This window comes from Xenopus tropicalis, chromosome 1, assembly GCF_000004195.4.
Source record: "Xenopus tropicalis strain Nigerian chromosome 1, UCB_Xtro_10.0, whole genome shotgun sequence".
In the NCBI taxonomy this organism is placed as follows: Eukaryota; Metazoa; Chordata; class Amphibia; order Anura; family Pipidae; genus Xenopus; species Xenopus tropicalis.
Window position 1 is genome coordinate 54396497 of NC_030677.2, and position 144179 is coordinate 54540675.

At 38.1% G+C, this 144179-nt stretch overlaps 6 protein-coding genes and 1 pseudogene across 9 annotated transcripts in view; 3 read left to right on the forward strand and 4 right to left on the reverse strand.

Annotated features, from left to right (window-relative positions):
- Nucleotides 1-9021: 9021 nt before the first annotated feature.
- Nucleotides 9022-73275, reverse strand: LOC100485159. 4 transcript variants are annotated; one of them, XM_012955626.3, is made up of 21 exons: nucleotides 73201-73275; nucleotides 69380-69679; nucleotides 65229-65329; nucleotides 63577-63646; nucleotides 62384-62514; nucleotides 61095-61183; nucleotides 59331-59430; nucleotides 57358-57401; nucleotides 56727-56804; nucleotides 51896-52092; nucleotides 45083-45147; nucleotides 44108-44214; nucleotides 43509-43614; nucleotides 42559-42658; nucleotides 34809-34848; nucleotides 34498-34549; nucleotides 34312-34420; nucleotides 33611-33694; nucleotides 32846-32969; nucleotides 32178-32268; nucleotides 9022-9453 (listed from the first exon to the last, which is right to left on the reverse strand). In XM_012955626.3, exons 2-21 carry the CDS (start codon nucleotides 69585-69587, stop codon nucleotides 9301-9303), a joined length of 2049 nt encoding a protein of 682 aa, XP_012811080.2. In that variant the 5' UTR covers nucleotides 69588-69679; nucleotides 73201-73275; the 3' UTR covers nucleotides 9022-9300. The 4 variants fall into 4 exon arrangements, with proteins under 4 accessions (XP_012811080.2, XP_012811079.2, XP_012811078.2 ...); XM_012955625.3 differs by having other exon boundaries at nucleotides 73145-73252; XM_012955624.3 differs by lacking the exon at nucleotides 73201-73275 and adding an exon at nucleotides 70087-70206.
- Nucleotides 73276-92841: 19566 nt separating this feature from the next.
- LOC116408298 lies at nucleotides 92842-93711 on the reverse strand (annotated as a pseudogene).
- Nucleotide 93712: 1 nt separating this feature from the next.
- LOC116411984 lies at nucleotides 93713-94788 on the reverse strand. Its single transcript, XM_031904700.1, has 2 exons — nucleotides 93773-94788; nucleotides 93713-93717 (listed from the first exon to the last, which is right to left on the reverse strand). Exons 1-2 carry the CDS (start codon nucleotides 94632-94634, stop codon nucleotides 93713-93715), a joined length of 867 nt encoding a protein of 288 aa, XP_031760560.1. The 5' UTR covers nucleotides 94635-94788.
- Nucleotides 94789-99637: 4849 nt separating this feature from the next.
- fgg (fibrinogen gamma chain) lies at nucleotides 99638-106522 on the forward strand. The gene is made up of 9 exons (XM_002933478.5): nucleotides 99638-99797; nucleotides 100469-100516; nucleotides 100607-100790; nucleotides 101029-101119; nucleotides 101783-101913; nucleotides 102569-102702; nucleotides 103961-104145; nucleotides 104501-104778; nucleotides 106030-106522. The coding sequence occupies exons 1-9, from the start codon at nucleotides 99729-99731 to the stop codon at nucleotides 106224-106226; spliced, it is 1317 nt and encodes a 438-aa protein (XP_002933524.1). The 5' UTR covers nucleotides 99638-99728; the 3' UTR covers nucleotides 106227-106522.
- A 7708-nt stretch (nucleotides 106523-114230) lies between these two features.
- On the forward strand, nucleotides 114231-125254 carry fga (fibrinogen alpha chain). The gene is made up of 6 exons (XM_002933489.5): nucleotides 114231-114338; nucleotides 116386-116511; nucleotides 118397-118580; nucleotides 121952-122097; nucleotides 122833-123895; nucleotides 124420-125254. The coding sequence occupies exons 1-6, from the start codon at nucleotides 114282-114284 to the stop codon at nucleotides 125127-125129; spliced, it is 2286 nt and encodes a 761-aa protein (XP_002933535.3). The 5' UTR covers nucleotides 114231-114281; the 3' UTR covers nucleotides 125130-125254.
- A 95-nt stretch (nucleotides 125255-125349) lies between these two features.
- Nucleotides 125350-129947, forward strand: LOC101730283 (fibrinogen alpha chain). The gene is made up of 3 exons (XM_004911464.4): nucleotides 125350-126942; nucleotides 127913-128058; nucleotides 129573-129947. Exons 1-3 carry the CDS (start codon nucleotides 126762-126764, stop codon nucleotides 129867-129869), a joined length of 624 nt encoding a protein of 207 aa, XP_004911521.2. The 5' UTR covers nucleotides 125350-126761; the 3' UTR covers nucleotides 129870-129947.
- Nucleotides 129948-142471: 12524 nt separating this feature from the next.
- fgb (fibrinogen beta chain) overlaps nucleotides 142472-144179 on the reverse strand; it is an 8425-nt gene continuing 6717 nt past the window's right edge. The window contains 2 exon segments of the mRNA NM_001114490.1: nucleotides 142472-143164; nucleotides 144008-144179. The exon segment at nucleotides 144008-144179 is cut by the window's right edge and continues 114 nt beyond it. Of these exon segments, the coding sequence (NP_001107962.1) occupies nucleotides 142936-143164; nucleotides 144008-144179 (401 nt within the window). The 3' untranslated portion in view covers nucleotides 142472-142935.

A 144179-nucleotide genomic window follows, 5' to 3' on the forward strand; every position in this document is an offset into this window, starting at 1 on the left:
AAAGGCGTAATTATTCTCATGAACACTTGCTGCTGGGCCGGTGCTTCCGGTAAGACTCGAAAAGGGACTTTTAGGTTAGATAATGCAGTTGTATTGCAGTTATTTCAGGACCTGTTTCAGGGTTGGGCGCTGTATGCACAGCAATATTAATGTTCATCAAGTTTAGACCAGGAAAACTTGCATGGAGTTAATCCATTCTTAAACAATATTAAGAAAAGAAAGGTGGGGAGCCCAAAGTCAGCTAAAAGTACATTGTGGATGCACATGGTATAGCAGGTCCCAAAAAATAATGCAGGATGTTCCTGCTAAGTCAACTGTTGTGTCTTTGCCCAAGAAAAGAAAGACTGCATTACAATGATATTCAATGAATAGTATATACATTTTAATATTGTGCATCAGTAATAAAATGATGGTCTCGGGAAGATCCTTCATTCAAAAGATGTTGTGGTTAAACATGTAAGGGGGTTGGAGGGTCCTGGGTAATACCCCCTTTGCCTATTTATTAAAGCAGCCCTCCAGCTGTTGTGGCATTGCATTTCCAAGGATCCCAAAGCAGCTGGAATCAGACACAGCCTTAGTGAAAAGTCTTAGAACTGCTACACCTTAAAGGGGTTGTTCACCTTTTAGTTAACTTTCAGTACAGGTTATGCCATAGAATGGCTAATTCTAAACAGCTTTTCAATTTGCCTTCATTTATTATATTTTATAAGAGGGATCACTGACCCTGGCAGCCAAAATACAAATTCTCTGTAATGCAACAATTGCATTGCTCTTATTCAAAATCAATGCCTGGTTGCTAGGGTAATTTGGACCCTAGCAACCAGTTAGCTGCCAAAATTCTGAACTGGGGAGCTGCTGAATAAAAAACCAAGTAACTCAAAAAACACGAATAATAAAAAGTGCAAACCAATTGCAAATTGTGTCAGAATAGCACTCTCTACAGCAGGGATCCCCAAACTTTTTTACTCGTGAGCCACAGTCAAATGTAAAAAGATTTGGAGAGCAACACAAGCATCATAACAGTTCATGGAGGTCCAAATAAGGGCCGCGACTGGCTATTAGGCAGGCTCTATGCACACTATCAGCTAACAGGAGGCTTTATTCGGTAGTAAAACTTGTTTTTATTCAACCAAAACTTGCCCCAAAGTCAGGAATTCAAAAATAACTACCTGGTTTGGGGGCACTGAGAGCAACATCCAAGGAGTTGGGGAGCAACATGTTGCCCCTGAGACACTGGTTGGGGATCACTGCTCTACAGCATACTGAAAGTTAATTTAAACGTGAACAACCCCATTAAAGTTTGATCACAGTATTATAAAAGACATTTCTGCACAAACATTTCTGAAGAATTATCTTTTGAGTTTTCTTATAAAAGTGCCCATATGTATATTCTGTGAATGCAGTGGCCCTCAGGCCTGGACTGGGATTCAAAATAGGCCCTGGCATCTCAAGTACACAGAGGCCAAACAGCCTCCCACAGGCCAATAAATAGTGACTGTCTATGGCATCTTATAGCAGCCCCTCTGGCATTTGCCAGAATCTATGGACTGCCAGTCCAGATTGGTGGTTCTCTTAGAAAGAATGGCAATGGTCAAAACACACATGCCCTCTCTGGAATGAGAAATGTGCTGCCTATGGGAGACAATGGCAATATGAGAAGGAGATTGGTTTGGCACTCAAGGATTTGTGGGCAAGGGAATTTTCAATTGTAATTCAGTTGCAAATGCTATCTTGGCTTTTAGTTACCTTCAAAGATGTCTATTATTTAGAGGATTTTATGGGCGGAGCTTTTTGTTTTACTAAGTTCTGTGGCAAATATACACACGTCAGCCCCTCTATATTGGGTACTGTCATACACGGCGGCCATGAAATAAAATGGGGTAGAAGCATGCAGCAACCCCATCACAGATACAATATAGTTGCTGTACAACTACTGCAGATTATATATTAACACATATACTGTAGCTGGCTGAATGTAGTCATCCTTTAAACACCTTTTGCGGTACTTCAGAAACATGGGCATATAGCCAGTTTGAAAAGAAAAAACAAAACAAAATACAAAACAGAAAATCAAAATCAGAATCTATTGGCACACCAAATTAAGGTATGCATACCACATCCAAAATTATGTTAGACATCCATACCTAAAAGTTAATGGACCCGGGTGTATTTCGTTATAGAGCAGGAAAATCAAGCCACTGGATGTGCTTCGCTAAGATGCAGGAAAATCAAACGGTAAACTGTAAACTATAACTCACCGCAGTCTCTGTGTGGTCCGGGTGCTAAATGCCCCGAACCCGTAGCCTGGAAGGATCAATCGAAATTTTGCAAATACGGCCAAAAAAGCCTTGAATGTTGCAAGGGTGAAGTAACTATGTTACAAATTCAGGTAATTGACAGGGTATTTCCGGACGAACGATGCAGTGATATGTGGACTAAGCTCTTACGTAAGGAGGTTAAATGGATTTTCATACTAGGCACTCGCCATCCTAATGGGTTAAATTCCATTTTTGATATTAATTGCTATATTCCTTTCAAGTGAGCTTGCTTTGTAATATATTTGTTATATATTTTATATTTCATGTTTATATGTTGTTTGCATTTTGTTTGACCCTTTTCTTTCTTCTCTTTTAATGATCATGTGGGTTTTATATCATGTGTTGTTACTAATGAATGGGCTATTTAAGCCCTATGTGTATGATGGGAAGTAAGCCTATGATTAAGTGCGCATGCACGAAACGCGTCAGGCAGAGGGGTTTAACAACATGAATAAAGGTTAAGTTTTACTGAACTTCCTGACTGTCCGGGATGCTTTTTTGGCCGTATTTGCAAAATTTCGATATAGCCAGTTTGACTGATGATTTCAAGTCATTTCAGAACAGCTTAGAACAATGAGTTTAAACCTTTCTTTACCAATTGGGAACATCACTACCCAGATTGAATTACAATAACATGTATTTGTAGCCTTTATTGTATGCAAATATTTAATTGATGTTATTTATGTTTGTGCCACTAAACAACTGGAACAGTGTTTGGACTGAAATGGAAAGGAGTATGGCTCTTTAAATCCAACTATTGCCATTTATGGGCAGCAAGGAGTCAGAATAATCCGCATACCTCAGCAATCAGTCAGGCACCACAGGGTAAGAAACTGCGTAGGAAACTGCCCCCATGCCGGCAATGCATGTGCTTCTGGCTAACCATGTTTAAGTGCAGTATTCTTGGATGTCTTTGCAAGAACAGACCTATGATTATCTTGCTTAATTCTATAATCATACAGTACACATTGGTTTGATTCACATATTTTGTTTCTGAGTCTCATTCCTGTGTGACTAGACGGCTGTGTTTATTTATACTTCCCAAGTCAAGATGCCTTCAGTCCACTGGTAGAATAGCCCTTTTCGTAGGCAGTTGACCTTAAATGGTTGACTTGGGGGAGGGGGGGTAACACTGATCTCTATATAGTCCTAATCAATGCTGGAGCACAGAATTGGGAACAGTGCTGTCATCAGCTCCATTTTCCTGATCAGATCCCTAAAAGACAGGCAGGTCTGAAATGTATCCCGTGCTAATCCCATGCCATGACAAGCAGATCTGTCACCAGGAAGGAGTTTCAACATGACATGAAATGCCTGAAATCTTTAACATTTGCCCTTAGTCAGTCATGAAGCCAATACACTGCACTGGCAGTTCCTAGAAATGCTCTAGGGGCACAGCCTTCATTCCCCAGATGCAGGTTAGGGAGCACCACTGGGTGCAGGCCCCAATTAAGCCCCATATTCCTGGATAAGTGCAGGCTGAGAATCTGCCCCTATACGGAAATCAGGACAAAACTGTTAACATTTGCAATTCCACTTAGTGTGTCTGCACCCGGGCTGACACAATGGCTCCCAGTGCAGCCACAGCAATCAGATTTTTGAAGCACAGGGGTAGATTCTCAACCGTCCCAAAGTATCATGCTTTTGCACCCCTTTGCCTAAGTTAATGAGCCTTTATGGGTTGTAAGCACAATAACGTAAGTAAGCCTGGCCAGGCCCATGTCTATGTTTCCTTTTTCTTCTCTGGCGGTTATTTTCCTTCTCCGGTGGGCCAGAGGAGGGAGCAGTCACACCCCACGTACCCCTGGTAGTTACGCCCCTGTGTAAGCACCTTATTTACTAATACTTGATCATCACAACAGGTTAATTTTCATGCCAGTACAGTATATGATCTTACGATAAAAAGATAATCAGTCTGACCCTTGACCAGTTCCAATTGCGCAGAATAACAAATCTTACAATGAAATGTTGTTCTCTGAGATATTTTTATTTGAAAGAACTGATACTCAAAATAACTTATTTGATGTCAAATTTTTTTATGTTAGAAAATAATCTGAAACTGAATTTGTTCTTGAGCCGCCCCAGTGTTACTTTGGCCTGAGTTTGATGCCATCGTCCTGCTGGAAGTTGAACTTTTAACAAAGTTAGATTTTTAGGAGACCAAGAGATTCTCTTCTGCACTGGTTATTGTACCTTCAGACTTAAAGGAACAGTAACACCAAAAAATGAAAGTGTATAAAAGAAATTCCAATATAATACACTGCTGCCCTGCACTGGTACAACTGGTGTGTTTGCCTCAGAAACACTACTATGGTTTATATAAAGAATGTAGCTGTGTAGCCATGGGGGCAGCCATTCAAAGGAGAAAAGGTACAGGCACATAGCAGATAACAGATAAAACACTATTGTATTCTACAGAGTTTATCTGTTATCTGCTATGTAACCTGTGCCTTTTCTCCTTTTTTCCAGCTTGAATGGCTGCCCCCGTGGCTACACAGCAGCTTATTATATATAAACTATAGTAGAGTTAAGCTGGCCATACACGTGGCAATCTGACGATGTTTCATGCGACCATCGGTCGCACGAAACATTGTCAGATCCGCCACACACAGTCAGGGCTGAATCGGCAGGTAAGGAGATAGAAACAATAGGATTTCTACCTCCTTCTGCCGATTCAGCGATGAAGGGAGATTTTGGTCAGGCGCCTTCTATGGCGCCCGATCAAAATTTTCAAACTGGTCCGATCGGCGAGTTGACCGATATCAGCAGCTTCCTGCGATATCGGTCGACTCGCCGACATACCATACACGCACCGAATATCGTACGAAACGAGGTTTCGTACGATATTATCGGTGCGTGTATAGCCACCTTTACTGAAGCAAACACACAACTTTTACCAGTGCAAGGCAACAGTACATTACATTTAATTTACTTTAAAACTCTTTAATTTTTTGGTGTTACTGTTCCTTTAATAAGATACCTAGGGGCTGATTTATCAAAAATCAAGTTGACATTTTTTCTTGATTAGAAAAAAATCAAGCAAAATGCAGAGGTGAAATTTTCTAAATTCTTGAATGTTTGTGATATATAATACTCAGCAAGTAAAAGCTGGCGAGGTTGTGTGGTGGGAATATTCTCTAACAACTTTACTCATATATTTATTTTACCAGTTTCTTAAAACACAAATTTTTGAAGCTCATTGAAAATGAATGGAACTATGTGATTTTCTCTCATGAGGGAGAATATTCTGTTGCGTTTTTTTGTTTTTTAAAATGTACTGCTTGCGGAAAAAAATAAAAGTCACCATGGCGTTTTTTTGTGTTTGAGTTCACTGCATATTTGATGTTTTACGAGGTATGCTTTGCTCTTTGTCCCGAACCTTGGGCTCATCTGAACACCTTACCTTTTCCCACATTTCTCATGCTAAAGAGTGCCAGATATTGACCCCCAATACATTAAAAGGGAGCAATATTTCTCTATGGGCTCTTGCATATGAGCGTTTCACCCTGTGTTTTCCTGCAGAGGATTTTTCCTGAGTTCCACTGCAGGGGAGAGCAGCACAATATGCAGCCCATTCTTTCTTATCTGCCTGTACTGACACATACAAGCCCCAAATGTAGGTGAAATGCACCATGTTGCTTCCAATGGCGGTTGGCACTTGGATGTGCCAGTGTGTGCCTAAAAAGGAAGACTTTCTTAAAAAATATGAACTTTGGATATGGAATATTATCAGTCCAGGCGCAGAACTGCACAGGTTGTACTCCTCACTCAGACCCTGGAACTTCATAGAAGCCCCCTTGGGCACTGCAACGAAAAAATGCATAATGCAGAGTTCCTTTCTCAATTTCATATACAGCCATTAAGGTTTATGTAGGTCAGACTGTAATTATAGGGATACACTGTACTATACAAGTGCCCATGGGATTCTATCTACTGTATCAAATTATTTCATTTAAAAATGGCATCATGTCTAACTGATACAGTTATAACTATATGCTTAATTACACAATGTACATGTATAAGTATAAATTTACTCTTTGAAAACTCTTTCCAAAGAATTAATATATATATAATTATATGAAGTGATAATTTTAACTTTGTTTTGAAGAAATCTTTAATAGGAACCAAAATGTGTTTATGCAACAAACACCCAAGCAAGGAAGCAGCTTGAGACTTTGTTAGACTCATAGTTCTTCTGATCTGAATAAACACACAAAACAGCTTGTAACCATAAGCAGAAAAATACATTCTGACAAATGTATGGGCTTATTTATTAACCCCCTGTGATTTTTACTGAGTTGCATGTTATTACCGGTGGTTTTACATTTAACCATTTATTTTCTGCCCTGGAGAAATTAATTTCGGGACAACATTAGTAATGTAGAGGCACAGCTTGGGTCTGTATATGTCAGAAATCAAATGAGTTAGGCTTATCAGCTGCAGTTTTTCCTGATTAGCAGTCACAAATCATATATAAAAGGACCAGAGGGAACCAGATTGTCCTGTCCTGCATGCTAATTAAATGAGAATTACATCTGAAAAATTGTCTGGAAATGCTTCATCTTATGCTTTGGACTTCTGTACTAGCAACACAGCACTGGCAGTGAATATCTGTGCCTCTGGAGTGGCCCCTAATAGCTCTCCATCGTCTCTTCTGCTGACTATGGGCTGTTCTCTGTTACGTTAGGTTTAGGAACATATATGTATGTATATATATATATATTGGAAAGAAGCAGATAATAATGATGTCTGCAGGCCACGTTTTGTTTCCAGATTCATAGTGTAATTCAACCACTCCCTAACCTTGTTCCATTGTGAAGTGCTGGATTCTGGGACTTGAACTTCCTCTGCTTTTCAGAGAATCTATTCACCACCTACTATAGAAAGCAGAGGGACATCAAGTGCCCAAATCCTTTCATTGTGCATGTGCAGATAATTTGCCATAACTTTTTCAATCGCCACGTATATCTTCGCCCTAAGGGGTGTTGGGATATGGTTTATCAGAGTGTGGCAATTTACACTACAGGTATGGTACCTGTTATTCAAAATGGGCCTGGGGTTTTCCGGATAAGGGGTCTTTCCGTAATTTGAATCTTCATACCTTAAGGGGCACATTTACTAATCCACAAACGTCCGAAAAGTGCCCGAATGCGTTTTTTTCGTAATGATCGGTATTTTGCGATTTTTTTGTAAATTGTTGCGACTTTTTCGTAGCCGTTATGACTTTTTCGGAAATTGTCGCAACTTTTTTGTAGCCATTATGACTTGCGCTAATTGTCGCAACTTTTTCATAGCCGTTGCGCCGAGTACAAAAGTTTCGGATTCATTCAAGCTTCAGTATCGTGACTTTCCTTGGGCTGGGTTGGAGCTGCAGAGTGCCATTGAGCCCTATGGGAGACTTTCCTTGGGCCAGGTTGGAGCTGCAGAGTGCCATTGAGCCCTATGGGAGACTTTCCTTGGGCCAGGTTGGAGCTGCAGAATGCCATTGAGCCCTATGGGAGACTTTCCTTGGGCCAGGTTGGAGCTGCAGAGTGCCATTGAGCCCTATGGGAGACTTTCCTTGGGCCAGGTTGGAGCTGCAGAGTGCCATTGAGCCCTATGGGAGACTTTCCTTGGGCCGGGTTGGAGCTGCAGAGTGCCATTGAGCCCTATGGGAGGCTTTCCTTGGGCCGGGTTGGAGCTGCAGAGTGCCATTGAGCCCTATGGGAGAATTTCCTGGGGCCGGGTTGGAGCTGCAGAGTGCCATTGAGCCCTATGGGAGACTTTCCTGGGGCCGGGTTGGAGCTGCAGAGTGCCATTGAGCCCTATGGGAGACTTCCCTTGGGCCGGGTTGGAGCTGCAGAGTGCCATTGAGCCCTATGGGAGACTTTCCTGGGGCCGGGTTGGAGCTGCAGAGTGCCATTGAGCCCTATGGGAGACTTTCCTTGGGCCGGGTTGGAGCTGCAGAGTGCCATTGAGCCCTATGGGAGACTTTCCTTGGGCCGGGTTGGAGCTGCAGAGTGCCATTGAGCCCTATGGGAGACTTTCCTCGGGCCGGGTTGGAGCTGCAGAGTGCCATTGAGCCCTATGGGAGACTTTCCTTGGGCCGGGTTGGAGCTGCAGAGTGCCATTGAGCCCTATGGGAGACTTTCCTTGGGCCGGGTTGGAGCTGCAGAGTGCCATTGAGCCCTATGGGAGACTTTCCTCGGGCCAGGTTGGAGCTGCAGAGTGCCATTGAGCCCTATGGGAGACTTTCCTTGGGCCAGGTTGGAGCTGCAGAGTACCATTGAGCCCTATGGGAGACTTTCCTTGGGCCTGGTTGGAGCTGCAGAGTGCCATTGAGTCCTATGGGAGACTTTCCTTGGGCCAGGTTGGAGCTGCAGAGTGCCATTGAGCCCTATGGGAGACTTTCCTTGGGCCAGGTTGGAGCTGCAGAGTGCCATTGAGTCCTATGGGAGGCTTCCAAAATCATTCAAAGTCTGAAAGGTTTGCCCGCTGTTTACGAGCGCTCAATACGAAAAAGTCGCGACAATATACGAGCAAGTCGTAACGGCTACGAAAAAGTTGCGACAATTTACGAAAAAGTCATGATGGCGACGAAAAAAACGCAAAAAATACGAAAAAGTCACAATGAAAAAGCAAGATGGATATGTTTGATAATATAAAAGAAACACATTCTTAAGAATACTGACAGAATGTATTTGTTGCAGAAGAAATCACAGTGGTTGTTTAAATTGTATTTTATTTTGTGATATTTAGAACTTAGAGAAAAATGTATATAAAAGTAATACGTGTGCTAAATTTTCATATAGTTTATCATAGAACCTTTACATTGAGTCTCTTTCCCAAGTATGTGATAAAAAACCTGACTCAAAATAAGGCCAGAATGAATTAAAAATGAAATGGTTGTGGTGATTCCCATGTTCTAACTTTGCACCCCCTCCCATAAATATTTTATGTTACATATGTACACACAACGTTTGCCCGGCTCGGTCTCCTTTCTCTAGCTTGCCATCCACAATATGAAGGTGATGAGGAGACTGGGAAAGGTGATGTAAGGTTCCAAGCCGATGCAGAGCATTAGCGCCATTCCTGAAGCCGCAGAAACAAATACGCTTCTCTGGTCACGGATAATCCTCTTTAGTGTTTCACAGAACTGGAAAACAAAGCAAATATTTGTAGGAGTGATTAGGATCTAGATCTTGTGAAACAGCAACTTGACTAATGCTTTGCTTTCCCATACTCATTAAAGATGGTCTTACAGTAGCCAATTGCGACCAACAGCTGGTGATATAACTTCTTGAGCCAGAGATAATGAATCAGGACAAGTACAATTCATATACTGACAAGTCTATGGGCTCATACATAGGGCATTTGGACCTGGGTTCCCCTGCGATGCACGAAATGCAAAATGAGAGGGCTGCATTTTGTCCTGTGCAACCCTATGGCGGAACATGGAAGAACTCCACCGCAGGGGAATGCAAACGCCTGTTTGTGCGAGCCCTGAAACCAATGGCGAATGGAAATAAATGGACTAGATTTATTTTTTATTATAGCTTACAAATATTTTTATATATGAATGACCATACAACCAAGAGGCTAAACAGGTAAAATAGCCCTTCACCTAAAATGAATTACCTGAAAATATTCCACATTTTTAGGTGAGAATCCCTTGATGAGCTTACCAACCTTCTTTTAAGGCAGAGCCAGGCTAAGAGGTATAGGTAGCATGCTGATATTTGCTACCCCTGTCAGCCATCTTCCTTCTGTCAGCCAAAACAGCACACCCTTCTTCTTGCCACTGCAACTCCCTAGTTCCGCCTCAGTCCTCCCACTGGCTCAACACTCATCCTTTCAAAAGCCTATATTAAGCCAGGGCAGGAACCATTGCTCCTGCTGCCCTGGTTTAATATAGGCTTTTAACAGGATGGAGTGCCATAATTTCAGCCCCCCTTAAGTGCACCCTAGGCAGCTGCCTCTTTGCCTATCGCTAGTTCTGGCCCTGCTTCCAGGCAATACTGCTAGGGGCCAATAGAGGGCAGATTCAAATTTTGGCCCTGTGAGCTTGGGCTACTAAAAAAAAAACCAGTGTGTAGCCCTGCTACAAGAAAGAGTGTAGGCAGGACCAGCTCAATATTTCTCATATAATATATTGCATATTGGCAAGGTATAGAGTAGAATTACTTAAATTAATACAGACAGGGGTCCGTGAGAACCCACTTTTGCTGTTGCCTGTAGCCTAATTTACTAATAATACACTGGCAGATTTTCAACAGTGCACAAACGGATATTACTTAATGAACAGAATTACAGCTAATTGCTGATTATTTGCTATTACTCAAAAGGTGTAAATCTGCTTAAATATGAGTGCATTCTAGTGGAGATCTTCCGGTTTGACCCAAATATGTGCAATAAAATACTATTTCTGTGCTTTTATTATTTCTTATTTATATATCCACAACATATTCCGTACTGCTTTACAGAGATTATACATCAGTCCCTGCCCAGTGGAGCCTACAGTGCATCACATACATGCCTTATGGACAAATCTATTTAGAACCAATTAACACATTTTTGGAATGTGGGAGGAAAGTGTACCTCGAGGAAACCCACTCAAGCACAGGAAGGACAGACTTCTTGCAGTGTTTGTGCTTGAAAAGAACCAAGAACCCATCACTGCAAGGCAGTAAAAGCTAACCATTGCACCGCCATGTTGCGCTAAATATTTTTAAATAAAAACTGTATTGTTTCCACAACATCAGCATAACTGCAGGTACAAATAGAAACAATAGGGTCAGTTTTATAAGAAGCTGATAAGATTTTTGTACTGTAGGCAATTTCATGAAAGACTTACCAAATGCTGCAAGACTATGCTTGCTATTAATCATTATTAATGTAAAACCAAGCATTACCATTTTAATTGTGGATTATCATATGAAAACATTTTTAATTTACTTGTAAAACAAAGGGGGAGAAGACACACTACAGAGGTGATGGGTAAACGGTAGCCTCTGACAATTAAAGCTTTCAACTAATATGCCTTTCCAGTATCTCCATTAGTTATTGCTAATGTAGACATACAGATGATGTACTTATATATGCATTCTAGCCCTACACAATCAGGTACCTAGTAATAACCACAAAAACTGTGGCTACTGGGCAGAAATAATGCTGATGCAGACAGAGATGTGGGTTATGGGTCAACTCATGAGCTACAAATAGACTTCTCTTCCGACCCTTTTCCCACTGACCTCAGATAACTTTGCTTTAAGGGTTTATGACAACCACTTGTGGTTTATGGCAGCCAGCTGGTAGTGGTTTTGGTTATAGATCTGATCTGGTTGCAGTTCATTGGGCCCAGAATGGGGTCTAATCTGTTAATTAGATCCACATAGTCTTTAATGCATGTACATAGTTGTCCTAGCCAGGGTAGGTAGTAGAATAAAGGCTTCCTGGTGGATCTCCTTGCATTCGGGCCACAGCTGGGCATGGACAGGTCCATCTGATGGGCATCGCTGGTCTACAGAGTAACATGACTTGGTATTTTCTCTCACTGATCATTTTAAGTTCAATAGATTACTGCAGTCAGTTTAAAGAATTTTTTAAAGACCAAACAGAAAAGAATTATGTGCATAAAGGTTAAACACAATCGTGTGGATGGGAGATATAATCAGTACATGTATATACTGTATATTTGAAAAGTACATGCTAATTAGACTGACAAAGAGAAACAGAAAATGGAACTTCCATCTCTAAGAAGCATGAAATCGTGAGGCATATTTGCACAATGAAAGACAGAAATAGCCGGCACAATGTGCCCTTATTCAGAGATCTTAGCATGGAATTAAAGAAGGAATTCTTGGATTTTATAATACTCTTGTTACTTGTTGGGTTTTGGTTGCGTTTAAAAATGAGCTTACTACATTGGATCAGTGTTTGTATTCTGATGGGGCCTTAATCTTGAGAATTTGCTACAGATAATACAGTTCAAAAGGGTGCTAATTCAGTAAGCAGGCGAAGAATGCCCTCAGCATGGTGTGACCTATTTCTAACAGAGCAACATTCAAACACCACTTATTCAACAAATACAGATTGTTTAGATTTTCCAATCCAGAATTACTTTGTAATAATTGTAGATACTATTTCACATGCAAATAGGATTTCATGGCAGGGATGTACTAATTATAACCAGACTGAAAAGGAAGAAAAAAAACTGCAAAATCCACTTTGTTTTGATAGCTACTGAGAAACTTTATTAAGAAAGCATAACTTTCTGTGCAGAACTATTAGATTTGAATAGCTTTGTCTATAAAAAGGAGTACAAAGTGCACAAACTGGCCCAGCTGAAATAGTTTTTCTGCATATAATTAGTAATGAGCGGTGGATTTTGACACGCACAACTTTTTTGATGGAACCATGACATTTTGCAGAAGTTTCGCAAAACAATGCTGAATTTCAATCCATGCCTGTCTATACACATAATGCAAAAACTGCTTCCCGAAATTACAGCCTTTCCCTTCCTCTGTCCATCCCAATATGCACAAATTTGTTCACCAATTACCACAGGTGTAAATATGTGCAATGGCTACTAAAACTTATATGTAGGCAGCCTGTACCCTGCCCTCTGGCCCTTTATTTAGTTACACCACTGGGAAAGCAGTCAACTTACACTGCTGCCCTGCTGGGGGACTGTGGCCAAACCTGCCCGTGATGTAACCACGCATGTGTTCTGATGTCACCAAATGCTCACTGTTCAACTCATAGAAGAATTGACATACCTTGCCCCTTGTTAATAAATGAACTCATAGATTCAGTGTCGGACTGGAACCTCAGGGGCCCACCAGAAAACCTTAGATATGGGGCCCGCTCTCCAAACTATTTTTCCTCCTTTCCTCACCCAACCTCTTTATTCTCCTAGTCTCTTTTATTTACATGCTAGCATCTATTCTTCCATCTATTTCTACTCTTTCTTCCCATTCAAAAATAGGAAATGACCATGAAACAGGCCAAATGGTGAGGAGCAGGGGGGCCCACTGACACCTTGGCCCACCGGGAGTTTTCCTGGTATCCTGGTGGACCAGTCCGACACTGCATAGATTTAATTATTTTGCCTAAGGTGCATCCAGAAGCTGAACACAATTTGATGAGTTCCACCTGCATTTGGTGCTTGGATGCTCCTGTGTCAGTACCGGCCGGTAAGGGAAAAAGGGTTGCATTTCGTCCTGCACTTCCCCACAGTGGGACGTAGGAAAATTCCACCACAGAAGAACGCTGGGTGAGACACCTATGTGTAAGAGCCCTTAAACAGACCATAAATGGACATAGTTTATTTTATGTATAGAATAGTAAATCGACCTGCCAACAAGTGTTTTAAGAGTATTCACCAAATCTATTGTTGCCAGAGAAAGCAGCTCCAGCTCCAGTACATTTAAAAATGCAAAGATACACACAGGCACAATTACTACAGAGAAAAAGGAAACCATTCTTTTAAAAAAAAAGGATTATTTGCTTAAAATGGACTTTATGGGAGATGGCCTTCCCCTAATTCTGAGATTTCTGGATAAGAGACGCCATACCTGTAAAACGGAAGCACAGATGCTTCAGAGCTATTTCATAGAGCAGAAGTTCTGTTTTTTGTAGGTAAAATATAGAACACAAAAGCTTTGCGAGAAGAAGCATCACTAGGGTTGCCAACTCACCCCTTTAATATCAGCCACATATTAAATTATGGCTAATTAGCGATTAGATTAGATGCATGCTGCATGGCTGCACATAAATCAGCTCAATCTGCAGCATGCATTTAAGGCTAATGCCACACCATGCGCATGGCGTATATTTTCGGCAAGCCGAGAAACGATTGCCAAAAATACGCGCCATATGCTCCTACCTGTGCTTGCACCAGAATGAATGGAATACGCTCAGGCACATGTAGCCGAAATTCTCATAAAAATGCAAGACTTAGCATTCTCTCACATTTCTATGCAGATTTGGGCTACATGTGCCTGCACCCAACCGTATTCCATTCATTCAGGTGCAGGCACAGGTAGGAGCAAATGGGGCGTATGGCACGTATTTTCGGCAAGCGTGTGTGGCATTACCTAAATAAATTGCAAATTAGCCATGCAGGATGTGGATTCAATATATGGCTGATATTAAAGGGATGAGGTGACAGCCCAAGGTATCATAGATCAGGCTGCATGCCATTGATAGTTTGATATTATTTTCAAGAGACCACCCAACTGATAATGCAAGCTTTTCTAAGATAAAAAGAGAACATTCTGTGACATATGAATTTTAAATTAAAAACATTTGCCACTTCTTTTATGCATTAAAACCACAGGTTTCCAGCACCCAGCCCTCCAGCTGCTCATGAAAGTTAGTAAAAAGAGTTTTTTTTGTCCAGTTTACACCAATACAGCTGGTACAGTTTCACAGCATTACTGGACAAGTGCTGCCATCTGCTGCTTCCCTCGCAGAGAAACAAACACACTTGGTACCATGACAGAGAGATCCCCATGCTGCCTTTGCAAGCGTTTAAGAGTCCTTAATATTGTGTTTAAAATATGTAAATATGTCTCTTTAAACATTTGAGAACACTTTGAGCCTCATTTATGATCACAAAAGCAAGTGCAAAGTGCTAAAAATGTAGGAGAAACGGAGTATACCAGGTAGGGTGCTCTGGTGCTTGCACCGGGGTCCCAGGGTTCCTTGAGCAGGTTGAACAGGGGAAACTGCATTCATCACAAGTAATTTGCCAAATTGATGCTATTTTTGTGTATTTGTACCACAGTTTTTTGGGTTTACACAAAGAGAAAATCTCTGCTCCCGAAACATCTTTTTTGGGAATATTAAATCCAAATAAACTGAATGGTTGTCAGTCCCAATCAAAAATAATGCTTGTGATTAAAGAATATATTTTGATAAATGAAATGTGTAATAAGCAAAGGTGCAGGTATGGCATTCCTTTATCCAGAACCCCATTATCCAGCAAGCTCAGAATCAGAGCCCGAATCATCTGGAAAACAGCTCACCGGACATCCTGATGATTTGAGCTTGCTCCCTTAGGCTTTGGGTTCGTGTCTTTGCGCACCCAGACCTAATTCCGGTGGTGGTGAGTTGTATTTCACTTGGGATTTTTCCATTGCGAGTTGGCTGTAGATACACATGGTGACGGGCCTGGGGGATGTACACCCAGGTCAACAAGTATTTTAGGTATTTCTTGGGCTTCATTGATGCATTTCATTTGTATATACAATTTTTTTGAATATATTTATGCCAGCTTATTATTTTTTATATTTATCATAGTACGTATATTCAGAATCAGAGCCCATCATGACCAAATAACTCTAATTTTTAAAATGTATTTCTGTTTCTCTGCAATAATAAAACAGTGGCTTGTGCTTGATGATAACTTAGCCATATTGGTGGCAAAACAATTCTAATGGGTTTATTTAATGTTTTAAATGATTTTTAGCAGACTGTCAACCCTAATTTTAATTTCACTTCTAATGGATAGGGCGCCTTACCCCCACTTAAACCGCATAAGTGCCGCTCCCTCAATCTCCTCCTACAGCCTGCACCACCGCATTCTTTTCTGCTCCCTTTTTCATGTCACCCGGCGGCCATTTTGCCGGTGACATCATTGAGAGCGCGAGCCTGACCTCTTCAAGGATTTTTTTTTTTCTGCTTTTTTAATCAAAGCTGTACAGACAGCTTTTTTCTTAAAATGAAACTGTTAGGGCATTAAACAACAATAAAATTAAACAGGAATGAAGTGTACATTGCTTAAGTATTTCAGCAAACACTGTTTAAACTTGCAAGACTCACTTGTAAAATGCCTGCAGATCAGATTCAGCAGTGAAAAGGTTAAACTTTCCTGCCTGCAGTCAGAAGAACGTGTTCCAAGAGAGGGAGCAGAGAGTGCTTGTTTACAAAGGCAGAGTTAGTATAGCAACTGCCTATGCGATCGGCTCATTGGAGGATTGATTGTGGGCGTGGTTAAAGAGTTCAATCATCTGCTGTGTAGAGAAGAGATTCATCTCAAGTGAGCATGCTCATAAAAATGGCTTGGAACTGGGCATGTGCAGCACGCCAGGCAGACAAGGAGATTCTGAAGGGAGGGGGGAGAGGGAGTTACCCAGCTCTGCAGTGAGAGAAACTCCAAGGGATCGCTGCAGCTTCAGTGTTTGCTTCTGAGGGACAGGAGTGGCAGGTATTTAAACAGTGCCGTGAGGCTTTTCTCTGCTAAAATTTTTGGTTGGGGGGTTGACATGTCCTTTAAGGTATGGAAAACCATCCCGTTGTGTTTTCCTTAACTTACAACTTTGTGCCAAAAATCTTCTGTGCTGCCCAGCAGTGTTGTCTTGTAGCTTCTTACTGGTAGCCAGGGTCGGACAGGGGGGTGCAGAAGCCCCACACCCCACCTGGGCCCCCCACCTCCAGCCCAACCCCCTACCTCAAGCGCGTGTACAATACAGTTACCTTCGGACACGTTGGTGGAGGGAGATCAGCGGCCCAGAGGAGAGCAGCGGGGATCTGGTCTGGGCCCACTGGGATTTTTCCTGGTACCCCAGTCCAACCCTGCTGATAACCATGGTTTACAGGAAGCTGTTGTGTTACTGATATTAGAGGTTGTCAGAGATATCAATCATAACCCGAGAACCTGGAGCTATCAACTCTCCTTGGCGTTACCTGTTTTAGAACCCATCCCCCAACCCCCAGTCAAGTTAGAAATGTGCATTTGTAGTGAACATTCTGTTCCATGGAAGGGCCTGAGACTTCCTGGGTCCCCAATGTGCTATATTTTCGGTGGCATGCTGCACACACTGCCGTTTCCCCCACGATACGCACATTCCCTGTTGATATTTTTCAGAACCACCTGGTGCCATGGCAACAGAGAGGAAAGGGAGCTTCTCCCAGCAGAATGCTTACAGAACATAATATTTTTCAGTATAAAACTGCAAGTCAAAGGAGAACTATATGTTCTGAACGTCAGATCATTTATATCCTAATAAGTGATCAAAGAATCTTGTGAATCTGGCAGAACATATAAATAAACATTGCCCTTTTTCATATTTAACATTGAACCCCCATTTTGTCATGTTATGTTTGTAATTCACTGATCACCTGACAGGAAATAACGCAGCTCTAACTGTAACAAGATGAGTGGGAGTAAAAGACAGAGCTCTGTCCATTCATTGGCTGATGTAAGTTACCATGCTTGTGTGACCTTGGTTTGTGTGTGAGCACAGTAAATCAATTCAAATAACAGTGTTTCATTGAGCATTATCCAGCGGCAAATACAATTAGAGAAACATGTTTTTCATATTGAAATTAGATTAGAATTTAGTTACGAAATTAAATTAGTTTAATGGGAATGGGATATTTTATGTAATATCATAATAGAAAATGTCATGATTTTTATGGTGTACTTTTTATTTCATAATTACATAGCAAATAATTCACTCAACCATTTAAAATTTTGTTCTTGAAGCAACAAATGTATTTTTAGCTATAATATTGGTGAGTAGGCGCCATCCCAATGCATTGTGCCTGAGTCTGAGCTTTCAGAAGGAGCCAGCGCTACACCTTAGAACTGCTTTCAGATAACCTGTTTCCACTACTCCCATGTAACTGGAGGAGTCCCAAGCTGGACTTGGATTTCTTACTATTGAGCGCTATCCTGATACCTACTGGGAGCTGCTGTCTTACTACCTTCCCATTGTTCTGCTGATCGGCTGCTGGGAGGGGGGTGATATCACTCCAACTTGCAGGGTAGCAGTAAAGTGTGACTGAAGTTTCTCGTACAGGTCACATGGCTGTAGCACTCTGGAAATGAAGAATATGGCTAGCTCCATGTGAAATTTAAGGGGCATTAAAAAGTTTCCCCTAGCAGGAATGGCAAAAAAAGAGAAGGAAAGCTCCTGAGGCAGTTTATTGCCAATAGATTAGCCACAATAGTTAAATCTATAATGTTATATTTATTCTGTAGAATGCTTTTCATACCTGAATAAAAATTCCTAGAAGCACTTTCTGTTTGTTTAAGATAGCAACTGCCGTTTTAGTTTGGTGTGATGTTACTGCCTGAGTTTCTCACACACTGCTGACTGGCAGCTCAGATTACAGCGGAGAGGAGAGGAGCGGGGGAGAGGAGCAAGCTGAGCGTGCTCAAGCACATGCCCTGGAGGCATGGAGCTGAGAGAAGGAAGTCTAATACTGAGAACCATGTGTACAAAATAAAAGGAAAGAAATTACGTGTTTCTTTTGACAGAGAGCATCATTACTGTGACAGTTTATTGGTGTATTTACATCGACCTTTATGATGAACCTTACATAGTTTTTAAAGTTGCTTCTCCATCAATGTCTATTACAGGTTCTATTTTAATGTGCAGTTAATAGTGGGACTCATCCAGGCATACTAATGGCAGTTGAACCGATGTCTAATACACGTCTTAATACATGATTTTCTATTGAAATGAGATATTAGTGCTGTTTGGGTATTTTGCTATGGCGGAAGCAAAAAGCAAATGGTCCAAGTGCCTTGAAAAGGAATGCATCTCACAACATTAGGCTTAGTTATTTTTCAGGGTTACTCCCACATAATTAGCCAAAGCCCCCTGTCTTCTGTTAAAATCGACATATAAAGTTAAAAACATAATCTTATCATCTTATCATCAATCCTCATTTCTAATAAGTACCTGTAAGTGCAATTCAGGAGTGAGCATGTATAATGTTTTCCCACACTCACCCCTGATTGGCTAATTCCATCTATAGGCTATTAAGTCATGGGTTTACTGCTTGCTACTAAATAGGACATACCCGTCATTCCACCAAGAGTGTAAAAGCAGTGGCAATAGTGTATCTGGTACCTCAGGGGAACCACACTGCTTTATGAAGTGATGCCCGGGTGCCCTATGACTAAGACCAATGTGGTGTTATTGCAGCAAGATATGTGAGATGACGAATAGATTGCACCACATCATAACTAGATAACCAGCCTTTCTACAAGTCTATATAAAGCAACAATTTGGTCATGAGATTCACTCTGGTTTATGGAAGCACTGTTCAATCATTTTTCCTCCATAACATAGTCACATCAAAGACTGCTGACTGCTTGGACAGTCTCTATTACAGGAGTGAACCTGTGCTGGGGATGCTGGAGAGATCTGTAGTTAAAAGAAGTCAAACAAGACCACAGCTGCTCAATTGTTAATTGTAAAGAAGGCTGGAAATCTTAGAAAGGCACCTCATTTTTTATCTGTAGTTTGTAAGGGAATGTGATACACAGGAAGGTGGTCTGATTGCTGCTGCTGTGACTGAACTTAAAGAACAGGTAAAGTGGATGCCAATCGCAGGTAGTGGGACATTCACTAGTAAGATTATCAGTGTTTAGTGAATGGGCTACAAAATGATGCTTTTAGAGCTCAATAAGAACCTATAGACCTACCCACCACCAGAGGGCGTCCTGCTGCAAGGAAAAGAGTGCTGATCAACAGAAGTTCACAGAGACAAACTGCCATAGAGATACTCTATACTGCAGATAAATCATTATAGTGGCACCAAAATAGTAAGCAACCATACTGCTGCAGGTGAGAAAGGTAAACTGGGTTATACTAGGATCAGCTTTTTAGTTAAAGGGGAAATCTATACAGTGGGTTAAAAGAATCCTGAGGCTACATATAGTTTGTAGACTGTGCCTTTTATCAACCCTGAAAGTATACCTATATGTGGACCCTAACATGGCCAGAATTTATTGGTATTGATATTCAAGGGAAAATGTATGTATGTATGTGTATTTGCCATTTTTGTATCTATTTTATGTGTATTAAACTGTGGTGTTGGGCTCTGACTGTGGTGAGGTAATGTTTTTCAGCAGAGTGCTCAGGAACACCCACTTATACTAGGATATATACTTGGGTGGGTAACTTCACTTACTTCAACACTAAAAATAAGCACTTATTTTACACTATACAGACTTTACAACCCCTCTATGTGAGAGGAAAACTTCAGAGCAAAGAGAGAAAGTTAAAGGTAATTAATGGGCACCCTATTTTCATATTAGTTCCTAAACTGCATCAATTTTTCCAGATCATGTGAAAAATCAGGGGCTCTCTAAGAAAATCTAACTAGGAAGGTTGCACTGCATGGATTTAATTTAAATACAAGTGGTTACCTACACTGCCTTGTAAATAGAGCATTTAAAACATTACAATAAATATAAATCTGAGAATAAAAGTATTATCTACAAAACACAAAGGCAGAAACTGGAATATGAATAGAAGAGGGGCTAAACAGAAAGATAAGGATTAGAGTAACAATAAAAACAAAATTGTAGCTTCAATGAACAAAAGTTTTTTGTTTAGTGGGGTCAGTGACCCTTATATGAAAGCTGGAAAGGCAAATAATTCAAAAACTATAAAAAAAATAAAATAATGAAGACCACTTGCTAGGAATATTACATTCTATAACACACTAAAAGTTATCTTAAAGGTGAACCACCTTTATAAGGGTATGAGTTAGAAGGCTTGGCTTTACATCTAAAATGTTATTTACTTTGCATTTCCTTCTCCAATACCTGACACTCTAGTGCCTCGCATCTTAATCGAATTTGTAACGTGAATTGTCTTTTTTCATTTTGCTGTTCTTTTACTTGGAATTGACAATATCTAGTTGCTAAGGTAAGTCATCAAACAACCAAAGTTCTTCTATTCATGTTGCAGTTCATCTTTCAAACTACTGCCTTGGTATCCTGGCAACCAAATTGCAGGAAAAGTGCCAGGTTTGTAATTCAAGAAAGGTTTTAACTCTACCAACCAATCATAGTTTTCAGTGTAATCAGTAGCTAAAAGATAATATGATTGAAAATTCCTACTTAGAAAGTTTATGTTTGAATTAACTAAGTGTGATGCTGCAACATACATTTGCCCATTTTGCAATGAACTTTTATTTTTCTATGTTTATGTACTATTAAGCCCCCTTTATCTGGTTACTATGATTAGTATTGCCCAGCAGCCAAAAAGCAGATTCATTCCAAGGCTAGATATTTATTGTTATTATTGTTATATTAAGTATTTGAGTCTATCATTCACAGAACTTACTGGTTACTAGGATAGGTGGGGCCATGGCAACCTAATAAGTTACACATTTGTAAGTCTAATGCATATGAAAATTCATTTTGAGGTAAACCTCACTTTTACAGATTATTATAGCACATCTCTATGGCATTTTACAATTCATCTGCTAAAATCAATGTTAATAGCCACTGCTGTTTTGCCATTATTTTGCACTTTCTCTGCATTGGCTCATACAAAGATAGGATTCCTAGCAATAAAGGAATAAAAGTACAGACAAAGTTACCTTCTCAGTCTGAAAGCTGACAGGCATGCCATATCTGCAGTAAGTGACAAAGTGCTCACAGTTGTTCCACAGAAGGCTGTAAGGTGTAGATCCAACCAGTTTCTCTGCTCTCCGAGCCACTTCTTCATTAGTGAGAGGTTTTGTCTTGAAGCTTTTGTCCATGTGGTTTACTAAGATATTTCCACCATAGGCAAAATCCTGCACAGAGTCCACTCTTATGCTGGCTATCTTGGCCAGAACGCCCATTATAAGTCTTTTGTTCGTCACTACTCTCCTTATTAAACATGTATCATCTGACAGAGCCGGAAGAATATCTGGCATCAAATGGGCCACTTTGTTATTCCCTAAATAGATTCCAAAATGAACAAACAGCGTCCTTGGGACCTCCAACAGATCGCCTCTTTTAAAATAGTGATCATTGTAATTTATTGTCTGTCCCTGTACATCTGTTATCCCGAATGGTTTAAAGTTAAGAAACAAGGATAACTTATCCACAAAAAGAAAAAGCAAGTCTACGAGTGGGCTCTTCATTTTCCTCACCTGGATGATATTCTGTGCTTAACTTGGGATTTCTGCAGGAAGAGAGATGCCCTTTTTACTTGTAAATGGTAGACTATTTATAAGGACTGAGTCTAATAAAATGACATCACAGCACAAAGGCTGTGATTGGCTGAAAGGAATGTGCCTGTACTCAGAATAAATAGTTTGTGTCATTGAAACAAACTCCCCCCAGACATAAACACACGGGCGTGCTGTATCAATTCTTCAGTATCACTAAGCTGTCCCATTAAAGCACAAAGCAGGCACTCCCAGCCCAAAGCGAGTATTTTCCACAGACTATAACAGAGCGATTCATGAATGCAGCTTTTCAGACATTCATTTGAAACAGACCCAGAGGGCTAGAATAACTGCATTTCACTTCCTTTTATTTAACGAGGATTTTATATTTCACATTCGTCATGCAACAGCTACACGGATTTGCTTTAGCATGAATAACGTTAAAGCAAACATTGCAGTTTTTATATAGTTGTATTACGGATAATACATAAAGCATATTGAACACATTGCTAGCATATTAATGCAGTGAAGTATTCCAACCAGTGCAGAGAGACATTACCAGTCTGCCTTGTGCCCCATATATTGTAATAACAGCAATGGTGAAGCCAAAATAAAACAGGAATAATGTAAGCAATAACACTTTACAGGAACTCAAATCCTTTACCTTTTCTATCAAAAGAACTACTGTTACTTGAAGATTTTGGCATTGAAACAAAATGCTATAAAAGGCTCCATTCATTTGGTGTTGTGTCATAGAAAACGGAGTAGAGAGATTGTTTGGGAAAGCGGGATAATTGTTGTTGCATGGAAAGCACACCCAAACTAAACCGAGTGTAGTGAACTGCACAAATATGTTGATGTGGCAACTGCAGTTTTTTACATTTTCTAAAAATATCACCTAAAAACTATAACATGGCAACAAACAAAAGTTTGAATGAGTCCATTTTATCGCTTAGTCAGATAATGCACTGAACTAGGTGAGTGGAGCTTAAGTATCTCTCCATTTTTTTCTCCCTTTGTAATTAAAGGGGATGTGAGCTCAAAAATAAAATGTTGCATTTCATCACTGATGGTTTTGACTGTGGCAGAAAGTCAGGTCTCAAATGTCAGAACCATCAGTGCAGAGAATAGTAAGGGACAGGCTGATGCTGCTTTCAGTAGTAATTACATTTACAAATAGCGCAAAGGAGAACTACACCCCGGCTATAAAAGCTAAAACTGGCCCATCAATTGTGCAAATATGATTGTCAATGGATTTTTGATTATTTTACCCAGCAATTTGAAGAACAAGTAATGGAAGAGTATTTTGAACTCTTGACTCCCATGCTTTAATGTTAGTGACAAAATAACCCATCTCTCATTGCCCTTAAAGGAACATTAACACCAATATTTAAAAGTCTTTTAATGTAATTAAAATATAATGTACTGTTACCCTGCTCTGGTAAAAGCTGTGTTTGCTACAGAATGACTAATACAGTTGTGTGTAGCCATGGGGCAGTCATTCAAAGGAGAAAGGGACAGGTTACATAGCAGATAACCAATATCTTCTGTAGAACACAATGGTGTTTTATCTGTTATGTAACCTGTGCCTTTCTCCTTTGAACGACATCAGCTTTGTTTATATAAACTATAGGAGTGTTTCTGAGGCAAACACACCAGTTGTACCAGTGCAGGGCAACAGTACATTATATTATAATTACTTTGGTGTTACTGTTACTTTAATTCCATTAAAAAGTATGTGGGAATGTTTTTTGGTGCCTAATTGCATTACATAAGATACCCAATACTGTCCCGTGACACCAGCATGTAAATAATTTTCAGAATAGTGCATTGGGGTTTGGTGGACATCTCTTGTTTGTTTGCCATAATTTTCCCAGCTCTGACGCCAGGATTATGTTCAATTGAAGCCGATTTAGTCTTGACTTTAAACGTACATGTTCCTGGTTGGCGATGACGGGGAAAAGGGTTTTTTGCAATACTGTTAAATTATTCTCTTCATTAGTCTGTGGGGCAGAGGGACCCAGGGTTTAGTATCCACCACCAGAAGGCAGGATACTAGTAGAAGAAGCTGGCTCCCCCCTATCCTGCTATACCCCAGAAAACCACCAAAGGACTTAAGCAGCCAGCAGTACCTTCCTGCTAAAGTAAACGTCAGATGCTGCTAATTTGTAGAATTGAAGACCAATTAGCAGCTCTGTACTTGTTCAGCTGAAGCTTGATTCAAGAATGCTTAGGAAGTGCTGATGCCCCTTGTAGAGTGAGCCCTGATACATACTAGAGGAATCTTCCCTCAGGCAAGATACACTTGGCCAATAGTCTGGTCAATAGCTACCTCCTTGTGAAATTGCAGACGGGCAGAAAGATGAAATGAGTATGTCCTGATTTATGTGTTATGTTAGAGACTACCCTGGGCACACATGGGTGGGGAGTACTGCCTAACCAGAATGGAAGACTAGAAATGGTGGTTGGCAAGACAGGGCACTTAGTTCTGATATCCTACATGCTGATGCTACCGCAACTAGGAAAACTACCTTCAAAGTCTGCTATGCTAGTGGGGTTTTTTTGTACTAATTGTGGCTAATGGCTCAAAGGTTGGCCTTTGCAGGGCTTCAACAAGAACCCTACCTTATTCTTAGCCTCCTCTCCACCGCCTCCCCCCTCCAAGCTCCCTCCACACAAGAGCTATTCTGTTCAGAAGTGTCCTTGTGTGCTAACCTGCTATACATTGACAGAGTTCCACGCTAAGTTTAATGGCGCCACCTTCTGCCAGTAGTGTACAGAGCATTTACAGTTAAATGAAAGTGTATAACAGTAACTAAATTAAAATGTGCTGCTGCCCTGCACTGGTAAAAGTTGTGTGTTTACTTCAGAAAGTCTACTATAATTTATATAAATAAGCTGCTGTGTAGCCATGGGGGCAGCCATTCAAAGGAGAAAAGGCACAGGCACATAGCAGATAACAGATAAAACACTATTGTATTCTACAGAACTTATCTGTTATCTGCTATGTAACCTGTGCCTTTTCTTCTTTTTTCCAGCTTGAATGGCTGCCCCCATGGCTACACAGCAGCTTATTATATAAATTATAGTAGTGTTACTGTAGCAAACACACCAGTTTTACCAGTGCAGGGCAACAGTGCATTATATTTTAATTACTTTAAAGCTCTTTAATTTTTTGGTGTTACTGTTCCTTTAAAGCTGATTCAGGACATGTATTCAACTGCCTATGCTTCTCCAAGATCTGTGCAGGCTCTGTGAGAGAAGAGGATCAGAAGACAGGGGATTTTGGCCCCTTTGAACACCACTGCAGGTCTGCAAATTTATGGCAGGTCAGGACACAAGGAGACTTCTGAAAGGAATAGATGCTGCGGGGAGGGTGCTTGAAGAGGGGGGTTCCAAGCAGGTAGAACATTATGTGCTGCCCCTGAATGAACATGCAAATTCCCAGAAGAATGACCAGTTTGTGCTGGAAAAGAATGGAATGCTGCCTCCCATTGCTAATGATCTTGACGAACTCTGAACCAAAAGATGTTTCTCTTTAAAGGAAATGGTCATAAATGATTTCTTAGAGGACAGGTTTGCTGACCATGGTTTAAGACATGAGGATCTACAAGCTCTCATAGACCTCTATACACAATGATTTTCTGCTGCAAAATATTGCAAAACCTCTGCTAGGAATTATTTTTATTTTATTATGATTAAAACAAACCTCCCTACTGAAAACTGTAAAGACTATTAGAACTTGAGCCAGGGTTCTATAACATGCATAAATGTAAAATACCTTTACTTTTAGAGTCATGGAACCCCAAGGGGTATGGGAGCTAAAGAATGATAGAGAATAATCTGTAGAATGCAGCATATAAGGCACCCATGGGAATAAAATAAAGATGATTAGTTTAAAAAAATGAATGAAGACCAATTTATTTTCAGTGCATATACACAGTGCAGAAAGATATTAATTAACACTTGCCCTATTTGGGGGAGTGCATAAATATTCCCAGGACAGAAATACAAGTTAGACTCATGGATACAGAGCCGAACAGCGAGAATACACCTTTTTAAATAAGAGATGGAAAACAAAGCTGCAGTGTTAATTAACTGGGAAATAAAAAGAGAATATTCTGTGCAGGACACCAAAACCTGTAGAGTTTTTTTGCTTTATATTAAGCAGCTCAGCTTGTGAACCATTCATGCAGAAACAGCAGTAGGATTTTCCGATTTGTTTTAAATGTATTACAGATTACTTTCAATGCACTATACACCCATTTTTTATTTCCCACTATCTAGGGCCTTGTTGTCTTTGGTATTTCCTGTACATTCATATTGACTCAATTTCCACTCCAATCATTTTACATTTCTTTTAACATACATATACCCTTTTCTTTTAACAAGAAATGGAAAATTCACTGGGATGCCAGCATGTAAGACATAAGTTAAAACAATAGTTTACTTTTTACCCAGACCAGCACCAGTGTTTATGCAGTATAGGAATGTTGTAAATTATACTGCTACTACTACTGGTGCAAGGGATACACAGGACATACTAAAGGGACCGAAATCAAAATGGGCCAGTAAGCTGCTAACGTCGTCTTGAGTGGTCACTTTGGTAGTTATGTATAGCCAGCTTAATATTGTACTTTCAGAAGCAGTGCCAACTTTGAAAAAAAAAAAAAAATAAATAAAAAAAACTGCCATTGGAGAACTGTCCATGTGTGAACAACATTTCAGACAAAAAACACGAACCAGACATCTAGGTAACAGGAGCACCACCATAAAGAAAGATTTCGTTTTTAAGCCTTTGAGTTTTTTTATCTGATTCCTCAGACTGAAAGGAAACCATAATAGTCTGCCTCTCTGATCATAGGAACCAATTCCCCACCACAATTTATTAAACCAAACACACAAATGGAAACAATTATATGCTTTATTAAAATGTAAATGTCTATATTATTTTGATTTAATATTAACATTTTGTATTATAAAATTGCTACATACTGTTAATTGAAATACAATGCTACAGTATGTTTACCCTGTAACCAAATGTAAAAATGACATGAATACATTCATAAAATGTACATTAACCATCAACAGTGCTAGAACTTCTGACATGAGTTAAGAGACATGAACATATATACAGGTATGGGATCTGTTATGCAGAATGCTCAGGACCTAGGGGCCTTCCGGATAAGGGATCTTTCCGTAGTTTGTATTTCCATGCTTTAAATTTACTACAAAATCATTTAAACATTAAATATACCCAATAGGATTGGTTTCCATCCAATAAGGATTAATTATATCTTAGTTTGGATCAAGTACAATGTACTGTTTTAATATTACAGAGAAAAAGGAAATCATTTCTAAAAATTAGAATTATTTGTTTAAAATGGAGTCTATGGGAGATGGCCTTTCTGTAATTTGGAACTTTCTGGATAATGGGTTTCCGGATAACGGATCCTATACCTGTACTTTATGTTTGAATGGAAGTAAACCTACCAACATTAGCAAACCCTAAGCAGCTAGAGATATTATCAACTAGTATTATGCCTTAGGGTACCCACTGAACTGATTCCTAAAAAAATACTGTTAGGGTTGTGTACCTTAATCGGTAAAACAAAGACACAAGTGCCGCTCATCTATGTCTTAAGGCGATTGGGCTACAGTTTTCCTCACAGTCTGGAAAATGTATTATCAAAGTAGCATATTTGTAAAAGTTTCTTTGCCTTGTCAATGTGCCATGTCATCAGAATTAATTCAACTGCTTTTAGCAGGCAAATACAATTTTCTACTATGGGGTATTAGAATGCAGAATAGATCTGTAAAAAGCTGAGTGATTCATAAAGTCCCTGAAAAAAAGAGCATTGCATTCATTTTAAACTAGGGACATACGCTCCTATTATTTAATGTGAACAAATCATTTTCATTATTGCTTTTTACTAGCTGCGACAATTATTATGCTCAGATATTCTGCAGTAGTAAATGTGTCCCTTGAAGACTGATTTTTTAAAAGTCATTATCAGCTGTCCAAAATTTCAAATCATTTACAAAATATTATCCAATTTATTTAAAAAGTGTAATTACAAAAAGAGAAGTACAGTGGAAGTAGAACTTTTTTTGTGAAAATTTGCACAAAAATCTTGATTTTGGATACAAATGTTTAGATATATGGGAAAACCACAAGAGATGCTCCAGTGGGGATTTTGATAAGAGAGTTTTTCCCCCACAGCTGTGTGATTTTTGATAAATGAGTTTGCTACTTAATATGCTTAGTAAAGAGAAGAAAATTAAGTTTGATTTTTTAGGTTTGTTTTGCTTGTATTAAACTACTTGGTAAACATATCCATAATACGAAAGGCCTAATTGCACTTGATAAATCTGTATAGATTAAACTTCAGTACATAAAAACCTTTGCTTTAGCTACACAAAAAGGTCAATCTAAGCCATCAATATATGATAAAAAAAAAACCTTTTGTATATATGCAAAATCATAAAAATTCTAAAATTGGCAAATAAAAATATAATAGCACTTTCCTTATACTGTATACCTTGTATGTCCCATTATACAGGCCTTCATTATATATATTTCAAATTAAATGTAAATTATATTACTCAAAATATAATTACAATTTTTTGGGGAATTGGCACTGGCACAGAAAACATGGAGGTAAAAAAAATGTAACAGAAGCCTGCATGGTCTCAGCTTCTGGCAAGTCCTACCCCTTCTCTTTCCCATTATCTTTTATTAAGTGACATGAGAAGGTGCTGCCTTTTACATTTACATTAGAGCCGGTGGGATGGCACTGCGGGGAGATTAGTCGCCCGCGACAACGAAGATTTGTGGGGTGGCTAATCTCCCCGCGTATCACTGCCCTTAATAAGTGACATCAGAAGGTGCTGCCTGGGTCAAAAACATGGCTGAAAGGAACAGGGTGAAGCACAAGGACAAAGAGAGGGTCAAAGAGGGACAGAGACAAGGGAAAGTGTTTAAATAGTCATACTGCTCCTATTTCATGTCACATATTAATATAAGTAGGGTTTTTACTTAAAATGATTCCTGTATCTCGTGATATCTTGCTACAATTTTAAACACAACCTAACCCGTGAGTTTCTATTTTCAGTTGTGAAGTAGCCTTTTCAGTAAAACAAACTGCACTTATTGACACTGTACCAAAGAATTTGTAAACTGTCACAGGAAAAAATGGAAAACTTCATTAGTAAATACTGTTATTAAATACCAAAAGTCACCAGCAATCAGTCTACAATTCAAATGCCTTTAAATAATATAGGCTTTCGTAAATGTTTCACCAACTGTCATATACTTATAGCATGGAACAATAAAATGCAAACACAGCTAAAGCTAAGAAGGCAAAAGCAATCATACTACTGTTAACTATAAGCAATGCTAGATGGAAATTGTCTGACTAAATGGAGTGTGGGATTAGGTATTGCGGATATTGGGGCACTGGTGATAAGCCAACTAACAATACTGAACCTACTCAGGAACCTACTCTCTGGTCTTCTTTGGAAATTACATTTGGGGTGGCAAACAAGTGCATACTCAGCATTTCTAGTTGTAATTGACATCTTTCATTTTCATACACAACAAAACCCTGACAAACTCAGTCCAGCAGACATTATAAGAACTAGCTGAACAAGCTTTGGATAACATATGGCTTAGTATTGTGGGCCCTTTTTACATGTTTCCTAATTTATTGGGTTTTATTCAAAGTAGCCATTGTCTTTATAAAGCCATCTTATCTGGCTTTCCCAGTCCTCACTAGCATCAACTTATGGACTTTTCAAGTTCGTGAATTGGAGAGAGTTTTTTTCTGACTCAAATAAACTTGCACATTAAAACTCTAACTCTAATGTTTGCTTATTTATTAATATGGGAAACTCATTCCAATAAAAAACCTTGAATACTTCAAATTTCCCAAACTCGAAAAACTCAAATTGAAAATATGGCTTGATTTTGCCAAGGACAACTCCCATTGACTTCTACATAAACTTGCAAGCTTTTAGAAGCTGACATTTTACATTTGAATTCTTAGGTTTTTTGCACTTGATAAATATTGAACATTCATGTTTTTGGACCATATAGGAAAATTTTGGAAGTTTTAGCGCAAAAATACCCTCAAATTTAGAAAGAAATTCGAACCCGAACATTGATATATTGCCCCTTCAACTTAAGCAGAAGGTGCCATTTTTGGAGTTTACCCAACTGGGCAGGTAAGTAGTGATTATTAGACATGATTTATAAATTAAAAATGAGGTTATTTGTGTTCTGATGATACTACAGTACATACTACAGTACAAAAGGATTTGCCATTGGCCACATTTAGAAACTAAAAGAAGTTTGTCTAAAAGGAAATATTTAACATGTTTCTATGTCTAAAAGAGGATAAGTGTTAAGGCCTGTATGTATACTTTTGTAAGTGCTGATGAGAATAAGTGTTCTATCAATGCTAAATCAGTTCTGCCCATGATCAGCAATATATGCTAGCAATAAGTACCCCAATAATAATGGAGCTTCCCCTTCATTATCGCTTTGTGTTTCTTAGACTTATGTTGCACATGACATTTTTCTGTTGAATTAATAAAAACGCTAAAGCAAATATCTGCCAGGAGCAATTTGCTTTTCCCAAAGTTCACTGCAATCAGCCACAACAGGGATTTCTGGCAGTAGTACTGGTAGCTAGGCAGTATGCTGTGTTTGCATAGACAGTGGCAGAGAAATACCATGTGTGACATCAGGCTTAATAGATTCATTATGGATGTAAACAAAATTGCATCTTTTAAACAAAAGACATGGGAATCAGCAAACGCTGTGCCATGCATGAACCTATTATAAAATCAGAAGAAGAACACATTGGAACACTTACAGTATATCCAACATGATTGGTTAGAGATTTACACTAAGGCTTTATGACCACAAAGGACGGCATTCTTCAGTTTCTTGATCACCACCAAAGACCCCCAAAAGCTTTATTGAGACTTCAGTAAACTATTTAGATCATTCTTCATGGCTGTTTAATCAATTAAGGACTTTAAATCAGGGATGCCTTTAATTTCCAGATCTAGTAACATTTGTCCAAATGCTTTTCCCTGGAGAAACAATATAACATTTAAACAAAAATAACAGGATGCATTATAAATGTTTGTTTCCTTTTACAGGGCTTGTTATTAACCTATGGGTAATGTAATACAGGTTTTGTTGCATGCAGTCTAGTGGCCCATAGCAAGTAATAAGGTGTTTGCTTTTTTAACAAGTGACCAATAAATGCCACCTTCTGCTGTTGCTAATTCAATATCCCAGTTGTCAATCCCAGTTGTTTTCTATGTTTTTCTGAGAGGACCAGATTAGGTCAGTGAATTACCTTTATGGCTGTGACAGATGTGGTGGGATTTCATACAGAGTGCAGCGAATTGCCAAAATCGCTGAACTTGCCTTGAGAGGAAACATTGGTGATTTCGGCGATTTACATTCTAGCCGGTGGGATGGCATATCGGGGAGATGAGTGCCTGTGACAAGGAAGATCTGTCGCGCGGCGACTAATCTCCCTGTCTGTCACGGCCCTTATCGTCCAATAAGTGGTTTAGAATAATCAAGCTAATTTGAATTACTATTTTCTTTTTTTTTCAGAAAGAAATTTGTATTAAAGGTAACCATTAAGATCTGTCCTAAACAGTAAGTAGATCCATATGTGAAGAATCCCAGAGAGAGGGTGTATAAAATAAGCTGCAGGAAGACCCAAGTAAAAATATAATTTTACTTCCACTCCAGTTGCATCAGCACCCTTACACATGTGGAGGGAAACCCATGAAGGCAGGGTGAACATACAAACTCTACCAGTGGAAAGTAACATTGCAGCCCTTTGTCATCATAAAAATGAACACAAGGAAATTTATCTGGGGTATATTTCCCTTTTAACTAAAAGAAGTACAGAATGCAGTAAAAGGCATAAATACCTGTGGATCACTTCTCAATGAAGCAATTCCTCCTCCACCCAAAGAGTACTTCAGTACAAAGTTCAATGCATATATTCCTGGCAACTCATATCTGTAAAGAATAAAATTAAAAACCAGACAAATTACCACATTCAAAACAAGTATATCTAAAGTCACTTTTGTGCACATTCTGCCAAAAGTAGCATAATGCAAAAAAAACAAAAAAAAACAAAATATAAATACACGGTTGGTAGCTATTACAGCACAGAGAGCTAGCCAAATGCTTGCAAAACAAAACTACAGGCAAACAAAAGGCACTACTGGGAGCGAAGCAGACAGAAAAGACAGTGATCTCATACAGTAGCCAATAGCATCAATGACCAATTGGGTATTTAACCTGCCTAACCAAAATCCCTTCTATTGCTAATAAATTTTAGCATGGCAATATAGCCCTGTTAGGCCAATATGTATATCAAAATGCAGGCATTTAGTTTGTAAATAATGAAGAGAACCAACAATATTGGCCAATTTGTAGTTGCAATTTTAACTTGGAATATTAAATGAATGCTGCTGGTTAGTGTTTTCTTTTTTAACTATATTATAAAGTAAATGCTGGACTCAAAACAAGTGTGTCGAAATTGCATTTGCTTAACAAGCTGGTGTAGTATAGAAAGAATGACATTACATACCTAGTTACCAAGGCTTCACCACTGTGTTCTTTAGGCAATAAGTGTTCAAAGTATTCCTGAATGACTTGTGAAGAAAGTGCCCTTTTTAAATAAGGGTAGTAAAGTGGATGGCGAGCTATAACACCTACAATTGAAAAAACAACTGATGCATGAACTAAGTCTTCACAGCACACCAGAAGTCTTCTAAACTCAAACTACTATTAGTCAGTGTACAGCATAAGCCATTAAGCTTTAAATCTAATTTCCACCCCCTCATGTCTGACAGCCCTGTAATATACATAAATTTCCAATTTTCCAATCTCTAAAATATGGCAGTGTTATTTTCCCATATTGTCCTATTTACATGAATTATTTTTCATTGTGGCTGGTTGGTTTTTCTCTAACGTTAATAAGCTAAGCCACTACAAATCCATGTTGAAGCAAATATATCCCATACCTGTACTGCCTTTTGACTGTGGGCAGAAAAAAGCAACTGTGTTCAGTAAGCACTGCAAAGCAAGGCATTAGCTTGTCAGTGCTCAAACGGAGCGGATTTTGGCCCAGAAATGCACATGTGCATTTCAGACCTGAAACCTGCCCAGTGTGAAATCTGCCCAGTGTGACTACAAACATGGGGCAGATCAGAACAGATTGGCATTTAGGGGGATGCAAGATAACACATTTCTATGGAATATTTTTGCATCCAACTTTTATTGCATGCCAAAATTGTTCAGGCTGTAAATGCCAAAACAAAAACACTTTAAACTGGTAGTAGGTATGTACTACCTATGTTAGCGTTATTTCCCTTGTCTCCACTTCTTGTAAAAGCCAGTTCAGCTAAGCGATAGGTATAAGGACCACTTGGAAGGTCTGAAAAGAAAAAGACAGTACGTTCTTGGAAAAACTGCAAAACAATTTATTTTGGGAAGAGATCAGTAGTCACAACTCTAATCCTTCTCTACAAGAATGTTTCATATGACTAAACCCGAGCAATGTCCCTTGATGGTCTAAGCGCAGGCCTTCTATTAACTTTTAAAGCTAAAGTACCAGCACCACTTCAGGGCTGGCACATACCTTTCCTCAAAATGTTATTTCCAAGTACTGGCAAAAAAATAACTAGAGGTATAACACAAAATGGCCTTTTTCAAGCATGAAAGCACCACTTTTTTTTTTTTTTTTTTTTTTATAATTCCTTGTGATAATGGGGTGCCCTTCTCAACACAAGCGGCAAAAACCAGAAAGCTCCAAAATTTGGCAATGCAATTCCCATGGTGTCCTATTCAAACTAGACATTTTTTAATTATTAGATAGGATCCCTGTACTTGATTATAACTTTATTAGCATCATATTTAAATAAGTAGCATCAAGGTGGGGTGCAGAAGAACCCTAACCCCGGAGACACAGGGTCCAAAGCATTTCAGATAATAAATCCTGTACAAATATACCTCAATCAGTTTAGAGTGGGATACAGATTTATATTCCAGTACCTTTTGGAACTTCTGCTGCAGCTGGCGTAGAATCAAAACTTTCATCTGTAGTAAATGTATAATCATCAACAAACCTTTCTATGTGTTTTTCATTCATGAAGATATCAATCTGGAATACAGAAGTTTTTAAAATTAAAGGATATGAACAAGGAATCACCACTTGTAGCTGTTCCCAAAACTTCTTACCTTAACATTTTTCTTTGGGTAAAGGAAAAAAAATGGTTTCAGCACCGGAGATCTACAAAAGAAGAACTGCATTAAGAATAACTGTGAGCTTTAGATTACATGCAGTACCTAACTGAGACACTGAAAGCATGTGAAGTGCTTCATTCGTGAAAATAGATGGGTGTATAAACGTACATCAAAAAGCAAATGCTGGGAAGTCGGACGGACATTTATATCAATACTCCATAATTCATTGTGCTGCAGCTTGATTACTCCTGCATATAGAAGTGTTTTATTTGTGGTTTTTATTAATGCACTGATACAAGACTTACACTTTAGGTCGGCCTCCAACAATTCCAGTGAGACCCGGTGCTTCAAAAAGATAAAGAAATGAAAACATGAATGAAGGTGTTATTTTGCATTCCCCTAGGCACTCAAACGTCAAGAAATTAAAAGGAATCTATTGTGAAAATGTAATATAAGCTTCATCTTACTGAAATAAGAAACGTTCTAAATATAATCAATGTAAAATGTTGTACTGTTTCTGAAAAAACCAAGTACTCCTCACGTTCTCTCTTTATTTTCTCTTTCTGCAGGAGGTGGAGTCAGGTTTTGATTGACAGTTAGGTCTAATACACATTTTGTCTAGAAGATGTATTAGAGTTCACTCTTTTTTAACAACTGTCACAAATCATGCATGTAAATAAACAGGATTTCTGCAAAAGCCAGTCAGTTATTTTGTTTGATTTTTTTTGTGCTGGAGTTGATTAATTATCAGCTAGAAAAGAAAGCACACCCTAAAAGATGTATTGGATCTACCGGTCAATCAAAATTTGACTCTGAATAAAGAGAAAACAAAGAGTGACAAGTAGCAGAGATGGAGATGGTAAAGAGTAACTTGATTATTTCAGAAACGGGACAGATTTTTTAATTGTTTATATTTATATATTAAAGTTTTGTTTTTTACTTCCATGAGATAAAGCTTATTTATATTTAAATGCTTCTGATAGTTCCCCCTTAAGAATATTTTGCAAAGACAAACGTGAATAGCAATCTAGTGTCTTTTATGAAGTTAAGTAAGCCTCATTACCTATGACCTGGACACAAATGTTTCACAATTGTGCTCCTTTCTGCTCATTCTGTAAGCATTTTCATCTGGGACATACCTGCATTCTGCAAGTTTTACCGGATTCAAACTTTGGCCCAAGGTACAGAGCACAGTGCCAGCGAATGCAAAGCAGCCCCTCCTTTTCCCCATGCTCCCAAAGGCAGTGCTTCCTAATTTGTGTGTTTGTGTGGGTAGGGGTCAGGAGAGGGTTCACCTGCTTGCCTCTTCCTGACAACACCCCTCATGAATACAGTATTCCAAACACAGGCAGCACTGTATGCATGAGAACAGAACAGGTCTTTGTATTTCATTTTAAGTGCAGCTGCCAGTAGCAACCAATTTCTGTTTTTCACCAGTCTATTACAATATACAAAATGAAACAAAAGGCCAAACTGCCACACTTTTAAAAAACTAAGCACTTATGTTCATATATAAGGCCCCAAATAAAGGTTGTTTACAAATAATTACTTTTTTGCTAAAAAAAAGGGAAGGTGAAATATTGAAAGAGCAGGTTTAAATGGTCCCCATTTTTTATGCCCACTGGTATGCACTCAAAAATGAAATGGTGGTGGGTAAACCTTGTACTTGCCATGTAAATAAGAAAATGTGGGTGACCTAGGTATGTAATGTACCATATAAGATGTAAGCACAATGCACATCTAGAGCCCTCTACATTAATTCAGGGCTCTGCTATGTGATGCATTCTCTGCTGGAGGTTCCAGAGAGTACACTTATGTATGTGTGCTAAATCTATGGCACTCTAAGGGCTCTGGCACATGGGGAGATTAGTCGTCCGCGGCAAATCTCCCTGTTCGTGGGCGACTGATCTCCCCGAAATGCCATCCCACCGGCGAAAATGTAAATCACCGGTGGGATGCCATAAGCAGTGGCACGGAAATAGCGGTAGTTGCCTTGAGAGGAAACCTCCGCGATTTCACTGAAATCGCGCCAGTGCATATGCCATCCCACCGGCGATTTACATTTTCGCCACTTGGGATGGCATTTCGGGGAGATTAGTCGCCCACAAACAGGTAGATTTATCGCGGGCGACTAATCTCCCCATGTGCCAGAGCCCTAAAGAAGACAATTTTTGTGCCTTCATAAAATAGTTTTATCATTTTTATATTCTAAAACATTTACTGGTTTAGATAACTTACTTGTTCTCCCCTCCTCTTAAGTCACTTAGTTTGTTGTTAGCACTTTGTTGCTGTAGCGCAGTGATCCCCAACCAGTGGCTCAGGAGCAACATGTTGCTCTCCAACCCCTTGGATGTTGCCCCCAAACCAGGTAGATATTTTTGAATTCCTGACTTGGTGGCAAGTTTTGGTTGAATAAAAACAAGATTTACTACCAAATAAAGCCTCCTGTAAGCTGATAGTGTGCATAGAGGCTCCCTAATAGCCAATCGTAGCCCTAATTTGGCACCTCCATGAACTTTTATGATGCTTGTGTTGCTCTCAAAGTCTTTTTACATTTGACTGTGGCTCACAGCTAAGAAAGGTTGGGGACCCCTGCTGTAGCGCTAAACCATGGGAGTCAAAACACCCAAAACCACTTACCATAGCCAACCATGAAAACATTCTGTCTATGGCAAAAACTGGAGGAGACAGGTAGACACAGCCACAAAATGTTTGCTTTAAGGTTTATGAAAGTTGTCTGCCTATCGTCACCTGTATCTTTCACAATCGTTTCCCCTGCTTGGTCCTTGCTAGAAAACCATGGCTATCAAAATTCTGTTAACTAGAAGTTTAAAAAAAAATTTCCAAACAAAACTGCAGTGCAATGTAAGTGACAGACTTGTTATTATAAATAAATCCCACTCAATAAAAAGAGGCTAGAAAGATGACTACAGGTTTTAAGGCATATACAAATGTGTATGCATTTCCCATAACAAATGGTTTTTGATATTATTTGTTATTGCTATGATGAAATGCACTGCGGATGCACTGACTGATATGCATATGATCATTAGCTCTGTGTCTGTTTTTATTTGGTATAAATAAATTGATCAGCAATATATTTATGTTCTTGTCATGCGTATGTGTTTCATGAGGAGGTTATGTCTGTGGTTAAGTGTTAAAAAGACCTCTCTTGTATGTCTAAGAAATTCGGAATCCTGGTCAGTACCCACCATTAACAATGTATCTGTAGTGTGGACAACAGCCATCTAAATAAATACACAGGGGAGATATGGTCACATCATTGTGTGCATGTAATACCTTTGAGTAGTGGGTTATATAGTAAATGTTGTACCCCCTGTTGTAAAATACAGGGATATAAGTTGCCTTGGAGTTCCTTGACCTGTAGAAAAGGACTCAGTTTTAAACCTTGTGCTTTTATATGGTCATGGAACCTCGGTGGCCCAAAATATCCTTATATTTTACAGGTATGGGACCCATTATCCAGAATGCTCGGGACCTGGGGTTTTCCGGATAAGGGATCTTTCCGTAATTCGGATAAATTATATCTTAGTTGGGATCAAGTACAAGCAACCATTTTTAAAAAATGTGAATTATTTGATTAAAATGGAGTCTATGGGAGATGGCCTTTCCGTAATTCGGAACTTTCTGGATAATGGGTTTCCGGATAAGGGGTCCGATACCTGTACAATAGGGGGTACTTTATTTACTATATAAATCAATACTAAAATGTATCACTGTAGGCAAGATTCTTTGCTTTCCACTGTGTGCTTTCCCTTTGTTTAAGAAGTCAAATCCCACAACTCCAATCTATTTCATATTTGCGGGTATTGTGATAGAATCAACATATCAAATTAATTAAATCAAAACGGAAAATGTATAGATTGGTATTTACCATTGCCTTCCTAAGTTTGAATCCACTGGGCCTATATCTTGTGTTAAGTATTTTTTTCCAGTGCATTTGAATCATTTTGATCTCTGTTTATCAATCACAGTGAGTTGTGCTTGGGAGAGTGTATGTTACCAATAGTTTTAGAGGTCATGTTAGTTTGTGCAGCCCTGTCTTTATATATAACATAATATCAGTATTTCTCAGCATCATTTGATTTTGCACCAACATATATCATTATAATGGGATACAAGAAGAACAAATAATTATGGGAAAGGTCAGGGACAAAAGGAAGTTTACAGAAGTTGGTTTCTGCTTTTTGCATTAATGTTTCTTTATGGAGCACATTTCTAGGGTCAGGGAGTCAGATTGCGTCTTTATCTTGCTCTGGCACTGACATAACATGGAAAGGCTTAGTCCACTTATCTAGTGGAACCATCCATACAGTTAAATGTAGGTCTTGTTTTGCAGTGTATCTTGCAATGTACTCGTTATCAATCATAATATTAGGCATGTAATATAAATACAGAAGCGCTTTGAAATCTCAAGATACACAAGCCAGCTGCTATTGCCGTGTCAAACGGAGGGCAGTGTAGTGTGAATCTCAGGTCAGTGTCTCTGCATCCAGCACAATGGCATAGCATTTTTGCATCTGAAATAATATCCACATATTCTATAGTAAAAAACACCAATTTACATTAAAGGTAGTAAAAATGTACAAAAACTAACACTCTGCTGAAATGTTATTAGATTAAAAAAATCAATTCTTGTCGACAATATAAGAAGCTTTGTCAACTTCTGATACCATTCAAAGCAAATTAAAGGAGAACTAATCCTTGAAACAAAGATAATGGCTTATTATATGGCATGTTATATATTGAACTTACTGCCCTGCTTCACCATTCATCTGCTCTGTAATGGCAATTATCCAGGCCTTTAAGCTTGTGCATAGGAGCTCCCCATCTTGTGTCAGTGACACTCACATGCTCAGTGTGCTATGTGCAGCTGTAGAAAAACTAAGCTTTGGGGCAGCCACAATATATTATGATATTTATATTCAATATATACAGCATACTGTAAGACAGTCGCTAGGCTTAGTAAGTGACAGCAGCACAGAGCATGTGCAGTGAATCTGCAGAAAAGGAAATGGGGAGCTACTGGGGGGGGGGGGGGAGGGTAAAGAGCTGTAACTTATTTGGAGGCACAGCTTTTCACTTCACAAGGACTGTGGTTAGGCTGGCACAGCACCCCATAAAATAATGTGCAGGAGTTCTAGCTTCTTTGTTAAGTTTTAGTGCTCTTTTTAGTAAGCTACGAAACAGCATGTTACAGAACGATTTCAGTGACGGACCTATACTCACTATAAACAGTTCAACCTACAAAGGTACCTGTTCTTACCCACCACAACCCAACTTGCTCCTCACAAAAGACTTAGCGAGGAGCCAACAAATGTAATGGACATGTCAACCTGAAAAATTATTTTTTGCCTAATAAAAGAAAACATACGTTATATTACAAATTTTATGTATAATTGCTATTAAAAGCAGTGTCTGTCCCTTGCTATTCTCGGACTGGTGGCTCTGACTTTTGAAACAATGTAACACGAGCCAGCAGATTGACAGATCAGTCTGACTAGAGGAGACTGGCTTTTGCAAAATTGTTTAAAAAGTCATAACCAGGAGTTAAGCAACTGCTGCTTTAAATAGCAATTGTATGAACAAATACTTTTTAAAGCACTAAATCATTTTAGTAAATTCAGATTGGAAAGTTGCTTAGAATTATGTTTTCTTTTATTAGGGAAAACATTTTTTGGGTTGATATGCCCTTTAAGAGCAGAATTCTCTTGCAGACCCAAACTGTACTTGGAAGCAACTGGACCAGTACCTTTACTTTCAATGAGTCTTCTGAATAAAATAACTGAGGTCTTGAATATAACAATGAAATATAACTTATATTATTAATATAACACAGATTAACATTAGAGCAGGAATTCCCAACATTTTATACCTGTGAGCCACATTCAAATGGAAAATGTTTTGGAGAGCAACACAAACATGAAAAAAGTTCCTGGGGGTGCCAATGAGAGCTATAATTGGCTATTTGATAGTCCCTATGTTGACTGGAAGCCTAAAGGAGGCTCTGTTTGACATTACAGTGGGTTTTTATGCAACTAAAACCTGCCTCCTAACCAGAAATTCTAAAATAAGCACCTGCTTTGAGGGCACTGGGAGCAACATCCAAGGGGTTGGAGAGCAACATGTTGCTTACGAGCCACTGGTTGGGGATCACTGCATTAGTTATAAAGAATGCCTTCATCAGAAACATGAATGCAGACCTGGTCACCATGGTCCCTTTGCCAAAATCATTTTAATTTGGAGTGTATGACCACTGAGTGAACTTTCTTGTGTAAATATAGTTTTGAGTATACAAATATATTTGTGTCTGTATCTGTGCAGACCAGCACAATCATATTTCAAAGGTCATGTTCCTAATTAAGTATAAAGCAAAACAATGACTTTATATGCAATGATAAAGAAAAATGAATCACCACAAGATTGTGAAAAAGGAACCACACAAAAAAAATGTTTTAACTCCTTATGGTTTGGTATTTACAGGGTAAACTTTAAGGCTGGTCAGAGTAAGACTTAATGAGCACAAAAGTATAATCAGAAATTCTGAAAAAGCAAGAGAAAAAAAAGGGGGGGGGGGGACATAAAACTTTGGAGTGCAACCAAACAGGGTTAAATACAAGGGGCTTTGCCAACAATTTTGGCACTATGAACTTGTGTTCATAGGGGGGCCCCAGACAAATAACTTGTACTGGGCCCCAAAGTTTCTGATGGTGACCCTGATCACCATACTTGATAAAGTTGTGTCTTTTCTTCTTGAGAAGTTTAAGGTGTTAATCTTTCATTACACACACTGCTTTTGAACTTTTGAAAAACAACTCTATCTTAACTATCAGACCACAAATTTCCACATCACAACTGGGTCACTTATGTTTTTTTTTTTTAAAAAAAAAACAAACTCCAGGTGCACAGACCAGTGTTTTGAACAATTGTTGACACGTGAATCTCAGTTAATGAACTCTGCACATCCTTCAACACATTAAGATCTACTTGTTTGGTGAGGTTTCCAAACAATCTTTGATGATGCAATCGTTTGGCCCCGGGCCAACAACTGGATCAAAATGGGTGACTATGATGGCCTGTTGGGAAAGGACCGCATCAACAGGATAATGTGGCCCTTGTCGGATGGGATTTTTAAATCTGCATGAAAACCGCAGGGACAAGCCCATACACTGCTGATTAGCTGCCAACTTGGTTGGAAGGGGTACAATCAGCATCTTGCATCTCCATGTATTTTGTACTTTTATGGACCCTCACATCCTGATAACTGAACCAACAGTGCTCAAGTGGACATGCAAATCCTGTTTTTGCACCTCTATTGCTAATATAAGCATTTATGCAGTGTTCTTTATTCTTAATTTTAACAGCTCTCCATTAGACTCAGAAGCTATAATACCATATTTTATGCTTCAAAATGTTACTTGCTCAGAAATAAAAATATCACTGTAAACAAAAATTCAAAAAAATTCAAAAAGTTTCAATACTTTGGCAAGTCTTTGTATGTAACATAAGTGTAGTGTATTTGTAGGCTTTGTATGTCACATCTCTGTAGGACTGAAATCAGGATGGAGCAGATAAGCAGGCTGGGGGCCATAAAAATTCCTTGAAGGGCTAAATAAGTTATTATGCATAACTTATTTCCATGCTTTTGTTATTTTATATAACAAGCAAAATCCATATAAATGAGGAACAAGCATTTTACACAAACATGATATTAATAACATACACACACATTATATTATTAAGCAAGATACAAGAGAGATGGGCAGGCTGGTATTTAAATAGAAATTGCCGACTTGAAGTGAAAATGCCAGAAAGAACATGTTCAAAGTGGTTTGACTGAAAGGTATTCCTAATAAAAGTTATGAGCGTGTTCTTTAACCCTAAAAAACAATGACAAAACGTAACAAAGATTGATTTTCTAGCTTTAGCCACAGTAAAAGAATTGATGGAAGTGGTGGAGAATGCATGACAATGAAATGAAAGCTGACAAGATAGCAGAAAAAAAGGATTCAAACAGACAACATGTAATTTTACCCATTCCTGTGCCTGCGGGTGCAATCTCTCTTGCAAAGATTTCTAATGCTTTTTTCTGCTTGTGATGCACAGCAAGCCAAATGACAGCTTCACGAGCAAGCTGAAATGCGTAAAAGGTAATCATTTACACTGCAAGTTAGAGAGCAGAGATATCAGGTGTCAAGCACTAGGAAACAGGGCATGCAAAGAAAAAAATCTGGAAACTTGCCTCTAAAATTTGTAATAACAAAACAAAACAAAAAAGCAAACCTGGTTATGTTGCACTCAGAGTCGGACTGGGGCACCTGAGTCAAGGGCCGTGCCTTTCACAGTGGAACACAGCCATCTTTAATTTTGTTGTAATCCAAAGCTGTGTGCTAGTGGCTGGATTGTGGGCAGGCAGCAGGGCCCAACATAACTGGGGCCCACAGAAATTTTTCCAGGTAGCCCAGTCCACCCCGATAGCATCCTTCCTTCCTTCTTTAAAAAGATGCAAGGTATTACTCTGTAAGTTTCTCTCCTGGTCCTGCGAGGCAGCTATTTCAGACTGAATAGTTAAAATCACTCACCCTCATAAAAGGGTAATGTGATAAAAGGTGTTTGCTATAGGTTTAGCTACTTATAACTGCCAATGGGAAGGTACCATTTACTGGTTATGGGTTATGAGACCATAGCCTTTTATTACAGTAACCCATTAGGATAATGGCACATGGGCTTTTGATACCTGCGCATATTACTTGGAAAACTTCACTGCTATTTTACGCCTAATGGCTGTGGTGACAAAAATGAGTGTATGTTATTTTACCATCTGATGAGTAATGAAATAGCCATTTCTAAATCTGCGGAGTTACTAACAATGCTAGGTTTCTTGTTTTAGAGTGCACTTTAGAGTGCACATTTGAAAATCGGTTGCACCTTAACAGTGCTTTTCATGTAGATTAATGTGTTGTAAGAAATAAGCATTTTCTTACATCTTTTGTTTTAGCGTATGGCCCATATGAATCTTCAGCACCAAGTATCTGTAGATTAACGTCACTGTAATCATCAAAGCCGAGCTTCGAAAATATATCTCGAGTCCTGATAAAATAAAAAGCCAAAAAAAAAAACAACCAGGCGTGTAGAACTGAACTTAAATTACATTCTTCAGACAGACTGACTGACTGTGACCTCTGTGTCATTTCAATATCTAAGAGGGTTCCTTCAGATCCTGATTGGGACAGGTGAAAAGTCTAGATGGCAGAGCACCCCCAGTGATCCTATGGTTGGCTTGAAGGTTTAACACCCACATCTGCCAGATTTCACATAGTACATATGTTGGCCTGGGCCAAGAGAAGATTGATAGAAAAAGCATATATTTACATGCAAACGGTTTACATAAGGTTTAAAGATACATATCTTGAGATATATCTGTCTAACTACAGAAATATAACCACGTAAATTTGGATGTTTCTACCAACTTTCTTTTTTGGATACCAGAGGTATATGATTTAACATGGTCTGTAGGGGAAAGGAAAACAAAATGTATATGCTGTTTAACAAAAACAAACCAAAAAAAAGCTATGCAACATACCTTCTCAGAATACTTTCAGCTGTCCGTCTTCCTTTTTCTGCTGCATTTGGTCCAACCACGGGACATACTGCGGTGGCTCTGAATCCATCAAGATAAGTGGCACACACCTGTTACAGAGCATTTTACTTCAGGCATGGCTCTCAAAGGAAACAAAGGACTTAGGCTGATGCCAGACGTGGCGTAGGCACGTGGCGTCTGCAGGCACATGTAGCCGATATACGCATGAAAACGCGAGATAATGCAAAGTCTCGCATTTTCATGCGTATAGCGGCTACATGTGCCTGCACCCGAGCGTATCTCATTCATTCGGGTGCAGGCACAAGGAGCAGGCGTAGGGCTGTATTTTCGCCAAGCGTTTTTCCGCTTGCCGAAAATATTAGCCCTACGCCACGTCTGGCATCAGCCTTACCCGACTAGTTTTTAGTAATACAAACTTTAGACACTACTTTACCCAAACCTTTAAAAATGAATTTGAGCTATGCTTTGTTTCTGTACTTGATAAATATTGGAATAATAAGTTAAACTCTCCCAGTATTAGCCTCATTTAATATGAAAAAACTTTCTCATGCCCTCCATTTCTTTTAGGATCTTCAGTAGAAGCAATTCAACATTTAAGAGAATGACTTGTGTTAAAACAGTGTCTTTCTGACAATCTACCCATAATGATTCCTACATTATCCAGTTTGTTGTTGAGCTTAAATTGTATGCCCTTGCAAATGCTGTGGGTCTCAGCCTGAGCTTTCTTTTTAGGCAGCAGAAATCGGCCCAAAAATGCCAACATTCGTGTTTTCAGGCTGACCTCTGCTGTGTGTTCCTGCACGCAAGCAAAGTCATATAAGCATAGAGCCATGGTAATTATTCTCTATAAAGAAAAAAATCAACTGTTTAAACATTTATCTGTTTCATACTGTACTGTTATGCACTGACATTCTAACCCATCTTGTGTATAAAAAAAAAAAAAACCCAACACTGTACCTTATAAGATGAAGAGGGCTGTTGCCCTTTTGCACTATGAACACGGACTGCTCCTCCATCATGACCTATAATAGAAACAAAAGAAGAACACATAAAAAAAAAGAACATTTATTTGGATAAAGAAATTTAAATGTGCACCTGTTAAGCTTGAAATATCCTGTATAAAAAAAAAACTCAGAATACAAAAAGAAAAAGGGTTTTTTTTTCAAGAAAAAGGAAAGGCATAATCACTGGGCTTGCCAAATTGTTAGGCACCCCCTGATTATAATCAAATACCTGCTTCTGTTGGCTGCAAATTGCACAGTAAAAAGCCAAACTTTGGAGTACTACAATCAGATGTGTGTGCTTATAAACAGGTGTGTAGTAAATGCTTCCTAGAGACTAGACCTGTAGTAAATGTTGCATGTTTTATTACATAACCCCACAAGACTCTTTGAACACATCTGTGGTAATTTCAAGCATGTGATAATTGTCCTAATGGAGGAAGAGCTGAGGGAACAGATGTTGGGATAAGAAAGTGAATGAGTGGGCCACCAGAGGACAAGGTCAATGCAGATGAATAAATGAGAGTTTATTTTTCTGTGTGTATGTAAGCTAACTACTGCATACCAGAACGTACCACTCCGTACTCCTACAGCGCTGAAGTTGAATAAGCAGAATAAAAGAAGCTCAGTTAATAAAGTAAGACAAATGGCTTAGTAAACAAATGAAAAGATATGCCTTTCCAGCTCCTGTGTACATGTACATGTCAAAGCACTGAAGTCTACAATTTTTAAAGAATTTCAACTATTCCATCTGCTGGTTTCCCTGTCCAAATGACTTCTATTCCCTGGCCAAATGACTATGAGAAAGTTCATGCAAAAGTTCATTTTAAGTTCAGTTAAGCTACATCAGGTCATTTACAAGTTAAAAGTTCATTTGGAGGTTAATATATATTTACTGGCAACGGCTTTCACTGCCGCCATCTTTTTGTCAACATTACTGAAGCCATTTGTTTACATTGTCCATCTGCCCTAAATTGTCAGATTAATACTGAAAAAAAAAAAAGGGAAATTGGTTAGTGATTTTAATGATAACTAGACAGTGTTCCTATCTCTTGCAAGCAATTTAATAACTTCAGAACACAATATCCATCCCTTTGTAGCAGCCACTACCTATGTTTGAAGCTAACCATACAGGGGCAGATATAAGCTACTGCAGTCCTGTCCAACTTCTGCGGTACCAAGGGCTGGAATTTTTCTGGCCTACATGGTGGAGGGCCGATAATGGAAGACTGTTTAGACCACTCCCCTTTTTTAAACCACACCCACTTTACACCACACCCAGAGTTTTTAAGACCATACCCACATTAATGGTGGTAGCACAGCAAATACCCGGTGTAGGGATATCACCCTTAATTCCTATGTGAAATAATTATATTATGTCGTATTACCCTTACATCCATATGCCTCATCCTCTCCTGTGGATAGCACACACCTTAGGGACCATATATTGATTATTTCCAAATGCTAACAAACTTCCAGAACAAACCCCTGCCAGGTTCACCTCCCACAGGCTGAACAGGGCAGGCAGAGTAAGGCACACAAAGGCAGCATTGGGGAGGCAGAGTATGGCACACACAGGCAGCATAGGTCACGCAGAGTACTGCCTGTGTGTGTGCGCCATACTCTCCCTGACCTATGCTGCCTATGTGTGCCATACTATGCCTGTCCTACGCTGCCTGTGTGTGCCATACTCTCCCTGCCCTATGCTGCCTATGTGTGCCATACTATGCCTGTCCTACCCTGCCCTGTGTGTGCCATACTCTGCCTGCCCTACACTGCCCTGTGTGTGTGCTATACTCTACCTGCCTTATGCTGCCTGTGTGTGCCATACTCTACTACTCTACCTGCCCTATGCTGCCTGTGTGTGCCATACTCTACCTGCCCTATGCTGCCTGTGTGTGCCAAACTCTGCCTGCCCTACCTTGCCTGTGTGTGGCATATTCTGCCTGCCCTATACTGCCTGCGTGTGCCATACTATGCCTGCCCTATGCTGCCTGTGTGTGCCATACTCTGCCAGCCCTATACTGCCTGCGTGTGCCATACTATGCCTGTCCTATACTGCCTGTGTGTGCCATACTCTGCCAGCCCTACACTGCCTGTGTGTGCCATATTCTGCCTGTCCTATACTGCCTGTGTGTGCCATTCTCTGCCTGCCCTATACTGTGTGTGCCATACTCTGCCAGCTCTACACTGCCTGTGTGTCATACTCTTCCTGCACTACCTTGCCTGTGTGTGCCATATTCTGCCTGCCCTATGCTGCTTGTGCGTGCCATACTCTGTCTGCCCTATGCAGATAGTGTGTGTATGGCACACACACAAGCAGTATAGGGCAGGCAGAGTATGGCACACACAGGCAGCATACAGTGACACAATGCTGGCACTGCTTCTACTGAGGTCTGAGGTGTGAACAGGTGAACAATGTGCGTGCTTACAGTCTGAGCCTGAGGTGTGAACAATGCAGGGGGTGAACAACACAGGGATTAAAAGGTGTGAACAGTACAGGGCATTACATGTATAATCAATACAGAGGTTTACAACCTGAATCTGAGGTGTGAACAATGCAGGGATTAAAAAGCATGGACCGTACAGGGGATTACATGTATAATCAATACAGAGGGATTACAGCCTGAATCTGATGTGTGGACCATGCAGGGGGCCAGTTAATCTAAGTACTGATACCATTTAAATCTTACACAAAAGGTAAGCAGTCACAACAGCCAGACAGGTGGGGAGCCACGGGCCGCCAGTTGGACAGCCCTGAGCTACTGAATCGCCCACTTTAAGATGGCCAAACACATACCGATATAACTGTACAAAATGTAGTCTCAGACCATTTCTGGGCACCATATTATAATATCAATTTTCATGAATAAATCAGCTGTTAAAAGGATGGCATCACTTGAAAAACAAAGTATAAGACTTATACCCAGAGATACAGCGACAAATAAACCATGGCAATAAACCATGGCTACTTGAATGCACTCACAAAAACAGTGCAGCATGAATTAAAACCTCAAAACATGTGAATATGTTTAATGAGAAATCAGGAACATGAAACAAAAGAAAAACAGCAGCAATGATCAGCAAGGGAAGATAAACTGCTGATCAGTTAATAAGCAGCATGACTGGATCATAACTGCTTTAAAGTATGAGACTAATATTGACATTTTTCCCCCAGGGAAAGCACCATCTTTAAATGGACCAAAGTAGGCAAATCAGTGATGGGATAAGCAAAAAATAGCTGACTCAATACTTAGCAACACCACAGTTTGCCAATGGACTAGAAGCCAAGAAGCTTCCATTATTTTGCATAAAAGGGATAAATAAGACATTACCGCCTCAGCTCAGACACTTAAGAAACCTCCTGCATTCAAATCAACTGGCATAACTGCGTGCAATTCCCGAAACAGGGCTCAACACTTTACTTCGATGTATAATAGGTTTTTCATCAACAGAACTAGACAGTCAGAGCTTTCCCACAATGTAAGTTATTGTAAAGAATCTTCTCTCTTTCCCAAACTGCAAATTCCTTGTTTGTTCTATATTTTACATGTAATCTCTTGCCATCACAAAAATAAAGGCATTTTTGGTATAATAGATTGCAAATTAATGTATAAAGTATAGTGGCATACAAGGTATTATCCATAATGCTTTGGATAAAACCTGGGGTTTTCTGGATGAGGGATCTTTCTGTAATGTGGATGTCCATATCTTAAAGAGGATGTTCACATTTATGGTAGTTTTTGAATAAAGACATTTTTCAAAATATCTACATGCAAAGGTTGCACAGGATAGAGCTTTATGTAGCACTACCTACACAGGTAGATATTTTGAAAGCAATCCAGTTTTTTAATTAAACCAAAATCTGTCTATATTCAAAAATTGTAATAAAGGTGAACATACCCTCTCTGTCTGTCTGCTAAAAAAACAAACATTAAAGGAGACATATTGGATAAATGGGAAAAAAACATAATATTGTAGGCAATTATGAATAATATACAGAGCTGGTTTCCCTTTGTGCTTAAAATTAATCCTATCTGTAAAAATGGCCCCTTTGTTGGAGCTCCCTATAGATCCTCTCTCTTCTCTGACCATGTTTGAAATGAAGAGTGGGCGTGTCCTAACAGTCCCTGCCAGAAGCACAGACAGGCTTCAGTTCCCTATCAGGTCTGTCTTGCTGCTGATTGGTTTCTATCCTACAGTGCCGTGTACTGAGAGCCGGCAGCTCCCCTGCACATCCAGAGAATTCAGCCAGCAGGAAGTGGAACAGATGGGCGGGACAAGTGAGGTTTTGGTGGAATTTCTCAATAAATCAGTCAGAAACACAACTTTTTTAAGCACAATCCTTCTATATTTAGAGGAGTATAATTCACTGGTACATTCATAATTTTTATAGGATATGTCTCCTTTAAATAAACCCAATAGGATTGTTTTGCCACAAATATGGATTCATGTGGTTTTGTTAGCTACTGTTTTATTACATTTTTAAAAAATGGAATTATTTGCTTATAATGGGCACTATGGCAGGTAAACTTTCTGCATAATAGATTTCTGGATAAGGGATCCAATGCCTTTATTAGTGTATTTTTTCATATTTGAGCTTACAATCCCTTTACCATCTTTAATACTGACAGTAATATTGACAGTATTAACAAAGAATTTGTGGGCACACTAACGTAAGCATTTTTCTTAAAAAAATCATGCAGATCATTAGCAATCAGATTCCCCCTCTACTAATACAAACCAGCTCCTCCTTCCGCAGCCCCCTGCTGCATGTCTTAACTCTTTTGGTCCCGTAACTGTCTCCGAAGTCTCCCGGGTTCTTTTGTCGGCTCCGCTCACCACTTGCTCTCTAGACCCTATGCCTTCTTCTCTGCTCAAACACTGTGCTGCTGAACTTACTCCAGCTCTTACTCACATCTTCAACTCTTCTCTGACCTATGGAAGTTTCCCCTCTTCCTTCAATCAGGCCTGTGTCAAGCCTATCCTAAAAAAGGCCACACTGGACCCGTCCTGTCTCTCTAACTACCGCCTTTCTCGCATCTACCGATTGCCTCCAAAATCTTAGAACGTATTGTCTTCTCCCATATTACTAACTTTCTTAACGCCCATAACTTATTAGACCCGCTGCAATCTGGTTTTCGGCCTGTGCACTCTACTGAGACGGCGTTGTGCAGAGTTACAAACGATCTTCAGGTTGCCAAAGCCAAAGGTCACTTTTCTATACTAATCCTCCTAGATCTTTCAGCTGCATTTGACACGGTTGACCACTTCCTCCTGATGCAAATTCTGCATTCAATTGGTCTCCGCAGTCAGGCTGCATCCTGGATCTCTTCTTACCTCTCTAACCGTTCATTCACTGTCTCCTATGCTAACAAAACCTCATGCCCAGTTCCTCTTAATGTGGGGGTACCCCAAGGCTCTGTACTTGGGCCGCCGTTGTTGTTCTCTCTCTACACGCTGTCTTTGGGAGATCTTATCCGTTCATTCGGCTTTAAATATCATCTGTATGCTGATGATATTCAAATTTATTTGTCGACCCCTTCGTTAACAGTTGAAACTGAGAGTCAAATCTCTAACTGCCTCCTGGCTATCTCTAATTGGATGAATCAACGCCACCTCAAATTGAACCTAACAAAAACTGAACTAATGATCTTTCCGCCTAAGCCTGGTCCAACCCCCCCCCCCTTACCTTTTCTATCTCTATTGATGGCACCCTCATCAACCCTGTCAATTCGGCGCGTTGTTTGGGGGTGATATTTGACTCCAGTCTCTCCTTCTCTGACCACATTAACACCACTGTCAAAACCTGTCACTTTTTCTTACGCAATATTGCCAAAATCCGTCCCTTTCTTTCTACTGCAACAGCTCATGCATGCTCTCATCCTATCCCGAATTGACTACTGTAACCTGCTACTAACCGGCCTCCCTAACTCCAATCTCTCCCCCCTACAGTCTATATTGAATACTGCTGCCAGAATTCTCCTCCTCTCATCCAGGAGAGTTCAGGCCCTTCCCCTGCTAAAGTCCTTATCATGGCTTCCTATTAAACAAAGAATATCTTACAAACTCTTCTCTTAACATTCAAAGCCCTCCATTCCTCTGCTCCTCACTACATCTCTTCCCTTGTGTCTCCGTACGTTCCTGGCCGACTCCTCCGTTCCTTGCAGAGCAAACGTTTGGTTGCGCCCCCCACTACTACTGCTGTCTCCCACCTTAAACCTTTCTGCCTTGCTGCCCCTTACATTTGGAATGCCCTCCCTGATTTCCTCCAAAGAGAATCCTCCCCCAGTCTTTTTAAAACTAAACTTAAAGACTACCTTTTGGAGCACTCACCCAGCACCTGATCTGGGAATCAGCACTTATATTGTAATGTCACCCACTGTGAACTACAGCACTTATACTACATTTGCCTATTTGTGTCTGTAAGTTACCCTCCCATATAGATTGTAAGCTCCACGGGGCAGGGACCTCCATCCTCTTGTGTCTTTGACTCTTAACTTATTGCAACTGTATTTATCTTGTATCTATCTGTATTTATTGTTGTACTTTGTATTTATCTATTATTATCTTAATAATCCCGTTTGTATTAATGTATTCTTCTGTACAGACTGCGTACATAGGTAGCGCTTTATAAATAAAGATATACATACATAAGCAGATTTTTAGAACAAACCAGAAGTTGCTTCATATTCTAATTGTTTAAGAAAAGGACATTTAAAATAAAACTTGCTAATAAACTAGAGACATTAAATGACTCACGACTGACCTTGAATTTCAGAAATAGAAACCAGGGAAAAGTCACAAGACACATCAGGAAGTAGATAGTGTTCAGGATCTCCAATTTCATACACTAATTGTTCAGCAACTGTGCCAAAAGAGATAAGGCCGCCAGTTTCTTGCGGCTTTGATATTGTAAAATTCCCATCTGAAGTGCATTCCACTATCGGAAAGCCAATATTGTGCCTGTTAATAAAATTAGAAGTGAGAGCATTAATGAGAACTTCATTGCCATCTTAACACACGAACAATCCGAAATGGATTAAAAACTCCAGATCATAACAAGTCAAAAGAAACGTGCGTTTCTTGCCTAGGTGCTTCTTAACCTATTGGTGGGACCCAAAACTAGGTTTTCAAGCTCAGTGTCACCTACCATCAAATTTACTCAAACACCAGATTAATGTGAATGCAGTCATCAGGCAAGATTAGTGGCAAGGCCACAAAGGCCTGGGTGGCATAAATTTAGGGGCTCACATGCGGAGTATTGGGGACAGGACACGCAAGAAAACTTCAGCGCATCCTATCCCCAGTGCTCCATTTGTGAGCTAAAAGGATGTACCTGACAGACGTTATTGAAGGATTTAAGGCTTTCAGATTTTTTCCAGGGTTCTATTAAAAAGATGGTTAATGAATGGTATTTCACATTGTAGTCATAGATCCTTTCCTTACTTTTAATATAGAGAAAAATTGTTTCTTGTAAAATGAAAGATATATTGCAATAAAAATGCAATTTCTAACTTTTTAGCAGAAATTATTGTTTTCTATGCTGCTCTGTAGCTTTTGTAGAAGGCAAGTTAAGTTACATAGTTGTATGTATCAGACATTATTTGCTATTTTAGTTAAAATAAGCCATGTCTGAAGCCTTTTAAAATATGCATTTTTTCACATCTCCAAAGCATTTGTGCTTCAATTGTATGAGAATCCACAAAGTACCTTTCAATAATTACATGAAGGAAAAGTGCAAAGAGAAATCTTTTTAGAGAGATAACTGAATATGTTGAAAACAAATTAGGCAATTACTTGCAGAGTAACTGTGTTTCTTTGCTCTTTTTGGTAATGCAGTTTTCAAGACTGAATTTTGTAGCATCGTTATTTGCCCTAATTAATCTTTATTTGTCCTGAGATGAAAAGGTGCAAAGGAATGTTTTTCAAAAGGTTGGCATAGTCCTACAAACAATCTTATATTTCCTATTTGTCCTACATAATTTATTTTAAAATACTTCCTGTTAATAACCACATATAACCATTAAATATTTACCAGTAAATATAGTGCCTTGCAATAATATTCAGAGCCTTTCTCAAATCTTTCATTTTACTGAATAAGAAATGTTATACTAAAATTTAGCTCAAAGAATTAATGAATAATAAATGGAATGTGTAGTTTGCATAAATAAAAAATATATAAAACAGAAACCCAGTTTTTGGGGCAATAATTCTTTTGAGGTAATTATGTACCAGTGCTGTTCAGGAGTGCTTCTGGCTCACTGTTCCAGGCAGATTTGTTCCAGGTTCTTAAGGGTTGTTCAGTGTCACACACACTCATTTGACTTGAGAACCAAGCTTTGCTTGAGCATAGGACATTCACCCTTTTGTTTATGAGTTACTCTTTTTATATAGAATATATAGATGGAAAATGTATTTTTACGCAGTCCCAAAGCCAGCACTCTTACATATAGAGAGCTGTTCCATCATACAATACTGCTTTAGAGAAAGTCCACTTGCCCTGTTGCACACTTGTATTGGTTGTAAATGTGTTAGTCAAATTCTAAGATGTCTAGAATACATGATCCTCTGGAATACAAGCACTTTCATCCCCAAAAGATGTTACTGCTGTTGCTAAATAAGCTTTAATTCCTTCAGGTACAGGTTGTAGCAGCTGTACTGTTAGTAATAGCTTTCTTTGTCCTATTTGCAAAAGAGGATTTTTAAGAACCTCTTTTAAAAATTTTAAAATGCAAGACTATTTTTCAACTGAATAATCCATGCTTGAGAGACCCTGTGACTGAAGCTGTTGCAACTACAGGTATTGGACCCTTTATCCAGAAACCCATTATCCAGAAAGTTCCGAATAACGGAAAGGCCATCTCCCATAGACTCCATTTTAATGAAATATTCACATTTTTAAAAATGGTTTCCTTTTTCTCTGTAATAATAAAACATTATCTTGTACTTGATCCCAACTAAGATATAATTATTCCTTATTGGAACCAAAACAATCCTATTGGGTTTACTTGCTGTTTAAATAATATTTTTAGTAGACTTAAAGGACAAGGAAAGGCTAAGTCACTTGGGGGTGCCAAAATGTTAGGCACCCCAAAGTGACTTTAATCGCTTACCTTCTACCCCGGGCTGGTGCCCCTTTTAGGAGAAAACAGCACCAGCCCGGGGTACCTGTAGCGATGCGCTTCCTCCTTCCTGCTTTGTTTAGCTGTGACTATACAATAGGCGCATGCGCGGTAGAATGAAAAGCCGACTTCTCTGTTAAAGTTCAGCCTTTTCACCCTACTGCGCATGCGCACGCACGGAACCAGGAAGCGCTGCAGCTACCCCGGGCTGGTGCTGTTCTCTCTGAACAGGGGCACCATCCCAGGGTAAAAGGTAAGGGAGTTAAGTCACTTGGGGGTGCCTAACATTTTGTCACCCCCAAGTGACTTTGCCTTTCCATGTCCTTTAAGGTAAGAAATCCGAATTATGGAAAGACCCCTTATAATAATAATTCTGGATTCATTCTGGATAACGGGTCCTCTATGGGAAGTGTCTGTCTGACCAAGGTTATAAGGTGCATCCCTAAAGTTAGTATCGGCAGCAAGTGTAGATAAAGAGAAGGGTTCCAAGACTGAGGCTGACAAGACACTGGTGCAAGCAGGACATAGCCTAGTCTGAACCCATGTGCAGCAGGGAGACACCACATTGTGCACTTCCCTCAGCCAAATGCTGCTCAACACAGCTATTGCAGGCAATGTTTCTGCGTCACATGTGGAACATCACAGCATCTGTCACATTAGGGGAAATCGGCTTCAAATGGATAGTGTTTCCACCGCTCAATGCGAGTATAGACTTAGAGAAAGTCAGTGGGGACCTCAAGCAGCCTAACTTGTAGATAAGAAAAAAACACTGAAGGTTTACAGGACCGAGGCTTGTTACAGGGTTGGGAATTTTTTTGAAAGAGGCACCATTTTTATCTACCTACAGGATGGAGCATCTCTCTCTCTATGTAAGTGCTGCTTTATAGGACATGAGGGGAAAAAAAGGAATTTACAAATAAAAGCACTAAAGAGCTACATCCATCTATATATGCTCCTTGAGAACTTTGTGGTGAGCATCAATGCTCCAGTGCAACCTGTTCTAATGAAATGCACACAACTGTGTGCAGAGATAAACAAAAATCATGGAATTAATGTCAGACTGGACCTGGCTGTTATTCAAGGGATCTCTTAGAGGCTACTGTCCATAGCTGCAACTAACTTGCACCAAGTGAACCAGATGCTAATGCTGTTATTAATGAATGTTAATTAATGTTACCATTTGTACAAAAATATGTCATGTGGTACAATTCAAATTGCAGCTCAAGTTTCACTGATAGGCTGAAAATTTGGGGTACGAACATGGCCAACTGCGTCTAAATTTTGCAGTTTCCGCTGTATTCTTCCGAATACAAATCCTTAGCAAAAGATTTGGTTGCATACAAAACCAAACCCAAATCCTATTCTCTGTATTAAAACAATAAAAACACTGCATCATCTAATAAAATAACCTGTCAGTTTAAGTTTTTTGGAGGGACTTTTCTAAATTTCCCAGTTTCCAAAATATGTTGATTAATATTTTAGGTGCCTGCAACAGCATTTGGGAAAGTTCAGTCTATTCAAATTCTAGTGTAGGTGGTGACACATGCACAAGCTTATCAAACCACTGACTATTGCTTACTAGTTTTCTATAATTTGATACAACTGCTTCTCCAATAGTTCCAGGCACATTTGACTGCACAAAAGAGGAATACAAGGGCCTGTGTCCTTACCAACTGGTGACTGAGTCTGCTCTTTATCTTGGTAACAGTAACGCATTTAAGATTTAATTTTAGTTATACCTGCACTGTATATGTATTTTGTATTTTTTGACTGTGCCAATTATTCTTGTTGCTGCATACAATCAGAAATAAGCCAAAGTTAATTTGATAAAAACAAAGAAAAAGACATTTTCACAGGTGTTTCATTTGGTTTATTAAATGTATACACACACCCACAGTAAATGCGAGTGAGATCTAACAAAAAGCATTGAAATGTTGAAAGATTCTTGATGACTTGCCTGGACTTTATATTTAGACACTTTACTAAGGTACAAGTATCACAGCTGTTTTTTACTTGTTGCTCCAGTGGTAAGTAGATGTAAGCCTGGATTACAGCTTTCAATGCTCATGACTGCCAATCAGAGTGGGAGTCTGACAGAAAGTGGCAATAGATAAAGAATGGCAGCCATTTACCCTGCTGAGCAGCTGTGCACTGAAGGGAACAGGGGACCACATAGTGTGATGTGGTTGAGGAGGGGCCCCATGGTGTTAAAAAGGCTTTACTTTTTTCTTTAGAGGGCCCTAACAGATGAGGAGATTAGTCACCCTGTGATTAATCTGCTCTAGCACAGGCGATTAATCTTCTCTGAATGCTACAAATGTCACAACATACAAGTCACTTTGGCTTTCCAAAATCGCCTAGAGTTGCCTCATGTACTGCACAACTTGTGGGTTACTTTTAGGGATTTTTGTATTTGCCAAAAGAAACATTTCAACTAAAGGTGTTTCATAAAAAAGGCATATTTTGTAATCTTACCAGTCTGGTACCAGATGCCAGTCAGTAAATATTCCACCTGTACACTGAGCCCCACACTCTATCAGGTGACCGGCAAGACTGTTGCAAGAGAAGAACATCAGGTTAAGATCTTGGTAAGACTTCCTATACCTCTGCAACAATGCCTATGGTTTTAACTGGAAACCATACAATAAATTACAGCGCTGACATTTATAAGTAATAAAAGATGTGAATACTCTCTATGGAATACATTTAAATGAACAATAATAAATTGAACAACAAAAAGCTGATTTACATATAACCCTTGATGATAACTGAATAAATAAGGGTATAAAACAGACCACATTCAAATGTATTTTCCGCAAAATGAATAACCGAGAGACCTGCAGCAATTAAACTAGCATGGATATAAAATCTTGGCATTTGTGGATTTGGTATGTTTATATTTTGATGTAATGCATTTAACACTATTTTCAGGTCCCTCCAAGACGGCCATCTATAATAAGTCATATAGGCTAGGGTTTCCAGGGTTGGCAGGCCGCCATAACAACATCCAGCTCCTAAAGCTTAATTAGTAGCTTTCTATAAATGTTTCCCCAACATAGAATATAGAAGTAAACCAATGTTAACATGCAAATCCATTTAGGTTTACCTGCCAGCTGCAAGTAAGTCAAATTCATTCCTCTTCCACCCAAACTAAATGAGAAAAAAGGTTATTTTTAAATTTTAACTCTGGCAAGCGAGTATTATTATATGGTAAACTAAACCAATGTTTAAGAATGCAGGACACAATAGCAGAGTTTTACAACCTCATTTACACCAACAAATTTTGATGGTCAGAACTACATTTACAAATAGAAATCAATGAAACACAAACTTCACCAGAAATATAACAGTCTGTGCTTAATTCATATCTATCCCTTTCTGTTCTATGTACTACTGGTTTTGATCCTTAAATCAATGTAGCAGAAGCCAGGTGATTCACAGGCAGTGAAGGAAATGAAATCTCGGCTGAAGACACTAAGGGGCAAATTTATCAAAATGTGAAATTAAAGCTATAAAAACTAACCCTTTTTCTATTTATTCCTATGGGATTTTTAGAAGTGTATTTATCAATGGGTGAACTCTAACTTTCACTAAACGATAAATACATTTCCAAAATTCCCATAGAAATGAATAGAAAGTGGGTGAGTTTTTCTGTGGTGAGCTCTAATCTCACATTTTGATAAATCTGCCTCTAAGTGAGAAAGAAATTCATGTCCAAGTGCACACATTCTATTAAGCTAAGCTATACTGCTTGATCAATAAGGAGGACCCACACGGGGCACAGCAACAGGAATTTTTTTTTATATGGAACCGCAGTCTTTTGAAATTCTTTAGACAGTTTTTAGGTACTACATTGTCTCCTGTGCCCAGTAGGCAATCTCTTGTAGCAAATTATTACAGGTAATAACATTGGTCTAAATTTTTTGTATTGTTAGGCATTTCCATAACAAGTATATAATGGTGCATTTAACTGTATGTGGCAATTGAAAGTGACAGTTCGCTACCATTCCAGGGGTCAAACTTCTATATTTAACTCTCAAAGACATTTCCTACATCTTCTGGTGCTTACATGCTTTAACGCCACTGATTCACACTAACAACCCTAATATGCACCATTACTACCTCTATGCAAGATTATTTAACTTTTTCATGCTAATAGGCAAAAAATTATAATAAAGTCTTCACCTTTAATGTCATGTATTTAGCAGCACAGGCTTTTAGCACCACCATGTGGTATGTATGGTAAGTTCAGAGGCCAGTGTTGCAGCTGGTTACAACTGCACAATGCGGTGCAACTTCAGTTCATCTATTCTCCAAGAGCACCATATTGGTTATTTTTAAGGTGTCCAAAATAGTCATAAATCTTCATTGTTAGCAATACAGGGATGCTGACTACCCTACATTTGTATAATATACTAAAGCCATTTAGTCAAAACAGACTGGAAAAAAAGGGCATGCACATTATATGTCCATGGGTAAAAGAGCAATAATGTTAACACTATGTGCTCTGTAAAAGCTCTTTTTTACCCATACAGAGGTAATGTAACTTATGTGTCCTCTTTTAACAGTATATTTGAATAAACACAATTTTGCCAACTCAGAACCTATTAAATATCTTTGAGTACAACCTATCTGTGGTCTGAGTCCAAAGAGAAGCAGATGTGTGTGCACCCATAGTCATAACAGGTCACACAGCAGAGAAGAATAGAAGCCTACATGCAGTATTAGAATAATGTTTTATTTGAATGTAGTTCTTCCATGAGAAAGAAAAGCAGTAGCTGGCACAAAAACACACTCCTGGCACTGCATGCTGCTTGCATGCCTACATTTATTGTACTGGTATGTGTAATATGGCCAAGTGGATAACTGGAGGAAGTGTAGAATTTATTTCCCGTAATACTTGGGACCTGGGATCTTTTCACCAGACCTTAAGTTAAAAATTATTTTTTTTGTCACCAAGGTCTAATGTGGCAAGGTTTAACTTCAGTTGCTCAATGTGGCTTTTTTAAATTGCCTGACTGATGGTTTAGTCACAGCACAAATTAAAAAAAACCTAATATTTAATTTTTCAATACTTACAGTATGTATGAGAGGCCCCAGTACAACACTGCTGTCTACACATCTACCAGTCACAACAATGTCTGCTCCAAGATCAAGGGCTCTGCTAATTGGCCTTGCACTGTAAAAAGAGATATCATCTAAAGTTTACTGTTACAAAAGGACCATATAATATACTAGGGGCCCAGCACACACCAACACTGCACAGCATTTTGGTATGCGCTGGTCCACCTTATTCTGTATAAACTGATCTGGCCATACATGTATGAGATGCTCTACAACAAGAAGATACCCACTGCACAGAAGTGTTAGAGGTGCTCCTGAAAACTAATCTTAATCAAAGGACCACCACCATCCTCTATCCTGTATTTTATATAGGCGTCTATCTATGCTTTGTACTGCGGTATTACAATGTAAATTCTAGGGCTGATCCTTTTAGTTCAATCCGCCCTTTCATGTCAAACACTTAAATCTAAATCTATAACCTTGTGGTCTAAGTGAGTCAGTTAGTCCAGTTGCCCAGAAAGCTGCAGGACTTCTATTTAAAAAAAAAAAAACTTTCTGATGGTGTTATTATTGCCTATATTTCTTCTACTGATCCATTATTGTGCCAAGCACATGCCTTGTTACATGCTAGAGGGCAGTTTAAATGCCAGACTTTCAAATAAAGAATGGCAACTAAAAAGGTTTATGATAAAAATTGTAATGTAAGCGCTCTTTTAAATTACAAGTATGTATATGTCACTTTAAAGGACATGTCAACCCCAAGAATATTTTTTTGCCTAATAAAAGAAAACTTAATTCTAAGCAACTTTGCAATATACATTCATTACATTATATTTGTAATGGTTTTTGAGTTATTTGTATATATAACTGCTATTAAAAGTAGTGTCTGCCTGTCCTTTCTATTCTCTGTCCTGGTGGCTCTGGGGTTTGAAACAATATAACAAACGCCAGCAGATTTTACAGACCTGCCTTGCTGGAGGAGGCTGGCACTTGCAACACTGTTTAAAAAGTAACAACCAGGAGTTCAACAAATGCTGCTTTCTATAGCAATTGCATTTACAAATATCTTTTAAAGCACTAATAATTTTTAATACATTGATATTGGAAAGGTGCTTAGAATTATGTTTTCTTTTATTAGGCAAAAAAATATTTTTTGGGTTGACAAGTCCTTTAACATAAATTTAAATCAATAAAGTAATGTGCCCCATGACCGAAATAGCACACTGTAATTTGTAATATTCATATAAAATGTATTTTCAGGTCTGTCAAGGAGAAAGAAAAGTAAAAGGAAAGGCATAACCACTGGGGAGTGTCAATTTGTTAGCCATCTTCTAGCAATTATATTTGTTAACCTCAGATTTCTGGAGAGGGTTTTTTTTTTTTTATTAAAAATGTGCCGGCTCAAGGTACTATTATTCTAGTGAGTGCTGTGCCCTAATTTTCTTTCATTTCCTAATTTTGCCCTAGGAGGGTGCGCATGCACAATACCACAAAGTACAAAATATCTGCTTTTAGTATCTAAACTACTACTTTACTCTACAGCTCATGTGTACAGCAGCCACATCAGATTCCTGCAGAGTCAAGAAGATGGTTGAGCAATGCTCAGTAGGGAAGTACCCTGGGCTACTGTGTTTTTCATCATAGAGGAAAGCCACTCTGGGGTCTGAGGTTAGCAATTATAACCACTGGAAGGTGCTAAACAAATTTTCAGCCCTCAGATATTATGACTTTCCTTCTCCTTTAAAAAATAAAACCAGCAGGAGCAGAGAATTTACTCACCCAAGGTAAGCATTCATGCTATGAATAGTGTCAGGGAAAGCCTTGCCACTCTCCATATCTGTAACGCCTGCTTCCTTAAATGAATCTTTCTGGAAACAAAACAATGAACATTATTAGATAACTTTAAGAGCTGTATTTATGGAAGCTGGGGGTAGATATATACATAAGCAACCAATAGCAATTACTATTATACTGTAAATCTCAACACCCTTTGCTACACGATGGAAAGTTACAAGTTAACAGGAATATTCCTGTTAATGGACAAGCAGCTGCTTTATAGGATATAATACCTTATCTTGCTAATAATGTCCCAACGTGTAATAGAACCTTCCCAGAAAAGCATATGATGTTAATTGAAGTTGCCTGCCCCCTTTGTTGCATTGTTATCCTTGGTTTTAGACAGGCAGGTGTCCAAATAACCCACCATAAAGTCAGCACTTATAGTGACACCAGAAATTAACCTTTATCATAACATTGTCTTTGCATGCTATTTATAACGTTGCCTTATAAGTATTTGCCCGATGCTTCTACATTAGATTCTTCATCTGATCCCCCATGTTGCTCTATAAGAGGGCCGCCATATTTGTGCAGCAGGAGTCCGTTAGCATTAGAAGCTGTAACTGACAGGCTAAGAAGGGACAGTCAGGTTGGCAAAACAGTCAGGTTTAAGAACTTCAACTAACAATTACTTCCAAAAGCAGTCCTATCAGTGAAAGACGAGCAACATGAACTATAGGCAACTCTTAATGTAGATTAATGTTTTAAAGAGTAGTTTTTTAGTGTCAGTATCACTTTAAAGTTCAGCAGAGAATCCGAACAAGAGTGACTTAAAGTACCCTATACTTGATCCCTACTAAGGTATAATTACTCCTTATTGAAAGTAAAACCAATACTATTAGGTTTAATGTTTAACTGATTTATTAGAAGACAAAGTATGGAAAAAAAAAAAAAAGACTGGAAAACCCCATGTTATGCTACGTCAGTTACAGGGATGCACCAAATCCACTATTTTGGGATTTGGCCAAACCCCAATCCTCTATGAAAGATTTGGCTCAATACCGAACAGAATCCTAATTTGCATATGCAAATCAAGTGATGGAAAGGGGGAAAAAGAACTGCGTGCTCTGTGAGCTATGAAAAATTTCAACTTCCATCTTTATGTGACGAAAAGTCACATGACTTTAAGGCTTTGGATTTGGGCAGGACCATGAATCCTGGATCCAGTGCATCCCTAGTTGGTTACATATATAAAATGTGTTGCAAATGGGATTATTATGCAAGATGCTCACCTGTTTCATCAAATCATCACCAGTGACAACAGCTACCTTCATATCAAGATTGGCTTTCTTTATTACTTCTTGCAGTGCAGCAGCACATGCAATTGGGTTGTTGCCCCCAGCGTTACTGACAACACGAATACCTACAATACAGTAGTACAGCAACATTATTCAATAACTGCTTTGTATGCGTAAGAGTGCAAGTGTAAACTATCCACCTTTTTGCATGAACACAGAGCTGTAAAACACAATTAAAAAAGCAGTAGAAAGGAAGTTGGAAGCACAAACCATTCAAGGACGAAGAGTTCCACATAAACTAGCTTTGAACACTCGAGCAAAATTTTTCCTACAAATCAGCCTCAGCAGTTTGTATACAATCAACTTTAGTGTGAACACATCACTGATAAGCCACACATGCACAGAATCAAAGTTTCACCAGCAGCTGACTTGGGTGCTATGGGTTACTTTCAAACTGCGCTAAGCTTTACGTATAACTCTGGATCTGTCAAATTTGCCACAGTTTGGCAGAAGCTGAACTATGTTCATATATGTGGTTCTAAAAAAGTTTTTTTTTTTTTTTCCCGAGGAGGGTAACAAGTTCCTTACCATGTCCCGCCGTGTCTAGCACTGACAGAATTCAGCTTCCCGAAAGTGAGCAGGGAACAAGAAAAAGGACATCTGTTTATTTGCTTTAGATATAGTAATGTTGTCATCTGTCCACCTTACACATACTGAAAGTTTTATTATGATGTATTATGCTCAACCCCCACCTCCAGTATTTTAAGTTGACAAGTTGCAGGCGGTAACAGAATACACAGTGTACAGACTTCAGAAAAAAAAAAAAAAAAATCTGCAATTGAGAAAATTTGACACATGCAAAATAATGGCGTTAGGCTTAAGCCACATGGGGTTTAATGGAGTTAGGTTTAAGCCACTTGCAGGCCCGATGCGGGCTCTGATCAGCTTTTGGATGTGTTTGCAGCCACAGCCACTGCATCAGCCCAGGTGCCAGGCACAGGCCCTAGGTCAAAGCAGTGGCTCCGGTTTCAGGCACACGGAGAGGCAGTTCAAAGTGTAGAGGCTGATTCTTGGCCTGCATTTATCAGCAGACAGAGAATCAACCTCAGGAGGCCGCAGATTTACACAGCATGAGATCTGAACAATGTGACGCTGGCCTACAGATTATATAACATTTTTGGCTTTACCTGCTTTATGAATGTCTGTTATATAAGGAGCCATTGCAGTGTGGATAAAGTCTGGCGTATATCCCAAACTCTGAAAGAGAAAAAAAAAATTAATCTGCAAATTTTGCAAAAACAAAAAAAGCCTGAATTTGGAAATGTAAGAGATAAACAGAGGGTCGGGGTAAAGAGGTCTAAAATATACTTGTGTGAAGATTCGCAACCTCCATTAATATGCACACAGGTATGTGAACAACCGATAGCAATTTTTTGGGAGATGGTCATGCCAAAGTGTCATATCTGCAATGATTTGTTATCATATGAAATACAAAGCTAACATGCAATAGTATACAATAGTTAAGCACACACCATGGAAACCAATTTCCTACAACTACTAATCTAATACAGTAGGCAGTGAAGTTGATTATAATGCCTATCAGAGACATTACCTGGCCAGGCAAGGGCTAATTTGTTAGAGCAGAAGGAAATGCATAGCATAATTTACAGTAATAACATTTAACATTGGTTGATAGAATGGGAAAGAAAGTGTAACTATGTATACAGTATTATGAATAGAAACAGATTAATATATGTTATATATCCCACACACTATGCACAGCAAACACTCCCTACACATCTAGAAATGAAAGGTCCATATTAATAGCTGTGTTCCTTTCTTCCTTTGCTTCTACACAAGGCAGACCACAAACTGAAAAATGGTACAGGTATGGGATCACTTATCCAGAAACCTGTTATCCAGAAAGTTCTGAATTACAGAAAGGCCATCTCCCATAGACTCCATTATAAGCAAATAATTCTAATTTTTAAAAATGATTTCCCTTTTCTCTGTAATAATAAAACAGTACCTTGTACTTGATCCTAACTAAGATATATTTAATCCTCATTTGAGGCAAAACAATCCTATTGGGTTTATTCAATATTTAAATGATTTTTAACAGACTTAAGTTATGGAGAGCCAAATTACGTAAAGATCCCTTATCCGGAAAACCCCAGGTCGCGAGCATTCTGGATAACAGGTCCCATACCTGTACTGATCAAGAATGGTGAATATATGAATGGCTAAATAGCACGGAACTCAAGTCAGCAGTAGTGTGACAAATCTGCCAAAGACTCTATATAAAACCTAAATCTCGTTATATGTTGGCACAGATCTGACCTATCAACTGCTGCTGTCACACTAAGGTTTGATTGGCCAAATTTGGAGAAAGGGAGTGCATTGCCAGATTAAATATGGTGGTAACAGCTATTGGACAAGCAATATTTGTAATGATCAACAAACAATTGTTGAACTACAAATCAGCAATAACTGAATGTTATAACCTTAAAGGGTTGAAAACTCAAATAAACATTTTTGCCCAATGAAAAAAATTCTAATACTAAGAAGCCTTCCGTTATGCATTCACCCTCCAACCAATTATCACAATGCCTTCTATGCCCCTTCACAGTTCTTTTAACCAGCTGACTTCTTCTAGTCAGACTCCAATTGCAGAGGTTAGCAAAGGACAGACAAATACTGATTTCAACAACAATTACAGATACCTTAAAAATCATTAAAATCATTGAGAATTGCACATATGCTTAGAATTACATATTTTTTCCATCAGACATCTTTCTTTGGTTTACAGAAACAAAAACACATAAAATGTGTCACTTACAGATGACTTGGCCTTTGCTGCTGTCAGCAGAGACATTGTTATCTCAGAGAGATAGTCAAATACCAAAAAATCCAGTTTTCCGCCATATAAAAGCTGTGGAACTGAAAATAAAATAGAAAAACACATTTTTTTTTTTGATGTAACTGAATTCAGTAACCTTCTCTAGCTAGTAAATTATACGCTGCAATGTACAGATTGATATGTCATGATGTTTCTTATTTATATTTGACTAACTGATTTCGGAGGAAAATATGCATTATAGAAAGAGTGCAGAATTTATTTAAATGTTTTAAAAAAAAAAAAAAATGATTTTGATATCCACATTTGGCTGGCTAAAATTATATAAAATAGTGCAACTGTGATCAAGAGAAAGAATCTTTTATATCATTGGGTGCTATGGTTGCAACAGCAATGTACTGGGGTATACAGAAGTCTGTTAAACTAGAGCACAAAAACAGTTATTAAAAGATATATTTCTCAGCTGCACTTTGAGAAGCAACTAAGTATAGGTATGGGACCCATTATCCAGAAAGCTCCGAATTACGGGAAGGCCATCTCCCATAGACTCCATTATAATCCAATAATTCTAATTTTTAAAAATGATTTCCTTTTTCTCTGTAGCAATAAAACAGACCCTTGTACTTGATCCCAACTAAGATATAATTAATCCTTATGGGAGGCAAAACAATTCTATTGGGTTTAAGTAATGTCTGAATAATCTTTAAGCAGCCTTACGGTATGGAGATCCAAATTACAGAAAGATCCCTTATCCGGAAAAACCCAAGGTCCCATAACTGTACAGGAGATATATCCATGGGTTTATTTACCATATAGTGTAAAGAGGCACAGGCTTTGGGCTGCAGTAAATAGTGTACAGTTTACAAAAGTACATTTCATAGTTCCAACACACTTTGCTGTTTTTATCTTTAATTATTATTCAGGGAAAGAACAGGAGATGCGTGTGGGATTAAAGGGGAGGGGGGAAATTGGATTGCATATTTTCCACATAGCAGGTGAGATATTTTCCATTATGACATATGGCAGCACATGCTATAAACAGTTCATTCACTGCATTAACGTGTCAAAACTGTTCTTCCCATAACTTTGTTACATAGTGGCCAATGTGCAAGCACTCTGCCTAACTTTTAACCTACACATTATGATCAAAGACTATTTCCATCAAATGATGCAGATTAGAATTGTCTAATTCTCCATATATTGGAATATAAAAACGATCTATCGCTTTTACTAATGACTGAACCTTAGGCAACCTATTTATGCATCCCAGAAAATGCATCTTGTTTAAAGGAGAAGGAAAGGGAAAGTCACTTTGGGGTGCCAAAATGTTAGGCACCCCCAAGTGACTTTAACCGCTTACCTTGTACCCCGGGCTGGTGCCCCTGTTCGCAGAAAACAGCACCAGCCCGGGGTACCTGGAGCGGATCACTTTCTCCTTCCTGCTTCCGCTGGCTGAAATGCCAGCGGTCGGCGCATGCGCGGTAGAGTGAAAAGCCGACTTTAATGTTTAAGTTCGGGTTTTCACTCTACTGCGCATGCGCGCGCAGTGAATAACAAAGGAGGAAGCGATCGCTGCTACCCCGGGCTGGTGCTGTTTTCTGCGAACAGGGGCACCAGCCCGGGGTAAAAGGTAGGCGGTTAAAATCACTTGGGGGTGCCTAACATTTTGGCACCCCCAAGTGACTTTTACTTTATTTCTCCTTTAAGAGTTTTCTTGTGGATGTTTCTTTATAATTTCTTAGATGACCTCTATGTGATAATCGAGCAGAAAAACACCAAAACTTTTCTCATGGTTTATATGTTGAGATGGAAATCAAGAAACCAAGAAATCTATTGCTGAACTGTAACATAACCATGCCCTGTGTAGCTACACCAGTCAGAGACTTAGTGAATACATATGGGTGCATTAAATCTGTCACTGTCTACATTAAAGGAGAAGGAAAAGCTAAGTCACTTGGGGGTGCCAAAATGTTAGGCACCTCCAAGTGACTTGAATCCGGGCTGGTGCCCCTGTACGGAGAGAACAGCACCAGCCCGGGGTACCTGCAGCGCTTCCTCCTTCCTTCTTTTTTTGCAAAATTCACGCGAAAAAAGTGGGGGTTTCGCTAAAGTATTATGGCATGCGTTAAGTCGCATATCGCGTTCGTTAATTTACACGCAACCGCATGCGTTAATTTTACTGCATTGCGTTAATTAGCGCGCAGAAATAATACTAACGCATGATTTACAAACACTTTGACACGCTAAATATTGCATTTGTCTGTGCGAAAATTAACACCTACTTGAAGCAGGCAGTAATTATAGAAAAGTACAGTTAATGAGCTTTTGGCAATAAAATATGGACTTTGCAGTGGGATTAAGTATGTGTTGGCTCTAGAGTGATGCAGCCTCCAGTTTGCAGGGAAATGGTCATTTTCTTAAAAGTAGTTTTAAGAAATTAATACCGTGTATGGCTAATATGGCGTGTGTTTTTTTGCACGCAGCGACTATTTGTGCGCGATGCATTGATTACAGCGCGCTCCGTCAAATACCGCACAAAAATAATCTTGGCGACTTAAATAATACAAGCAGCATCGCGTCTAAATTAACGCAAGTATGCTTTTAGCGAATCGTGTGTTAAGACATGAAAAATTAGACCCGATAAAATTTTTAACGCATGCTATAAATAGCGCACGTTTTAACGCACTTTAGTGAATCAACCCTAAGGTCTTGAAGGACTTATTTCAAAGAGAAATGCCATAAAGTGCCCCCAGAAGTCAAGAGACACCCATAAACATGCATGCCAATAGTGTGCTATTCTTCAGTACAGTAACACCAAAAAATGAAAGTGTATAAAAGTAATTAGAATATAATGCACTGCCACCCTGCACTGGTACAACTGGTATGTTTGCATCAAAAAATGTATATAATGCTGTGTAGCCATGGGGATAGCCATTCAAACGAGAAAAGGCACAGGCACATAGCTAATAACAGATACAACACTATTGTTTTCTACAGAGGTTATCTGTTATGTAATCTGTGCCTTTTCTTCATCTTGAATGGATGCCCACATGGTTACACAGAAGGGTATTTATATAAACCAGTGATCCCCAACCAGTGGCTCGTGAGTAACATGTTGCTCTCAAACTCCTTGGATGTTGCTCCCAGTGGCCTCAAAGCAGGTGCTTATTTCTGAATTCCTGGCTTTTGGGCAAGTTTTGGTTGCATAAAAACCAGGTGTACTGCCAAACAGAGCCTCCTGTAGGTTGCCAGTCCATATAGGGGCTACCAAATAGCCAATAATAGTCTCCCCAAGTCTTTTTACATATGAATGTTGCTAACAGGTAAAAAAGGTTGGGGATCACTGATTTAAACTATAGTAGTGTTACTGTAGAAAACATACAGCTTTTACCAGTGCAGGGCAACAGTACATTATATTTTAATTACTTTAAAAAAACTTTAATTTTTGGTGTTGGTTCCTATAATATTATACAGTAGAAGAAAATGTACTGTGTTTAAATGAGCACAAACTTATTTTTTTTTGTCTGAATAATTGGAAACTTTGCTCTAGTGTTATGATCTACTAGTCACTTGCAGAGAGTAGACAACTACCTTTTAGACACCACTGGCTGAAACTGTTACCTCTATGGGAGTATTATATGTTAGTTCACTATACAGATCAAACATTTGCTTCTTTGGACTTTGGATGGAATCTGCTGCTGACTTGCAATCGTTCCATAATCTTTCTATACCTTGGAGCAACTGCAAAGCTCTTTTTACAGTAACTGTGAAAGGGTAAATATAAGAAAAACAAAAACATATGATCTGGGAAAAATATGTAATGTACTTTGAAATGATAACCCTATAAAGATTTAAATGGTCATTATTACCAAAAGCTTAATTAGTTTCTACATTCCATATAAAAATTTTATTTTCCTGCCAGTTTGTTTTAGTATATAAATGAGTACTTTATAGCTATCAAGCAGCATAGTGAGAATATGAGAATACATAGTGAGAAAACACTGCACCATCTAATGCAGCATAAGCCAAAATTACATGCTCCCATCATTTATCTGCCTCAAAAAAAATCATAAAGCATTTATGATAATTTTAAAACCCAAACTAGATTCACTGTGCCTTTAGATCATCTTTACCTGAAGCTGCTGTGTCTCCCCAGAATCCAGAGGCACACCCAATTCTAATTGGAGGGCGTTTTGGTGTGGATGGTGGACAGTCTTGTACTCCAGAATTAATGGAAATCTGCCGGGAGCAAGACAGGCATAGCCTAGTTTGCAGTAGCTGACCTCCAGGTCTCCAAAAAGGGGCACATGTTCCCTTAAGAAGAAACACAGTCCACCCCATTTCTGTTCCAGATACTACTACAAGCCAAATGGAGAACTGTGCCCAGCCAGGTTTGCACTTGATTGAAGTGAATTCTGCAGAAGCCTCTTTTTCTGAATGAAGAAATATAACAATACTGGTTACTTATTTTACGAATGCAAGCAGCTGACATATTAATATAAAAAACATATTTGTACAAACACATTAATCCATAGAAATCAAACCATTATCTCAGCTGCCACAAATTGGAAATTCAATAGCCAAATGAATTCTAGATGTCCCTGAACAGTTCTAATAATAACTAGCAGAGGATGATGGTTATTACAGCTCAGAATCATCAGAAAGCCTACAGAATAATGATTATGGCATATTTTTGGTTTTATATGTGTATCTGGGAATGGGGTACATTTTAAACAATAGCTTAGTGTTGGTTTCCATTGGGCAGCTAAGTCATAGCTGGCCATAGCTCCCCTTGTAATAGCTACACTCTTTACCAGGAAAATAAAAAGAATTTACTTACGAACCCAAGTGTGGCAGACTGAAATGGAGGCAAAGTTGTGCACAATCAATGTAATTGCGCCACTACATGTTCCTTGCATTTGCGTGTACAGGTATCGGACCCCTTATCCGGAAACCCATTATCCAGAAAGCTCCGAATTACGGAATGCCTGTCTCCCATAGACTCCATTTTAATCAAATAATTCAGAATTTTAAAACCGATTTCCTTTTTCTAAGTAGAAATAAAACAGAACCTTGTAATTGATCCCAACTAAGATATAATTCATCCTTATTGGGGGCAGAACAATCCTGTTGGGTTTAATTAATGTTTTATAATTTTTTTTAGTAGACTTAAGGTATTGAGATCCAAATTACGGAAAGACCCCTTATCCGGAATACCCTTGGTCCCGAGCATTCTGGATAATGGGTCCTATACCTGTACTTGATAGTACGTGCCAATGAGCCCCCCCCCCAGCCTCCTCTGATGAATACTGCATAACTTATTGCACTGGTAATAGGGAACCCTGAAATTACTGCTAGCCTGGAGGTGGCAGCAGTTTCAGCATTCCAACAGCAGCCAGCAGCAATAACCACTACTACCTTGCATCAAGTGAATCACAAAAAAGTGTTATTATTATTATGGTTACCTAAAATACACACGCCTTATGAATAACTTGTACTGACAAATCCTAATAAACTGTACTTAGTGATGCCACTTATTTCATTAAACTTATGTATGTAGCTATGCACCACCTACATTCAAGGCGAGGATTTTTACGCCAAAGTCAGCATTTTCTTAAAACCTATACAAAACCTGTTCTGTTTATTTTATTCTGTTTTAACCTTTATGCGAACATCCAACTTCATTCAGATTATATATAGAATCTACACAGCACGTGGTTCCAAAAGTACCACACGCATTTAATTTAAATTAAAATAAAACCTTGATATTAACTTCTGCTTGACTGCACTTATACGTGTGCTTAATCAACCCTAAATTTATCATTGTAAACTGTATAGCAAAGTTTGGCATATTCAAGGACTTTTAGATTAAAATGAAAAACACTGGTAGTGCCCTTTACATTATCGTGACCTTTCACAAAGAGTTAGATATAGCTGCAACTGTGCAAGTCTTTCAAGAATACCCCAGGGAAATTTTATTAACTCACATAAAACTGTTAGCCAGAATGCTCGGGGCATGGGGTTTTCCGGTTAAGAGATCTTTCCGTAATTTGGATCTCCATAACTTTATTCTGCTAAAACTCATTTAAATATTAAATAACCCCAATAGGCTTGTTTTGCCTCCCATAATGATTAATTATATCTATTAACAGCACAACAAGCAATTTAAGGCTCTCCTACAAGTTTTAGTTACAAGTTTCAACAATCCCTGGAAAAGTGCAGGTGAGTGCCACTGTGGGCATGAGAGAGATGTGAGGGGGTATTAACTAAAGCACTAAAGTTTTTTCGGGTTGGGATTTTTGTCCCTGAAAACCCAAATGTCACACAAAAAAAACGTAATTATTTGCATCTAATTGTGCAACAAAACTGCAAATACGACTGAGCTCCCTGCACTAGAAGAGCCCAATTTCCAATTTAAAAAACAGCTTTTTGCCGCCCCTGGTAACTTGTGGGGTGCTGCCCCCTGAGGAGAGTTTCTCAACTCACCTCATGGCACCAGCGCCCCTGGGTCTAGAATGTCACTGATCTGATCAAATCAGCATAAGGTCCCCACATTTGGTGGCTCAACTTTATTTCATCAGTGGTGCAAGAAGCGTGGCCAAGGCAAGCTGGGAACATAATTAACCTTACATCTACTATTAAGATGGTCATACAGCACATGTACACACATACACCACAGGTGTGAAACATACAAAGATCCATTCACATGGTAAGGCTGGGCTAAAAATTGGATCATAACAGGGACCTAATAAGACCTTTCCTCCCCTGACTCATTAAACTTAAGCACACTCAGGGGATGACTTTGCGTGGGGGATCCTGCAGGGGGGTTATGGGACGTGGCCGGCGGGGGGCACCTGCAGGGCCCCTGCATCCCCCAGTTCGACCCTGGACACATCAGGAGAAGATCACAGAAAAAGGATTTACATAAAATGCCAATAAATACAAGGATAATCAGTGTTTTAGTCCCATACACAGGAAAATAATTATTTTATTCAGTCTTATGGGGACAAATTTACACCCCCTTTACACTAACAACAAGTAACTGCCCTTGAAGTTTACTCCCAAGAGTCACTCTGCTTAGTTTTATTCACTCAGGCCTTTGTCATTATGACTTTAGTCTCAAGGTTGAGATCTTCCCCTGATATGCCCATCTGAGGTGGGCAATATGGGGCCAAACGATCAAATTACAACAGCGGGTATAGGCATAGGACTGCATCAATGGGCCGATGTGGTCCCTGATCCATTGGGAAAATCAAACCTGCCCAACATTCGCCCAGATATCGATCGGGGGGGGGGGGGGGGGGGGGCACATACACGGGCAGATAAACTGCTAAATTGGTCGACTTGAATTGGCAGCTTAACTCTGCCTGTGAATGGCCACCCTGGAAGTATCATGCAAAAGACAGCCAATGGAAATAATTACAGCTAATTTCATGATTAATCTCCTAAACAACAAGTCAACATATAAAGCAAATATAATAAAAAAATCTATTTTTGCTTTTTTCAAATAAAAAACTATAAAAGCCTGCCCATGAAGGCTAACAGTAACAAAAACATGTAAATATGAGCTACCATATTATTGGACACATAAAAATGCTATTCTCTTCTTTCCATAGTTCCCATCAGAGGGGGGAGACAAGTGGGTTAGGGCTCTTAATGGGGGGACTGTAGCGCTGCTTTAATTACGCCCCCCTGCTGTCAGTGAGCTACAGAATATAGAAAAGAGGGCATTTGCTAGAGTAGCTGCATCTTCTTTCTCCTACACAACTTTCTGTACTGCCAGTTTTGGCACAGTTCTCGATCCAGTCGAGCCGTAATGGGAAAGCTCAGGGGACGTTCCAACTAAAACCTCCAATCCAGGTAAATGCACAATGCCCAACAGTGCCCCTTTATCTTACACAACCCGCAGTCCCTGTTCGCTATTTACGCCCTCTGTACGCTGGTAAATGCAAACCTCGCCCTCCGGTCTTTCAGAAAATCCCGACTCCTGAGTGTAATCACGCGAGACTTGGCGTCACTACTACAAGAAAATGCGGTGACGCGCCCAGTACCCGCCTTGTGGGCGTGGCGAGCGGAGACGGCCTGCTATTGGCTTACACAGTTAGAAGCCGATAGTGTACTGTGTTCCGTCTGCTCACAGTGTGGTTTTGAGTATGTTTGTACCTTCTGTTTTGTTAGAGAACAGAAAATCAAAAGACTTTTCTTTCATGTTTGTTGCCTGCCATACTCTGAACCAACTCAGCATTCCTATTTCCTGAGAAGTAACTTAGAATTTCTGCTTAGAGCTATGACTTGTGCCAGGGAACTGAAAAAAGATTTTTCCTGGTTGCCAAGAGTAACTGTTAGAGCATTTTTCCCCAATTTGACCAGAAAGGAAAAGAGGGTTTGGGCAAACTAGGCTGTTTTATTGGTCTGGTCAGTAAAAATGATGCATGATCCCAAGGTTATTAATAGGGAATAAAGATAAAAATATAGGAAGGCTGGTCTTTATTTCCAAAAAATGTGCCAGGTAGCCAGGTTAAGTCATATTTTCTTTAAGTCAGTATTTTTGTACTTTGAAAGGCCTCTTTATCCCCACCCTCACCAGCCAAAGCCCGCAGGAAGCAAGGGCCTTCTGGGCTTCTTTTGCCGCAAAACGATGGGGTCCTTTTGTCCAACTCCATCCAGCAGGGCTTGGAGGTAGTATTGCACCAATCCAGTGGATAAAAATGTAGAAAAAAGTGCAAGGTGACAAATGAGTTAAATAAATTATATAGATAAAAGAAGTGGCTGTGTGCAGCCCCAGCATATTGGGTGAATTATAAAAATTTTGTAGTATACATAATGCCCAAGAGGCTGGGGAAAAAAATGCAAATACCATTTGGCCCTTGGGGAAGCTGATAATTTTGTTGTAAGGGGCCCTGTGATTTCTGATGGCAGCCTTGCTCCTTTCAGAACCATTTCAGCCCCTCTTGGAATGCAGTTATATACTGAAACATTTATAGTGGGACAGTGGACTATTCTCAAAGTAAAGCCTCCACTTCTTTAAAGGCAGAACGAAATGGAAATTCAAGTTGTATTCTCTGTCACTTCTGAAAAAAGGGTCAGTGATATTTAGATGTAGTGACAGGTTTATGAAAACCTTCTTAAATTTGTTTAGTTCCTTCTACCAGGATATGTATCTTATGTATGGAAACCTTTAGGGCAGTGACAGATGGGGAGATTAGTCGCCCCGCGACAAATCTTCGTTGCCGCGGGCGACTAATCTCCCCACAATGCCATCCCACCGGCAAAGAATGTAAATCTCCAGTGGGATGGCATACATGTTGCTACGATTTACGGAGGTCGCCTGAAGTTGCCTTGAGAGGAAACTTCGAGCAACTTCTGGAAATCGTAGCGATGCACATGCCATCCCACTGACTATTTACATTCTTGCGTGTGGGATGGCATTGCGGGGAGATTAGTCTCCCGAGGCAATTAAGTTGTGTCGTGGGGTGACTAATCTCCCCGACTGTCACTGCACTTAATGAAAGTGATTTTGGAACAGCACCTCTGCTGAAAAGCAGCTTTGTTATGCACATGACAGTTTTAGGTTGGACTGGGTTACTGAGATGCTGACAGAATTATGTGGCAGATTTGTGGTGTCAATCTATTATCGTCTGCCATTCTCACTGAACTTTAACACAGCCAGTGCAATGTGTTGTTTGCTTTTGTCAAATGTAGCAATTTTTTTCTTTTTTGCATCTTGGGAACTGTTAGGATCATGGTGCTATGGAAACTCAGAAGTGCTGACCAAATACCTCTTTTTTTAGCTGACACAAACCACAAACTGATGACTCGACAGCATAGCTTTGTTTTTAACTGTGATGTAGTTACTTCAAACCTTAACATTCCTTTACCATCCATATATATATATTATAAATTTCTGTCCCTAAGAGCCTTGCAAAATAACCCATGGGTATGTTTATATTAATATATTTGAGTGAAAGAGGATGTGTAGTGTTGAATATCTCTTTTTCTCTGTCACTGCACATAGGAAAAAAGAGTAGAATTTTAACTGATATGCAATATGCCAAGGCAAATGCTGGCTGTTAAGGTGGCCATACACGCACCGATATTATCGTACGAAACCTCGTTTCGTACGATAATCGGTGCGTGTATTGCATGTCGGCGAGTCGACCGATATCGCAGGAAGCTGCCGATATCGGACGACTCGCCGATCGGACAAGTTTGAAAATTTTGATCGGGCGCCATAGAAGGCGCCTGACCAAAATTCTCCCTTCAGAGCTGAATCGGCAGAAGGAGGTAGAAATCCTATTGTTTCTACCTCCTTACCTGCCGATTCAGCCCTGAATGGTGTGTGGCGGATCTTACGATGTTTCGTGCGACCGATGGTCGTACGAAACATCGTCGGATCGCCACATGTATGGCCACTTTAAGACTTTTCAAATGCATCTGACAGCTTGAGAAGCCACCTTGCATCAAAGCTTTGGGCGTTGGTAAATTTTAGGCTTTTTCTGGATTGTGAGATATATCCAAGGTGCTTATAGCTAAGCCCACTAACAGGCAACTGTATATTCTTTTTGGTTCAGCAGCGAGGCAGGTCCAATATTATGTTAGCAACTCCATTATTGTTATTCTTTATATAGAAGTGATATTTTCTGCAGCACTTTAAGAATTATATTTTTCCGTGAATGTGGCTATTGCAAAAAGAAGGACAATAAAGTTAATACAGGGAATCATATAGAGGTAAATAAATAAACATTGTCGAACTGGGGGGTGCAGGGCCAACTGGGGCTGCACCCCACCCAAGGGGCCCCCACCACCCCACTTCATCCCGAGTGCATGTAAATTAAAATTACCTTCAGCGTGTTGGGGGAGAAAGACTGGTGGCCCTGGGGAGCGCCGGGGGGGATTGTGTCTGGCCCGAATCCCACCCAGTCAAATAAAATCATATGCACAAGGTAATAATATAATATTAAAAAATATTTTTATAAAGGGTGTACTTATGTCAAATGATATAACTTACGAAACCTGTATTTTGTTAGAAATAACCTACCCCCTAATAGGATATTAGAAGTTACCTTGAAGTTATATGTGTATATACTGTATATATTGTGAGAGATACAAGCAGTAATAACATTGTTTGGTGTATTTTCCTCATGTGTTAAAAGTGGGAAACATGTAGCACCAGGTAAAATGCCTGGTTGTGCAGCAGTTAATCATGGCAACTGGATTAGTAAAAGTTGGATAGGTGAGTCCTGGAGTAAATGGAGGGTTAATAGGATAGGTCCTCCATTTCGTACTCCAGTTTAGTTTTAGCTGTAAGTAGCTGCCTGATTAGGCTGCAGGTGAGCAGCACATAAAAGAGCTGTGGGATTACACAGAGGTATGAGAGGTGACTGGTGATTAAGATTGGGGGGTTTACTCTTAGAGCGGGGCACAGGGCAGGAAGGCTGTCTGCCTGTGTTAGGAACTTCCAGAGGGGCTGGGGTGGCCATCTGCCACTGCAAGAAGCTGGTGAGCTGGTGTCTGAGGAGGGGAGAGACAGAGCAGGACTGAGTGAGTGTGAGAGTCACCGTGGATGTGTGAAAGCCATTGGGGATGGTGAGAAGCCCCAGGAAAAAGATTCCAGTGTGAAAGTTACCCTGGAAGGTGAGAGCCCTGAAGCAGGGACAAACCATTACCATGTTTGATGAACTGTTTATGAACTGACTGTTATGTTTATGTTGGGAGGAGTTTACCCCAAATAAATGTTATGTTTTAAGGAAGAAACATGATGTCACGTGTGGTGTCCCTGTCTCTTATGCTCCTGATCCTCTGCAAGCCTGCCTACCATAGCTAATTCCCCCAAAAATTACGTGTACAGGCATGTCTGCATATCACAATATATATATAATCAGAAATTTCAAGTGGAATTTAATCACACTATGGTAATATATAGAACATGGGTGAGTTTTCATATATTAAAGGAGAATGCAAGTCAAAATTTAAAAAGCATACTGCCCAATAGTCCACCTATTGTTTAGTAAAAACGCCACACTTTTGGCTCACCTAATCAAATATTTACTCAGTCACACTTACTTCACATTTTATAAAACAGGCAGCCATCTCTAAAAAGGTATTCTCCCTTCCTTTCCCTCTTTGCTTCATACTGCACATGTGTTTCATTCCCTCCCCCCCCTCCCCTCTGCCAGATCTGCTTCTGATTGGCTGGTGGGCATGTGTAGCTCAGAATAGGAGACAGGATCAAGTTACACACATGCTCAGAGAACAGGAAGGCAGCCTACAGGAAGGACAGAGAGATTTCAGGGATGTCACTGTAGTCTTTACACTGCTGTAGGCTGCCAGCACCATATCTCAGAGAAGCAAGCAGGGATCTGGGAATTTAGATATGCAGTAAGTACTTAAAAAGAATGCCTTTAGACTTACTTTTAATTTATATTAACCTTTCATTGTCCTTTAAAGGGTAAAGGTCAATCTAAGAAATAAATCCAAATGTATTTTTATCATGTTAGTTGAGCAAAATAAACTTCATTTACACATATAAATAATTTAAATATAGTTTCCTACAGTCTTGGACTAACACAATCACTAGCAGGCAGGCACCATTTTTTGGGCCTTGTTATTAAGGCAAGTTTTGCATCATGCCAAAATCTTGTTCATGTGATTTAACGGAGGACCAGATGCCCATACCCATGCACTGGTTGCACAATTAGATGACGAGGAGGGAGGGGAAAAATGGGAATTGCAATGACATTTAGGAAGTACTAAAAGGAAAGTTAAAGTTATTATCTGCCCCACCTCTATGCAGCTGGGATTTTTAAATGCCTCTATAATGGGTATGAATGTGTTAATAAAAAAGGAACTTGAGTTTCATGTTTAATATAAAAAGGACTTTTATTGAACAGCTTTTTATGTCTGGGTGACAGATACCCTTTAATATCTATAGTAACATTTAAAAAAATTTGAACCATAATGTTTTCTAATATTACGTAATTAATTGTAAATTTGCTTCATTTGATTTTAATTTTTTTTGTAGAATGCCAAAGTGTTTGGTAAAAAATTGTCCTCACAAGACAGGAAATAAAGTATTATACCCAGAAGTGGTATTACATGTTTTTCCTAGAAACTTGGATAGAATAAAAATATGGCTAAAGTTCACTGGTCAGAATTGTCAATCAAATTTTGAATAAAAAAATAGAAAATTACAGAATATGTTCCGTACATTTTACTGAAAATTCATATTTCTGGAAAGGAGCTAGAAGATTACTTCTACAGGATGCAATATCAAGTCTCCTATTTGACAATACTTCTTTATTTTCATAATCCTGGATGACTAAATGCCCACTACAAAATTTTTCAAAGGAAGTTCTGCCTTTAACCTCATTTGAACAACCATGTAAATGTAAATGTCACCTGAGTGATATATCAACTGCTACGTAAGAAACCCAAACTGATCCTACTATGTTTATTAACCTCCATGATTCCAGTCTTTCAACAATCAATCTGTGCTCAATAAATAGTAGTGAATCTGGATCACTCATACGCTCATCATCTTCCAGTACTTGACTATACTCACTCAACTCCATATAAAAGGAATGCAAAAAAAATCATTGCAGTTGCAAATAACACTAATTGATCCTGGAATAAATCCACCTATAATTGAAGAAAGTGAAGAACTCCTAACGATGGATACATGTGAGGATGAAAGAAATGACAATTGTGATGGTATTGATCCATTATTTTCAGATAGTCATCTACTCTTGAGTGAAGACCTACAGACTACCACATCCACTATCCAAACTCCAGAAAAAAATAACAAGGATGAAACATATTATCCTGACACTTCCCCATCAAATACTTAATTTTTCATACAAGGTAAGGAGACAAACATACAGAAATCAATGTCTAATGAAGAACAGATGGTAGATGAGCAGAAATGTATTGTATTTGAAAGATGCCTTGACAAACGTATTCATATAATAACTTGTCAGCCTTCATTGGGTTGTACGGCTAAAATAGAACACATAATTAAAAGATTAGAAGGTTCTCTTGTAATAATTTCTGCTGCTGCTTGAAGGACACAACTTCGCTCTCTGGCAAAGCCAGCCTATGATAAATCATTTATCAGCCGGAAATCTGTTGTTAGCGTCATCAATTATTCTTAGTGGATCGAGATACCAAAAAGTCCATGATTTCTGTAATATTTTTGGATTAAATCATTTTTCAGGGAGCACATTTTATCGTTACCAGAAAAGGTTAATTTTCCCTGTTATTCTCTTGCATTGGATTACTGAGAGAAGCAAAGTGAAACAAGATTTATCTGGACAGGCACTATGTGTAGTCCAGGGAATAGTGCAAAGTACTGTATCTATACTATGATTGACCTGACTTCAAAGAAAGTGTTAGATTTTGAAGTTGTCCAGGTTACCCAGCCTTTGTGGCTATGGAAAAATTAGCATTTGAGCTGTGCCATAATAGAATTCTAAGTGAAAAATTGGACGTGCATATCATTGCCACAGATCGTCATCCAAGCATAAGTAAATAGATGGAAGATAAATTTCACACAATAAATCATCAGTATGATGTGTGGTACTATATTAAATCCTTACGGAAGAAAATTACAGCTGCTAGTAAAAAGATGGCCTGTACGGATTTGAAATTGTGGCATAACCCCATAATTAACCGCTTCTGGTTGTGTTGTAGATGATGCAAAGGAAATGAACAAGACCTAAGAGAAAAATGGCAATCCCTGCTATATCACATTCAAAACAAACATAAGTGGAAAAAGGGGAAAAAATATCAAAAATGTGCCCATCTACCTCTGTCAAATGATGAGATCAAAAACACACAGTGGCTTGACAAGTATTCTCCAGCTTTTGCAAATTTGCAGGAGATTGTACAAAATAATCAGATTGAGAAAGATCTTCCACATCTCACTTATTTTTGTCACACTGGCATCACTGAATCATACAACATTCTATCTCTTAAATTCCGAACTAAAAGAATTCCATAGATTCCATGAAGGCGAGAACCAAACTAACTGCACTCACCAACAATTTTAATGTTGGAAGACAACAGGCTGTTGTGAAAGTTCAAACACACACATCAGAAGCAATAGGAAACATGCAGACCAAAATGGAGTTCAAAAAAAGCAGTATGTTTATGAAACAATGTCCATTGAACATTTTTCTGTAATTTCCGCTGACATTATTCAAAAGGCTAAGGGTACTCTGTCTACCTCATGGATACCTAGATCTCCAACTGTACCAGCTAACATAGCATCTGTTCCTAGACCAGAAAAAAAGAGGCAGTTTGTGAACATTTCTCTTGTTTCACTAAATATACTCGAAGCGCCTAATGCATTAATCAGGTAAGTCTATAATACAATGAAATTTTCATCTACTATACATGCTTCATGATTTTGATGATTTCTCTTGTTTTGTTTTTTAGATATCCAATACAGATATGAAGAACAAGACAAAGCTTATTTGTTGAATGACTATGAAGACTTTGATTGAAGCAATTACTTTTATGATGCCACATAAATAATTACATTTCCTACTCTTCTTTTAATAAGTGAATAGTTTTGTGCTTATTACAGTTACCTAAAATAGTTTATAAACAAAGCAACTATAACTAGCAATATTTCAGTCTGCAATTCATCCTTTATTTTACCAATAGAAGGTGAATTATATACGTATTACTGGTTCCTGCTTTGTTTATAAATCATTTTGATTCTTGTGATTCGTATTAATATTTTTACTGAAGTGCTTAGTGATTGTAAATGTGACATTTCTTTAGTAGACAAGTTTTATAAAATAAAGATTGTTTTTTTATTATAGTTTTCTATAAAATGCAATACACTTTTTTGTTTATTTTTCAGTTTAAATATTAAAATACTAAATGTAAACACAAGCAATCATTAGCTATAAAGAAACACTTGCCATAGTTCCATTTTGACAGTTATATAGAGAGTGTTATAGCAACTTTGCCATGGCTATTTTGAAAAAAACACTATGGATCATTTGGAATATCGGCATTAGATGCTTATAACTGACTAATATTATACTTTAGAATAGAACTACTAATCCAGAAATCAACTGTGGTCTCTTAGTAAAGCTCTGATTACATGAATTATATATTGCTAACAATATGTAATGCATATAATGAAGTGTACAATGATTATATATTAATATATAACATATACAGTATATTATGTTAGTGATCAGAGATTTTAAAAACATTTAAAACACAATAATTAGTGTAATGGAAATATGTTTTATTGCTTTAATAAACTGAGAGAAAAAGAAATTACATTTTTCAGTTACCGTAGTATATGTACAGTAGTAATCAAAAATGTTGCATTTTATTCTATAAATAAAAAGCCATATCCATGGCACAATAATCCCTCATTTTTACAAAACCAACATAATTCCCCTTAGGATCGGGGTAAGCTTCCCGAACAGCAGCAACAGCACATGATGGTATAGCAATGCATACTCCTTTTCCAAGAAATCCATGTATCTATGAAGTAAAGTTTCTATATAATGTTCTCTGCAGATTTCTGATAATAAAAAATACACTATTAATTATTAACTAAATACATTTATAACAATTAAACAACTAACGGCTTCTTACCTAATGTGCAAACTTATATCCTCTTGAATTGGTTGGTTGGTAATCATAATATAATGTGTATTGGCTATTGATAAATGGGCCCCTCTGTCTCTGTAAAAAAATATTACATAATTATAATAAAATTACAGAATAATGGTAGAATAGGTAATGCAGTTGTAGAAACTAGTTTACTATTTAAAGAGATTTAGTGGGTCATTTACTAAAATTCTTAATGTATACATGCCATACATTATAATATGTGAGAAATGTAATGGAAAAGATCATTGTTTGGTGTATTTCCACCAGTGTTAAAGGTGAGATACAAGTAGCACCAGGTAAAAGGTCTGATTTTGCAGCAGGTAATGCTGTGTTTATGTTACTGGCTTAGGAAACGCCAAATGAAAAGGTCCCTGGAGTGAATGGAGGGAAAGCAGGAAAGACCTTCCATTCCATACTCCACTTAACATATTTAGTTGCCCAGCTGTAGGTAGCTGCCTGATTAGGCTGCAGGCGAGTAGCAAATAAAAGGACTGTGTGATTACACAGGGGTTGAGTTGGAAGTTAGTTCTTGACTTAGTAAAGGTCACTCTCAGAGTGGGGCACAGGGCAGGAAGGCTGCCTGCCTGTGTTAGGAACTCCCAGAGGTGCTGGGGGTGCCTCCTGCCACTGCAAGGAGCAGAGGGAGTCGTGACCAGGTGGATGAGAGCTGATAGGAGTCAGCAAGGCTTAAGGTGAAGCCTGAGTGTTCACGAGTGTGAGTCACTGTGGACGTGTGAAAGTCATTGGGGACAGTGAAAAACCCCTTAAAGGTTCCAGAGTGTGGAAGTAACCTTGGAAGGTGAGAGCCCTGAAGGAGGGACAAATCATTACCCTGATATGTTTATGAACTGTCTTATGTTGATGTTGGGAAGAATTGGCCTGAAGAAGCTGTGTCCCTGTCTCTTATGCTCCAGATCCTCTGCATGCTTGCCTACCATAGCTAATTCCCCCAAAATTACGTTTACAGGCAGTCGGCATGTCACATATTAAACTCAATCATTGCTGTATTTATAAAATGTCACAATAATGTTTGAATTGTTTGTATGACAATTTTGTGAAACATTTAAAATTACTAATTATTCAAGTTGAACGTATTGGTAAAAATTAGAGTTTCAACAGACGTTTTGTTACATGAATTGTGTTAATTTTTTAAAAACAGGAATTGCTTGATTCACTTGATACTGGGTGAAACTGAAAAAAAATATGTATTAACTTCCCCTTTAAAATGTGTAAAATAGAAAAGAATTAGGGGATTATTTCCCCTTGAAGCAGGGTAAAACTGAAAAAAATGATGAATTAACTTTTCCCTTAAAACGTGTAAAATAGAAAACAATGAGGGGATTAGTTCCCCTTGAAGCTGGGTGAAACTAAAAACAATCTCAAAATTATTTATAATTGCTTGGTAAATGTGCCCATAAGAGAGAGTGTTCGTAATAGAGTAGTTCACTCAGCTATTGATAGCATTTGTCTCCCACAAAGGAAAAAAAAACAAAAAAACGATTAAAAAGTATTGAATGTACCATTATAGATATAGATAGTATCATGTATTGATACAGGGGAGATGGTGTGGAGATAACTGGAAGACAAGTGAAGCAATTTATTATCTAAGATAAGACCCTGACCTCTGTTTATCTTCTTAGATCTGTAGAAAAAAATTTGATTCCTAAAATAGGCCTTTTACATAAGAAATATATGTATACCAATGTGTTCATGGTGGTTTTTCATTAATAATGCTAAGCTCACATATAAATTGAAAAAAGAAGAAATTAATTAAAAAAAAACCATTTCTGTGGACTTACTCCTATCATGTAATAATCATCAATCTGAATTGCAAAAGAGGTTGAAGGAATTGGTTCTTCCATTGCATAATGAATTTAAAATGACCTATAAATATGAATTGAATGAAAATAAACTTTCAAGTTTCATATTTTGTTTAAATTATTTTAGTATAGGATCCTATCAAATATATCTTTAATTAGGTTTTTAAAACTGATATTAATATAACAGAGAGAAAGGGACACATTTTATAAACAATTGTTTAAATAAAATAAATGATTTTACTAGAACATTGCTTTCCTTTTGGATGCACTGGTTCCTGAACGCGCACAGTATTATAAGATCTAATATCGCTTAGCAACATGCTATGTGCGTGACTTCATCTAATGCGCATGTGCAAGATTAACAAGGTAGAAGATGGAGGATCAAAATGGCGCCTTCGTCTTCGGTAAATCGCAAGCAACGGTGAATTGATGGTTAATGGATTATCTTTCAGAGGTAGCAGAGGGGGATTAGAAGTCTGTTTTAGATGCAGATTGCATTGATATGCTTTTTTTAAATAAACATGGGAGGTGACAGGACCACTTTAATTCCTGATTTGACTGTAGAGGAGTTACCCAAATCCAGCCTTTATAAAATTCCTGCAAATATGCCTCCCACAGTAATAGATCTTCATTAATTGCTCTAGTTACCCTTATCTTGTGGTTTTTTTATTAACATTACTAAAGGGCGAATTGGCTTTTTCTGGTGAAAATTCGCCAAAAAGACAATTCGGTGCACATTTGCCTATTTATTAACAGACGCTGGCGACTTTTCAAGGCGAAGAAGTACAAGTTCGGTGATTTACTAAAGGGCAAACTTTTCTCTTCCACCCCCATTTCGCCTCCATTTCGCTCACAACCTTTTCTAGCTGTCAAAGTGATTAACTTAGATATGTAAAGTAACTGTATTAATGAAAGTAAATCCTGCTTTCCCCAAAAAACGTATCCGGCATCAAAACGCATGCGTTTTTTCTTATTTACAGTTTTATTCTCTAAAAGTTGTTAATGTAAAACCTATTTTCCACCAATTTATTGTTACTGACTGTGCATTTCACACATGCTGACTGGCAGTGTCCCACTAAGATTTGTCTTTTTAAATGAAATGATCCAATGCTTTCAAATAAATAATATTCTCTTTACCTGTTAATTGTTTGTGGTTAATTAAAGTGTATGTATATACTGTTTGTCCAAGTATTAATGCACTCAGAGGTTTCAACCCCTGTTGTTAGAAATAGCTTGTTAATGTTGTTGTTGAACTGTAACAATAATATTTGTTCATACTGCAGCTGATAAGAGAGTTAGTTTTCCTTTTGGTTCCATGGACGTTTAAAAAAATAATTGGGCACTTTCACCAAGTTCAGCAGCATCATTAATAAATAGGTATTTTTTGTTCAAAGAGCATGACATTAATGCTTGTGTAGCTGAAAATATCTCTGCCACGCATTAACTTTGTCCCTCTTTACAGGTTTTATATTTTGGGAGGCATGGAATGGTGTGATGCTACTGGGGATGGGAAAGCACACAGATTGCCACTTCATTGTGTCCTGGCTTTAGCCTCTGGGCCCCCCACAGTTTACTGTCAGTTTTTGTCATATGCAAAGTTATGACACTAAATAAAATGAAGCAACACTCCATAACAGACAGGTTATATTCCAAATCCACATGGTAAGCAGAGGGGTATGAGATTAAGTTAGTGCCTTTGGCATTAATATTTCCAATCTACATAATCATATACCCTCACATCACATCTTCTTTATTATATAACCACCTTTCCTTAACCTAGAATCTATTGTAATACTTTAAATCTTAATTGGCTTTAGTGTGCCCACAATTATTGAAAAGCTATTTGATTTGTCCTCACATTTTGTCTAATGTCTGATTTGTGTTCTTCTACCCTTTCCATAAGTAACCTACTTATCTGCCCTACAAAAAGCTACATAAGTTAGTAGTAGTGTGTTGTACTGTGTTAGCCATAGTTTCATAAAAACTATGCTGTAATTCTTTTAGTATATGCTCCATTATGGCCAGTTCTTAATCCATCAAGCATTTATTTAGGACACTCTTGCAGTGTTCCATAAATGCATTATCCAAACATAGTTGGGTGCAGATAGATTATGCTTTATGTAGGTGTGTTATGTAGAATAATCCCAAAGTGTAAATCTAATATGATAGGTAATTTTGTCTATCTCTACAATTTTCAAATGTTGGGCAGTATATAGGTGGTGCAATTGGTACCCTTTTCCCTTTGTAACTGATCCCCACTGTTTCTCTGGTAACTATACCATTAGTGCTGATTGCATACGGCCAACTTTTTGCCCAATGTGGGTTGCGCATCCTAACGCTCCTACCTTGCACTTCAGAATGTCCCCACCTAGTGTGATTCCCGTATAAAATTTCCATAACCTCCCTCTGCACAACACGCATTGACTCCACTCTCTGCCAGCCCAAAGACTAGGGTCTCCTGTACCATATACCCACTTTTTGTCTGCACACCTGAGACCAGATAATATGGAACTGCTGTGTGGAACTTTCTAACTCACCAATGGTAGAGCTAGTGAACATTATGGATTTTCCCACTTCACATTGCGATGGGAGATAAAATATTTTTAATAAGTCAGAAGGTCCAGTAGTGTTATACAACTTTGTTATACAACAATTTATTAGCATTTTCTACAAAACAAGAACTCATAACTAAACATGTACAAGTTTATTGACAATGAAATCTCCCTTTTGCAAGATTAAACTCTCCGCACAAATAAAATTAAGCACATCTGTTATTTCCTGCTTGTCCAAAAGGTGGAAGCAGAGCCTGGTTGTTGTGTCTTTCAAAGGAAACTTTTGTTTTAAGCAAGAGTTACGTAATTCTTTTGTACATGTTTAATAAAACATGGTATTATGTGTTATAATGGCCAAGGAGATGCTATATTATATACTGTACATTTTAAAGTAAACTATTCAATAAAAGCTGTGTAGTCAGGCATTAGGAGGGCATTTACTAAAACCCGATTTTTAAGGTTCAGTTTTTTTATTCAGAAAACCCAAATTTGTTGTGGAAAAAAATACTTTTAAGTGACAAAGTATTTCAGTGAAATAAACAAACCATTTATTGGCTCAAAATTAAACAAACAATTCAAAAATAAGCAATAAACATACTATACCAAACAATGGAGAGGTGCATCCCAGTGCCTCATGGTACCCATGGATAGGGATGCACCTATCCATTGATTGGTATAGTATGTTTATTGCTTATTTTTGAATTGTTTGTTTAATTTTGAGCCAATAAATGGTTTGTTTATTTCACTGAAATACTTTGTCACTTGGTTGTGTGCTGTTTCAGGACCTATCAGTGGGATGTAACTTGTAGATTCTCTTTCTTAATCCACCATTGACATTAAAAAAATACTTTTCCATGATTTATTATGCAACAAAACTGCAACAATTCTGAATGCCAAGATATGCCTACTGAAACCTGACGAGATTACTGTATGTAAAAGTCAGTGGCAGATGTCCCTTTACAACTGGAAAATCTTTCTTTGCTTTTTGGTTTTAGAGGTTTTCAGGTTTTTTGACACTGGCCTTTGTGCAACAATAAGAAAAAGTCATTATCGTGTAACAAGTCAAAAAAGTTGCATTTTTTTGTGACTTTCTACACTTTTTTTTGTTTTGCATTTCAGTTAAGATCTTTTGATAAATTACTGCCATTTGTGGAAATTAGGTTTTTTTTGTGGTTTCTAAAAAATATAAAAAAAATCAGGTTTTAGTAAATCTCCCCTCTTTCTCTCACGCAAATAATAGTTCAGGTATGGGATCTGTTATCCAGAATTCTCAGGACCTGGGGTTTCCTAGCTAAGGGATCAGATTTATATTTACAGTTCTGTTGCTGGTATTGTTTTTGCGCTACTAATGGACTGATATTCGGTGTGTGTGTGTGTGTGCAACAAAAATATATTTCTGTTGTAATCCAACACACTGCTAAAGGAGTAGAATTTTAAAGATGAGTGAAATAAATATGTTCAGTAATAAGAGTTGTGGAATAAATCATTGGAGGCAGAAAAATGGACACTTGTCCTTAAGACAACTGATCACACGAGTGAGGCATCAGTAAAGGGGCAGATTTATCAAGTTGCCATTTTTCTTCCCATTGGAGAAAAACCTGCAAAAAGTTACTAGAAAAAACTCAGCAAGTAAAAGCTGGCAATGTTGTATAGAAGTCATTATTCACTATATAATGAATCTAAGGGGCTGATTTACTAATCCACGAATCCGAATGAGAAAAATTCGGATTGGAAAACTAACATTTTGCGACTTTTTCGTATTTTTTGCGATTTTTTTTGTCGCCGTTACGACTTTCCCGTAAATTGTCGCGACTTTTTCGTAACCGGTGCGACTTGTGCGAATTGTCGTGACTTTTTCATTGCCATTACAAATTTCGTGAATTGTCGCGACTTTTTTATTGTCATTAAGACTTTCGAGAATTGTCGCGACTTTTTCATTGCCATTATAACTTTCGTGAATTGTCGCGACTTTTTTCATAGCCATTACGACTTTCGCGAAGTGTCGCAACTTTCGTATTGAGTCGCAAAGTACCGATCATTACGAAAAAAACGCATTCGGACGCTTTTCGGACATTCGTGGATTAGTAAATGTGCCCCCATGTCAGCCACAGAATTAAAACAAAAGGAGAAAAGGCACAGGTTGAACAGCAGATACAATACAATAGGTTTAGATTCCTGTGTAAGAACTAAACCCATTCTATTCCTTTGAAAATAAAAACACATTAGTTAGAAGTAGTTTAATAATAGTAGTAATTGTCACTTACTTTTGAGTCACAAAACTCACTCCAGTTTTTGTTATAAGAGTTAAACCACCTGTTCTGAAATATAAGATGCTTTAAAGTCCCATAACAAATAACATAACAACAGAAAAAAAAGAATGTTGAGCGCAAGCCCTATTCATTGTTTGAAGGGGGAATAAGGAATTGTATCTATGTTACTTGCTCAATTGTTTGCTAGAGTTACCTACAAAGTATATACAGTAATGATATACTGTATATAATGTGACATATATGTTGTCGCTGCAATATACTGACTAAAAAAGGTATGGATTTATGTGAAATAGTGCCACAGATGTTATAAGTTGGTGTACTATACCTATAGTTTTTAGTTTGAAGTGTAAGAATTACATGTGCACCCTGATTTAAGCAAGTTCACTGATCAAAGTGCAATTTTGAGTGCAATAGCTGTTTCTCCCATAATACAGCTTTTTCCCCCCAAAATTCCAGTATTATTTTTCTCTCCAGGTCAAGTTGCACTTAACACAACAAATTGCATTTATATCCAGTATTTGGCATGAGAGTCACGTGTGTACCCAATGCTGCACCAGTTGATGCAGGGTGCTAATGGAACCCTGGAGCTTCTGCAGCAGTGATTGATTCGAACAGGGTCGGACTGGGGTGTGCAAGGCCCAACGGAACTGCCACAAGAGCATCTCACTACATCCCTTCTCTTGTGTCTCCATATATTCCTGGCCAACCCCTCCATTCCTCTCAGAGTCATCACCTGGTAGCATCACAAGGCCCAACGGAACTGTTACCCCAAGGGCCCCCCACACTACTTCTGGGGCTCCTGCCACAAGAGCAGCTCACTACATCCTTTCTCTTGTGTCTCCATGTATTCCTGGCCAACCCCTCCAATCCTCTCAGAGTCATCACCTGGTAGCATCACACTCACATAACATTTGACCCAGTTTGGTTCTGGCACTGCAGTGACAACCATGGAGAGATTAGTTGCCCACAATAAATCTCTGCTACCTGGGCGACTAATCCAAAATGCTTTTCCACCAGCAACAAAGAGAATCGCCAGTGCAAAGGCATACATGTTGATTCATTTTTCTGAAGTTGCGCAAAGTTTCCTCCTGCAGGCAACTGTCACCCAACTTTGGAAAAACAAAGCAACACATATGCCTTTCCACTGGTGATTCCCTTTGTTGGTGGTGGAAAGGCATTCCAGAGAGATTAGTTACCCGCAGTAGCAGATATTTATCTCAGGGGACTAATCTCTCTTTGGGGCATTAGCCTAAATAAAAATATACATTCCCATATTAAAACAAAAGAATCATGGTAGCTATTATTGATCGTTGCTATTGGCAACTGCATTTGTTTAAATTAGCCCCATCATTTACAAGAACAGAACAATTTTGTCTTCTTTGGCTGAAAGTTGAACTTATTGATTATAAGTCAAGTGTACCGGAAGCATTTCATAACATTTCATTAAAACTACATTAATGACCTTTTCCAGTACCCAGTGTGCTCCTTGTCTCCTTTCCTATTAAACAAACACTGTTTGGTGTTAAACTCATTGTTTGCTTGTGATATGCTAAAACATGCATTAGTATCCTTCGTTTATTTTGTCTTGAATTTGTCTGATTTCATAATACGCAGTAAATATTTGACTGGAACTTATCTTATTTTGTAATCCGCAGTGCATCTACCTTTGTTTAACTAGTGGAGTTCAGTAATCCAACATTCAAGGTAACAGGTGGATAATGCCAGACCTGTAAGATCTACTTCTTTTGCAAAAATATGTATGTTTACTAATGGGCTCTTGTAGAACAGAGAATGTAACCATAAGATGGGGTATTATGGAACACAAAGAAAAATGATGCACGTGTTTTTGGAATCTCTCCAAAAATATTACTGCATAGAAGAAAAAAAATAACACTCTGGGAAAGTGCTTCAGACTTTTGCGCATATATCATTATAGTAAAAATACTTATGTGAGCTAAAATATGTGGGGATGACCCCACAAAAGACCTCACAAAAGCAACAATGCATGTGAATGAATAGACTCCTATCTGCCAAAATGGCCTGAATAGGGAGATCATTACTGTGAAAGAATTCTCCAACGCTAAAGTGCAACCCTTAGAGCAGGGATCCCCAACCTTTTTTTACCGGTAAGCCACATTCAAATGTAAAAAGACTTGGAGAGAAACACAAGCATGAAACATGTTCCTGGGGTGCCAAATAATGACCGTGATTGGCTATTTGGTAGCCCCTATATGGACTGGCAGCCTACAGGAGAATCTGTTTGGCAGTACATCTGGTTTTTATGCAACCAAATCTTGGTTGCAAGAATTTTAAAATAAGCACTTGCTTTAAGGCCACTGAGAGCAACATCCAAGGGGTTGGGGTGCAACATGTTACTCACGACCCACTGGTTGGGGATCACTGCCTTAGAGCCTGTTCACAAAGAGCACTAGTACTTCTATGCACTGCAAATACAGCATGTGATCTGCACTGGATTGATAATCTTATGCAATGCACAGACTATTGCACTTGCACACGCAAAGGAAGCCCTGAGTTTACCCCTGTTTTGAATTTTGGTTGCATCCTGTGTTTACATGGTCCTACTTGCACACCGTGATTGATGTAGGGTACGCCCACATGCATTCCCCAGGTAAATGATGTGCGTGACAGCAAGCACTTATACATTGCACGTACTGTATATTTTTGTGCTCCATCTGTAAGGGGCAAATTCCACTGAACAGTTCTAGACACAGCACACATAGATAAAACATGGCAATCTTTGCCAGTTTCCTACACCTTGTTGCTTTCTCCCTTTATTAGTAAGTCCTTTTTAGCTTCTGTTATTAGGATAAACAGCAGATTATGACAATAAAATAATAGTTTTTTCCTGTGATTTCTTTAATTTATTAATGTATTAGTTCAATGCATAGGGCTTGTGATGAACAAATGTTTGTTATTTCTTACACAATGGGGAAAAGTCTGAAATTAAAAGTAAATTTACATTCTGATTCCAGTTCAAAACAAATTACCTGTTCACAGAGAAACCTCTATATCATGAGCCAATTCCTATCTGAAAAACTATGAAAGGCTGCAGCTGGGGGAAGGATGGGTTTGTTTATAGACAGACTTCTCAGTGGGCTGTTGATTGCTTCGATTGTGTCAGTTTTGCCCTGTTTCTTGCAAGTAATAACAAAACAACAGAAAAAAAGGATTTTGAGCACACGCCCTACAGTCCTACAGAAATATATACAGTAATGTTATATAATGTGACAAATATGTTTTCGATCCAATATACTGACTTGTTAAGAATCAACAAAACATACTCATACCCAACCAAACAGAGTAGGGATCATTTACTTTCACAAGTTCAGTAAACAAAGTGCAATTTTGAGCGTAGTTGCCATGTATTTTTCCCATAATGCAGCATTTCCCCCACAAAATTCCATTATTGTTGCGCTCTCAACAAATTGCGCTGATTTCCAGTATTTGGCATGAGAGTGACATGTGCACCTGCTTCTTTAGATGCTGCACCAGTAGATGCAAGACGCTGAGGGAACCCTGAAGCTACTGCCAGGTCAGAAACAGTGATCGATTCAAACAGGGTTGGAATCGCCAGGGGCCTCCCACACCCCCCCATGCCACCGACCCACTCACCCATCACCATCCCCTTAAACCCTCCACTCATGCACTTTATACTTACTTTTGCTGCAATTGGGGAAAGGAGCGCAATGGGAGAGCAATGGGGGAGGGAAGGCAGGGATTGGGTCTGGGTTGGTTGGTTTTTCCTGTTGTCCTGCTGGCCCAGTCCAGCCTTGGATTTGGAGAAGAAGGCAGGAGAAAGACAGAGGCTGTGAGTGCAACTATACCGAATTGCAAGGAGAGCATTTTGATGCAAGTACCTTCAATGAATCGTGTTGGTAGTGGCCTTAATGATCACATGTAATTAAATGTTAAAAGATTTGAAGATAAAGCAACATCCATAAAATGGAGAACACCATAGGGTAGGTAGTGTAACCAATGATGATAATGGCCACATGCATATTGCCCTTCCAGGCTTTAACACATATTATGTCATCATCATGCAGCCAAAACTTAGAGCTCACAACCTTGGCATTGGCTGGTTTCCTATTAGCCTAATCCTTTCTCAAGTCTACATTCCCTACACTACTGACAGACAGATTAGTTGATTACCTCTTCAAGCACTGCAGAGAACACATAAGCTTGTTTATCATTTAACCAAAACCAATAGAGTCTGCTTGTAAGAGGCTCATATAGGCACTCTGCTCGCAAGAGACTCATGCTTTTCTTTTTTTAAACAAATGCCCGATGAATCAAAACGAGATAGCACTTCTCTAAGGCAGTCAGCCAGTATACTTTCAGATGGCCCCATTAGCAGAACATCATCAAAATACACCAGGAATGCTGGAATATTCCTGGTGCAGTTGAAATCCCAAACTGGAGGCGCTTTACCCTGAATGCACCCCGATGGGTAAAAATAGTCTGGGCATCTGCAGAAGTTTCATCCACCAACAACTGTTGGTATGCCTGGGCAAGATCAAGTTTTGCAAAAACCTTGCCACCAGCTAGTGCGGATAACAGTTGATTCACAGCAGGCACAGGATATGGATGCTGATTAACAGCTTTAATTAAAGAGTCTCACATCACCATTAGGCTTAAGAACTGGCACAATCGGGGTTGCCCATTGTGTGTGTGTCACTGGCTCAAAGACCCCTTGTGCTGTGAGATGTTTAAGTTCAGCTTCAATTTTTGGACGTAAAGCATATGGCACAGATCTGGCTTTCATGTGTATGGGTGAGATTGCAGGGTCTAATCTAAGTGACACAGGTGGACCCTTGTAAGTGCCTAGTTCATCTGCAAAAACTTGTGGAAATTCCTCAATGATCTTCATTACTGATCCCCCAGTGACAACATGGATGCCTTGGATGCTGATCTTTAATGGAGAGAACCAGTTCCTTCCCAAAAGGCTTTTTTTAATACCTTTGGCAACAATCAGGGGTAACATTCCGCTGAATGTGTTGTACTGAACACTCACATCACAACTTCCAAGAAGCTCAACAGACTGCCCATTATAGTCACGGAGTGTGCACCCTGGCTTTGATAATGTGGGAGGATTGTGAGGGAACAGTTTATCAAATAATTCAGAGCTTATTATGGTAAATGCGGCTCCTGAGTCAATCTCCATTTCACACTGATCACCATGTAAAAAACATTTGCAGTAATTTCAGAGTTTACGGGGCCCTTACTGTTGACACGTTGGATATGATACAGCTGGTTGACCTCTGTTCCAGTGGCTGCCCCTTTATTTGTTGGTAATTTTTTATGTGAAAACTTTGCATAATCACTTTGTTTTTCCTGATTAACCCTTGCTTTGCAAACACGTATTACATGGCCTTTCTTCTTGCAGTAATGACAGACAGCATTCTTAAAAGGGCATACAGAGCGTCTATGCTGACCACCACATCCAATACATGGTGTAAATGGTGATGCATTTGTTGCAAAATAGTCTTTTGGTTTGTTGTTTTGAAAATGAATGTCATTTCCCTGTTTGGAGGATATGGTGTGCACACTGGTTGCTGTATGATGAATTTCCTTAGTGTGTAAAAGTGCAGTTTCTGCAGCCAAGGCCTTCTCCTGCGCAGCTGCAAGTGTCAGGTTAGGCTCAGCGAGAAGCCGGCGCTGCAAGGCCTCATTCTGAATCCCACAGACTAATTGATCTCTCAGCATATCATTTAGGAACTCTCCAAACTGGCAATGCTCTGCTATGTGCCGTAATTCTGCAATATAGGTAGAAATTGTTTCATCTGCTCTTTGGTTTCTTTTGTGGAAGTGAAATCTCTGTATAATGACAGATGGTGTTGGAGAAAAATGTGCCTTTAACATTGCTAGTAACTTCTCATAAGTCTTTGTTTTTGGAGAGGCCGGGGCAGTGAGTGAGCGGATGACTGCAAATGTTTTAGGCCCACAGACAGTCAGTAGCACTGCCCTCTTTTGCTCAGGGTTAGCTATTGTGTTTGCTTCTAGGAAGTAAGAAAGTCTCTCTGCATATGAGTCCCAAGAAGAAGGGTCACTTACATCAAATTCCTCCATGTGTCCCAGGGTAGCCATGTCTGCAGTGGATCTGAAGTTTGTCCTGTGAGTTCTCTTTTCTGCACTTTTCCTATTCTGCTGCTCTGTCCAGACAGCAGAGTTCTAATCCTCGTCGCCACAAAAAGTGTTGGGTTCACAGTGGAGTTGTGCAGGACTCAATGGTAATGCTTAAACAACTTATTTATTAGAGCTGCAACATGGCAAACTATATACAGACATTGCAAGTAGGAAGTATATCTAACCATAGAGAACAAGAAGAAGTTAAGCTAGATAACACATTGTAGCTGAGCTAACATTTAGGCATGCAGCTCCCTCTAGTGGTACACAACACTTTTTATACTGTACTTACCACACTAGCCTAATGTTCAAGCATCTCAATAGCAATAATGATCCAGGACTTCAAACCTGTCACAGGAGTTCCCCATCTTGGAAAGTGTCTGCGACACTCACATGATCAGTGTGCTCTGACATTTATATTTTATACAGTATATACAGTGTATTGGCATCTAAATCTCAACGAATTCCAACAATCAAAATAGGAGCCATTAAACCAAGGACCACTGAGCCAATGTGGTCCATGATCAATCAAACCTACCCAATCGACACCTGCCTGATTTTTGGTCAGATATCCATTGGGGAAGCCTGTTAGAGGGGCCCATACACAGGCAGATAAATTACCAAATCGTTCTTGAGTTTTTACCCCACCCACACAGATAAAACAATACAAAATTTACGGGCAACTTCAGGTCACAGATAAGCGTTCTAAGGGATAAAGCAATCTAAGGAGAAAGCTAATAGTTATGACTAATATTGTGCATTTTCAGCACAGTGATGTGTTGCAATGCATCAACCCATGTATGATGCAATTATTACCGGAAGAAATGCAAGGTGAAGGTGTAGGTAGTGTGGCTGCTGTGTACCAAGTGTGTATTGAAGCATCCCACGACAAAAAGGGCAGTGAAATTGCAAACCCAAGGCTTAAACAAATAGAGATAAAGAAATATTTGCAGTACCGTTATCATTGTGTACTGTGCATTACCGAAAACAACTTATCATGTACAATGATGCTTAACTCTGCCAACTCTTTGCTAACTGCATGAGATGTTCTTTCAGTAAACTGAGCTTTCTAGTTATTGGGTTTTTGGGCAAAAGATCCCATACCTGTTATTTTAAAACCCCTGTTTTTAATGATTGTATTTTCGATTGTTGCTTATTATTACATTTTCTTTCATAATGGACACCCCCTTTAAATGCTATAAAATACAAATAGACAGCAAGAAGAGGTCCTCTACACTCACCCATTATCAATATATATATATATATATATATATGCAGCAGCGTAAGCAGCACACCATAAGTCTGAGATGATGCCTGGGTGCTCGTGCTTGTGCTCGTTATATATCCCTGATGAAAGTCCCAGTATGGGACTGAAACGTTGGATCTAATAAACCTAAAGTTTTTTCTTTATTTTTGGACATGTGTACAAAGTTCCTGTGAGTGCCGTCATTCGTATGAAATACATTTACAATTACCACATGAGCACCCAGGCATCATCTCAGACTTATGGTGTGCTGGTTACGCTGCTGCATATATATATATATATATATATATATATATATTGATAATGGGTGAGTGTAGAGGACCTCTTCTTGCTGTCTGTTTGTATTTTATAGCATTTAAAGGGGGTGTCCATTATGAAAGAAAATGTAATACTAAGCAACAATCCAAAATACAATCATTAAAAACAGGGGTTTTAAAATAACAGGTATGGGATCTTTTGCCCAAAACTGACTGAAACTGATCTTTGAGAAAGGTGCTAGTAAGGACTGAAACTTCAATATTCTTGTGCAATGTGCTCACAATAAAGAAAGTTGAATTTTAATAGGGTGTGCAAGTCTGAAAGCTTTTTTTATATAACTTATTTGACTGAGCACCCTGCCACGTGAACTGGATGCATTGGAGTGCAGACACTCAAAAGACTTATGGTTTAAAATTTAGTGGTGGGAAAACAAATTGTGTACCTTCCCCTCACTTCTTTCGAAGAATTATGCTCACAAACAACCCCTGTGAATCATGCAATTTCTATACTATATCAGTTACTTATTACCAACAAAAACTCTACCTTACCTAAATTTACCAAGAAGTGGTAGAAGGAGCTACAAATCCTACTTACAGGAGACCAGTGGGGAAATTGTTTTATCTCGCACACAAATTCTCTATAGCATGTAAAGCTCAAGAGACAAACTATAAAATAATTTTGAGATGGTATAAATGTCCTGAAATCTTACATAAAATTTACCCCACGGTCACAGACCAGTATTGGAGATGTGGGAATGAAGTAGGGACTCCCTTACACATTTGGTGATCATGTCATTTACTGATCCCATTTTGGGAACAAATATTCAAGGTAACTCTTGTACAGGCCTAGAGCTGAAACCAGATCCCTCAATAGGCATCTTATCAATCCTCCCGGGCTCAGTTATCAAATATAAGAGGTCACTCTTAGGGTACTGCCTAGGGGCTGCCAGGACAGTGATATCTGTCACTCCCCCAACTATAAGTGAATGGGTTAAAGAGATGGGAAATGTTATGCGAATGGAGGAACTGCTTAGCAATGTCCAAGGGACACCATACAAGTTTGTACCGACGTGGTCACCATGGGTCCTATTTCTAGAAACATATAAAGATGAATAAATGACATCAGACTAGAGGAATTAATATTATAGAAAGAGGATATAAATAAAAAGGTCAAATATCAACTGATGAAGATGTTAAAAGGTTAATAACGGAGCGACTGAGCAACTCCAAGTTCTGTTTTCCCTATTACTGATACCCTTTCCTTTTCTTTCTCTGGTTTTACTTTTATTTTGTTTCCTTCTCAATACTATTCCAGATAATATTACTGCAATAATGGCAGCAACAGGAGACACCACTGCTAAAGTATAATTAAAGTATAATAAAAGAACACTATAACTAACTTAGATAGCTCTAAAGTAGATTGATACAGAAATCTTTATTTTTTTGTACGGTTATAAACAACTTAAATATGCTTGATTTGTTCTGACACGTGAAGTGTCCACTGTCCCTACTGGTGAAAATTCTCCAGCTTTGATATGTACTGTTTGCATATAAAACTGAAAATAAAGAATATACAAAAAAAATGTAGTGGTGGGCACAACGTCTCCGTTTATACAGGAGAAGTGGCCAGCTCCATGATGTAGCTCCCACTCTTCCGAGCTACAGTCAGGTGATCCAAGTGGAGCCAATGGAAGGGCAACAATTTGGTGGTAGTCCCTTTGTTAAATGCATATTGGAGCAGTAGAATTCTTAATGAATCAGATAAAAGTGAGTAGGACTGACTAGAGGGGGATGACTCTGACATAGTTGGCCAGCTTGAAGTATTTTTCAAAATATGGACAAACAATCCTTGTTTTGGGAGGACATTTCTTGGTAGCTGTCCAGATTGACTTAATGTCCTAAATATATATTTATAGATAGATAGATAGATAGATAATGGGTGAGTGCAGAGGACCTCTTGTTGCTGTCTATTATAAATTGTGTGGTCACAGCCTCATTGCACCCCTGTCTAATGGTTTCAGATGGTGAGCACAACTCCCTTTTTTGCTATAATAAAAATACAGCTCCTGCAGACCCCTGCAGCAAATTAGCAAAAGGCATGTATGTGACCTAGTTGTTCACTCTACCAAGCCTGGTACAAACACTGGCATATTACACCAATAAAAGTGTTTTGTGCTCCTTATTATATTTTGCTGGAGTGCCCATTTCTAGCAATTACATAAAGGGTCCTATGCCAGGCTACCACCAGAAGTCATGAATCTGCATACAACTTAACCCTATGTTATAAGTCCACTGCCTACCCAGCCTGAGGAGTGGGTACTGTCAAATACAAGAGCCCCAATTTAAATAAATCGCTTGTCTAATTGGACCTAACCCACTCAGGCCACACCCCTGTTGGTTCGTGATTTTAGAATGACAGTTATTGGGTTCATTTTCAGTTTCATTTACAATGTTCCTTTTGTTAGCCCTTTCAAAAACATTTCCATGTGCTCTGTAATCATATAGGTTGGAAAGAATGGCTGGTTAACTTTCCCATGTGAAAATACTAATAGACAAAGCTTGAAATTTGGTGAATAAAGTACCCAAAGGTCAAGTGCTTTTATGCAGGTCATGTAACGCAGAGGTGACTTCTAATTTCCTCATATTTTACAGGGGGGACTTTATTTATTATAATATACACGTTTTACATCACTAAGCTCTCATTATAAGTGATGACATCACTAAGCACTGTTTATAAGGATATCATTTACCATTTGGTCCCATAGGGAAATGACTAAACTCTATATTATAAGATTATAATCACAAGTCTATACCAGTATTTAGAACCATCAGAGTAGGTGTTTCCAAAAAGGGTTTATTTTGGGAGAAGGGCAGGTATTTCCGTTAAACACCACCCCAAGAGGGAGCCCTTGCACCATAAAATAATCTACAAGCAGATCTATGAGAAAGCCCTAGTAATAAAAGCTCAGTAATATCACTTCTTTTCACAAAAAAAATTTAAATTGAATAGTAAAAACAGTGATATTTCTTGTTTTATGTCACCAAACTGTGACATAAAACATGACCTTTCAATAATCTGCTGTTCAACTAGAGGGCTTCAGGTAATTTTAACCTGCATTGCCAGTGTTCTTACATTGCACTGGGCCACTTCTCCTTGCCTGACTTCAGGGGTATTTCCAAAAGTCCTGGTAAGCATTTCCTTAGTTTCAGCTATAAACAAATAACAGTCTGGATATATAGAACACGCAGAGCACAGGAGATAATCGGCTAGGTACCCAGTTTGGTCCACATCTCACTCCAGACAGAAAAGAGTTAATGTTCCCTCTTATGTTCAATGTGTCATATGTTCTTTGCTGCTGAGGGTCACCGCCTCTGTAGAACCTCCCCTGCTGCCCTTTTTGTTTACCTTTGAGCAACTCCTGACCACTATTTCTTGTGCTACCTGTGAGCACATAAAACTGCAGGAACCTGCAAGTTTTGCTTCATTTCAAATTTTTTAATCAAGAAGGTGCAGGGGACATTGGACCTGCCATAATGACCAGATTACACAAGCAAGGATTACTGCTCCTCCAGTCCTTAGCCCTCTTGTCTAGTGCCTTTGGTGTGAGTATAAGTATCTCAGCATATACTTACAAACAGATTTAAGATTCTACGCAAGGTCAGAAAGATAGGTAATAGCCATAATTTGCCTGAACCACATGTTTTTAGTTTAATATATTTATTTGATAATCAAATATCCAAATAAATGAAGACAGGTTGATTGGCTTGTGATTAAATTGCCCATAGTGTGTGTGAATGATGTATACTCTCTGTAAAGTGCTGTGTGAAATGGGTTGGCACTATATAAATAGCAGATAATAATATTAAATGATGCATTTTGACTGCTTATTTTAAAGAGCCTTTGTAAAATGTTCTTAATGTATTTATCTCATTTCATTTCAAAAGTCATTATTTTATCATAAGGGTAAGATACGCTAAATATATATAATTATCTTAATAAGGAGGGTTCTATATGTTTGCCTTATTACTCAGAATATGCATGTTAGATATTTTATATACAAGTCAATTAAATATGGACCACAGCAATAGTTTAACTTCCGGCACAAGCTGTTTCTCCTTTTCTCTACTGAGTGTGGGTGAGCTGGATAAGAAAATACAGTGCCTTCTATCTGTATGTTTTACAGGTAACATAACTAGATACACTATGAAGAGAATTTGTTGCCTACAGAACATTATATTAACTATTAAACAGCCTATTCCTTTTTTTCCTACAGAATATTTTACCAAACACAGACAACTGCTGCATCTTGGATGAACGTTTTGTAAGTTAACAAAACCCCATCATTATTAAAGAAGTCCTATAGACTGATTTTTGTTGAAATAATAAATACATGCTTTTCCTTATGTTTCAGGGAGAGTACTGTCCTACAACCTGTGGCATTTCTGATTTCTTAAACAAATACCAAGAAAATGTTGATACAGACTTGCAGTACCTTGAAAACCTTTTAGTTCAAATCAATAATTCCACAAGTGAAACTACCATAATAGTAGATCATGTAATCGGATCTGGGCAAAAACCTGTGACATCGACACCTAGTAAGGAATATCTCTCAGTGTGTATGATATATGCCTCATATGTAACATAGCCGCAGGGTTGATAAGCTTGTAGGACCCCGGCTGTTGTAAATTGTAGTTTCCAGCATCCTTAGCTCAGATTTGTAGTTCTTCTGAAGCTGGTGCACACATGTTTAGCATTTCTGCTCTAAATAAATATTTTTTACTGTTTGTTTGCCCTTTGGAACTTTTATTTATGTTTGTCATCTATTTATATTAGCCATAGATCCTGTGACTCAAAAATCCAAAAACATGTTGGATGAAATTACAAGATATGAAAAAACTATTGTCCAGTATGAAGAAAATATACAGTAGGTATTTCACATTTACTTTGTACTGTTATTGTTACTTACAAACACAAGCAGTTCATAGATAACACTGGATCAGACTGCAAGACAGCAGATGCCTGTCAAGGTTTTTTGTGCTGGGGCAGCTTTGTGCAGTTTACCGTTAATATTGCATTTGAGTGGTATGGGATCCCTTATCCAGAAACCAAGTATCAGAAAAGTTCCAAATTACTGGAAGGCCATCTCCCATTTTTAAAAAGATTTTCTCTTTTTTCTGTAATAATAAAACAGTAGCTTGTACTTGTTCCTAACTTAGCTGTATGAATCCATATTGGTGACAAAACAAATGTTCTATGTAATAATAAAACAGTAGCTTGTGCTTGTTCCTAACTTAGCTGTATGAATCCATATTGGTGACAAAACAAATGTTCTATGTAATAATAAAACAGTAGCTTGTACTTGTTCCTAACTTAGCTGTATGAATCCATATTGGTGACAAAACAAATGTTCTGTAATAATAAAACAGTAGCTTGTACTTGATGCAAAATAAGCTGCATAAATCCATATTGGTGGGTGGATAACCATAATGGGTTTATTTTATGTTTAAATGATAACATTAAGGTTGATTTGAAGGTTGGATTAGGTAACGATTGGTAGATAAACTCAAAATTCTTACTGTGTCCACAGATACCTGCAAGAAGTATATTCTTCAAATCAAAATAAGATTTTCCTGCTTAAACAGAAAATAGCAAATCTGGAATTACAATGCCAGCAGCCTTGTCGAGATACAGTTCAAATACAGGAATTCACAGGAAAAGGTAAAATTTGAAAAAAGGATTGTTTAACATTCAAAATGTAAGATAGCACAGCATGTTTTATTTTTAAAGCCAGCTCATATCTCATTATTAAGTACAGAGGAAGTGGAAAAATAACATGCAATTAAGTTATGAATATTACAAATTAATATATACATAAAGGAAAGGCTGCTCCTCTCTGCCTGCATTTGTATTTAGATGGAGTGAAGCCGTGGTCCCACCGGTGTGTATATAGTGAGTAATGAACCCCCTATTGTAAAATATGAGGATATAATAAGTCACCATAAAAAAGGATGAGGCCATAGGCCAAGTGTTTTAATAAAGGTCATGGAACTTTGAGGTGACTTTTAATATCTTAATATTTTACAACAGGGGGCACATAACATATTATAATACACAAGCTTCAGTGAGTCATTTATAAGGATATAATTAATAGGTTATTCGTGGCTCTTGTGTATTATATATAAATACAGCCCTGATATTATGTACATAGGTACATATGTATCATATGCAGGAGAGTGCTTGAAAAACTGTTATATTAAGTACATACAAACATGTAATGTATTTAATATAACTATAAACCAATATATGATGTTAAATTGAAAACTTGAAACTAAAAGAAAAAAATATTGATAGCAAAATTTTGGATTTTTTACAGACTGTCAAGAAGTTGCTAACAAGGGTGCAAGGGTTAGCGGTCTCTACTACATAAAACCTCTAAAAGCCAAGCAGCAGTTCCTGGTGTACTGTGAAATTGAACCATCAGGCAGTGCATGGACAGTTTTTCAAAGGGTAAGTTCCTACCTAAAAGTTTATAAAGTAAATGGACATATAAAACTCTCCTTTTACAACTGTGGTGTACAGTGATACAGTAATCAAAATGATGTGAATCACTGCATGAGTGTCACCAAAATTGCGCTAGTGCTAATTTTTAAAATGATTGAGTATGTAGAGCTGCTTAGGGTAACTTAGGGTGTACCATTATATTATATGTAGATATAATTTTTCTCTCCATAGTTACAACAGAGCAGGAAATGTTTTAATGGTATTTAAATTCCAGAAAAAAAGTTACCAAAATGGTTCTAGATTTTCCTTCTAGCAAATATCAGATTAGTGAGTGCCATCTTTTATACCCGTTTGTTGTACAACCTCCTAGTAGTGTTTCCCTGACAGAAGGTATATAATGTGCCACAGCCAATAGGTATGTAATGTGCCACAGTCAATTGCTGCCAAATGGCTAGAAAAATGATAGGTTCATAGTTATAGTTTGGGGTCCAGGATGTTGAAGCAGACCTTTATTGCAAATGTCTGCTAAGTGTTACTCTGGTCTTATGAGAGTTCTTCCACCAAAGTGTAGTCTGGGCTGGACCTTTTATGGAATTTAGTAGCAGGAGAGAAGGGCCCTCTTGTAAACTCTTGTTCCCATTTATTGTATATCACTGTGGAATATGTTGGTGCTTTATAGATCATGTTAATAATAATAATTACATTCATGGCTGGAATTAGATAAAGCCTAATTATAAGACTGAATAATATTATGCAATATGTGAAAAATTCATATTTGTTTAACTTATTGTATTACACAGTAGAATAAAAACTGATCATATACTTATTCTTCAGCAAGCCATATTTTGCAACTTTTTTTTCCATCTCTAATTTTATTAAATAAATTTTATTAAATAAATAAAATATTGTATTACACAGTAGAATAAAAACTGATCATATACTTATTCTTCAGCAAGCCATATTTTGCAACTTTTTTTTCCATCTCTAATTTTATTAAAAATTATAGAATTATAAATGAATAAATATATAACTAATTATGGAATTTCATAGCTGTAAGATGTACAGTATGATAAAACATTATAAAGCAATTGAATCACATTATCCTCACTATACTGAATTATCCCCGAGTTCAGTAAGTGTTTGGTATAGATAATAAAAAATAAACTTTCTTATTTAATCATATTTAAATGCTGTTTCTAATAAACCTGCTACAAACGACTTATATAGTAAAAGTATTAATCATTTTCTTTTAACTTTTCCTCAGAGACTTGATGGCAGTGTGGATTTCCATAAGAACTGGAACCAGTATAAAGAAGGTTTTGGATATCTGTCACCCAACGACAAGACTGAGTTCTGGCTTGGCAATGAAAAAATACATCTAATAAGCACCCAATCTGCCATCCCATATGTTATGAGGATTGAGTTAGAAGACTGGAGTAATCAAAAGAGGTAAACCATCAGTTATTTTTCCAATTTTCCATTCCCACAAGTAAAGTCTTTTCTTCCTGTATTCTTTTTGACACAAACTCCAGGCAAATTCCAATTCTGTCCATTACTTACAATATTTTTTCTGAATTCTTTTTCCGTACCTGGTGCCCATCTTCCCTCCTGGAAGCTCTCCTTTTCTTTCTCTCCTTATTTCTCTCTCTTCTGTTGTCTCCCTTGTTTTTCTTTCTCTCTGTTCCTCTCCCTGCATCCTCTCTATTACCACTTACAGTATATGGTTTAAATAGGCTTATATTTGCACATTAATCTAAATACAATTCCAACAAGTTTAGATTGTACTTTATACTTTTCTCTGTAGCACAGCAGATTATTCCACATTCAGAGTGGGTTCAGAAAAGGATAATTATCGTTTCACTTACGCATACTTCATTGGTGGTGATGCTGGCGATGCCTTTGATGGATTTGATTTTGGAGATGATCCAAGTGACAAGTTCTTCACATCTCACAATGGAATGCAGTTCAGTACTTATGACAGAGATAATGACAAATTTGAAGGAAACTGTGCTGAGCAAGATGGGTCTGGTTGGTGGATGAACCGATGCCATGCTGCCCACCTCAATGGAAAATACTATCAAGGTAATATGCTATTTAGATATTAAAACACTTGTAATGATAAAACTGTGACTGGTTGTAAGGGCTTTGCGCAAGTTTAATTATTCACTAAAGCATGATTATCAGGTAACATTAATGGACCTTATGACTTTTATTTTGATTTTTTCTCTCTGATCATTGAAAAAAGGATAATTTCCCAATATTACAAAAATCTATTCAAATCTGATATAAATTTCCTTTACACCTTGAAGCATTTTGCATTCCTAAACTTCTTAAGGTCGGCAGGAGTCATGGGAAGTGTACTGATAAAAGGCTTAATTGTTGTGCATACAGACAACTGAGCTGCTGCGTAGATTAATATATCAATCATAACAATGTATACTGAGGGGAAAGTACCCAGAAAGCACCCCAGTCTATGGGTGTGTGAAGTCAGATTCAAAAAAGATAAAATAATAAAAGTTAAAAAGATAAGCCTAACGCATTTTGTGCCTATTGGAGCACTTATGCGTTTTTAACTTTTATTATTTTTGCTTTTTCACTTTTGGGAACCCACATTTGTTTTCACTTAGTACACACTCCCTACTACCTGTGTGTCCTCTGTAATTCTGGATTATATAACTATAGCAACAGCATCATGTAATTATGATCACTAGAGGAGCTGTTGATCCTTTCATCTATATAGTATAATGTGCCTCAGTTAAAGTGAGCAGTGTGGCAGGTTCCAGCCATATTGCTATATGAATACTTGCAAATACAGAATGTATTGTGTATACAGGAGAATATGTTTCACAATTTGTTGGTGATCATAAGGGTTTTTTTTTTTTTTAAACCTTTCACTCTTTAGGGGACATTCCCCCCCCCCCCCCCCCCCCCCCGGAGAAATGGCTGTGCTGTGCACCCTGCAGCAGATAAAATATAAAGCGGAGGTACACAGCGCAGTATTAGGGGGTGCAAACCAGCCCTGTGTACCCCTGCTGTTTCCCAACTTGACAGCACCATAGATTAGAGCCAGGACTATAGAAAAACAGCAAATTCTTGTAGCATATGTTGGTTTGACAAAAAAATGTTCTCTTCCCATTTATCATTATTTGTATCCATTACACATAAAGAAAGCCCATACAAATTAGAGGTTTTGAAAAACCTGTTTTTCAAGGTTTGCTACTTTAATGTACTTTATTTCCTTTGATGCAGAAACCAACTATTTATAAATGAATGAAAAATGAAATACAAATTGTGTATAAATGTATGGCCTAATACCTTCTATTGTTCTTGCAGGTGGTTCATACACTGAGGCAGACAGCGGAACTAGTGGCTATGACAATGGTATTATCTGGGCTACCTGGCGAAGCAGGTGGTACTCCATGAAGTCAGTGACAATGAAAATGATTCCCCTAAACAGATATGGAGCAGAGGGACAGCAGACTTTGGGTGGCTCAAAGAAGTCTGACTTTGAGAACAGAGGAGACTTTTAAAATTGCAGTTTTAGGATTCTTTTTTCATACTTTAATGTCATACTTTATAGATTCCATTCACAACAAGTTTTTAAATAAAAATAAACCATTCTACACAGTTGTTTTCTTAGTTTTGCTAAGACTGGCAAAATTATCCAGATTTCATTTTAACCTTTTACACACTGGCTAGGAATAGGATCATCCGTTTGTCATTCACATAGGTTAACCTAGCCGGAAAAGGTAAATCCTATTGCTTGGCATTCTGTATGTATTTGCATTTTTGCTTTTATACAATTAATAAAAATGATCTATTTAAAGAGATTCAGTTATTAGAATAAAATAATAAATATATGTATACCTGTGTAATTAGTTAAAGAAAGAAGCACTAAATTCAAGATCACAGAAGGCATTTGGTATAAATAGCAATGTGCAACACACGAGAGTTAGTGATGAGCAAACTTTTTAAAATAATAAAAAAAAAAATATTACAATAATAAATACAAAAAATAATAGCAATAAATAATGAAAAAAACCCATATATCTTTAGCTAGTGCACCTATAATAACCTTGGCCCCTGTACCTTGAGAGAGTTCCCGTTACAGGTGGCCATGTTGGACCAAACGCATGTGCATTATGAGCATGTAATTCTCTTGAGGCATGATCAAGGGATGTGCCAATTGATCTATGTCACATGCAAGCACATAACAAGCAAGATGGGGCACTGGCTCATTATGCACATGTCTGCTCCCCACTGAAACTTTCTCCTGGTGCCACAGTGCTCAATAGGGGGTTTTCCTTTGAAAAATACTATGGATTCTCCCATCCATAGTGCAGGCTCTGTTAGCCCACACCTTTGGTGGGGGAAACAATTTTTTAAGAGACAGGTGCAGTTCAATGCTTTTAAACACAGGATCACTGATCTTCAAGATTGCTTGTGCTTTTCAGCATTATCAATCTTTAAGGAAACCCTGCATGAGTTTCCTAACTAACGCAGGGTTTCAGGCCTAAATAGTCTGGCAATTTGCGTACTTTTACCTTAACAGGTTTTTGGAACGAGGAAAAACATTGGCACCTAAAAATTATTGAATTTGCAAGCTTTTTTTTTTTAAGGTGCACTTTTTATTTCTAAATTACACTGTTTACATAGCAAATAATTCACTCTTGTTGTGTAGGCGCCATCTCAGTGCATTGTGCCTAAGTCAGAGCTTTCAGAAGGAGCCAGCGCTACACATTAGAACTGCTTTCAGATCACCTATTGTTTCTCCTACTCCCATGTTACTGGAGGAGTCCCAAGCCAAAGTTGGATTTCTTACTATTGAGTGTTATCCTGATACCTACTGGGAGCTGCTGTCTTCCTTCCTTCCCATTGTTCTGCTGAACGGCTGCTGGGAGGGGGGTACTATTACTCTAACTTGCAGCTCAGCAGTAAAGTGTGACTGAAGTTTATCAGAGCACAGGTCACATGGCTGTGGCACCCTGGGAAATGGGGAAATGAAGAATAAGGCTAGCCCCATGTGAAACTTTTAAATTAAATATAGAAAAATCTTTTTTTATTTTTGAAAAATGGATTTAAATCCTGGAGAAGCATGTTTTCGCATGTCAGTATTCCTTTAAAGATGAAAAACACAGGCAATTTTAAATAGGCCCTTTATTTCTCATTCTATGTTGTACAGAAAACTATAATTCAATAACCTGAGACAAGCAGCTAGACAGATCAGTAGCAGGACATACATTCCTCAGTGCAAGCACAAAAATTAATAAAGATTACACATTGCTATAAAAAATTCAAATGATAAAAAAAACCAAGGGAAATCAATATGCAAGCGCTAACTACTAATCCAATGTTCTGCCTGGGTGCAGATAGGATATCTCCATGACAGTATGTATTTGGAAATGAAAGTATGCATGTAGGTGTGTCTACCTATATTTCAAACTGAGTATTGAAATTAGAAGCCAGGTACAGGTGAGACTATTGTTATGGCAGACCATGTATTGGAGGCTGTGTAAAGTTCTGAGCAATTGTAAGCCTGGATGAGTGTGAAGATTGGATTCAGATATGGTAACCCAAATACAACTATGTCAAACTAGATGTGGATGCATAGACATGGCAAAATAAACTCAAGAATGCAGCATATTGAAATTTAGGGTGGGTATAAGTGTGATCAACTCAATAAAGATAGAAAGTAGAAATAACAGTCTAGGGGGCACATTTACAAAGGCACGAACGCTCGAGCGTTCATGCGAACGCTCCGAGCGTATTTTTGCCGATTTTTTCGGGCGTCCGCACGACTTTTTCGGACGGCGCACGACTTTTTCGGACGTTTGCACGAAAAAATCGGAAAGGTTTTACCGCTGTTTACAATTGTTCGGTACGAAAATTTCGTGACTTTCGGATCGCCAATACGATATTATCGTGACTAATACGATTTTTTCGTAAGCATTTTCGTGATATTTGCGATCTTCCAAAATTTTCGTTTCCAATACGATTTTTTCCCATTCGTGATTCGGATTCGTGGATTAGTAAATGTGCCCCTAGGTATAGATGGTGTAGTGAGGTAACAATTTTCTTTATACCAAGTCATATTTTAGATTTATCTTCATTTTTATTTTAGACTGGAGTCATAAAATTAACCTTTAACCATTAAACTTTTTATAAATTAGTTCATGATCTTTTGGGGCAGTATTTCTTCTGAAGTCTATACCAGAAACCACTTTTGACTGACTATTTTTATTTAAATTGGATAAAGTGCAAAGACTGCAAGCCATAGTATAACCTTCTCCGTAGGAATCTCATGAAGCATTTGAATGCGGCAGTTGGATTGTTTTACTGCCAGATTATGTAACCCAGCAGGCACATACCCCTGTTCATATAAAATGTGCCAAACTCCACAAGCTCAGACAGAGACTACACTACAAAGACTGGATTTAGCAGACAGCAATATTTACAGCTTGGCACCGTTTGTGCAATTTTTTTTCTTGTTGCATCAGGCAGTATATATGTAAACTGATAGCTGAAATAATCATCAGGGTGTAATGTATCCACAGATTGAACTGAACTCTGTTACCCATTTTTACCTCTGGGTTGGTAACATCAATATGTAATCGTTAAGATAATTTTTAGTTTACCCCACATGGATACAGTAGCTAGCTCAGGGTACGGACTATACCATACAGAGAGAAAAGTGCAACAACCAGGCTTGGTGAATCACCGAAATTGTTGGCTTGTTTACTGTTTTATGTAAAGAAAGTGCAAGAATCACTGCAACATTTGTAGATAAGCAGCACTGGGGGAGACAACCAGGAAACATTATATATTCTTTATAAAGAATTAAAGTTTATTTAATACATCAATATTTAATTGTCCCTTAGCAACGCTGAATAACTAAAAACGTATACCCCTTCTCTTGAAATTGGCACCAAAGGAAGTGCATAGGCAGTGGCTAGGAAATCATCTGAGAGTGAATTGTACAAATACCAGTGTGATTTGTAAAAACAGACAGTATGTACTAAAGGATGAATAGTTTGGAAATCATAGGTTGAATATACTGGCACAAATAAGACAGGTAATAGACTATTAGTACAGTAATGAAGTAGTAGAAAAGACTTCCCAGTATCTATTTGTACATAAAAAGGCAATTGTTGCAAAGTTGCAGCCAGAATGATGTAATTACATAGCAAATAGTGGGGAAAAGGGTAAGTCAGAATTACCCTATTTCTCAATGTGACAATTGTTGTTGTGAATGTAGTGTAAGAGAAGAGAGAGAGATCATATTCCTAACAGTGAATCTGGCATTTCCTCCTTACTGCCACACCACTCAAGACTGGATGTTACCCTTGCAGCAGATGTGACACCAGCAATGGCATAATAAAAATAACTCATCTTAGTCATCCTTATACTGGAAAGAAAATGACTGATTTTGACTGACATGCACAAGTGGCTGTTATATAAATGGCATAGCGTCTGTGTGGTTTAGCCTATTTAGGCAAAGCCATCACCCTTCTGTGTCATAGGATATATAACCATAAACCAGGGATCCCCAACCTTTTTTACTGGTGAGCCACACTCAGATCTATTAAATTTTGGTGAGCCACACAAGCAAGAAAAAATGTCTTTGGGGATGCCAAATAAGGGCTGTGATTGGCTGTTTGGTGGCCCCATGTGAACCACTGGCCTGCTTAGAGTAAAACTATGTGTTTGTGCTTCCAAAACTTGCCTCCAAGCTAGAAATATAAAAATGGGCACCTACTTTGAGGCTGCTGGGAGCCACATTTAAGGGGAGTGGTGAGCAACATGTTGCTCATGAGCCACTGTTTGGGGGATCACTGCCATAAACCATCTATCCTAAAGGCCCTAGAATCAGGCCCTTAGAATATCCCTGCCTTTGTATTTGTTCCCATTTTTTCCTTTTAATTTGACTTACTTTATTTGAAATTTTAGCTTAACTTAGCTGTACTTTCAAATCGTTAAGCCTCTTGATATTTTCTACAGCCTTAATAAGTTATCTGTATTTACTATATTATTATTAGCTGTTTACAAAGCAGTATAAGACAATCCAGTATAATAACATTATATTCAGCCATATATTTTTTTCGCAATGCTTTCTGATTCTACCCCTTGACAAAAACCTTACAAGCTTTCATGCATCAATATTGCTCCTATGACCTGCTGCCATGCCTGCTCATTTAACATCTATATCATTTTCCATTTGATTTTCTAGTAGGCTAACGTGCCTATTAGAAAGGCCAATACACTATAAATTAAATCCCCATTATCAATTAAATTCCCATCAGGGACTGAGGAGTGGATCAGAATATCTGCCCATTATCCTTATATTTGAGGCTATAAAATACAATTGTGTCTTTTAGACTATGTGTTAGGGAGGCAGGTTACAGCGCCTACTTATTATTTTGCATTATAGGATTCCTCTATTTATAACTTTTTATTCTATTTGTTTTGGCTTTTTTTCAACCCCATAAAAGCCTAAAATTAAATATAAAACTGTGGTAGTGAGTGTCAGGCTTTGCAAAACACTAGAGTGCGTACTTTTGACACACTATAAGCATGTTGCAGCAACTGCTGATTCAACAGGTCCCATTTTAATGAGAATGAAAGAACTTCAAGCCCTCCCTTCATGCCCTTACACAACGGCGAGTTAGCAAGTACTAGTAATGATATTTCTCTTTTGTATGCATACATTCACAACAGGAATCTTCTTTAGGAAATAGGGTAATTTTGACTTTGCTTTTCCTATTTGCTACAAAATAACATAATTATATATACAGTATATATATATACCTTGGCAAATGGCAAATTTATATGCACATACATATCTTTGTTATCTCAGTATGAATCTGTAAGAACAGATTTTTTTTATTCAGTGTCAGAAACACATATAAGTGGATTCTTCTTCCCCTGGGGCAATAGTTAGTGTTAGTGGATATCATGCTTTGCTCTAAATCCAGCAACCCATTTATTCAATGTCCTTTAAAGTAATCCAAGCTAGCCTTGCACGTATTGCACAATCTATTTGACATGAGATCAAAATAAACCTAATTCTAAACAAAAGTTAACCTATGCCCATTAGTTACAAAGTTCATGTGTGGAGAAAAACACACAGAAAAACAAAATTGAAATTATTTAAAAAGCTGTCCACAAACGAGTGTAAGCCTTATTATAATTTAGTTAGCTGAGGTGTTGGACTCCTGTGACAGATATCAATAAAGATTTTAGTATTCTGTTTTTTAAAAATTCTCATTTACTTTTCTCTATAAGTCCCATTTATCTGGTAAATGTGTAATCATTTCTATAAATTCAAATTAAGACAATACATCCATATTTCAACCATTATTTTTTTGTAGTGTGTTTGCTTCTGAGCCCCTAAAGTCTAGAGAAGAAGAAGCCAGCCATTCAGATCTTGGCCCATTGTTTTCAAAGGAACTTTATATAATGCAAGTTTTTAACACAGGCCTAGCAAGTGAAAGTAGGGATATTTATATATATAAATGAAAATAGAATTTTTCCTAGAAACATGTCATATTATCATGTGTCTTCCGTTAAAAAAGTAGCCACCATCTTACCTTTTTCCAAGTGGTTTACCTGACTTGGGGGGGATTATGTACTAAAAGGCATTAAGCTTGCCCAGGAGCAGTTACCCATAGCAACCAGTCAGCAGGAAGCATTTATTGGTCACCTTTTGAAAAGCAATTATCTTGTTAGTTGCTATTAGTTACTACTTCTGGGCAAACTTAGTGCCTTTTATTACATAACCCAAGTCCCGCCCCCCCAAGTCAGGTTATTACCAGCTTCTAGCTATGCATCCTCTTAGAGAAGCAGAGAACTGTGGACCTAGTGCCAGACAAAGTCTGGTTGGAGAGTGTGTGCCTCAATCTCAGAGATAAAAACTCTTCAGTAAACCAGCAGATTAAGTAAATGGAAGAGAGAGCGGCACAGTTGTGTTTTGTGATTATGTAAACTGCTTCTTATTTGTAAATGTAATCCTAAAGAGCCACATGCTTAAAGGGGTAGTTCACCTTTAAATTAACATTTAGTATAATATAGAGAGTAATATTTTGATGAATTTGCAATTGGTCTTCATTTTTTTATTTGTGCTTTTTTTGTTCAGCAAATCTCCAGTTTGTTTTCAGTAGTTATGTGGTTGCTAGGGTTCAAATTACCTTGGAAACCAGGTAGCGGATTAAATGAGTGACTGATATATTTACAGGAGAGGACCTGAAGAGAAAAAAGTAGCTATAACAATAAAACTGTAGCCTCACAGAGCAATAGTTTTTTAGCTGCCAGGGTAAGTGACCCCCATTTGAAGAAGAAGGCACATGATTCAAAAACTATAAAATATATATAATATCCAACTAAAATTATTATAGAAATGCATAGTATTATTATAATTTCAAGGGGAGAATCCTGGTGGATTACTAGCAGTTAGAGTTTTATTTTTCCTGTTTTACAGGAAAACAAAAGCGCCGTTATTTATTTTTTAAGAGGGCCCCTTCCAAACTGCATCAAATCCCTACTCTAGCTGCCACTTGTCCTATACCTAAGCTACGAATTTTGGACATATAAACTGATGGTAATTTTCTGTTAGCTGTAATGACAGTTAAATGTGCCCCATGATACACACAAATGCATATATATTTATTAAACATAATCCATACAAAACCCTGTACAGTAAATCCTTAACTGTACTTAGAAATAATATTTCCATTAAAACATCAGAATATTAGCAGTTATATGACCTAAATAAACAAACTCAGTCTGATTCCATGCTTCATGCAACTCCACAGTGGCTTTTAACATCCTTATAATACACAAGAGCCATTAAGAAAATGTAAGATATATCCTTTTAAATTGTGTTCAGTGATGATGTCAGTTTAAAACCATGCTTGGTGATGTTATGCCACTTGTCTTGGATGATCCATTGAAACATGTACTGATATATTAAAAGAACTAAAACACCTTCTGCTTTACAATATGAGGATATTAGGGTCCACAACCTGAATAGAATGTGTCTGTAGCCTTGTGCCTTTACATGTTCATAGGGGTACATTGTTACCTTTACAGTTTGTAAAAGGGGATTGCCAATCTCCCCACACACATTTTTATTTAGGCAACATATCACGGTAACACAAGGGAACACTTGATAAATGTTTTGAAAGATTTCTAAAGTCATGATTGTTGGTGCATTTATTTACTTACAGCTCAGTGATATCACAACCTCTTAAGAAACACTATCGGAAGTGGTTTGTAAAATTATTATAGCAAAAAAATAGAAAATTTCAAAGCAAACATTCAGTCGTGTCAGTGCATTTGTTTTGCCCCTCTGCTTGCACAAGTCTTTCTGTTACATGGCGAAGGAACATTAGGTCATTTGGAATAACCTTAAATTTGCTCTGTACCTTGGACAGACTACCCGGAACTGTGACACATCAGATGGGGGCGCAGGTACTATTTGTTAAGTAAACACAACACAAACTAATGATTGACTTCTGAATGGGACCTAGGCTTAAAAGGACAGCACTCTACTGCATGGTCATTGTAGCCATCATCTAGTCCAAACGAAGATGATTCAGAGGGTAGCCCTAATCACATTGCTGCTCTGCTTTGCAGGCAGTGTATGGGTATGATTTTTTCTTTTTTTTATTCCTTAAACCTGCATATACTCTAACTTAGGTTAACATTCTAGTACTGTAAGAAAGCATAGTTAGTAAGTGAGCATAGTTAGTATGCTTTCTTAATCTGGCAAGACAAGTAATCGTTTTAATACGTCATATATAAGCAGCAGATAAGGTTAAGAGATTGTTCTATTCCATAAATATCAATTGTAATGCATGTATTACTTTATTTATAATGCATTATTTAGATATGCAGCACTGTACAAATTTACATATTGCAAAAGTACACACAGGGAGTACAAGCATTGTGATAATTAAGTATAGATATACAGAGATCTAAATGTCATGTGAACCAGTAGCTCTAAGTGTCAAATATTTTTTTTGCACTAATGATGTTTTAAGACAGCTGGTCTATCTATCTATCTATCTATCTATCTATCTATCTATCTATCATCTATCTATCTATCATCTATCTATCTATCTATCTATCTATCTATCTATCTATCTATCTATCTATCTATCATCTATCTATCTATCATCTATCTATCATCTATCTATCTATCTATCTATCTCTGTCTGTCTGTCTGTCTGTCTGTCTATCTATCTATCTATCTATCTATCGTCTTTCTCTCTGTGTATCTATCTGCCTATTATCTATCTACCTATTTGCATATCTATCTATCTACCTATCTATCTATTTATTTATTATCTATCTACCTATTTTTTAACATTTTTGCCTAATATTTACATTGATTTTTCATCTGTAATACACATATAAAAATATTAAAATGTGCTTCAGACCTTCTTGGCAGTAAATAAAAATACAACATCACGCTTGTGATTGCTAATGCAACTAACAATCAAAAAGCAATGTATCATTGAGTATGTGAATCTTTTTTACATTGAAAATTGTTTCCTGAATCTAGAGTTAGCTGGGTTTTTTCAAGATAATCATAGTTTAGAGATAACATTTGCATTTAAATTACTAGAAATGGAGACATGGAACTCTGTGATTCTTTGCAGAATATTTAGTTATTTATTCTACTGTATATTTTATGCATTATGTATTGTATTATGGCACCACAAATATAAAAAGTGATTTACAAAGTGTAAACACAAAAAGGAGTACAGTTATTAAACATTAAATGAGAATAGGTACTTAAAAACTAGGAATACACCGTTGCCAAGGGCTTACAATCTATTTTAAAATATATCCTTTTCTCACTCATAGACCATAGGATCCAAATACCTATACTACAAATCGCCACATGTTTCTAAATGTTTTATGAGGCTTACATTACCATGATTAATAGTCTTTCTGTCTGTCTATATTATCTATCATCGACCTCTCTGTCTGTCTATTATCTATGTTTGTATTCGTATATACATACTGTATGTAAGTCTATGTATTCTGCCTACTAATACAGCTAAGTAACTGTAGTGTCTATTTATTATATATCTATCAGCTTGAATATACTTTCTGTAGTACTGTACATAGTATCTATATACCTATCTATCCATCTATTGTATTTGGTCCTGTGTCTGTTTTTTATAGTAACTGCTCCTTTGGCATGTTTGCTTAATGCTGAGCTCAAAGGGGTTGTTCACCTTTAATGTCCAAATCTTATTAAACCACAACAACAACAATGCTCTCAGCGTGCCAAAAAATACATTTTTCATTATACCTGTTAAATCAGTCCTTCTTCTGTCTCTCTGATCAGTTTTCTGAAGGGATGGGAGTGGACTATTTTTTACTTGACACACTGAGAACTTCCTATATGCTTACATTATCACGCCCAGGCTTTGCCCTTACTTTTTTATTGGAACAATTCATTGGTTGCTTGTGCACTCTAACCAGTTTCATAAATTGAAAGGTCCTTGGTTAATTTCTCCCTTGCAATGGCATTGGCAAACAGACTCAGCATATCACAAATCTAATGAACTGTTATGATAGATATTAACTCCAGACTGGATCCTTATTTACTTTGCATTGTTATAATTCAATAAGCAAAGTTTTCTCACTGTTTTATTGTTGTTGTTGCTGAAATTGTAGTCTGAAGAAGAAGGTGGCATTGAAGCACAAGGAGGAAGCATACGTGGTCCTAGAATAATGGAAGCTAAAGCTGAATCTGATTGCAAACAAGACAAAAACTGGCCAATCTGTTCAGATGAAGACTGGGTAAGTGTGGTTTGACCAGTGTGTTTATAACTATTAGACAGTGGGTGCTGGTGGTGACAAAGTAAATTCCATTGGTGCACATAACTGTAGCAATGTATGCAGGGCCGGATTTCTCTTCTGGGCGCCCCGAGGCCACCCCTGTTAGTTCCCCCCCGTGTGCATGGGCAAACGCGCGCCCCCCAGTGCGCATGCGCAAACGCTCAACAACACCCCCCCCTTCCCCCCCGCAGCCGCGATTGCGCATGCGCTCCTTTAAACTCCCATACGGAGCAGTGGGGAGAGGTCCCGACTGCTCCGTATTGGAGCCAAATTTTAAAATTTTCTTGCGGCGGGGCGGCATGCCGCCCCTAAACTTCTGCCACCCTAGGCCCGGGCCTTTGTGGCCTCTCCACAAATCCGGGCCTGAATGTATGTCATTTTGTTTCTGCCTCTAGGCATGGACATGTGCAGAACTAAGACTTAGTTGTTATGGCTGCTGCTTACTCTTAAAACTCCAACAAAAAGGGACTTAGCAACAAAATAAAAGAAAATGTGATACCATGTTATTAGCTGATAAAATTTAACCAAAATAGATCAGGTTCCGTCATCAAAATTCTAGATGGGGTTAAAAGAAAGATGGCTTTGGCAAAAGTAACAATGCAGTGGTTAGTTACTAGGGTGGAGCAAGCCTACACCATTTTGCAGTCCTTATTGTTTATATACAATGTATTAAAGACAGGACAAGTATATCATATATCCATAACTGAATTAACTGCCTTAAAGGGTATCTATTTTTTATAGTTCTTAAACTATTTTCCTTCTTCTTCTGCCTCTTTTCATCTTCCAAATAGGGGTCACTGACCCCGGCAGTCAAAAACGTTTACTCTGTGATGCTACAATGTTATTGTTATTATTACTTTTCATTACTTATCTTACTATGCAGGCCTATTTGTATCCAAGTCTCTCATTCAAACCATTACCTGGTTGCTAGGGTAAATAGGACCATAGCAACCAGATAGCTGCTAGTATACCAAACTGGAGAGCTGCTAACTAACTAAATAACTGAAAAACAAAAAAAAATAGAAAATGGATACCAATTACAAAATGTCTCAGAATATTATTGTCTATTTTATGCTACAAGTTAATCAAGAGGTGAACTACTCCTTTAAAAACACATAATCGATACAATTTTGGCAGCATACAATACAAAGTCAAGAAATAGTCATGCATACAGAATTAATTGGAACTTTTTGAAGGTAAATGTATATGCTGCTTTAGGCTTTACTAAAAATAAAATATCTGCAAATCTCTTTTGGAACTGCAAGATGTAGACCAGGCATGTCAAATCTGTGAGCCTCAAGCTGTTCATACTGTAGCTATGCTCTATACTATATAGATTAGGGCAAACGTAACCCTTTATCTGCCAGGGTGGAATCAGAAAGAGTATTTTTGTGGTGGATAATATTGCTTCTTATGAATAAAATATTCTTCTAATGAGGATGCATGGAATTCTTGTGTCAATGCTTCATCTGCCTAACAGGGCCAAGATTTTAGTAAACATTAGCAACCACATAGCAGGTAGCATTTACTGGCCACTTGACTATAAGAAAACAACTGTAGGCTGTACTGGGGCATCCTATCAATATTTTACAATGATCTTATACTGACCAACTATGGAATATTTAATGCAATAAATATATTCTATGATGAGGGCACTGTGATGCATAATAGACCCCCATTAAAGCAAAGCAAGAATTCTCTTTTGATTTTATTGAGATTTCCAGGAGTACAAATATTATTTTCTCTTTCATTGCTGAGCATGCTGTGCCAGTCTAACATGTTTCGAATGTTAAATGAAGTTTGCCTAACATGCAAAACTAAGACATACTTTCATTCTCATTTGCAGGGTCCCAAATGTCCTTCTGGGTGCAGACTTCAAGGATTGGTTGATAAAACCGATAAAGATTTTGCCAAGAGAGTTGAAACAATTAAACAAAAACTAAAGGATGGAGAAAGCAGTCACAAAAGTATAGATCTGAAAACCAAGCAAACATATCAGTTCCTCAAGGATAACCTTGTACAGGCCCAGCGTAAGTACAATCCTCATAGATTCTGAATTTAAATCCTTTTCTCTTCAGTGTGACAGTTATACCTGCATTTTGCTTTTGTCTGTTACTGCTGCAATGAAGAATGTTCCAGTAGGACAAGGCACAAAGCAGAATCCCATGTACCCCTAGTGCAGTAGGAACAGCAAACATACATCCTCATAGTGCTACATTTTGTATGATACCGGAAAATTAGGTTACTGAGGTCAGAACCAAGAATTATAAAGCTGAGGATATGAACAATGAATACATGCCAGTTTACTCTGTACTTCCTAGTGGCCTTTTAATCAATATATAATCACCTGAGCTCTCTAAACCTCATGGATATACACCTGAGGAAGATGTTTATAAAGCTGCAGAAAATAATATTTATTTTATTTTATCATCAATACTTTCTGATTTGTGGGACCTAACATAACAATGAACTACAGGTATAGGACCCGTTATCCAGAATGCTCGGGACCAAGGGTATTCCGGATAAGGGGTCTTTCCGTAATTTGGATCTTCATACCTTAAATCTACTAAAAAAACAATAAAACATTAATCAAACCCAATAGGATTGTTTTGCATCCAGTAAGGATTATTTATATCTTAGTTGGGATCAAATACAAGGAACTGTTTTATTTTTACAGAGAGAAAGGAAATCAATTTTAAAAATCTGAATTATTTGATTAAAATGGAGTCTATGGGAGACAGGCTTTCCATAATTCGGAGATTTCTGGATAATAGGTTTCTGGATAACGGAAACCATACCTGTACAAGCAATAGAAAACACTGATATCCTAGATTGGAGGTGCTGAATGTAAGAACTAGTTTTCCAAGAAATCAAACACAAAATTGTGGAGGCACCACCAACCAATTAGGCTGTCTGATTTTTTTATTTTTTCCCCACACTTTCTATTACTGGACTGAGTTTCTACATATGAATAAAAATTTGATATGAAATGTAACTTGTGCTGTCCTGAACAACATTCAATATTCATCCATTCTATACACCCACCTGTGTCCTATTCTAGCCCTACCCAGAATTAAGCAAGAATAATATATAAAGTGTGCAAAAGAGAATTAATTTAATGGGAAGTTATTTAATTTAATCTGCACAAAAGTCAAAGCATGTATATATAGAATATGAATGCAACAGTATAATACTGCTTAGTAATTATATGGCAGCTCTGAAACCAATGCAATTGGCATAATAATGTAATAAGCAGCCCTGTAGCATCAGTTTATATGACAGTCCAACCTCACTTTCTGCTTGATAATTTGTGACAACCCCTAAGCTTAGTTTCTCAACAGCTGCTCAGAGTGAACTGAGCATGTGCACTGTCCCAGACAGCTCTTACAGAATTCAAGATGGGAAGCTCCTGTGCAAACTGTAAAGACCAATACTGTATCATTACTACTATGGGGATGTTGAAACTTTTGGTTAGTGCAGTCAGTTTAGTATAAAAAATATGGAATTTCTAGCCATATTTATATTCTTTAGGGTTGAGTTCTTCTTTTAAAACTTCATACTTTTCAATCTCCTTTAAAAGGATACTACTAAAAACAACTACCCCATAATCTAATGATTCAATTTTTCTGACACAAACTTTAACAGTACACGGTTTTACCACACTAAAGGTTCTGATTTCATATACAAGCATAGGATCCGTTATCTGTAAACCTTTTATCCAAAAAGCTCCCATAGAGCCAATTAAAGCAAATAGTAATTTTTTAAAATGATTCCCATTTTCTTAATAAAGCAGTACCTTGTTCTTGGTGGTAACTAAGCTGCCTTGATTTATATTGATAGCAAAACAATCATATTAGGTTTATTTCATATTTAATTGATTTTTGGCAGGCTTAAGGTGTGGTGATCCAAATTACAGAAAGATCCCTTATCCAGAAATTCCTGGTCCCAAACATTCTAGATAATAGATCCTATAAATGTATTTATATTTTTACTTTTTTTACTCTGATTTACCCAAGTTTTATCGCCACCATAAATGTCAAATATATGGCAGTCTGGTGTGTGTAGATCAGTCTGCATGCTTTGTATAACTCACTGATACACTATTGTACTATGTACAGGTATATCAGATTCAAAACTAACATGGCAAGGCACATTTACTATTGCTTGAGCCTCTGGGCTGAGTTTCTTTCCAATTAGCAGGGTTTGAAAAAAATTAAAAAACATGCCACCTAAAACTTGTCTTAAGAAAGAAACTCACTTGCCACTTTATAAGTAATATTTTAAATATGGTACTCAGTAGTTATTGGATCACACCACACGTTTAGCAAATGTGTTTAATTTTTTAATTCATGGTTTATATGGTGTATTTTTCCACTTTAAAGGAGAAGGAAAGGCTAAGTCACTTGGGGGTGCTAAAATGTTAAGCACCCCCAAGTGACTTTAATCGCTTATCTTGTACCCCGGGCTGGTGCCCCTGTTAGGAGAAAACAGCACCAGCCCGGGGCACCTGGAGCGAGCGCTTCCTCCTTCCTGCTTCATTTCGCTGCGACTAACACAATAGGCGCATGCGCAGTAGAGTGAAAAGCCGACCTCTCTGTTTGGCTTTTCACTCTACTGCGCATGCGCACGCTCGCAAAGCAGGAAGGAGGAAGCGCTGCAGCTACACCGGGCTGGTGCTGTTCTCTCTGAACAGGAGCACCAGGCCGGGGTAAAAGGTAAGCGATTCAAGTCACTCGGGGGCAACCCCAAGTGACTTTGCCTTTCCTTCTCCTTTAAGTAAGAGCCAACTGTGTGAGGGTCATGATCAATTATTTCTTCTCCCATATTCAGGCACAAACGTATTCATTTAGCCGTGTAATAAATATAAATGTGATAAGATCAGATAAAGTTGATACTGCCTAGTGTCCTATGAAATCCTACGATCCCATTCAGCAGGACATAACTATTGTCATTTTCACCAGAAAGGAAATAGAAACAGTCCCAAAAAGAAGAATTTGTACATAAATGCACAAAAAAAGTGGCAATACAATACAAACTGCCCCAAAGACACAGGTGTACATAATATTTCGCAGTGTTTTTAGGTATAAATGAACATTTGATTATGACAATTATATATAAAATATATTTAAAATTATTGGACATAAGAAAATGTATTCTGCCACATATAAAAGTAAAAGTCATGATGAGTAAAATACAAATTCAATGCATTTGAGGTTTTTTTTACAGTTTTATTCAATCATGTTTCTTAGATTTACATTTTTAACACATTTTTTAAATAAGTAGACATTATTGTAATTGAAGGACAACTCTTAAGTCACAAATTCGAATTTTGATAAATAAGCCTTCCCACACTCAAAATGTGCGCTAAGCTGATAAAATGATTCTGGTTTACCTATTTTAGAAAGCGATGGAAAGTATAATCAAGTGTCTGAAGACCTCAGAAAGAAAATCGAATATTTGAAGCTGAAAGTTTCCAATCAAGTAGAGAGAATAAAAGCACTTCAGAAAAACATCAGAGATCAGGTGGTGGAAATGAAACGTCTTGAGGTAACCAATAAAATTTATCTATCTATTAATCTATCTATCTATAATCACATCTATCTATCTATCTATCATCTGTTTATCTATCTCCTATCTATCTATCTATCTATCTATCTATCTATCTATCTATCTATCTATCATCTATCTATCTATCTATCATCTATATATCTATCTATCACCTATCTATCTATCTATCTATCTATCTATCTATCTATCTATCATCTGTTTATCTATCTCCTATCTATCTATATATCTATCTATCACCTATCTATCTATCTATCTATCTATCTATCTATCTATCTATCTATCTATCATCTGTTTATCTATCTCCTATCTATCTATATATCTATCTATCACCTATCTATCTATCTATCTATCTATCTATCTATCTATCTATCTATCTATCATCTGTTTATCTATCTCCTATCTATCTATCTATCTATCTATCATCTGTTTATCTATCTCCTATCATCTATCTATCTATCTATCTATCTATCTATCTATCTATCTATCTATCATCTATATATCTATCTATCACCTATCTATCTATCTATCTATCTATCTATCTATCTATCTATCTATCTATCTATCATCTGTTTATCTATCTCCTATCTATCTATCTATCTATCTATCTCTTATCTATCTATCTATCTATCTATCTATCTATCTATCTCCTATCTATCTATATACACACACATATATATAAATAATATACTTTTTTCTGTTTTAATGTGTTTTTAGGTGGATATTGATATAAAAATCCGTGCTTGCAAAGGATCTTGTGCAAAGAACACTGACTACAAAGTGGACCATGACAGCTACAACAACATACAGAAACTACTTTTGCAAGCTGAAACCACTGACTTAAATAGCCAAATGAATGCCATACGAGTGCTTAAAATGAGGCCTATTAAGGACTCTCCTGTAGACTCTCGTTATAGAACACTGGCACTTGGCAAAGACCAAGAAGCAGAGTTCCCAATTTTCAAAGACATTAATCAATATGCATTTGTTTTAGAAGGGACAAAAGACGAGGTAAAAGGCTCATCTATGGGAACCTCATCTGTTGTATTTCCTTCCGGCAGTGGGAAAGATGTAGTATTTCAAGGTTCTAAAATTTATGGCGATGACAAAAGTACACAGTCAGGGACAGTGACAGGGGGAGATCAGTCAACCAAAGTCATCACAGAAAGAACAGTTTCATGCACTAAGACAGTTAAGAGGAGGGTAGTATCCACACCAGAGGGCCCTAAAGAAGAAATCACTGAAACATATAGTGGTGGTCCGGAGTGTGAAAAATTAGGAAAATTAAGCACAGATGACACTTTTCAAGGAGGGTCTGATGGAACTCGTGTTATCCACATTTCTGGAGGTAGTTCTTTAGGGGATATCAGTAAGATTCCTTCCTTTGAAGAGTTTTTAAGTTCATCTGGGAAAAAAACACAAACCAGCCAAACCAGTAGCAGTAGCAGTAGTAGTTCTAAGGTAACTCATGATGTTTTCACTGATTTGGGAGAAGATGAATTTGATGACTTTAGCCATACAGGACTTGATTCACCCAGCTTTACACCCCTCCAAAAAGAAGGCTCGTCAACCATTACAAAGACTGTGGTCTCCAGCAGCAGCAGCAGCAGGGGAAGCAGTAAAGATGGCACTCAGTTTGATATTAAATCTATGAAGAGTGGGCCAGTGTTTACCGACTTTGGCCCTATCCAGCACGATAATAGTGAAGAGGATAGGCCTGATTTCCAGGCCCGCACTGTGAGAAAAGAAATGAAGTTGGTTGGAGATTACACTGGGAAAGGTAAATGAAAGTAAAAGGACAGTGTGAGGTTCCACTTTTAAACCAGGAAAAAAATACACATAATAAAGGCAACCTAGCTTCTTTTAAATCATTTCATGAATTCATATGTTTATCGACCGTAAACACAAAAACAGAAAAGAATACACAGGTAGTTTAGGCAGGTAGAGTCTGGGAATTAGGGTTATATACAACTTACACACTTATTTAGTTTGGCATTTTAATTGATTTAAGGCACATATAGTAGCTATCAAAACATACGTGCACATATTATATTTTCCCATATGATATAATATGCATGCCATTTGGCAAAATTGACATAAAACATATTCTTTGCCTAGCAAAATGTAAACTTAAAGCTAATATTGCTAATATTTTATCACAATAAAATATCAATTACTTCACTTACTCTCACATATATCTTTCAGCAATTGCCAGAATAATATGGCTTTATTTTTGTCAGTCCAGGTCGCATTAATTAAGTATGGCAATAATAGTAAATCAGATAAAACTGCATTTCTTTTTAGACTGTGATGATATCCGTCAAAAACACAGTTCTGGTGCCAAAAGTGGCATTTTCAAAATCAGGCCAGAAGGATCCACTAAGGTGCTATCAGTGTATTGCGACCAAGATACCCAGTTGGGAGGATGGATCTTGATTCAACAGAGACAAGACGGATCAGTAAATTTTAACAGGACCTGGCAAGACTACAAGAATGGATTTGGCAGTGTGGATGCCGGTGGAAAAGGAGAAGTCTGGTTGGGCAATGAAAATATTCATTTACTTACCCAAAAGGATACAATTCTTCGAATTGAGTTAGAGGACTGGTCAGGGGAGAAGGTTTATGCCGAATACAATATTCAGCTAGGGTCAGAAGCAGAGGGCTTTACTCTTAAAGTATCTCAGTATGAAGGCACGGCTGGAGATGCCTTGATAGAAGGATCTAAAGAGGATGGAGAGTACACATCCCACATTAACATGAAATTTAGCACATATGATAGGGACAGTGACAAGTGGGAGGAAAATTGTGCAGAAATGTATGGAGGGGGGTGGTGGTATAATAACTGCCAAGCTTCAAACCTTAATGGAATTTATTACATAGGAGGTCAATATGACCCAAGAAATAATTTTCCTTATGAGATTGAAAATGGAGTTGTTTGGGTACCTTTCAAAGCAGCAGATTATTCCCTTAAAACTGTCAGAATGAAAATGAGACCAGTTGAAACATCAGGTTAAGATATTTTCTCACAACCCCGCACTCTCATGAAAAGTTTAATGTATTATTATGTGTTTTTATTTCCTGGTGTAATATACTTTCCAATTGTAATCATGAACCAACTAAATAACTCATTTATATCTAATCAGCTGTGTATGTTGTGTTTTGTTCGACGGTTAAGTTTTAGATGCTGCATTTACTGGCCCCTATGGCTTAAAGAAAATATCAGACTTGCTTTAAACCTATGTATTACAGTGGTGTTCAATCAATGAGCCTCCTACAGACTACAACTACCAGCATCCTCCAACAGCCTAAAGCTGCTAAGGAATACTGGGGATCTGTAGATCAACAAAGGCTGGAATGCCACAAGCTAAACCTCTCACTCTAACACAAAGCAATATAAAACATACATGAATAAGAGCTTGAAAAGACTTTCTAGTTACATGTAGATGTTTTTATAATTTAAGATGGATGACAAAAAGTATGCTTATATAGACAGGCCTTCTGCACAGCAACAACCTTTTATCTGTTTTATACTGACTGATAATCTTTGTAGACCCTAACTGAGTATAGCTAGAAGTCTGTGTGATTGACATGTCAGGTATACATAAAGTCAGCAACCACAGAACTAATGTTGAACAAAAACACTGTTGTAGAGGGATACTGGGAGCAGGGTAATCCCAAGTGGGCCATCCACTGAAATGACAGATAATAAAATTAGGACCAGTTAGTGGTGTCAAAAAGAAATATTTCCTTTAAAAAGTCCAAAAAAGGGTCCAACTGAGGAAGAGCCTTTCATATATGCAGTGGGTGCTTTAGGCAGGCAACAATTAACATTTTAAGTCTAAATTATAGAATGAACACAGGTGTATACATGATTCATATCAACACTGTCATTATCTGCTACTGACTCTGTGCTACTTTATAGAGGGATAGAGAAAAGCAATTTAACTTTTTATAATAGTGATTTTAATGTCTAATCTAATTCCTAATATTCCTTGTCACAGAAAGTCACTCATAGATTTCCAACAGTAACAGAGAATAATAAAAGCAAACATCTCAAGCTTAGTGGAGATATAAATACTTTAACATACAGTATATAATTAAAACCACATACATACCAAGTTGCTTGCTTTTAAAAGTATAGTGAAAACGATGGTATATTATTGGTATAAAGGGTTTATCCCTAGAAATCTAAAATGTGTTCTTGACATGACTACAGAGGTCAGTGTATATCACCCAGTGTCATATAAGCAATGATATACTTCATTATTTACACACAGTGGTACCACAGGATTAAATCATCTTACTATTTTGTTGAATTATTTTGTTCCAAGAGCAGTCTGGTCCAATGCTCCTCAATGCCTCAGCTATTTAACACTGCTATAGCATATACTGCCAACATGCCACCTTCCATGTCTTAACCACCTTCCTTGACTATAAGACTTTCCTATGGACATTTTTTTTTTGTGAATTTGGGAGTTACAGGTCAACAGCTGGACATCCACAATATAGTCAGATATAAATACTGCCTGTAATTCATTGTTACGAAGGTACTATATTTATCTCTTAGCAATGGCCTGTAGTGGATGCGATACACGTTGTATTCTAAAAAACAAAGTAAGTGATGCAGTTTTGCTTATTGGCAGGATATGAGATGCCCGTCTGGGTGTAGGGTGCAAGGACTAATCAACAAGCGTGGAAAAGAGTTCATGACTCGAATTGACAGAGCTAAACGATCCAACACTGTGAGTTATTCCAGCCACATAGAATCACTTTCTGCGATATCACAACTTCATGACGTCTTTGGAGAAAACATGATAAGAGATAAAGGCAAGTAATGATCAAAGAGAAAAAAGGAAAAAGGGTCAAAATAAAATCAAAGAAAACTATTGGATATTCCTATATGTCTATACCATGTTTATAATAGTTTTTGTAAATCTAATTCCCCCCATCCCAACTCCATTACCAATGCATATAAGACCCAACTCTCATTAAGAATTAATCATGAATACCATCTTTGGGAGAAATTAAAGGGCATGTCAAACCCCCAAAATAAGTTTTTGTCTAATAAAAGAAAACATAATTCCAAGCAACTTTCCAATATGAAATTATTAAAAATTTTCAGTGCTTAAAAAGTTATTTGTAAATGTAATTGCTACTGAAAGCAGCAGTTGCTGAACTCCCGTTTGTTTCTTTTTAAACAATGTTGCAAAGGCCAGTCTCCTCCAGCAAGGCAGGTCTGTCAGTCTGCTGCCTTGTGTTATTTTGTTTCAAACGCCAGAGCCACCAGGGCAGAGAATAGAAAAGGGCAGGCAAACACTGCTTCTAATACCAATCATATATACAAGTCAAAAGACATTACAAATGTATAATGCATGTACTGTATATTGCAAAGTTGCTTAGAATTTTGTTTTCTTTCTAGGCAAAAAATTATATTCTGGATTGACCATAAATAAAGAACATAGATAACAGTCGCCTTGGTTGAATATAATAACTGTATATATTTATATTTATTTATAGTATAAAATATTTTTTTTAATTACTGCCCTTGAGCCACAGAAGCCACACTACTGTGGATGACACAGGTAACGAATGCAAGAATTGGGTTTTCTCCTTACCTTCTCAATGTATGTTGGAAAGTTTTTGACATGATAACTGCACCCAGTCACGCAAGTGCTACCTGGGAAAGAGATGGCAGCAACCTTTCAGTGATTAGTCTTCAAAATAGAAGCCTCAACCAAATTTCTTTTGAGAAAATTGCTTCATGTTCTGAGCTCTGCTGAAAATTGTGTTTCCTTAGATGCCATCACTGGCTTTGCAAGAACTGGAGAAGAGCTGCGGATAAGATTGCTGGCCCTTAAACTCAAGGTGAAGAAGCAAGCAGTCAAAATTGAAGGTCTGTTAAGGAATCTACAAGATCAGCTCATGGAAATGAAAAGAATTGAGGTACATACCACACCTTTATGTATTGAGAATGGCAGACAGTTTCGATATTGGAATATAACAGTGGTAATGATTTACTGTATTACACAAGTGCAGTTGCCAATAGCAACCAATTAGCAATTAGCTCATATTACTACAGGCTTTAATTTCACCTTGTATTATTTGCTACTATTATTATTATCTATTATTTATATAGCACAGACACAATTCTACAGCGCTTTACAAAGATTATTCATTCTAACAATCTAATTTGCCTACCTCACACAACAGGGTCAATTTATAAGGAACCAATAACCTGCATGTAGTTTAGGAGGAAATTGGAGTTCCTGGAGAAATGCACACAGACATGTAGGGTATATACAGACTCCTTCCAGATAGTGCCCAGGACCCCAGAGCTCAGAGACTGCAGTGCTAATCACTAAGCCACCATGCTAAGTCAACAAAGATATCATTGGTTGCTACGGGCAGCTGCACTGTTATTTAGCAGTTTTATTAGAAAACCCCTTCATTTACCACAGATCACATCAATATAAATGGGAAGTCCCTTAGGCTGATGCCACATGCGGTGTAGGGCTGATTTTTTCGGCAAGCGTTTTTCCGCTTGCCGAAAAAATCAGCCCTACACCTGGTGTGGCATCAGCCTAAGCTTTCCGCTCAAGAATGATTATCCCTATATGGCAGCTTGCATTCCTAGGTTATTATAGGTTCATCTACTGCCCTTCCTATTCATATTAAAAGAAAGCTACAGTATACCCTCAAAATGAATACTTAACCAACAGATAATATGATATAAACTAAGTGGCCTATTAAAGAATCTTACCAAACTGGAATATATATACACGTAAATATTTCCCTTTTACAAATTGTCTTTTGAGCCACCATTTAGTGATGGGCTGTGTACTCCCTCAGGGATAACCTGACAGGAAATAATGCAGCTCTGTAACAGGATGAAGTGTGGGAGTAAAAGGCAGAACTGAGTCCATTCATTGGCTGATGGGGCCTAGCATGTATGTGTGCCCTTTGATTGTTTGTGTGCACTGTGAATCCTATGATCCCAGGAGGCGGCCTTTACTACTTAAAGTGGCAATTTTCTATATAAGATTACCCAATAGCACATACTCTTTTGGGCAGGGCCCTCTTCACCTCTTGTATCGGTTACTGATTGCTTTATATATTACTCTGTATGTCCAATGTATGTAACCCACATATTGTACAGCGCTGCGGAATATGTTGGCGCTTTATAAATAAATGTTAATGTAATGTAAATGTAATACTACCATAAAAGTATATTTTTATGAAAATAGTTTACGTGAAGCAGGGTTTACATATAGATCTGCATTGTTTGGGGGGTATAGTTTTCCTTTAACAAGAAGCTTCTGAATTACAACACAAATAGCCAATTGCTGTTTAGCAATATCTGTAGATGCATATAGAAGACAACTGGCTTGATGAATAACAATATCCAGGTGATGGTGAGGATCATTGTATTAAAGCAATTAATTCATTGTGTGTTTCAGGTGGATATTGATATTAAGATCCGTTCCTGCAAGGGATCCTGTAGTACTGTTCAGCTATATATGATCAGCCTGGACAGTTATGCTGCATGGAAGGCACAATTGGCCTCACTGAATACAAACAATATGAAAGCAATGCCAGGACACTTACGTCCCATCCATCTACTCCTGGTACAGCAAAATACCACCAGCCTGGAGCATCCTACTGTTATTACCGACGGGAAACATCTGGGTGTTTTTGAAAACATCCAACAATACACACTGAAGCTGGGAGACTATAATGAAACAAACACCGTTTGACACAATTTTGAATTTTTAGTATGTTATAGAATGGACGTTTCTTAGCAATTTTTCAATTGGTCTTCATTTTTTATTTCCTATAGTTTTTGAAAGATTTACTTTTTTCTTCTTACTCTTTCCAGATTTCAAAAAGGGGTCACTGACCCCAGCTGCAAAGAAACTATTGTTTTGTGAAGCCACAATTGTATTGTTATCATTACTTTTTATTAATTATCTTTCTAGTCTGCCTTTTTCCAGTTCATATTACAGTTACTCATTCCAACCACTGTCTGGTTGCTAGGGTAACCTAGCAACTGGATAGCTGCTAAAATTCTAAACTAGAGAGCAGTTGAACAAAAAGCTAAATAATATAAAAAACATAGAAAATAAAAAGTGTAGACCATTTGCAAATTGTCTCAGAATATCAAGCTCTACATCATACTAAAAGTTCATTTTAAGGTGAACAACCCTTTTAAGGTACATCCAAATTAATGAAGAAACCCAGTACACACTTGGTTGCACAGACCGGATAACCTCAAGAACTCTGTACCCCTGAAATCTGGAAAACAAGTGTAGTCTATTTAGAATGGATACATCACTAATATTCCAATTTCAGGCATACATACTATTTTATATACATACTTATTTTTAAGCAATCTTTTCTTTCAGTCATATTCTACTGATATTAGACCATTTTACAGTGCAAATACTCCAAATGATACACACAGCTTGCTAACACTCCTATGGATACAAGCTCTCTCTCTCCCATGTACAAATGGGCTGGGCATGGCATGTAATATTTGAGTGGGGCAGGGGTAGTAAGAGCGCAGTAAGGTGAAAAAGGCTCACAGAAAGGTCTGGAAATTGTCATTTGGAAGCAAACTAGTTACGGACTAACGCTTAGGGGCTGATTTACTAATCCACAAATTTGAATCCGAATGGGAAAAATTTGGATTGGAAACGAACATTTTGCAACTTTTTCATATTTTTTGCGATTTTTTCGTCGCCGTTACGACTTTATCGTAAATTGTCGCGACTTTTTCGTAGCCGTTACGATTTGCTCATATATTTTTGCAACTTTTTCGTATTGAGCGCTCGTAAACGGCGGGCAAAACTTTCAGACTTTGCATGATTTTGGAAGCCTCCCATAGGACTCAATGGCACTCTGCAGCTCCAACCTGGCCCAAGGAAAGTCTCCCATAGGGCTCAATGGCACCCTGCAGCTCCAACCTGGCCCAAGGAAAGTCTCCCATAGGGCTCAATGGCACTCTGCAGCTCCAACCTGGCCCAAGGAAAGTCTCCCATAGGGCTCAATGGCACTCTGCAGCTCCAACCTGGCCCAAGGAAAGTCTCCCATAGGGCTCAATGGCACTCTGCAGCTCCAACCTGGCCCAAGGAAAGTCTCCCATAGGGCTCAATGGCACTCTGCAGCTCCAACCTGGCCCAAGGAAAGTCTCCCATAGGGCTCAATGGCACTCTGCAGCTCCAACCTGGCCCAAGGAAAGTCTCCCATAGGGCTCAATGGCACTCTGCAGCTCCAACCTGGCCCAAGGAAAGTCTCCCATAGGACTCAATGGCACTCTGCAGCTCCAACCTGGCCCAAGGAAAGTCTCCCATAGGCCTCAATGGCACTCTGCAGCTCCAACCTGGCCCAAGGAAAGTCACGATACTGAAGCTGGAATGAATCCGAAACTTTCGTACTCGGCTCTAAGGCTACGAAAAAGTTGCGACAATTTGCGAAACAGTCGTAATGGCTATGAAAAAGTCGCGACAATTTACGAAAAAATTGCAAAATACCGATCATTACGAAAAAAGCGCATTCGGACGCCTTCAGACCGTTCGTGGATTAGTAAATCAGCCCCCTAATGTTGGCTTGTGTTGATATAATATGATTTCTATTGTTTTTCTACTTACAGTATACCAAGAGGAATACTGTAAGTAGGAACTGCATCTGTCAACCACCACAGACTTTAAGGGAAGCTCCACATCTCTACTGATGCACACTATTTTTGTGTTAAAAACCACCTTCACCAAGGGTAATGAGATTTCCATAAAATGGGCAGCATAGTGCAGAACAAACAGCTTTGTCAGGCTGTTTGGTCAAATTTTTGGTGGTATACTGAGAAATTAAATTACTGACCCTTCACTGAGACTTCTCTCTGTCCTCTGGTAAAAATAGTGTTGGCTGAATTGTCCGTCTACCTGTTATTAAATGGTGCCTTGCAAAAATGCTATCTTACACAGACATCCATCTGTTCTTGCTCCATGTGCGTGAGTCTGAGTGTTTCCATTTAATAATATTAAAACAGTGACAAGCAGACAGGGACAATTGATAAACACAAGGCAGATTTACATATGGGCAATAACCCATAGTATCCAATCAGTGATTGAGTGTTTTTAGCTAGCTGCAGGTTAAAGAATGAAAGCAAAATTGGATTGGTTGCCATGGGTTTCTGCTAAGTGGCAGCACAGACAAAAAAACCACGTGCCATTACCCTTAGAGCTATAGGCAACAGTTGGGGAGGGATAATGTTACATAGTTACAAAGTTAAGTTGGATTGAAAAAAGACCAGAGTCCATCAAGTTCAACCCTTCCAAGTAAACCCAGCACCCACAAACCTATACTGACCTATCTATACACTCACATACATAAACCTATACTGACCTATCTATACACTCACATACATAAACCATATATACCAGCATCAATACTAACTGTAGATTTTAGTATCACAATAGCCTTGGATATTATGCTTGTTCAAGAACTCATCCAAGCCCCTCTTAAATGCATTAACAGAATCTGCCATTACAACATCACAATGTAGAAAACATCATAAAGATAGCACACAAAGCCTCACAAAGGTAGGAACATACAGGTGAAGTGTCTGCGACATTCACATGCTCAGTGGGCTCTGAGCAGATGTTGGGAAGCTAAACTTAGGGTCCCCATACACTCCCGACGGGCCTGCCCAACCGATATCTGCCCTAAAATCGGCCAGATCTCGATCAGGCAGGTTAGAAAATCTAGTCAGATCGGACCCGGACCGACTTTACCTATGCCCGTCATTATAATTCGATTGTTTGGCCCCAGGGCCAAACGATCGAATTACCCTGCATTATCCAGATATCACCCATAGGTGGGGGATATCGGGAGAAGATCCGCTCGCTTGGCGACATCGCAAAGTGAGTGGATCTTATGGTGTATGGGGACCTTTAGGCTCAGCGACTTCTATTCTATCCTATGGCATAGAGGGAATAGAAGAAAATCTACCCTGCAGTGATCTAGCACTTCTTACATTCCTAATAGTTAAGGCAAAGCACCAACCATATATACCAGCATCAATACTAACTGTAGATTTTAGTATCACAATAGCCTTGGATATTATGCTTGTTCAAGAACTCATCCAAGCCCCTCTTAAATGCATTAACAGAATCTGCCATTACAACATCACAATGTAGAAAACATCATAAAGATAGCACACAAAGCCTCACAAAGGTAGGAACATACAGGTGAAGTGTCTGCGACATTCACATGCTCAGTGGGCTCTGAGCAGATGTTGGGAAGCTAAACTTAAGGTCCCCATACACTCCCGACGGGCCTGCCCAACCGATATCTGCCCTAAAATCGGCCAGATCTCGATCAGGCAGGTTAGAAAATCTAGTCAGATCGGACCCGGACCGACTTTACCTATGCCCGTCATTATAATTCGATTGTTTGGCCCCAGGGCCAAACGATCGAATTACCCTGCATTATCCAGATATCACCCATAGGTGGGGGATATCGGGAGAAGATCCGCTCGCTTGGCGACATCGCAAAGTGAGCGGATCTTATGGTGTATGGGGACCTTTAGGCTCAGCGACTTCTATTCTATCCTATGGCATAGAGGGAATAGAAGAAAATCTACCCTGCAGTGATCTAGCACTTCTTACATTCCTAATAGTTAAGGCAAAGCACCAACACTAATAATGAGATCCTATGGGGGAGGTGGCTAATAATAGTATGTCACTGGAGTGGTGTGGTCCATCCATTTCCATTTAACAACCTTCCTCATCAGATTTATGTTTGTAATATTATTGTATTGATACACAAATTGGAACTATGTTTTGTGGATACACATAAACATTGTATACTGTAGCTATAGTCATTGTTATGCATCTCAAATCTCAAAGTGTAAAACTGCATTGTTGTACATTTAAGTTTTAGAAATATATGGTCATATAATATACTTATTAAACCTGAGTTTATTTATTTTAACTCTGTATCCAGCCATGTTCTTGTTATTCATATGTATGAATAAAATATTTTACTTAACTTTCCTAAAGTCAAGTCATTTTTCCCCTAGAACTACATTGATTTATAGAATATTGCATATAGTTTTCATGCAAAATTAAATCTTTTTTCTGATGATGGTAACTGATGATTTTGTTTTTTTACAAAACTGAAGATGTCATAATTTGCAACAACTGTTTCTGTCCTTACATTGCAGTACAATTTTACTACAGTAAAAACATATTTGCCATCTCTTCTAGTTGAGTGGACATCTACAAAATACATATGTTGAATGGCAAATTAGTGATTATTTCATGTTCATAACACATGGATAGAAGCAATGTGCTAATTTGTAGTTAAGATAATAGAATGTTTTTGCTTCATGGACAATTTACTTAGGAGACTAATGTAACCATACAGATCAGATCTTTTTATAATATACTCACTGCATATAGGAACCTATGGCTACTGAGCATGTGCAAGTTGTTGGGCACAGAGAAATGAATGGGCAAAATCAGTGTAATAGGTTTGTTATACTTCCAGGCTTATATCAGTTTAATCTTTAGTTGAAATGCAGTTCTTACATGGTTCCCAAACTGTGGGACTGTCCTTCATTGAGAAACCTGGGGCAGTGGCAGTGGGGCCCAACCTGGAGGGAATAGGGACAATGAAGTGACAACCTTATTGCTATTTATAACATTAGTTTTGCTACACTGGAAAACTTGTGCAGCATATAGGATAGCAATATAATAATACAATGATAGTATCTAGTAGAATTAAGTCTAAAACAACTGGACTTTTCTGAGTTTTTCTTGAAAACGTTTCACCACTCATCCAGTTCAAATGACTGGTAGGAAATTCCCCGGTATTTAAACTCTTGATGGTAGTACAGTCACAGACATCCAATCACAATGGTTCCATTGAACTTGTTCAGTTAGGTGTTAGCTGAAACTGACAGGTGTAAGAAGGTATGATCCAATCACAATGGTACCATGATTCTCATTGATGAAGGTGTTAATCCTTCAAAGTACATGACTGGAAGTGTGAACTGTTGTGAAACTGCCGGGGTAAGGATGTCAAAGCGGCATTGTATGTTGATGACAAGTGGTGTCGCAGGCCCCCTCCTCTGTTCAGGGATGGTTTTTCCAGGCTGGCATAAATGGCCTCTTTCATACCTCTTTCAAACCATCTGTCCTCTCGGTCCAAAATATGTGCGTTACTGTCCTCAAAAGAGTGACCTTTTTCAAGAAAAACTCAGAAAAGTCCAGTTGTTTTAGACTTAATTCTACTAGATACTGTATATCATGACCTGGATGAATGAGAATCTTCATAGACAATACAATGATAATGTAACATAGTAGAAAGTAAAAAAAAAAACCTTAATATAGTTGTACAAAAAACAGAGGTGTGAAAGTGATAAAGAAAACGTCTTTCAATAGTTCTGTACTAGTAATATAGGACAGTTGTAACGTGACATCTGTAACATGACACACAGCAGTGTATAGTCTAGCTCTGATACTGGGTTTGCCACTAGGAGTTAGAGCCTTACTAGTACATCCCCTAGGAGCCTCATGGCCACCATGGGGAAGAAACAATTCCCTATTTTTTTGCTTTTAGCCTTGAAGATTTCCAGCCTTCTGCATGTAATATTGTGTCTATGGTTGTGCCACGTGAGACAAATGGCCTGGTATAGGCCCAAAATGTTGCCATTTTGTTTGAGCTAATAAAACACCTTTCACTGCTCCACAGCAAGAGTCGCACCTACAATATTTTTGTTTTTCACGTGAGAAAGTTCTGACCAAAGAAGGTAGGATTGTTTACACTGGCCCTGATTAAGCTTTTGCTCCTTTTGTAGTCTCGGTTGGCTAGTGATGGAATTGCATATCCAAACCACACAGCCACATTTCCTGTAAGAATGCTTTCTATAGTGGATACAAAGAAGAAGATGATTCATCTTTACTGTTTATACCACTCCACTTTAATTTGCTTAAAAGTGGAAGCATTGGTCAGCCTTTGGTTTCAGTGTGTTCTTTGTCCTAGATACATCCAGGAACCCAACTTGAAGTTCAAATAGTGTGAGATTTGGACATCCAAGGGGGGTGGGAGCTAAAAAAAAGTCTGGCAAGAACTGCATTAAAAGAATAGTTACAATGAGGGCTTTAAAGGAGCAGCTTGCAGCTACCCCTGGTACAATGCCAGAGCACTTTAACCCATTGCAAGCTCATCTTGCTCTACACTCTGTACTCTTTATGGTGCAGTGGATCCCTGCAATTAATCCCAACCTTAAGCAGGAGCTGTGGCACAATGAGCATCAGGAGATGTATACCTACAGCCTGGCATAGTTACTTCTTCTAGTCACTGTGTTTGTATTCAATAGAAATGTGTTTTTAATGTTCTCAGTCATTTTCATACTTGAGAAAATTCCAGCAACAGATGATAAATACTGGAGAATGAAAAAAGGTGAGAAATGACCTGTGACATTCTCTCCTGTGAGAGAATAATTGAACAATTTAATTAAATTTGTGCTTTAATTTACCTATTTACCTTATTTAATTTATACAAGCAGCAAAGCTGTTAGTTTTTTGGGTAGTGTTATCCTTGAAAGTTTAATAAATGACCCAGTGAAGCAGAAAAAAAAAGTTGTGTTCTAAATGTTATGCCCTTGCTATCAGCAGATATGCAGATGTGAGGTTTGTTTTAGGCTTGGGTAGGATTATAAGTACAAAGTCTCCAGTTTACATGTAAAACAGTGGTGAGCATAGAGAAATAAGTGGACACATAGTCCCATTGTAGTTTGCCTGTATGTATAGATGCAGAAGAAAAATAATGGGGGTGAGGGGCTAGAGAGTGTGTGAGAGAGAAAAATTATATATAAGAACAATCCTATGTTATAGGAGTGGAGTACAACCTCAGTCCATCAGAAAGAGAAACATAGTGCCACAGTTACTGACATTGACACCAACAAATATGTCTCTGTTATAGCCATGACATTCACTATGACATTATTCGTTAACACATATTCAATTATATTCAATGTATGTATGTATGTATGTATGTATCTATCTATCTATCTATCATCTATCATCTATCTATCTATCTATCTATCATCTATCATCTATCTATCTAGCTATATATAAGGATAATGTATCTGCTTTATTCCGGACCACCTTACAATTGCAGTGTGGCCTGTATTAGCATTAATCTACTACTGTATAATTATATTGGCCCCCTTTTTCTGTCTTTTTGGGCACTAAAAATAACAAAGTTATATGTATATATATGTATAGTATTATGATATATTGTTTATTTCTAGGGTTGCCACCTACCAGCCAACAAGGTCACTGACCCCAGCAACAGAAAACATTGTGTGGCTTCTTTTCTGTCTTGTATTACTTTCTCTTGAGTCTCCTTACCATACCATTCATCCTGTGTGATTGGGTGCTTTCAACCAGAATACCAACCATTCTAAATTCCAAATTCCCACACAACATAAATATAAAAAAATAATAAGATCAATGGCAAAATACTACTGTCTACTCTATTCATTTGAAAGTGAACCACTATCACCTTAATCATGGTTGCCATGAGTGACAGATTTTCCAGTGTGCCTATGCCATAAAGCACCTGAAGTATCCCATTGCCCTCATGGTTTTTATTACTTATTTGTCTTATCATTCTGTTCTGCTGCTTTGTCCTTGAATCTAGTCAATGTGGCTTAATTTCTTTTTTCTATTGGCTTAACTAAGGTGTAAGCTTTGGCATTTTCATGAACATTAAGTCCTGCCAGCACCCAAATACCTACAGGATGTTCTTGAAGCCAGGGGTGACTTTTATAGGCAGAAGTCTGAATCCCAAATGCCAACCTTGGGTTGTCCCTGGTGGTGCTTTCAATATGTTCTCCTTCCCCTTGACTTACTAAAGTAAAAAAAAAAAAGTGGGCTCATTGCATTTTGTGATCAAATAAGCCAAATGGTAACTATAGTTATACACCGTGCACATCTACACACACTTACATGTAATTCTTCTCAAATGAAAACTTTATTTATTAAGAAGGAAGAGGTTCCATCTTCATTCTGTTTAAACATTGTTCTCCATACAATTGTTGTAGATCAGTCAGTGTGTAGGTATCTTTTGATATATTTATGTAATTCAATAATATTAATTCTGACTGGACAAACCTTTTAAATGTATAACTTTTAATACACACTGTGTGTGACTTGACCTTTAGCTTTATGCTATGTAGAGTTTCTGAGAAGGTAACTGACACACTCAGCCACGTAGTATGTATTAAGATTGCTTGTGCAGGCACAATTTCAGGGCCTGGAAACATTTCCCCATCGACTGATAAAGGAACCGTGGGAGTCTTGTTTACCCTAAGGTTCAATGTCCTAAGTGTAAGCTGAGCTTGCAAAACACATCCTTGAAACAGGAATTCTAAATAGCATCCTGCTAAAAACAAATAGGAGCATTTTAATATTAAATACATTTAATATCAGAAATCAGCTTTTAACATAGCCACGCAGCTTGCTAAGCTAAGTATTTATATTCCCAAAAGCATATTAAAACCTTGACTTATGAGTTCCAGTAGCAAGTAGAGAGGCCCAGTAATGTTTAAAGGGCACCTACTATAGGAAAACTGTTTTCCCACCGGAGGTGCGGGCTAATAGCCCATGCATCAGTTCCAATTATTATTTGTATGCTTAAAATCCCAACATGGCATTTTCCTGGTGCAGGCAGCATTTGGCAGCAAAACAACTATTTTTGGGCAAATTCCCTCCACCCATTTTTCTATAGTAGGTGCCCTTTAAGTTAGGTAATCAACAATAAGTAAAAGTATTTACGTCTTTCAACAATGAAACTGGATTTTAGATTGTAAACATTAATGAGCTGGACCCTTACCCCCTGTATTGATCATTAGTTGTATGTAATTTGCATGTTGGCTGTGTCAACGCATCTATTGTAAAGTACTGCAGAATATTTTGCCATTTTATTATTAAATAATAATAATAGCTATAATCTATTTGGGAAACTACAAAACATATTGAAATAATTTCCATCCAAAAAGATGCAGAAAAGCTTTATGCACCCCACACATGAGTTTATTCAGCTTGATTCAGTTGACCTGATGGTTCTGTAGACAAAAACCTTTAATCAAATTTGATTTACCAAAGTTCTCCTAATGTCCTTTGATCTCTATTGATCCTGTTTAAGCAAACAAATCCTGACCCTTAAATAACATGCTATTTTTAAAGCAAAATCTGTAATAAATCCAGAAACTTGCATGAAGCTAGACATGGTCAGACATGCACCACTGTTTATTTGCTTTGTGAACCTCAGGGTTCACATACTTACTAGTGCCACATTTGATCCATATCTGCTAAATATTAAAATAGCCAGTAGCAACCTTTTATGAAATGGGGTTAGTGTGGTAGAAGACCTTAAGATAGATGATTAATTATATATAAATACATATTTTTACACCTGGCTGTTATTTAACGAGGGGTCTCAATGAGAATCCCATCAAACAATTCATGCATTGAAGCTGCAGATCTTAGTACTTTTGTACAACTATTATAGTATTGTATTTGCATGAGCTTTACAGTTTCACTATAAAAGCTTTTGCCCAATGCTTTTACATTACCTGTCTGATCCCCCATGTTCTTCTATGAGGGGGCGGCCATATTTGTGCAGCAGGAGTCCGTTAGCATTAGAAACTATAACTGACAGGCTGAGAAGGGACAGTCAGGTTGGCAAAACATGACCTATAGCTAACTTTAATGTACAATAATATTTTGAAGAGTACTTTTTAGTGTCAGTATCACTTAAAGGAGAACAATTATGAAAAATGTTTTTATAATATTCGATATATGAAGTCTAGACAAACATTTTGACAATTTATAGCTTTTAAAACTTTTGCACCATTAAAAAGTTATGGCTAATTTTTTAAGCAGCCTCCCATCCCCCACCCTCCAGAATTTCTGGCTCCCTGGTCTGCATCAGTGATGGCAAACTATGTGAGTGACAGAACTGAGTGAAAGCTGATTTGCTGTGGCATGTCATGAAGCCACACCCCCCAACAGCAACAGGAAAAGTAAAGGTATGGAGCCATTCTGGGCTGGGTGCAGTGACTTTTCTGCCATGGAGTAGAATAGAAGTCACTGTGAGTAATCACTTGCGAGTTTTTGCTACGCTGATTAGTTGCCGTGGCTTTTTAGACCGTGTGTCTTCGCCCTTAGGCTTCTTGATTGGCCAGCTGAGTCTTATCACGCCCACCTGGTCAGTCTGTAGCATTTACTCTGCTAGAGCAATTGCTTAGCAATCAGCAGTATAAAAAGAATATGTTTCTAGGCTATGAGCTGTACTAACCACCTCCTACGGGGTGGGAGGCCTGGACTGCAAGATCTGCTACCTCTATAGCCACTGAATAATTCTGTGGTCAGTACTAGCAGAGGCACACACACATTCATTGGCGCATGCATTTGCCTGCAGCGAGGAAGGAGGGCAGGTTAGGCTTCAGTGCGCTTCGGGCCCCTCCAAAGATTTTTTGCAGGGGGGTACAGCGGTGTATCGTTATGCCGCTGTTTATATTTCTAATTAATTTTTTGTTTTCCTTTGACCTGGTTGATCTGCCTTCTCAGTGATGTCTCTTTTGAATTTGTGGTTTGTGAAAACAAAGTAAAAAAAGAAAAAATAATTTCTATGGAATTATAATGGATTATAACCCTCGTCTGAAGCCATGTATTCTAAGAAATGGCCATATATTCTGTTATCAATTAGCTTGCATACATATGAAGAGTGACTACAATGTTATTGTTCTTACAACATTTATTTAGAAGTTATACATTTATGGGAATGTTATTTTATGGGAATGTTGTTGTTTAACTACAACTCCTAGCTTCACCTGCCAGCTCTCTTGACATGTACATTTCAAATTGCTGGGCCTTTGTGCTAAATAACTGCTAAATAGCTCCTGTTTAGCAAAGGAAAAGTGATATGTCATTTCTTTCATGTTTTTCTCATATATAATCAAGAAATAAAGTTCTAGGTGTTTTTTTAGTGACTCGTGTCAGACAATGTAAGGGTGAATTGGGTTAAATTTTTAGATCTTCTTCAAAGTCTTTTCCAGGTTTTCTATCTGATATGAAAGATGGGATGGTAGGGGTTGAACTTTAGATGTCAGTCAAGAATGGTTAGCCACTCCCACTCCTCTCTGCTCAGAACACAAGCTACCTGTCAGAACTGAGCCAACTTAAGCAGATTCCCATTCATTATAGTTCCCCTTTAATAATGTATGACATTCTATGGGGTTTTGCAATAAAAGGTGCAAAGTTTACTACAGCTTTAGTCAGCTATAGCACTTGATGTAACAAACTAGCATTTATTGGTCGTGTACCGTATATTAAAGCAAACATCGAATTGCTTGTTATGAGTTACTGCATCTGGGCAAATTTAGTGTCATTTATTTATTAAGATCCACTCGTTTTGGGAGGTCACCAAATGAGCAGATCTTTGCCCTATATGCCCGCATAAGGTGGGTAATATTGAGCTGATCCAATCATTTGGCCCAAACATAAGTCTCAACCATGAGGATTTGTAGGGGTGAGGACCACATCAATGAGCCAATGCAGTAATCGATTAAACAGGGAAATTAAACCTGTCAAATCGATATTTGACAGATTTTCTAATACATATCAGTCATGTAGACCAGTAAGAGGTGTGGCCAAGGTGTGAAAATGGTCTAAAGGGCCCAAATAGGCAGCTTTAATCTGCCTATGTATGGCCACCTTAAGTTTACTTAAAAACCTTTAGAAAACCAATAGAGTTGCTTTGCCACTTACATGGGTGTGTGCATCAAAGGTACTGTGTATAATTACAATTAAAAATTGTAAATAATGTCCAAAGAATAAGAATTGTTTGCCTAGATATGATTCTATCTATTCTATGGTGTTGTCTGGATAATGGGCCTCCAAATAATAGATCCCATAACTATTGTACTGAGGAGTGATGTACATGCTAAGCTTAAATAGCTGAGAACCCATGCAGAATATTATATTTAATGCTATTAAAATGTATATCTACTGAAGGTGCCAGAAGCACATTGATTTTGGATCTTTCCAAAACGGTCTTTGTTGTTTTTGTTGTTTAGCACACTTCCTACTTGTACTGAATGTTTTAGTCATGTATATTTGTACTCATGTATCATCCTTGTGGCCCACAATTAAAGATATGGTAGTCATATAGTCACACACTTTGAAATGAAACCACGTGAAGATTTTTTTAGAAAGCAGTGAGCAATGCTGTTGAAATGTACCAAACATTGTTAGCCTTTTAGACTGATACTATAAGGACAAAAAAGGATTCAGGTGACTTTATTTTCAAAACAAATTTGAAGTGACAGTCACAGTGTAGAGTCATACAATATTTTATACAGAGTTGTTGCTCATTCTAATGACATTGTATATGATTTAGCCAATCTTGTATTAGTTTATTTTCTATCCTTAGCATTTTGCCACAAGAGAACCCTTTTATAAAAATGTATAGTTCCTAAAGAATGCATAGACAAAATGGGGTGAATCATATACAGGGCATTAGGCAGGTAACTGAGGTCTCTGTTTATAAAAACTATTACATGTTGACTGCCTGAGCTGGCTTTAAAAGAAATGTCACAGTAGTAGAAGTCTTAAGTTACTGCAGAATCTGGGCACAGTTAAGTCACCTAATGCTAAAAGCGATCTATATGTTTTAGATAATCCTCTTCGCTGTCTCGGGGGACTTATGAATTGTCAGTTCTCATATTTTTTTAAACTTCTCAGCTTTTTATTTATTAAAATATGGTCTGATCTTTATGCACATGTTCTTCATGGAATACCAAGAATCTTTCCAGTTCATCCATACAACACCATCATCTGTGCCGTGCTTTGCCATATCCCATGTGTAATATCCACCCCAGTAATATCTTCCATTGGGGTTGGCTGCATGGCATCTGTTGTACCACCATCCACCACCATCTTCTTTTGAACACTGTTTGTTAGGATCTGCGTGTTGCCTAACAATGAAAAAACAGTTATAAAGAATCTGTAATCACAGAGGTGAAAATATACAATTTAGGAAACACCTTTTAGACTAATGCTATGGGAACGGAGCAATAGCAATTATTTTATCTATGGGCAGATATGCTACCAGAGGTGGGAGATAGTAATGTGCTTTCAAATAATCCCTCAGAATATCACACATGATGACCTGGGCAGATATGCTGTGATAGCTTGCTTGATTATAGGCTAGAAAGGATCCATCTAGGCCAGTGAGCAACATGTTGCTCCCCAACTTCTTGGATGTTGCTCCCAGTGGTACATATTTTTGAATTCCTGGATTGGAGGCAAGTTTTGGTTGCATAAAAACGAGTTGTACTGCCAGAGCCTCATTTAGGCTGCCAGTCCACATAATGGCTACCAAATAGCCAATCACAGCCCTTATTTGGCACCGTCATGAACATTTTTCATGCTTGTGTTGCTCCCCAACTCTTTTTACATTTGAGTGTGGCTCACAGGTAAAAAAAGATTGGGGATCCCTGCTCTAGGCTTTTGACTCCCTAGCCCACAAACTAAAATTCATCTTGTTGAGTTATTACTCTCAGTTATTTCAGAGTGGCTCATCTTTCAGTTCATGACTGGTCAATATACTATGTATTTTTACTACATAGTATATTGACAGCACTAGTATATATTAAACAATTCATGAACAACTTGATGGGCAGTCTCAATTTCAGAATGAACCAAATGCAATGTATGCAATTTTAATAGTCTAATATTTTGCAGATTGGAAAGCCAGTGTTGTAGAAAGTTGTAGAAACTCAGAGAAAGTTGCAGTGACCAAATAACCATACACCTACCATCCATCATTGTCTCTGTCAAAAGTACTGAAGAACATGCCATTGTGTATTGTCATGGTTCGGTTCTCTCCTTTCAGTTGTGAAGCACCTTCCATAAGAGCATTGCCAGCAGTTCCTTTGTAGCCACTAACAGACAGTTGGTATTTATTTGCCTCGTTTTGCACTGTGAAAC

What these genes read in the sequence shown, in the direction of transcription:
- LOC100485159 (XM_012955624.3), bottom strand. Translation starts at nt 70,165, where the DNA reads ATGCAAGGAACATGTAGTGGCGCAATTACATTGATTGTGCACAACTTT. An exon ending in TGGGGCCTCTCATACATACT is followed by an intron (nt 57,402 to 59,330) that starts GTAAGTATTGAA and finishes TTTCTCATTTAG; the next exon opens with TTTGGGTGGAAGAGGAATGA. An exon ending in GCTGAAAGTATTCTGAGAAG is followed by an intron (nt 43,615 to 44,107) that starts GTATGTTGCATA and finishes TTATTTTATCAG; the next exon opens with GACTCGAGATATATTTTCGA.
- LOC116411984 (XM_031904700.1), bottom strand. Translation starts at nt 94,634, where the DNA reads ATGGCTACCCTGGGACACATGGAGGAATTTGATGTAAGTGACCCTTCT.
- fgg (XM_002933478.5), top strand. Translation starts at nt 99,729, where the DNA reads ATGACCAGATTACACAAGCAAGGATTACTGCTCCTCCAGTCCTTAGCC. An exon ending in TCTTGTCTAGTGCCTTTGGT is followed by an intron (nt 99,798 to 100,468) that starts GTGAGTATAAGT and finishes TTTTTCCTACAG; the next exon opens with AATATTTTACCAAACACAGA. An exon ending in GCATCTTGGATGAACGTTTT is followed by an intron (nt 100,517 to 100,606) that starts GTAAGTTAACAA and finishes CTTATGTTTCAG; the next exon opens with GGAGAGTACTGTCCTACAAC.
- fga (XM_002933489.5), top strand. Translation starts at nt 114,282, where the DNA reads ATGATTCAGAGGGTAGCCCTAATCACATTGCTGCTCTGCTTTGCAGGC. An exon ending in GCTTTGCAGGCAGTGTATGG is followed by an intron (nt 114,339 to 116,385) that starts GTATGATTTTTT and finishes CTGAAATTGTAG; the next exon opens with TCTGAAGAAGAAGGTGGCAT. An exon ending in TGGAGATTACACTGGGAAAG is followed by an intron (nt 123,896 to 124,419) that starts GTAAATGAAAGT and finishes ATTTCTTTTTAG; the next exon opens with ACTGTGATGATATCCGTCAA.
- LOC101730283 (XM_004911464.4), top strand. Translation starts at nt 126,762, where the DNA reads ATGAGATGCCCGTCTGGGTGTAGGGTGCAAGGACTAATCAACAAGCGT. An exon ending in AAACATGATAAGAGATAAAG is followed by an intron (nt 126,943 to 127,912) that starts GCAAGTAATGAT and finishes GTGTTTCCTTAG; the next exon opens with ATGCCATCACTGGCTTTGCA. An exon ending in TGGAAATGAAAAGAATTGAG is followed by an intron (nt 128,059 to 129,572) that starts GTACATACCACA and finishes TGTGTGTTTCAG; the next exon opens with GTGGATATTGATATTAAGAT.